The 144,179-nt window shown below is 46.3% G+C and overlaps 2 protein-coding genes and 1 pseudogene across 2 annotated transcripts; all 3 read left to right on the forward strand.

Annotated features, from left to right (window-relative positions):
• Window positions 1–11,128: 11,128 nt before the first annotated feature.
• On the forward strand, window positions 11,129–40,017 carry LOC123190314 (uncharacterized; annotated as a pseudogene).
• An 8,324-nt stretch (window positions 40,018–48,341) lies between these two features.
• On the forward strand, window positions 48,342–49,738 carry LOC123059913 (zinc transporter 9). Its single transcript, XM_044482467.1, has 3 exons — window positions 48,342–49,042; window positions 49,150–49,299; window positions 49,377–49,738. The coding sequence occupies exons 1-3, from the start codon at window positions 48,413–48,415 to the stop codon at window positions 49,680–49,682; spliced, it is 1,086 nt and encodes a 361-aa protein (XP_044338402.1). The 5' UTR covers window positions 48,342–48,412; the 3' UTR covers window positions 49,683–49,738.
• Window positions 49,739–50,340: 602 nt separating this feature from the next.
• On the forward strand, window positions 50,341–53,094 carry LOC123190403 (zinc transporter 5). Its single transcript, XM_044603061.1, has 4 exons — window positions 50,341–50,480; window positions 51,568–52,171; window positions 52,297–52,446; window positions 52,539–53,094. Exons 1-4 carry the CDS (start codon window positions 50,341–50,343, stop codon window positions 52,842–52,844), a joined length of 1,200 nt encoding a protein of 399 aa, XP_044458996.1. The 3' UTR covers window positions 52,845–53,094.
• Window positions 53,095–144,179: the final 91,085 nt, after the last annotated feature.

Below are 144,179 nucleotides of genomic sequence, written 5' to 3' on the forward strand. Positions count from 1 at the left end.
GCGCCAGGGGCTAGGGTGCGCAGCCCTCCCTCCCCCCTCTTTATATAGGGGTCTAGGGGGATGCCGGCCCCTCTAGATCCCATCTAGATGGGGGGTGATGGCCAAGGGGGGTGGCTTGCCCCCCAAGCCAAGTGGGGCGCCGCCCACCCCTAGGGTTTCCAACCCTAGGCGCAGGGGGAGGCCCAAGGGGGGCGCACCAGCCCATCAGGGGCTGGTTCCCCTCCCACTTCAGCCCATGGGCCCTTCCGGGATAGGTGGCCCCACCCGGTGGACCCCCGGGACCCTTCCGGTGGTCCCGGTACAATACCGATGACCCCGAAACTTTCCCGGTGGCCGAAACTGGACTTCCTATATACTATTCTTCACCTCTGGACCATTCCGGAACTCCTCGTGACGTTCGGGATCTCATCCGGGACTCCGAAAAACTTTCACTTTACCGCATACTAATATCTCAACAACCCTAGCGTCACCGAACCTTAAGTGTGTAGACCCTACGGGTTCGGGAGACACGCAGACATGACCGAGACGACTCTCCGGTCGATAACCAACAGCGGGATCTGGATACCCATGTTGGCTCCCACATGCTCCTCGATGATCTCATCGGATGAACCACGATGTCGAGGATTCAATCAATCCCGTATACAATTCCCTTTGTCAATCGGTACGTTACTCGCCCGAGACTCGATCGTCGGTATCCCAATACCTCGTTCAATCTCGTTACCAGCAAGTCACTTTACTCGTACCGTAATGCATGATCCCGTGATCAACTACTTGGTCACATTGAGCTCATTATGATGATGCATTACCGAGTGGGCCCAGAGATACCTCTCTGTCATACGGAGTGACAAATCCCAGTCTCGATTCGTGCCAACCCAACAGACACTTTCAGAGATACTCGTAGTGCACCTTTATAATCACCCAGTTACGTTGTGACGTTTGGCACACCCAAAGCACTCCTACGGTATCCAGGAGTTGCACAATCTCATGGTCTAAGGAAATTATACTTGACATTCGGAAAAGCTCTAGCAAACGAACTACACGATCTTTGAGCTATGCTTAGGATTGGGTCTTGTCCATCACATCATTCTCCTAACGATGTGATCTCGTTATCAATGACATCTAATGTCCATAGTCAGGAAACCATGACTATCTTTTGATCAACGAGCTAGTCAACTAGAGGCTCACTAGGGACGTGTTGTGGTTTATGTATTCACACATGTATTATGATTTCTGGATAACACAATTATAGCATGAACAATAGACAATTATCATGAACAAGGAAATATAATAATAACCATTTTATTATTGCCTCTAGGACATATTTTCAACAGTATTTCTCAAAATATAAATCCCCAAAAATCTGAGTAAAGCCTATGAAACCCTTTTTTTATTAAAGCAAGCTAAAATCCTAGGAGGCGGTTTGTAACGTGGGTGTGGGGACACACATCCCCCTTTTCCTTTTGGCTTTTGGCTTTCGATTTTTAATATTTCATGTTTTTAACCAAAATTTAAAATAAAGTTGATTTTTCATATCTGTGTTTCTAATAACGATGGTTTTCAAATGAGCTCCATTTTGAATATATTTTTATGAGTTTTTCAATTTTCATTAAAATTTCAAATTCTGAAATATGGTATGAGCGGCTGACTAAATCGTAAGTTTCTGATCATGTGACCGACAAAATCGTAAGTCTTAAGTTTCAACTCGGAAAATTGGTACGAGTGAACGACAATAACATAAGTTTCAAAAGCTAGGACCAACAAAATCATAAGTTTCATAAACTAAAATGTAAAACTTGTTTTGCCCTCATGCGGGATCAATGACCTGGATTGCGAGGCAATTGTGCGGCTGGCACCATAACCTTGAGGTCACGGGTTCGATTCCCGTCTCCGCACTTAGCAGTCTGTATAAAAGGACTATTCTATTTCTCTAGATATGTATGGTAGAGGGGCGTGTCCAACCCTTTTTTATTCATTAGTTCCCGGCCCTAGAGGGCAAAATTGAGCGGTTGGACAGGTGTATACCCCTGCAAATTTCCGCTAAATTCCTAAAAGTGTACGATGAGAAACAGTTACACTATTTTTCAAGAGAAGATCCAGATCTATTATAAAAGTTAATCATAAGTAAAAAAACTCCTCAAACATAATAAAAATTACATCAAGATCTCTAGACCCCGGATGACCACCATCGCCGTCAGGACGAGTCGCCGACGCACCTTTGTCACCACAACCCTATTGGAGCCGACTTGACATTGTCGATGATAGCAGTAAGTCTTCGTGCAAGTGCCCCTAAGGACCAGTGCCCTGGAGCCGCAGTCATCGTCGTTAAACCTTGAATAGATTTGAAGCAACTACAATGAATCTTGTCATTGCGCACACACAACGAGAAACCTTAATCTCTCCATGCCAAGGGGGCGGTAGAAATCTACATTTCTACACGGAGCTCGTCGACTATGTCCATATGAACGAACTCGAGAAGGATCAAAGCCTGAAAGACAAACTTGAAGTAGAAGCGTCATCATCAACCCGAAAGCCCGCAGCTACGAGGACTAAAAACCTAACCTAATTTACTAGCCGGAGCGAAGGCACCGGGATTCGTCTCCTCGACACCGGCTGCTGGTGCGGTAGGTAGGGGGAAAGTGAATCCAAAGGCTATCTGGCAAAGATTGCAGGGAAGAGTTTTCCCTGAACGCTGAAGGGAAAGGTAGAAAACTCTTAGTCTCGCTATTTTCTAAGCTCTATATAGGCCCCAGAGTACACAAGCAGAAACTCAAGGTAAAAGATCATATAAAGTTCTCCATGAGGACTCTCATATTATATACTAGACTTCTCCTTATTAAGAGCATCTCCAACACCTACCCTCAAATCGTCCGCATATGTCCAGATCGCGTGGTCCGACGTGTTCCGCCATCCAACGCGGTCTGTATCAGTCCGCCGAGTGGTCCGGGCGCACTTTTTCCCGCAAAGTGGATGCAAAGTTGGGGGAGGGGCTTTGTGGGAGTCCAGACAGCAACCATGTATAGGACTCCGACACCCCGGCCCACTAAATCCTCCCTCCTGATCCCATTTTCTTCCAAGCCGCCCATTTCCCCCTCTTGCTTTGCATCTGCACGCTCCTCCTCTGACGTCGTCGATGTACCTCTCCGGTCAGCACACAGGCATTGTCGGACCTTTACAACCAGCAGCGACGCACGCGCCCACTCGCCTTTTACGACGTCGTCGTCCATTCAGGACCCGTCTGTAGGCAGGTACACTCCGCCCCCATGTTGACATTGTCCATGGCGGACACCACGCCCGGTAGGTGTTCGGTGAAATGCCATTGAGCTTATTTTCGAACGCCATGTCGTTTAGAGTACGAAGGATGGCAGGGGTACTCGACCATGGAGGATGAGTTGTTGTGCGATGTGTGGTTGGCCGTATCCGCGTATTTTGTAGGAAGGAGCAGAGGGGGGCTCTTCTGGCAGCGCGTGCATGATTCATTTCACGCGCGAGCACATTGCGCCTTGCAACATGCACATCATTCATGATTGCAATGTGTTGTATCGATGGTACACCAGCCACACCACCGTCACCAAGTTTTCTAGTGTTGTTGATATGTTGGAGGCAAGGTGGCCATTGGACGCGCCACCCGATGAGATTGTAAGTTTTGCTTCCTGCTGAACTTGTTGATTGATTGATTCTTTCATTCAATGTTGTTGTATACATTGTGTAGCCCGCGTTGCCATGATGTACCACATGATAGAGGGACAATCATTTACGCAAATACACTATTGGATTAAGTTGAAGGGGCAGTGTGTGTGGGACGACATGATTCGTTCATGAAATCTTGTTGAACATCTGGTTAGTCTCATTGAATTTGAACTATTGTTGTACTGCACTTATTTGCATGCTATGTATGAATGGTTAGTGTTATTTTCTATCGAACTTTGATGAAATCCGTCGTGTTTGCGTGAATTTCGCCCGATTAGTTGAAACAGTGTTTGGAATGCATAAGGGCAACGCTGGATGGCCGGTTCCCGCATCCACATCCGTAGATTGCCCCCGTGTTCTCGAGCGGATGCGGGAGAAAATTTACGGGTCAATGTTGGAGATGCCTAAGGATGTAGAAGAGTGATCATAAAAAAAGTGAGGCATGCTACCGAAGTTGCATTTCGATCAAAAGACAAATGGCGAATTGAGTAAGACTATCATGACGCTGACCGTGTGGACGTGAAGTTTTTGCACCAGAGCTCAAATGAGCCAGTGTGAACAGTAAAATAAAAAATATTTACAAAATGTTCAAAAAATCTAAATTTTTTATGGCAAACTTTGACAAATGTTCTAAGAGCTTGTAAAATTTCATCATGAAATCACATTTGTGAAAGTCGTGAAAAAAAACAAAATCAATACTCTGAAAATGCTACTTTCGAAAGAATTTTGGACCACTGATTTGTTTTACCACGGCTTCCACAAATGTGATTTCATTATGAATTTTTACAAGCACTTAGAACATTTGTGAAAGTTTGCCATAAAAAATTAAGATTTTTTGAATATTTTTTAAATGTTTTCTGAGTTACTGTTCATCCCGAGCTCGGATGAGCACGGGTGTAGAAGGAGACTTTTGTGACCGTGATCACTTTTTTTACTTTTGAAGTTGTTATATTCATCATATTTGTTTATGAAAACATTTTTCTTAGGTGCGGTCCTAGTATTGTTAAACAAGTGGCTTGTCAACTTTTTTTCTATGGATCTTTGAGAAATTTCAAGAGGATTAAGTCCAATGATAAATGTGGTTGCCATATATTAATTGTGAGCTCTATAAGCTAAAGGTTTTCCGAACATGGATTTAGGCCTGGAAATGTAAAAGACGAAAGCCTTTCATAATCCCTCGATATGTGAGTTTGTTACGACTACATTGTTATTTACAGATCTAGATATAACTTTCATTATTTCTGATGTTGATTGTACTCACATAATTGAAATGAATAATCGAAAGTTTCCAGGCAAAAGAAAAAACTAAAAACTATACCTACTAATTATGTACAAAATGTTTCTATCCGTCCACCGCCTCATCTTTTTGCAGAAAACCCCCATTCTTTTTTAAAATCAACCTACAGCCCCGGTTTAAGTGATTCCAGAGATAATGTTTCGTTGTTTGCGGACCCCTCTCCCCCCCGCAGTTTCCTCGAATCAACCCGCAGTCCGGGTTTGAGTGACTCTAGAAAAACTGTTTGCTGTTTGCGAAAAACACCCTGACATTTGGTTTAATTAACCCGCAATACATATCATATGTTTTTAAAAATAGTCATATCTTTTAAACCATAACTTCAATTTTAACATATTATACATGAAATTGGATTAAAGATTAGAATCTTAATATGACTAGTATAACGCCCGTGCGTTGCCACGGGCTCTTCAAAATTTATAATCAGTATCTTTCATTTATCATCCCCTCATATTGGGTGATTATGGGGTGCTCTAATTAGAAACACAACAATCAAATATTAGGAAATTTCACCGAACGAACAACAACGAATAATACGATATCTATCAAACAAATAAAATGAGGTCATATTTTTGGTCCGTCATGCACTTCTGTTGAAAAGTGCCTATCCCTTTTAGAATCAACCCACTGTTTGCTCGCACGCAAAAAAAATACATCTCTAAAGTGGGGAACCGATCGGTGCCAAAAAGAACTCAAACTCCTATCCAATCTCGACTTCGTGCTCTTCCACTTCCATTGATAAAGATGGGACGCCAAGGGTTTCATCATGATGACCTCGAGCAGCCGCCGACATCCCTCCCCACATCTACCCCTACCCCCTGCTGCCGCTTGCACTGTCCTTGCTCCTCAAGGGAGCTAGGGACACAATGTTCTCTAGGATGGGCATGACCAGATCCACGAGGAGGCCACATTCTTCCATGGGAACCCAACCAAGCACACCACCCTCCGCAACCATCCAATCCCAGCCTAACAAAGTCAAGACCCGCCATCGATCCACAAATCAGGCTTGCCGCATCCAGGTTCACTGCAAGTCTGCAACGAGTCTGTAGTCGACATCTTGACTTCGGCTATCCCCACGGAAGAATCATCGGATCCTGCTTAGTTTTACCATCACTTCGTCTCTTCCCAAGGCAGCGACACCACCCAGCCAATCACCACCACCGCTTGCGGCTTGCCTACATAAAATCATGAGAAATCCCCACGGCGGTGCTGTAAGATCACCTTGGCGACCTCGACAGTGACCGACTGGTCTAAGATCTAAGCTAGCCGCTCTTTGTAGAAACCAATAGAAGTAGGCATGTGACTCAGATTTGTTCTTTGGTGTGCATGCGTTTCTTGCTGCCCACCAGCTCTTGTCTACAACTCGCCTATCTCTGTACCAGCTCTTGGTCTACAACTCGCCTATCTCCATGCTCGAGACGACCAAGCTCGATGCGCAAGCCGCATATGTCTGCTAGAGCTATATCCAGGCCCTATGATTTTTGGATCACTGGCACTATGGGTGCCAGGACCGGAGTCGCCCTCATCCACCAAGTGGATCAAGGAGGCCCACCACCTAGACTCTACATCGCAACATTTTGTATTTTCCTATAAAAAGTAAAGAACCTTCTCTAATAAACGTAAATATAACCTTTTGGTTTTATAGTCTCAACTTTCCTACACTCCAATACCAGAAGGATTTCTTGGTTTTATTTAATGACCTTCTTGAATGTCATTCACTTAGAAAGGTAGTAATCCAATTTGTGATATTAAGGCAAATTATTAGTCATATTAAAGTGCAAAAGGCCCTATAGGAGTCAAAGCATGACTTTTATGGTTATACTGTAATTTGCAAGATCTGAGATTTATGCAAGTGTACAATTAGAGAAGAGCCAATTAAATAGATTTTCACATTCAGAATAGTACGATTAGCAGTAGCACTTCAATTTTTTCATGTTTGATTAGCTTGCTAGGTGGTTATCACTAAGCATGTTGGAACGATGAGCATAACCTAACTTAGTTCAGTACGTGTTGCTGCAAATTAGTTCAGTACGTACGAAGCTGTTGCTAATTTCAATGCCTGGCTGTTGCAAGTTTCTAATGAAAAAGTACTTCAGGTCAAAGGTCAGGGAATATACACTTTTGTTATCATGGTTGTTTCCTTATAGTGAACAACTTTGATCACCACTTCAGCAGCTACTATCTATAAGAAGACATTAGCTAAGTAGATACAGGCAAAGAAAGCATGTAGGCAAAACCAGAATTAAAAACATCCTTCTCAATGGAGCTCGTGCAGTTCGGAAGACCCTAATCATCGATGAGGGACCCCTCCGATGGTAGCATGGCGTGACAATTGCCGTCAATGACAACACCCAAAGTACCTTGCACAATCCATCGATCCAGTTCGAAACAATCAAGCACATACCTTGCAAAGTGATGTGGATCTGAAGCAGAGGTGGGAAGGTAAAGGCTTAGGTGAGGTGGAATGAGACGTTGATATAGACGTGCACGCATGAGAATAAGGTGGTGCCCAGGATGGATCTCCATCGGAGGAGGCCGGATCCGCTGGGGAGGAGGTCGCTGTAGTACCTGCCATCTGTGCGATGGATCACGGGGCTGGCAGGCAGGGGGAGGGGATAGGAGGGAGCGGGTGGGCTAGAGCGCAGATGGCGGGTGCCCCCGACGACGGCTGGGAAGGATGGTGGAGGAGGTGGATGAGGATGGCGGCGGCGGCGTTTGCGGTTGCGCCTCGTCCGCAGCCGTGCTGGTGGTGGTCGATGCAAGAGCCGGATGGCGTCGGCCAGAATCAGGCAGGGGTGACAAAGATTTAGAGGAGAGAGAGAATGGAGGCGATGAGCGATGGGAGGAAGGGCCACCGGCGATTGGGGTGGCCTCAGATCCGCCCTCCGTGGCCGCCTATTTCATGGGACGAACACCCGTGCTCACCGTCGGGCTCGCCTACGGCCGCTGCCTCGCCGACATTCACGACGTAGAGCCCCTTCCTCCGATCCCATTTGCCAGAGAGGCAGCGTCATCCTTCATCGCAGAGAACGAGTCCACACTGAGATCCCAACCAGATCGTGATTCACCTCCCCAAACCGCAGCGGCACATCCCACTCCATCAACGACCAACCTATATGAGGCGGAGGGTCAGTGTAGGACGCGAGCGCCGTCACCATGGACGTGGGACGCCGTAGGTGGGAAGGAGGCGGCGACGGCGTCTGTGTTAGGAAGATCGCACGACGGCGGCAACGTTTACTCGAGGGGATCGAGAGGAGCTGCGTTTGGTGCCGGGTGGGTTCTTTGGTGCGTGCGTGGGGCTGGAGATTGTGATAGGTGATCAGGTGAGGGCGTGCCATACCTGGATCGATAGCCTTACCATACCTGGTGGTAATTTAAATTTATTACCATATTCGATATTTCCCGAGTTATGGCATTACCATACTTGGATTGATAGCATTTGGGGTAATTTAAATTTATTACCATATAATTACCATATTCAAAATATCCTGAGTTATGACCTTACCATACCTGGATTGATTTATTACTATACGTGGATTAATTATGATTTATTACTATACGTGGATAGCCTTACCATACCTGTGGTAATTTAAATTTATTACCATATTCGATATTTCTCGAGTTATGGCCTTACCATACCTGGATTGATAGCCTTTGGGGTAATTTAAATTTATTACCATATAATTACCATATTCAAAATTTCCTGAGTTATGACCTTACCATACCTGGATTGATTTATTACTATACGTGGATTAATTATGATTTATTACTATATGATTTATTATTATACGTGGATAGCCTTACCATACCTGGTGGTAATTTAAATTTATTACCATATTTGATATTTCCCGAGTTATGGCCTTACCATACCTGGATTGATAGCCTTTAGGGTAATTTAAATTTATTACCACATAATTACCATATTCAAAATTTCCTGAGTTATGACCTTACCATACCTGGATTGATTTATTACTATACGTGGATTAATTATGATTGATTACCATAAATACGTTGGGTATTGCCCGTCAGACGAGAAAAGAGAAAAACCGGTGGGAGGGGCTGGTGGGAGGTGGGAGGAAGAAAAACCGATTGAAAATAAACCGGTTGAAAGTGGGAGGGAGACTATTCAACCAATTCGTCCATTAAGAGTAGAGATGTTAGTGTTGTCTTAATCAATAGTGCACGACCCGCCTCTCTTTTGTATCGGTAGATCCGGATTGAAAATGAACACCTTAGTAAAGCCTCGCATATGTAACAACGCATGGGCGCGTCGGCAAAACCTCGCACAGGAAAAAATAAAGCGGATTTCTCATCTTATGCATAGAGAGAGACGCCTTGGGATTGATCACATTCAAACGCATTGTGATTGTGTGAGCATCGAGACCACCGTCGGCGAGGGTGAAAGAAGGACAAGCAGCAACACAGATGGGATGCCTGTTCGAATAAATAACATGGACCTATTAGGGTCTTGAGTAGTTATTGGTTAGACGCATCTGTTATTTTTTTCTCTCCTTGCAACACATGGGCTTTTTTGCTAGTCCACACTTAAGAGCATAGTAAAGTCGGAAACGCAAAGTTTACAATTTGATCAAATGGAAGCATAAGACGAATTGAGCACTCTTATTTTAGCGCTGACCCTGCAATCATTGTATCGTTTGGTTGTTAGATATATATTATGCAAATGACGACATTTTTGTTCATCCGAGACTCGATGCTGTCAAGGAGATGGCTTCTTCAATATTCAATCGCCAATGATCTTTGTGGTACTTGGTGAAGATTTCCGCCGATGTAAATGCAGTTTTCTTTGTCATGAGTATTTTGTTACATGCATCTGTCTACAAAAATGACCGCGCTCTTGCCCATGTGACGGCACCCGAAGAATCGCAGCTGATTTATTTCGATCTTCAATCAATTAAACCTATCAAGTGTCGCGTGAAGGGCGGCCAACCAACTATGCCATGTGAGCAAGTTGGTTGGTCGCGGTGAAAAGAAAACCATTAAGCATCGCGTGAAGGGCGGCCAACCAGCTATGCCACGTGGCGCAAGCTGGTTGGCCGTGGTGAAAAATCTTTCAGAATATTATTTTTAGATGGAGATCAGGAATTTTTTTTAATATTTTTTTTAGATGGAGGTGATGACCCTCTACATATTTTTAAATGGAGGGCTACGTAAAGTGGCGCTCGCTGGTAGGCTACGTTGATGATTTTTTTTTTTACTTCTTTCTCTAGATGAAGATGAGGACTAAAAAATATTTTTTTAGATGGAGGCGAGGACTCTATGTATTTTTTTAAATGAAAATATAGGCATGACTTCATCTCAAGTGATGCCACAGGATGACGCTCCATGTAGAGAAGTGTGAAGCGAGTCTGAGAAAACCGAGGCGTGAAGGTGGATATACTAGACTAATCACTTGCGAAACACACGGTCAACCATGTCGTGCCGTGGCTTCACAGTGTCGATACCCTACATCTCGACAATCTTTTGTTCCCTGTACAGATTAGATCTCAGGAGAACCATTATTAATCTGGTTGCGGCGTTGATCTCATGCTCAAGTCGAAGCATTGTTAACTACAGGAAAGCCATTTGTTGAGTTCAATCATGCCTCGGTAGGAAAGTGTGAAGGTGGCGGAAGAAAGTGTAATGAAGCCATCCGATGTTGCAAGCATGGTGGACAACTGGGGATCTTGGATGCAGAAACGAAACGGTGACCAACGCATCGCGATAACAAAAGGGGTAAGGTAGTGCGCACATAATATCAGCCAAAAGCGGCGCGCTGGTGAGTGATATAAGTAACCGCAACTTCATGCACCACATGCGTATATACTGCTAGACAGATGAAAAGTTGGATGCTGTGAATGGCAACGGTATCTTGGGGTAAGTTTGGCTTGGGAATATCGGCTAGCTGCTTGTTTTTTAGAAAGTTTGCACGTGAACCGCGTACGTTCACACTGATGTCTCAGTTTATCAAGAGGTGCTGGCTGGCAGCTAAGTACTCCCTCTGTCCCATAATATAAAAATGTTTTTGACACTAAATATAGTGTTAAAAACATTCTTATATTATGGGACAGAGGAAGTATATGCGTGCAGTGTACGTACGTCGTCTTTCCTGCTGCTCATCACCATTGTTTATCCTCCGACGACTGAACCATGGCAGCAGCCAGTCTCAAGCTCGCCGCCCTGTGCCTCATCTTCCTACTCGTCGTCTCCTCCCACCCTCTGCTCGCCGGTGCCAAGTGCAAGTGCGAGGCCGGCGGTGAGGAGGAGAAGCAGGACAAGGCGGCCTCGCTGAGGCTCAGGATCAGCGTCGTCTTCTGCATCCTCGTGGTCAGACAAACACGTCACGTGTACCCTTGACGTCGGGGTGATGCACCACAGCTCACGTCGAAAGAGACCCGACCGACAACGTGATACGCAGTACAGTCGACGGATGTTTTTGAAGACCCGAAACCCCACACGTCTGGGAGGGACCTCGTCAGGGAGTGCGGCGGCTATGGGCAAACCTAGGTCGATTCGCTCGTTCCTAGAGCTCTCAAACTTGAGGAACAACGAACAATGAGATAATAAAACAGTGGAGAGATAAAACGTAGATGAAAAGATAATATATTGATATCTCGATTGTGTGTTGTTCAGTCGGCCATCACCCCCAACATATATAAGAGACGGTTGGACTTTGCGTACAAGTAAGGATTCATCTAGCCTTTTCTTACACAAAAATCAAACCCATTAAGTTACAGGTGAATGGAGGCCAACCAACATGGCCACATGGCAAGAAACTTTTTTATTTTTTTTGGAAGATGAAGCTGAGAATTTTTTTTGACTTTTTTCTAAGATGAAACTAAGACCTTTTTTTCTTTTGCGAAAAGTTTTGTTTGGAGATTATTTTTGAAAGATGGAAGTAAGACTTTTGTTTCTTTTTCATTTTAATAATGTTTTTAGGCTTTTTCTTTTTCTTTTTGAGATGGATGTGATGTTCACATGCATGTTGTGAGAAAGTTTTTTTTTAATTTTGAGATGAAGTCGAGATTTTTTTAAAAGAAAAAATACACGCATAACTTTCTCTCAAAAGGCCCGCAATGGTGGCCCAACCACTAGTTACATTAATTCATGTCCTAGAGTTCTAGTTCTAGTTCAATTCGGATTCAGAATCGGGCCCAAACTTCTGTCTTGCTCCTCGCGTGGGCCGTCGAATTTGCATATGACCTCCGATCAAGACCACCCAAACATCAAATTTATGCGTCTCGATGAGACGAACAACTCTCATGTTGATCACTTTTCCAAATAAGGACATCTTGAATATTTTACGAAGTCATCTTTAACCTTCAATCGGAATTGATTATGTAGCTGACTGGACTGTCCAAATCTTGTAGCGACGTTGCAGGCCACGTACTATCTCAGATGATGATGACCCCAAAACCAAAGTTGACCGTTTCAACGATACGCACAATTTTGTTGAGGAACGTAGTAATTTCAAAAAAAATCTACGCACACGCAAGATCATGGTGACGCATAGCAACGAGAGGGGAGAGTGTGTCCACGTACCCTCCTAGACTGAAATCGGAAGCGTTAGCACAACGCGGTTGATGTAGTCGCACGTCTTCACGATCCGACCGATCAAGTACCGAACGCACGGCACATTCGAGTTCTGCACACGTTCAACTCGATGACGTCCCTCGAACTCCGATCCAGCCGAGCTTTGAGGGAGAGTTCCGCCAGCACGACGGCATGGTGACGATGATGATGTTCTACCGACGCAGGGCTTCGCCTAAGCACCGCTACGATATGACCGAGGTGGATTATGGTGGAGGGGGACACCGCACACAGCTAAGAGATCAAGAGATCAATTGTTGTGTCTTTGGGGTGCCCCCTGCCCCCGTATATAAAGGAGTGGAGGAGGGGGAGGGCCGGCCCTCTCTATGGCGCGCCCTAGGGGAGTCCTACTCTCACCGGGAGTAGGATTCCCCCTTTTCTAGTAGAACTAGGAGCCCTTCCAAATAGTAGGAGTAGGAGGGAAGGAAAGGGAAGGGAAAAGGAGAAGGAAGGAAGGCCCCCCCCCCCTAGTCCAATTCGGACCAGCCCATGGGGAGGGGTGCGGCCAACCTTTGAGGCCTTTCTCTCCTTTCCCGTATGGCCCATTAAGGTCCAATACGAATTCCCGTAACTCCCCGGTACTCTCGAAAATACCCGAATCACTCGGAACCTTTCCGATGTCCGAATATAGTCGTCCAATATATCGATCTTTACGTCTCGACCATTTCGAGACTCCTCGTCATGTACCCGATCTCATCCGGGACTCCGAACTCCTTCGGTACATCAAAACACATAAACTCATAATATAACCGTCATGGAACTTTAAGCGTGCGGACTCTACGGGTTCGAGAACTATGTAGACATGACCGAGACACGTCTCCGGTCAATAACCAATAGCGGAACCTGGATGCTCATATTGGCTCCTACATATTCTACGAAGATCTTTATCGGTCAAACCGCATAACAACATGTGTTGTTCCCTTTGTCATCGGTATGTTACTTGCCCGAGATTCGATCGTCGGTATCTCAATACCTAGTTCAATCTCGTTACCGACAAGTCCCTTTACTCGTTCCGTAATACATCATCCCGCAACTAACTCATAGTTGCAATGCTTGCAAGGCTTATAGTGATGTGCATTACCGAGTGGGCCCAGAGATACCTCTCCGACAATCGGAGTGACAAATCCTAATATCGAAATACGCCAATCCAACAAGTACCTTCGGAGACACCTATAGAGCACCTTTATAATCACCCAGTTACGTTGTGACGTTTGGTGGCACACAAAGTGTTCCTCCGGTAAACGGGAGTTGCATAATCTCATAGTCATAGGAACATGTATAAGTCATGAAGAAAGCAATAGCAACAAACTAAACGATCAAGTGCTAAGCTAACGGAATGGGTCAAGTCAATCACATCATTCTCCTAATGATGTGATCCCGTTAATCAAATGACAACTCATGTCTATGGTTAGGAAACATAACCATCTTTGATCAACAAGCTAGTCAAGTAGAGGCATACTAGTGACACTCTGTTTGTCTATGTCTTCACACATGTATTATGTTTCCGGTTAATACAATTCTAGCATGAATAATAAACATTTATCATGATATAAGGAAATAAATAATAACTTTATCATTGCCTCTAGGGCATATTTCCTTCAGTCTCCCGCTTGCACTAGAGTCAATAATCTAGTTCACATCGCCATGTGATTTAATACCAATAGTTCACATCACCATGTGATTAATATGCTGGGGAACGTAGCAGAAATTCAAAATTTTCCTACGTGTCACCAGGATCTATCTATGGAGAAACCAGCAATGAGGGGAAGGAGAATGCATCTACATACCCTTGTAGATCGCTAAGCGGAAGCGTTCAAGTGAATGGGGTTGATGGAGTCGTACTCGTCGTGATACAAATCACCGATGACCAAGTGTCGAACGCACGACACCTCCGCGTTCAACACACGTACAGCCCGGTGACGTCTCCCATGCCTTGATCCAGCAAGGAGAGAGGGAGAGGTTGAGGAAGACTCCATCCAGCAGCAGCACAACGGCGTGGTGGTGGTGGAGGAGCGTGGCAATCCAGCAGGGCTTCACCAAGCACTACGGGAGAGGAGGAGGAGGAGAGGCAGGGCTGCACCAACAGGCAGAGATCAAATCGTCTGTTATGGGCAGCCCCATGCCTCAATATATATAGGGGAGAGGGAGGAGGGTGCGCCCCCTCTAGGGTTCCCACCCCTAGAGGGGCGGCAGCCCTAGATGGGAAAAGGGGGAGGCGGCCAAGAGGGGAGAGAGGGGAGGCGCCCACTAGGTGGGCCTTAAGGCCCATCTGGACTAGGGTTTGCCCCCTCCCACTCTCCCTTGCGCCTTGGGCCCCTTGTGGGGGGTGCACCAGCCCACCTAGGGGCTGGTCCCCTCCCACACTTGGCCCACGCATCCTTCTGGGGCAGGTGGCCCCACTTGGTGGACCCCCGGGACCCTCCCGGTGGTCCCGGTACATTACCGATATCGCCCGAAACTTTTCCGGTGACCAAAACAGGACTTCCCATATATAAATCTTTACCTCCGGACCATTCCGGAACTCCTCTTGACGTCCGGGATCTCATCCGGGACTCCGAACAACATTCGGTAACCACATACAAACTTCCTTTATAACCCTAGCGTCATCGAACCTTAAGTGTGTAGACCCTACGGGTTCGGGAGACATGCAGACATGACCGAGACGTTCTCCGGTCAATAACCAACAGCGGGATCTGGATACCCATGTTGGCTCCCACATGTTCCACGATGATCTCATCGGATGAACCACAATGTCAAGGACTCAATCGATCCCGTATACAATTCCCTTTGTCTAGCGGTATTGTACTTGCCCGAGATTCGATCGTCGGTATCCCGATACCTTGTTCAATCTCGTTACCGGCAAGTCTCTTTACTCGTTCCGTAACACATCATCCTGTGATCAACTCCTTGATCACATTGTGCACATTATGATGATGTCCTACCGAGTGGGCCCAGAGATACCTCTCCGTTTACACGGAGTGACAAATCCCAGTCTCGATTCGTGCCAACCCAACAGACACTTTTGGAGATACCTGTAATGCACCTTTATAGCCACCCAGTTATGTTGTGATGTTTGGTACACCCAAAGCATTCCTACGGTATCCGGGAGTTGCACAATCTCATGGTCTAAGGAAAAGATACTTGACATTAGAAAAGCTTTAGCATACGAACTACACGATCTGTGCTAGGCTTAGGATTGGGTCTTGTCCATCACATCATTCCCCTAATGATGTGATCCCGTTATCAACGGCATCCAATGTCCATGGTCAGGAAACTATAACCATCTATTGATCAACGAGCTAGTCAACTAGAGGCTTACTAGGGACATGGTGTTGTCTATGTACCTACACATGTATCTGAGTTTCCCATCAATACAATTATAGCATGGATAATAAACGATTATCATGAACAAGGAAATATAATAATAACCAATTTATTATTGCCTCTAGGGCATATTTCCAACAGTCTCCCACTTGCACTAGAGTCAATAATCTAGTTCACATCGTCATGTGATTAACGCTGATAGGTCGCATCGCCATGTGACCAACATCCAAAGAGTTTACTAGTGTCTGTAAACTAGTTCACATCATCATGTGATTAAGACTCAATGAGTTCTCAGGTTTGATCATGTTATGCTTGTGAGAGAGGTTATTAGTCAACGGGTCTGAATCTTTCAGATCCATGTGTGCTTTACAAATCTCTATGTCATCTCCTAGATGCAGCTACCACGCTCTATTTGGAGCTATTCCAAATGGTTGCTCCACTATACGTATCCGGTTTGCTACCCAGAGTCACTCGGATAGGTGTTAAAGCTTGCATCGACGTAACCCTTTACGCCGAACTCTTTATCACCTCCATAATCGAGAAACATGTCCTTATTTACTCCAAGGACAATTTTGACTGCTGTCCAATGATCCATTCCTGGATCATTCTTGTACCCCTTGACTTACTCATGGCAAGGCACACTTCCGGTGCAGTACACAGCATAGCATACTATAGAGCCTATGTCTAAAGCATAGGGGATGACCTTCGTCCTTTCTCTCTCTTCTACCATGGTTGAGCTTTAACTCTTAATTCATACCTTACAACTCAGGCAAGAACTCTTTCTTTGACTGATCCATCTTGAACACCTTCAAGATCATGTCAAGGTATGTGCTCATTTGAAAGTATTATTAAGCATTTTGATCTATCCTTATAGATCTTGATGCTCATTGTTCAAGTAGCTTAATCCAGGTTTTCTATTGAAAAACATCTTTCAAATAACCCTATATGCTTTCCAGAAATTCTACATCATTTCTGATCATCAATATGTCAACAACATACACTCATCAGAAATTCTATAGTGCTCCCACTCACTTCTTTGGAAATACAAGTTTCTCACAAACTTTGTATAAGCCCAAAATCTTTGATCATCTCATCAAAGCGCACATTCCAACTCCGAGATGCTTACTCCAGTCCTTAGAAGGTTCGCTGGAGCCAGCATATCTTTTAGCATCCTTAGGATCGACAAAAACTTTCTGATTGTATCACATACAACCTTTCCTTACGAAGACTGGTAAGGAAACTCGTTTTGACATCCATCTGCCAGATTTCATAAATGCAGCTAATGCTAACATGATTCCGATGGACTTAAGCATCGCTACGGGTGAGAAAATCTCACCGTAGTCAACTCCTTGAACTTGTGAAAAACTCTTCGCCACAAGTCGAGCTTCATAGACGGTAACATTACCGTCCATGTCCGTCTTTTTCTTAAAGATCCATTTATCTCAATGGCTTGCCTATCATCGGGCAAGTCCACCAAAGTCCATGCTTTGTTCTGATACATGGATCCTATCTCGGATTTCATGGTTTCTTAACCATTTGTCGGAATTTGGGCCCACCATCGCTTCTCCATAGCTCGTAGGTTCATTGTTGTCTAGCAACATGACCTTCAAGACAGGATTACTGTACCACTCTGAAGTAGTACGTGTCCTTGTCACCCTACGAGGTATGGCAGTGACTTGATTCGAAACTTCATGATCACTATCATAAGCTTCTACTTCAATTGGTGTAGGTGCCAGATGAACAACTTCCTGTGCCCTGATACACACTGGTTGAAGTGATGGTTCAATAACCATATCAAGTCTCCACCATCCTCCCACTCAACTCTTTCGAGAGAAACCTTTCCTCGAGAAAGGACCCGATTCAAGAAACAATCCATATTGCTTTCGGATCTGAATTAGGAGGTATACCCAACTGTTTTGGGTGTCCTATGAAGATGCATTTTATCCGCTTTGGGTTCGAGCTTATCAATCCTGAAACTTTTCACATAAGCGTCGCAGCCCCAAACCTTTAAGAAACGACAACTTAGGTTTCTCTAAACCATAATTCATACGGTGTCATCTCAACGGAATTACGTGGTGCCCTATTAAAGTGAGTGCGGTTGTCTCTAATGCCTAACCCATGAACAATAGTGGTAATTCGATAAGAGACATCATGGTATGCACCATATCCAATAGGGTGCAACTATGATGTTCGGACACACCATCACACTATGGTGTTCCAGGCGGTATTAATTGCGAAACAATTTCCACAATGTCTTAATTGTGTGCCAAAACTCGTAACTCAGATATTCATCTCTATGATCATATCATAGACATTTAATCCTCTTGTCACAATGATCTTCTACTTCACTCTGAAATTACTTGAACCATTCAATAATTCAGACTTGTGTTTCATCAAGTAAATATTCTCAACATCTACTCGAATCATCTGTGAAGTAAGAACATAACGATATTCACTGCATGCCTCAGCACTCATTGGACTGCACACATCAAAATGTGTTACTTCCAACAAGTTGCTATCTTGTTCCATCTTACTGAAAACGAGGCTTTTCAGTCATCTTGCCCATGTGGTATGATTTGCATATCTCAAGTGATTCAAAAACAAGTGAGTCCAAACGATCCATCTGCATGGAGTTTCTTCATGCGTATACACCAATAGACATGGTTCGCATGTCTCAAACTTTTCAAAAACGAGTGAGTCCAAAGATCCATCAACATGGAGCTTCTTCATGCGTTTTATACCATTATGACTTACATGGCAGTGCCACAAGTAAGTGGTACTATCATTACTATCTTATATCTTTTGGCATGAAAATGTGTATCACTATGATCGAGATTCAATAAACCATTCCTATTAGGTGCAAGACCACTGAAGGTATTATTCAAATAAAATAGAGTAACCATTATTCTCCTTAAATGAATAACCGTATTGCAATAGACATAATCCAATCATGTCTATGCTCAACGCAAACACCAAATGACAATTATTCAGGTTTAATACTAATCTTGATGGTAGAGGGAGCGTGCGATGTCTGATCACATCAAACTTGGAAACACTTCCAACACATATCGTCAACTCACCTTTAGCTAGTCTCCGTTTATTCCGTAGCTTTTATTTCGAGTTACTAATACTTAGCAACCGAACCGGTATCTTAATACCCTGGTGCTACTAGGAGTACTAGTAAAGTACACATTAACATAATGTATATCCAATATACTTCTATCGACCTTGCCAGCCTTCTCATCTACCAAGTATCTAGGGTAATCCTGCTCCTGTGGCTGTTCCCCTTATTACAGAAGCACTTAGTCTCGGGTTTGGGTTCAACCTTGGGTTTCTTCACTAGAGCAGCAGCTGAATTGCCGTTTCATGAAGTATCCCTTTGTTCCCTTGCCCTTCTTGAAACTAGTGGTTTCACCAACCATCAACAATTGATGCTCCTTCTTGATTTCTACTTTTGCGGTGTCAAACATCGCGAATATCTCAAGGATCATCATATATGTCCCGATATATCATAGTTCATCACGAAGCTCTAGCAGCTTGGTGGTAATGACTTCGGAGAAACATCACTTTCTCATCTGGAAGATCAACTCCCACTCGATTCAAATGATTGTTGTACTCAGACAATCTGAGCACAAGCTCAACAATTGAGCTTTTCTCCCTTAGTTTGCAGGCTAAGAAAATTGTCGGAGGTCTTGTACCTCTTGACGTGGGCACGAGCCTGAAATCCCAATTTCAGCCCTCGAAACATCTCATATGTTCCGCGACGTTTCGAAAAGCGTCTTTGGTGCCTCAACTCTAAACCGTTTAACTGAACTATCACGTAGTTATCAAAACGTGTATGTCCGATGTTCGCAACATCCACAGACGACGATTGGGGTTCAGCACACTGAGCGGTGCATTAAGGACATAAGCTTTCTACTGTCCGCATAATCGCTACTGTCAACTTTCAACTATATTTTCTCTAGGAACATATCTAAACAGTGGAACTAAAGCGCGAGCTTACGACATAATTTGCAAAAGGTATTTTGACTATGTTCAAGATAATTAAGTTCATCTTATGAACTCCCACTCAGATAGACATCCCTTTGGTCATCTAAGTGATTACACGATCCGAGTCAACTAGGCCGTGTCCGATCATCACGTGAGACGGACTAGTCATCATCGGTGAACATCTTCATGTTGATCGTATCTACTATACGACTCATGCTCGACCTTTCGGTCTCCGTGTTCCGAGGCCATGTCTGTACATGCTAGGCTCGTCAAGTTAACCCTAAGTGTATTGCATGTGTAAATCTGTCTTACACCCGTTGTATGTGAACGTAAGGATCTATCATACCCGATCATCACGTGGTGCTTCGAAACGATGAACTTTAGCAACGGTGCACAGTTAGGGGGAACACTTTCTTGAAATTTTAATGAGGGATCATCTTATTTACTACCGTCGTTCTAAGCAAATAAGATGCATAAATATAATAAACATCACATGCAATTATATAGTAGTGACATGATATGGCCAATATCATATAGCTCCATTGATCTCCATCTTCGGGGCTCCATGATCATCATCGTCACAGGCATTGACACCATGATCTCCATCATCATGATCTCCATCATTGTGTCTTCATGAAGTTGTCTCGCCAACTATTACTTCTACTACTATGGCTACCGGTTAGTAATAAAGTAAAGTAATTACATGGCGTTGTTTAATGACACGCAGGTCATACAATAAATAAAGACAACTCCTATGGCTCCTGCCGTTTGTCATACTCATCGACATGCAAGTCGTGAATCCTATTACAAGAACATGATCAATCTCATACATCACATATCATCCATCACATTCTTCTTGGCCATATCACATCACAAAGCATACCCTGCAAAAACAAGTTAGACGTCCTCTAATTGTTGTTTGCATGTTTTACGTGGCCGCTAAGGGTTTCTAGCAAGAACGTTTCTTACCTACGCAAAACCACAACGTGATATGCCAATTGCTATTTACCCTTCATAAGGACCCTTTTCATCGAATCCGTTCCGACTAAAGTGGGAGAGACTGGCACCCGCTAGCCACCTTATGCACCAAGTGCATGTCAGTCGGTGGAACCTGTCTCACGTAAGAGTACGTGTAAGGTCGGTCCGGGCCGCTTCATCCCACAATACCGTCGAAACAAGATTGGACTAGTAACGGTAAGCATATTGAACAAAATCAACGCCCACAACTACTTTGTGTTCTACTCGTGCAAAGAATCTACGCAATAGACCTAGCTCATGATGCCACTGCTGGGGAACGTAGCAGAAATTCAAAATTTTCCTACGTGTCACCAAGATCTATCTATGGAGAAACCAGCAACAAGGGGAAGGAGAGTGCATCTACATACCCTTGTAGATCGCTAAGCGGAAGCGTTCAAGTGAACGGGGTTGATGGAGTCGTACTCGTCGTGATACAAATCACCGATGACCAAGTGCCGAACGCACGGCACCTCCGCGTTCAACACACGTACAGCCCGGTGACGTCTCCCATGCCTTGATCCAGCAAGGAGAGAGGGAGAGGTTGAGGAAGACTCCATCCAGCAGCAGCACAACGGCGTGGTGGTGGTGGAGGAGCGTGGCAATCCAGCAGGGCTTCGCCAAGCACTACGGGAGAGGAGGAGGAGGAGAGGCAGGGCTGCACCAACAGGCAGAGATCAAATCGTCTGTTATGGGCAGGCCCATGCCTCAATATATATAGGGGAGAGGGAGGAGGGTGCACCCCCTCTAGGGTTCCCACCCTAGAGGGGCGGCAGCCCTAGATGGGAAAAGGGGGAGGCGGCCAAGAGGGGAGAGAGGGGAGGCGCCCACTAGGTGGGCCTTAAGGCCCATCTGGACAAGCGTTTGCCCCCTCCCACTCTCCCTTGCGCCTTGGGCCCCCTTGTGGGGGGCGCACCAGCCCACCTAGGGGCTGGTCCCCTCCCACACTTGGCCCACGCAGCCTTCTGGGGCAGGTGGCCCCACTTGGTGGACCCCCGGGACCCTCCCGGTGGTCCCGGTACATTACCGATATCGCCCGAAACTTTTCCAATGACCAAAACAGGACTTCCCATATATAAATCTTTACCTCCGGACCATTCCGGAACTCCTCGTGACGTCCGGGATCTCATCCGGGACTCCGAACAACATTCGCTAACCACATACAAACTTCCTTTATAACCCTAGCGTCATCGAACCTTAAGTGTGTAGACCCTACGGGTTCGGGAGACATGCAGACATGACCGAGACGTTCTCCGGTCAATAACCAACAGCGGGATCTGGATACCCATGTTAGCTCCCACATGTTCCACGATGATCTCATCGGATGAACCACAATGTCAAGGACTCAATCGATCCCGTATACAATTCCCTTTGTCTAGCGGTATTGTACTTGCCCGAGATTCGATCGTCGGTATCCCGATACCTTGTTCAATCTCGTTACCGGCAAGTCTCTTTACTCATTCCGTAACACATCATCCCGTGATCAACTCCTTGATCACATTGTGCACATTATGATGATGTCCTACCGAGTGGGCCCAGAGATACCTCTCCGTTTACACGGAGTGACAAATCCCAGTCTCGATTCGTGCCAACCCAACAGACACTTTTGGAGATACCTGTAATGCACCTTTATAGCCACCCAGTTACGTTGTGACGTTTGGTACACCCAAAGCATTCCTACGGTATCCGGGAGTTGCACAATCTCATGGTCTAAGGAAAAGATACTTGACATTAGAAAAGCTTTAGCATACTAACTACACGATCTGTGCTAGGCTTAGGATTGGGTCTTGTCCATCACATCATTCCCCTAATGATGTGATCCCGTTATCAACGACATCCAATGTCCATGGTCAGGAAACTGTAACCATCTATTGATCAACGAGCTAGTCAACTAGAGGCTTACTAGGGACATGGTGTTGTCTATGTACCTACACATGTATCTGAGTTTCCCATCAATACAATTATAGCATGGATAATAAACGATTATCATGAACAAGGAAATATAATAATAACCAATTTATTATTGCCTCTAGGGCATATTTCCAACATAATACCCATAGTTCACATCGACATGTGACCAACACCCAAATGGTTTACTAGAGTCAATAATCTAGTTCACATCGCTATGTGATTAACACCCAAAGAGTACTAAGGTGTGATCATGTTTTGCTTGTGAGAGAAGTTTAGTCAACGGGTTTGCCACATTCAGATCTATAAGTATTTTGCAAATTTCTATGCCAACAATGCTCTGCACGGAGCTACTCTAGCTAATTGCTCCCACTTTCAATATGTATCCAGATTGAGATTTAGAGTCATCTGGATCAGTGTCAAAATTTGCATCGACGTAACCCTTTACGACGAGCCTTTTTTTGTCACCTCCATAATCGAGAAACATATCCTTATTCCACTAAGGATAATTTTGACGTTGTCCAGTGATCTACTCCTAGATCACTATTGTACTCCCTTGCCAAAAACAGTGTAGGGTATACAATAGATCTGGTACATAGCATGATATATTTTATAGAACCTATGGCCAAGGCATAGGGAATGACTTCCGTTTTCTTTCTATCTTCTGCCGTGGTCGGGTTTCAAGTCTTACTCAGTTTCACACCTTGTAACACAGGCAAGAACTCTTTCTTTGACTGTTCCATCTTGAACTACTTCAAAATCTTGTCAAGGTATGTACTCATTGAAAAACTTATCAAGCGTCTTGATCTATCTCTATAGATCTTGATGCTCAATATGTAAGCAGCTTCACTGAGGTCTTTCTTTGAAAAACTCCTTTCAAACACTCCTTTATGCTTTGGAGAATAATTCTACATTATCTCCAATCAACAATATGTCATTCACATATACTTATCAGAAATGTTGTAGTGCTCCCACTCACTTTCTTGTAAATACAGGCTTCACCGCAAGTCTGTATAAAACTATATGCTTTGATCAACTTATCAAAGCGTATATTCCAACTCCGAGATGCTTGCACCAGTCCATAGATGGATTGCTGGAGCTTGCATATTTTGTTAGCACTTTTAGGATTGACAAAACTTTCTTGTTGCATCATATACAACTCTTCTTTAATAAATCCATTAAGGAATGTAGTTTTGTTTATCCATTTGCCAGATTTCATAAAATGTGGCAATTGCTAACATGATTCGGACAGACTTAAGCATAGATACGAGTGAGAAACTCTCATCGTAGTCAACACCTTGAACTTGTCAAAAACCTTTTGCGACAATTCTAGCTTTGTAGATAGTAACACTACTATCAGCGTCTGTCTTCCTCTTGAAGATCCATTATATCTCAATGGCTCGTCGATCTTTGGGCAAGTCAATTCAAATTCCATACTTTGTTCTTATACATGGATCTCATCTCAAATTTCATGGCCTCAAGCCATTTCGCGGAATCTGGGCTCATCATCGCTTCCTCATAGTTCGTAGGTTCGTCATGGTCAAGTAACATGACCTCCAGAACAGGATTACCGTACCACTGTGGTGCAAATTTCACTCTGGTTTACCTACGAGATTCGGTAGTAACTTGATCTGAAGTTACATGATCATCATCATTAGCTTCCTCACTAATTGGTCTAGTAGTCACAGGAACAGATTTCTGTGATGAACTACTTTCCAATAAGGGGGCAGGTACAGTTACCTCATCACGTTCTACTTTCCTCCCACTCACTCCTTTCGAGAGAAACTCCTTCTCTAGAAAGGATCCATTCTTAGCAATGAATATCTTGACTTCGGATCTGTGATAGAAGGTGTACCCAACATTTTCTTTTGGGTATCCTATGAAGATGCACTTCTCCGATTTGGGTTTGAGCTTATCAGGTTGAAACTTTTTCACATAAGCATTGCAACCTCAAAATTTAAGAAACGACATTTTAGGTTTCTTGCCAAACCATAGTTCATACGATGTCGTCTCAACGGATTTAGATGGTGCCCTATTTAATGTGAATGTAGCTGTCTCTAATGCATAACCCCAAAACGATAGTGGTAAATCGGTAAGAGACATCATAGATCGCACCATATCTAATAAAGTACGGTTACGACGTTCGGACACACCATTACACTGTGGTGTTCCAGGTGGCGTGAGTAGTGAAACTATTTCACATTGTTTTAACTGAAGCCCAAACTCGTAACTCAAATATTTTACTTCTGCGATCATATCATAGAAACTTTTATTTTTGTTACGATGATTCTCCACTTCACTCTGAAATTCTTTGAACTTTTCAAATGTTTCAGACTTGTGTTTCATCAAGTAGATATACTCATATCTGCTCAAATCATCTGTGAAGATCAGAAAATAATGATACCTGTCGCGAGCCTCAATATTCATCAGAACACATACGTCAGTATGTATGATTTCCAACAAATCTATTGCTCGCTCCATTGTTCCGGAGAACGGAGTCTTAGTCATCTTGCCCATGAGGCATGGTTCGCAAGCATCAACTGATTCATAATCAAGTGATTCCAAAAGCCCATCAGCATGGATTTTCTTCATGCGCTTTACACCAATATGACCTAAACGGCAGTGCGACAAATAAGTTGCACTATCATTATTAACTTTGCATCTTTTGGCTTCAATATTATAAAAATATGTATCACCATGATCGAGATCCAACAAACCATTTTCATTGGGTGTATGACCATAGAAGGTTTTATTCATGTAAACAGAACAACAATTATTCTCTAACTTACATGAATAACCGTATTGCAATAAACATGATCCAATCATATTCATGCTCAACGCAAACACTAAATAACATTTATTTTAGGTTTAACACTAATCCCCAAAGTATAGGGAGTGTGCGATGATGATCATATCAATCTTGGAACCATTTCCAATACACATCGTCACTTCACCCTTAACTAGTCTCTGTTTATTCTGCAACTCCCGTTTCGAGTTACTATTCTTAGCAACTGAACTAGTATCAAATACTAAGGGGTTGCTATAAACATTAGTAAAGTACACATCAATAACATGTATATCAAATATACCTATGTTCACTTTGCCATCCTTCTTATCCGCCAATTACTTGGGGCAGTTCCGCTTCTAGTGACCAGTCCCTTTGCAGTAGAAGCACTTAGTCTTAGGCTTAGTCTAGACTTGGGCCTCTTCACTTGAGCAGCAATTTGCTTGCCGTTCTTCTTGAAGTTCCCTTTCTTTCCCTTTCCCTTTTCTTGAAACTAGTGGTCTTGTTAATCATCAACACTTGATGCTCTTTCTTGATTTCTACCTTCATCGATTCCATCATCATGAAAAGCTCGGGAATCATTTACGTCATCCCTTGCATACTATAGTTCATCATGAAGTTCTACTAACTTGGTGATGGTGACTAGAGAATTCTTTCAATCACTATTTTATCTGGAAGATTAACTCCCACTTGATTCAAGCAATTGTAGTACCCAGACAATCTGAGCACATGCTCATTGCTTGAGCTATTCTCCTCCATCTTTTAGCTATAGAACTTGTTGGAGACTTCATATCTCTCAACTCGGGTAATTGCTTGAAATATTAACTTCAACTCCTGGAACATCTCATATGGTCCATGATGTTCAACTTTGAAGTCCCGATTCTAAGCCGTTTAAGAATGGTGCACTAAACTATCAAGTAGTCATCATATTGAGCTAGCAAAATGTTCATAACATCTGCATCTGCTCCTGCTCCTGCAATAGGTTTGTCACCTAGCGGTGCATCAAGGACATAATTCTTCTGTGCAGCAATGAGGATAAACCTCAGATCACGGATCCAATCCGCATCATTGCTACTAACATCTTTCAACTTAGTTTTCTCTAGGAACATATCAAAAATAAAACAGGGGAGCTAAACGCGAGCTATTGATCTATAACATAGATATGCTAATACTACCAGTACTAAGTTTATGATAAATTTAAGTTCAATTAATCATATTACTTAAGAACTCCCACTTAGATAGACATCCCTCTAATCCTCTAAGTGATCATGTGATCCAAATCAACTAAATCATGTCCGATCATCACATGAGAGGAGTAGTTTCAATGGTGAACATCACTATGTTGATCATATCTACTATATGATTCACGCTCGACCTTTCGGTCTCAGTGTTCCGAGGCCATATCTGTTATATGCTAGGCTCGTCAAGTTTAACCTGAGTATTCCGCGTGTGCAACTGTTTTGCACCCGTTGTATTTGAACGTAGAGCCTATCACACCCGATCATCACGTGGTGTCTCAGCACGAAGAACTTTCGCAACGGTGCATACTCAGGGAGAACACTTGTACCTTGATAATTAGTGAGAGATCATCTTATAAAGCTACCGTCGAACTAAGCAAAATAAGATGTATAAAAGATAAACATCACATGAAATCAAAATATGTGACATGATATAGCCATCATCATCTTGTGCCTTTGATCTCCATCTCCAAAGCATCGTCATGATTTCCATCGTCACCGGCATGACACCATGATCTCTATCATCTTGATCTATATCAATGTGTCGTCACATGGTCGTCTCGCCAACTATTGCTCTTGCAACTATTGCTATCGCATAGCGATAAAGTAAAGCAATTATTTGGCGCTTGCATCTTATGCAATAAAGAGACAACCATAAGGCTTCTGCCAGTTGCCGATAACTTCAACAAAACATGATCATCTTATACAACAACTTATATCTCATCACGTCTTGACCATATCACATCACAACATGCGCTACAAAAACAAGTTAGACGTCCTCTACTTTGTTGTTGCATATTTTACGTGGCTGCTACGGGCTTAGCAAGAACCGTTCTTACCTACGCATCAAAACCACAATGATAGTTTGTCAAGTTGGTGTTGTTTTAACCTTCGCAAGGGCCGGGCGTAGCCACACTCGGTTCAACTAAAGTTGGAGAAACTGACACCCGCTAGTCACCTGTGTGCATAGCACGGCGGTAAAACCAGTCTCGCGTAAGCGTACGCGTAATGTCGGTCCGGGCCGCTTCATCCAACAATACCGCCGAACCAAAGTGTGACATGCTGGTAAGCAGTATGACTTATATCGCCCACAACTCACTTGTGTTCTACTCGTGCATATTACATCAACGCATAAAACCAGGCTCGGATGCCACTGTTGGGGAACATAGTAATTTCAAAAAAAATCCTACGCACACGCAAGATCATGGTGATGCATAGCAACGAGAGGGGAGAGTGTGTCCATGTACCCTCGTAGACCAAAAGCGGAAGCGTTAGCACAACGCAGTTGATGTAGTCGTACGTCTTCACGATCCGACCGATCAAGTACCGAACGCATGGCACCTCTGAGTTCTGCACACGTTCAACTCGATGACGTCCCTCAAACTCCGATCCAGCCGAGAGTTGAGGAAGAGTTCCGTCAGCACGACGGCGTGGTGACGATGATGATGTTCTACCGACGCAGGGCTTTGCCTAAGCACCGCTACAATATGACCGAGGTGGATTATGGTAAAGGGGGCACCGCACACGGCTAAGAGATCAAGAGATCAATTGTTGTGTCTTTGGGGTGCCCCCTGCCCCGTATATAAAGGAGTGGAGGAGGGAGAGGGCCGGCCCTCTCTATGGCGCGCCCTAGGGGAGTCCTACTCCCACCGGGAGTAGGATTCCCCCTTTCCTAGTAGAACTAGGAGCCCTTCCAAGTAGTAGGAGTAGGAGGGAAGGAAAGGGAAGGGAAAAGGAGAAGGAAGGAAGCCCCCCCTAGTCCAATTCGGACCAGCCCATGGGGAGGGGTGCGGCCAACCTTTGAGGCCTTTCTCTCCTTTCCCGTATGGCCCATTAAGGCCCAATACGAATTCCCGTAACTCCCCGGTACTCCCGAAAATACCCGAATCACTCGAAACCTTTCCGATGTCCGAATATAGTCGTCCAATACATCGATCTTTACGTCTCGACCATTTCGAGACTCCTCGTCATGTCCCCGATCTCATCCGGGACTCCGAACTCCTTCGGTACATCAAAACACATAAACTCATAATATAACCGTCATCGAACTTTAAGCGTGCGGACCCTACGGGTTCGAGAACTATGTAGACATGACCGAGACACGTCTCCGGTCAATAACCAATAGCGGAACCTGGATGCTCATATTGGCTCCTACATATTCTACGAAGATCTTTATCGGTCAAACCACATAACAACATGCGTTGTTCCCTTTGTCATCGGTATGTTACTTGCCCGAGATTCGATTGTTGGTATCTCAATACCTAGTTCTATCTCGTTACCGGCAAGTCTCTTTACTCATTCCGTAATACATCCTCCCGCAACTAACTCATAGTTGCAATGCTTGCAAGGCTTATAGTGATGTGCATTACCGAGTGGGCCCAGAGATACCTCTCCGACAATCAGAGTGACAAATCCTAATCTCGAAATACGCCAACCCAACAAGTACCTTCGGAGACACCTGTAGAGCACCTTTATAATCACCAAGTTACATTGTGACGTTTGGTGGCACATAAAGTGTTCCTCCGGTAAACGGGAGTTGCATAATCTCATAGTCATAGGAACATGTATAAGTCATGAAGAAAGCAATAGCAACAAACTAAACGATCAAGTGCTAAGCTAATGGAATGGGTCAAGTCAATCACATCATTCTCCTAATGATGTGATCCTGTTAATCAAATGACAACTCATGTCTATGGTTAGGAAACATAACCATCTTTGATCAACGAGCTAGTCAAGTAGAGGCATACTAGTGACACTCTGTTTGTCTATTTATTCACACATGTATTATGTTTTCGGTTAATACAATTCTAGCATGAATAATAAACATTTATCATGATATAAGGAAATAAATAATAACTTTATTATTGCCTCTAGGGCATATTTCCTTCAAATTTTCGTGTTGAACATTTTTCCATCCGAAGAAAACTAGATAACCTTTTGGGCCCATCTTAAACTTCTGGTCGGATTGGCTGATATTACTTGGATTTGAATTACTCAACTCAAATGTTATGATCTTTCACTCGGATTGTCCGACTAGATTTCTTCACTTAGATGGCAACTTTTCACAAGGATGACAATATTTCATTTGGCTCGCCTCTCGGTCGCTCCCGCGGGCGACCAGGGGGCGAAACCTAGCCCGCCGCCAGCGCCTCTCACCGGCGTTCCCCTCCCCTCGCCGCTGCCGGCAGGAGTCACCAGGTGAAGCCTGCGTGCTCGGTGGTGGCGGGGCCCTCTTCCTCCTCCTCCTGGTCGAACGGCGCGGGCCGTCACACCGGTGGGAGCTCGAGCCGGTGGTCGCTCTGGGCGGCGCGGCGGCAAGGCGGCGTTGCGAGGTGGCAGGGCGGCGACGCACGGTGCGTGGTTGGGTGAGGAGTTGCTTGGCCTTGGGCGCTGGCCCAAGACGGCCGGATGTTGCGGCGTGCAGGTGCACCGGATCTGGCGCGGCGGCTGCGCATGAGCTTGGCTCCGGGGCTTCGCACGAGGGACGACTGCATGGAGGCGCGGGCACAGATCTGGCGTCTCCAATCGCGGGATTCGGCGCTCTGTTTCGGTGTTGGCTGTTGGAAATATGCCCTAGAGGCAATAATAAAATGGTTATTATTATATTTCCTTGTTCATGATAATTGTCTATTGTTCATGCCATAATTGTGTTATCCGGAAATCGTAATACATGTGTGAATACATAGACCACAACACGTCCCTAGTGAGCCTCTAGTTGACTAGCTCGTTGATCAAAAGATAGTCATGGTTTCCTGACTATGTACATTGGATGTCATTGATAACGGGATCACATCATTAAGAGAATGATGTGATGGACAAGACCCCATCCTAAGCATAGCTTAAAGATCGTGTAGTTCGTTTGCTAGAGCTTTTCCAAATGTCAAGTATCATTTCCTTAGACCATGAGATTGTGCAACTCCCGGATACCGTAGGAGTGCTTTGGGTGTACCAAACGTCACAACGTAACTAGGTGACTATAAAGGTGCACTACAGGTATCTCCGAAAGTGTCTGTTGGGTTGGCACGAATCAATACTGGGATTTGTCACTCCGTATGACGGAGAGGTATCTCTTGGGCCCACTCGGTAATGCATCATCATAATGAGCTCAATGTGACCAAGTGGTTGATCAAGGGATCATGCATTACGGTACGAGTAAAGTGACTTGCCGGGAACGAGATTGAACGAGGTATTGGGATACCGACGATCGAGTCTCGGGCAAGTAACGTACCGATTGACAAAGGGAATTGTATACGGGATTGATTGAATCCTCGACATCGTGGTTCATCCGATGAGATCATCGAGGAGCATGTGGGAGCCAACATGGGTATCCAGATCCCGCTGTTGGTTATTGACCGGAGAGTCGTCTCGGTCATGTCTGCGTGTCTCCCGAACCCATAGGGTCTACACACTTAAGGTTCGGTAACGGTAGGGTTGTTGAGATATCAGTATACGGTAACCCGAAAGTTGTTCGGAGCCCCGGGTCAGATCCCGGACGTCACGAGGAGTTTTGGAATGGTCCAGAGGTGAAGATTTATATATAGGAAGTCAAGTTTCGGCCATCGGGAAAGTTTCGGGGGTAATCGGTATTGTACCGGGACCACCGGAAGGGTCCACCGGGTGGGGCCACCTATCCCGGAGGGTCCCATGGGCTGAAGTGGGAGGGGAACCAGCCCATAGTGGGCTGGTGCGCCCCCCATGGGCCTCCCCTGCGCCTAGGGTTGGAAACCCTAGGGGTGGGGGCGCCCCACTTGGCTTGGGGGGCACTCCACCCCCCTGGGCCGCCGCCCCCCTTGGAGATTGCATCTCCTAGGGCCGGCGCCCCCCTAGGGGTCCTATATATAGTGGGGGGGAGGGAGGGAAGCCGCACCCTAGCCCCTGGCGCCTTCCTCTCCCTCCCGTGACACTTCTCCCTCTCCCTGAGCTCGGCGAAGCCCTGCTGAGATCACCGTTGCTTCCACCACCACGCCGTCATGATGCTGGATCTCCATCAACCTCTCCTTCCCCCTTGCTGGATCAAGTTGGAGGAGACGTCTTCCCAACCGTACGTGTGTTGAATGCGGAGGTGCCGTCCGTTCGGCGCTAGGTGATCGGTGATTTGGATCACGACGAGTACGACTCCATCAACCCCGTTCTCTTGAACGCTTCCGCTCACGATCTACAAGGGTATGTAGATGCACTCCCCTCTCCCTTGTTGCTAGATGACTCCATAGATTGATCTTGGAGATGCATAGAATTTTTTTTAAATTCTGCTACGTTCGCCAACAGTGGCATCATGAGCTAGGTCCATCCGTAGTTTCTATGCACGAGTAGAACACAAAGCAGTTGTGGGCGTCGATATTGTCAATTTGCTTGCCGTTACTAGTCTTATCTTGATTCGGCAGCATCGTGGGATGAAGCAGCCCGGACCGACCTTACACGTACGCTTACGTGAGACTGGTTCCACCGATTGACATGCACTAGTTGCATAAGGTGGCTGGCGGGTGTCTGTCTCTCCCACTTTAGTCGGATCGGATTCGATGAAAAGGGTCCTTATGAAGGGTAAATAGAAATTGGCATATCACATTGTGGTTTTGGCGTAGGTAAGAAACGTTCTTGCTAGAAACCTATAGCGGCCACGTAAAAACTTGCAACAACAATTAGAGGACGTCTAACTTGTTTTTGCAGCATGTGCCGTGTGATGTGATATGGCCAAAAGGATGTGATGAATGATATATGTGATGTATGAGATTAATCATGTTCTTGTAATAGGAATCACAACTTGCATGTCGATGAGTATGACAACCGGCAGGAGCCATAGGAGTTGTCTTAATTTATTTATGACCTGCGTGTCAACATAAACGTCATGTAATTACTTTATTTTATTGCTAAAGCATTAGCCATAGTAGTAGAAGTAATAGATGACGAGACAACTTCAAGAAGACACGATGATGGAGATCATGGTGTCATGCCGGTGACAACGATAATCATGGAGCCCCGAAGATGGAGATCAAAAGGAGCAAATGATATTGGCCATATCATGTCACTATTTGATTGCATGTGATGTTTGTCATGTTTTACATCTTATTTGCTTAGAACGACGGTAGCTTAAATAAGATGATCCCTCGTAATAATTTCAAGAAAGTGTTCCCCCTAACTGTGCACCGTTGCGAAGGTTCGTTGTTTCGAAGCACCACGTGATGATCGGGTGTGATAGATTCTAACGTTCGAATACAATGGGTGTAAGCCATATTTACACACGCAATACACTTAGGTTGACTTGACGAGCCTAGCATGTACAGACATGGCCTCGGAACACGGAAGACCGAAAGGTCGAGCATGAGTCGTATAGAAGATACGGTCAACATGAAGATGTTCACTGATGTTAACTAGTCCGTCTCACGTGATGATCGGACACGGCCTAGTTGACTCGGATCATGTTTCACTTAGATGACTAGAGGGATGTCTATCTGAGTGGGAGTTCATTGAATAATTTTATTAAATGAACTTAATTATCATGAACTTAGTCTAAAATCTTTACATTATGTCTTGTAGATCAAATGGCCCACGCTAATGTTGCCCTCAACTTCAACGCATTCCTAGAGAAAACCAAGCTGAAAGATGATGGCGGCAACTATACAGACTGGGTCCGGAACCTGAGGATCATCCTCATAGCTGCCAAGATAGATTATGTCCTAGAAGCACCGCTAGGTGACGCACCCATCCCAGAGAACCAAGACGTTATGAACGCTTGGCAGTCACGTGCTGATGATTACTCCCTCGTTCAGTGTGGCATGCTTTACAACTTAGAACCGGGGCTCCAAAAGCGTTTTGAGCGACACGGAGCATATGAGATGTTCGAAGAGCTGAAAATGGTTTTCCAAGCTCATGCCCGGGTCGAGAGATATGAAGTCTCCAACAAGTTCTTCAGTTGTAAGATGGAGGAAAACAATTCTGTCAGTGAGCACATACTCAAAATGTCTGGGTTGCATAACCGCTTGACTCAGCTGGGAGTTAATCTCCCGAATGACGCGGTCATTGACAGAATCCTTCAATCGCTTCCACCGAGCTACAAGAGCTTTGTGATGAACTTCAATATGCAGGAGATGGAAAAGACCATTCCTGAGGTATATTCAATGATGAAATCAGCGAAGGTGGAAATCAAAAAGGAACATCAAGTGTTGATGGTGAATAAAACGACTAAGTTTAAGAAAGGAAAGGGTAAGAAGAACTTCAAGAAGGACGACAAGGGGGTTGCCGCGACCGTTAAGCAAGCTGCCGGGAAGAAGCCAAAGAATGGACCCAAGCCCGAGACCGAGTGTTTTTATTGCAAGGGAAGTGGTCACTGGAAGCGGAACTGCCCCAAATACTTAGCGGACAAGAAGGCCGGCAACACTAAAGGTATATGTGATATACATGTAATTGATGTGTACCTTACCAATACTCGTAGTAGCTCCTGGGTATTTGATACCGGTGCGGTTGCTCACATTTGTAACTCAAAGCAGGAGCTGCGGAATAAGCGGAGACTGGTGAAGGACAAGGTGACGATGCGCGTCGGGAATGGTTCCAAGGTCGATGTGATCGTCGTCGGCACGCTACCTCTACATTTACCTACGGGATTAGTTTTAAACCTCAATAATTGTTATTTAGTGCCAGGACATTGTATCAGGATCTCGTTTAATTCGAGATGGCTACTCATTTAAATCCGAGAATAATGGTTGTTCTATTTATATGAGAGATATGTTTTATGGTCATGCTCCGCTGGTGAATGGTTTATTCTTAATGAATCTCGAGCGTAATGTTACACATATTCATAGTGTGAATACCAAAAGATGTAAGGTTGATAATGATAGTCCCACATACTTGTGGCACTGCCGCCTTGGTCACATAGGTGTCAAACGCATGAAGAAGCTCCATGCAGATGGACTTTTGGAGTCTCTTGATTACGAATCATTTGACACGTGTGAACCATGTCTCATGGGTAAAATGACCAAGACTCCGTTCTCAGGAACAATGGAGCGAACAACCAACTTATTGGAAATCATACATACTGATGTGTGCGATCCAATGAGTGTTGAGGCTCGCGGTGGCTGTCGTTATGTTCTCACCCTCACTGATGACTTAAGTAGATATGGGTAAGTCTACTTAATGAAACACAAGTCTGAGACCTTTGAAAAGTTCAAGGAATTTCAGAGTGAGGTTGAGAATCAACGTGACAGAAAAATCAAGTTCTTGCGATCAGATCGTGGGGGAGAATACTTGAGTCACGAATTTGGCACGCACTTAAGGAAATGTGGAATAGTTTCACAACTCACGCCGCCTAGAACACCTCAGCGTAATGGTTTGTTCGAACGTCGTATTCGCACTCTATTGGATATGGGGTGATCTATGATGTCTCTTACCGATCTACCGCTGTCATTTTGGGGCTATGCTTTAGAGGCTGCCGCATTCACTTTAAATAGGGCTCCGTCGAAATCCGTTGAGACGACACCGCATGAATTATGGTTTGGGAAGAAACCTAAGCTGTCGTTTCTAAAAGTTTGGGGATGCGATGCTTATGTCAAGAAACTTCAACCTGAAAAGCTCGAACCCAAATCGGAAAAATGCATCTTCATAGGATACCCTAAAGAAACTATTGGGTATACCTTCTACCTTAGATCCGAAGGCAAGATCTTTGTTGCCAAGAATGGATCCTTTCTAGAGAAAGAGTTTCTCTCTAAAGAAGTAAGTGGGAGGAAAGTAGAACTCGATGAAGTATTACCTCTTGAACCGGAGAGTGGCGCAGCTCAGGAAATTGTTCCTGAGGTGCCTGCACCGACTAGAGAGGAAGTTAATGATGATGATCATGAGACTTCAGATCATGTTGCTACTGAACTTTGTAGGTCCACAAGGACGCGTTCCGCACCAGAGTGGTACGGCAACCCTGTCTTGGAAATCATGTTGTTAGACAACGGTGAACCTTCGAACTATGAAGAAGCGATGGCGGGCCCAGATTCTGACAAATGACTGGAATCCATGAAATCCGAGATAGGATCCATGTATGAAAACGAAGTATGGACTTTGACTGACTTGCCCGATGATCGGCGAGCCATAGAAAATAAATGGATCTTTAAGAAGAAGACAGACGCGGATGGTAATGTAACCATCTACAAAGCTCGGCTTGTCGCTAAGGGTTATCGACAAGTTCAAGGGGTTGACTACGATGAGACTTTCTCACCCGTAGCGAAGCTGAAGTCCGTCCGAATCATGTTAGCAATTGCCGCATTCTATGATTATGAGATATGGCAAATGGTCGTCAAAATGGCATTCCTTAATGGTTTCCTTGAGGAAGAATTGTATATGATACATCTAGAAGGTTTTGTCGATCCTAAGAATGCTGACAAGGTGTGCAAGCTCCAACGCTCGATCTATGGACTGGTGCAAGCATCTCGGAGTTGGAACATTCGTTTTGATGAGATGATGAAAGCGTTTGGGTTTACACAGACTTATGGAGAAGCCTACATTTACAAGAAAGTGAGTGGGAGCTCTGTAGCATTTCTCATATTGTATGTGGATGACATACTGTTGATGGGAAATGATATAGAATTCTTGGAAAGCATAAAGGCCTACTTGAACAAGTGTTTTTCAATGAAGGATCTTGGAGAAGCTGCTTACATATTAGGCATCAAGATCTATAGAGATAGATCGAGACGCCTCATTGGTCTTTCATAGAGTACGTACCTTGACAAGATATTGAAGAAGTTCAATATGGATCAGTCAAAGAAGGGGTTCTTGCCTGTATTGCAAGGTACGAGATTGAGCACGGCTCAATGCCCGACCACAGCAGAAGATAGAGAAAAGATGAGTGTCGTCCCCTATGCCTCGGCCATAGGGTCTATCATGTATGCTATGCTGTGTACCAGACCTGATGCAAACCTTGCCGTAAGTTTGATAGGAAGGTACCAATGTAATCCCGGCATGGAACACTGGACAGCGGTCAAGAATATCCTGAAGTACCTGAAGAGGACTAAGGATATGTTTCTCGTTTATGGAGGTGACGAAGAGCTCGTCGTAAAGGGTTACGTCGATGCTAGCTTCAACACAGATCTAGATGACTCTAAGTCACAAACCGGATACGTGTATATTTTGAATGGTGGGGCAGTAAGCTCGTGTAGTTGCAAGCAAAGTGTTGTGGCGGGATCTACATGTGAAGCGGAGTACATGGCAGCCTCGGAGGCAGCACAAGAAGCAATCTGGGTGAAGGAGTTCATTACCGACCTAGGAGTCATACCCAATGCGTCGGGCCCGATGACTCTCTTCTGTGACAACAGTGGAGCTATTGCCCTTGCCAAGGAGCCCAGGTTTCACAGGAAGACCAGGCATATCAAGCATCGCTTCAACTCCATTCGTGAAAGTGTTCAAAATGGAGACATAGATATTTGTAAAGTACATACGGACCTGAATGTGGCAGATCCGTTGACTAAACCTCTCCCTAGAGCAAAACATGATCAACACCAGAACTGCATGGGTGTGTGATTCATCACAATGTAACTAGATTATTGACTCTAGTGCAAGTGGGAGACTGTTGGAAATATGCCCTAGAGGCAATAATAAAATGGTTATTATTTTATTTCCTTGTTCATGATAATTGTCTATTGTTCATGTTATAATTATGTTTTCCGGAAATCGTAATACATGTGTGAATAAATAGACCACAACACGTCCCTAGTGAGCCTCTAGTTGACTAGCTCGTTGATCAAAAGATAGTCATGGTTTCCTGACTATGGACATTGGATGTCATTGATAACGGGATCACATCATTAGGAGAATGATGTGATGGACAAGACCCAATCCTAAGCATAGCTTAAAGATCGTGTAGTTCGTTTGCTAGAGCTTTTCCAAATGTCAAGTATCATTTCTTTAGACCATGAGATTGCGCAACTCCCGGATACCGTAGGAGTGCTTTGGGTGTACCAAACGTCACAACATAACTAGGGGACTATAAAGGTGCACTATAGGTATCTCCGAAAGTGTCTGTTGGGTTGGCACGAATCGATACTGGGATTTGTCACTCCGTATGACGGAGAGGTATCTCTTGGGCCCACTCGGTAATGCATCATCATAATGAGCTCAATGTGACCAAGTGGTTGATCACGGGATCATGCATTACGGTACGAGTAAAGTGACTTGCCGGTAACGTGATTGAACGAGGTATTGGGATACCGACGATCGAGTCTCGGGCAAGTAATGTACCGATTGACAAAGGGAATTGTATACGGGATTGATTGAATCCTCGACATCATGGTTCATCCGATGAGATCATTGAGGAACATGTGGGAGCCAACATGGGTATCCAGATCCCGCTGTTGGTTATTGACCGGGGAGTCGTCTCGGTCATGTCTGCGTGTCTCCCGAACCCGTAGGGTCTACACACTTAAGGTTCGGTAACGCTAGGGTTGTTGAGATATTAGTATACGGTAACCCGAAAGTTGTTCGGAGTCCCGGATGAGATCCCGGACGCCATGAGGAGTTCCGGAATGGTCCGGAGGTGAAGATTTATATATAGGAAGTCAAGTTTCGGCCATCGGGAAAGTTTCGGGGGTAATCGGTATTGTACCGGGACCACCTATCCCGGATGGGGCCACCGGATGGGGCCACCTATCCCGGAGGGTCCCATGGGCTGAAGTGGGAGGGGAACCAGCCCCTAGTGGGCTGGTGCGCCCCCCATGGGCCTCCCCTGCGCCTAGGGTTGGAAACCCTAGGGGTGGGGGGCACCCCACTTGGCTTGGGGGGCACTCCACGCCCCTTGGCCGCCGCCCCCCTTGGAGATTGCATCTCCTAGGGCCGCCGCCCCCCTAGGGGTCCTATATATGGTGGGGGGGAGGAAGGGCAGCCGCACCCTAGCCCCTGGTGCCTCCCTCTCCCTCTTGTGACACTTCACCCTCTCCCTGAGCTCGGCGAAGCCCTGCCGAGATCACCGTTGCTTCCACCACCACGCCGTTATGCTGCTGGATCTCCATCAACCTCTCCTTCCCCCTTGCAGGATCAAGTTGGAGGAGACGTCTTCCCAACCGTACGTGTGTTGAACGCAGAGGTGCCGTCCGTTCGGCGCTAGGTCATCGGTGATTTGGATCACGACGAGTACGACTCCATCAACCCCGTTCTCTTGAACGCTTACGCTCGCGATCTACAAGGGTATGTAGATGCACTTCCCTCTCCCTCGTTGCTAGATGACTCCATAGATTGATCTTGGTGATGCGTAGATTTTTTTAAAATTCTGCTACGTTCCCCAACATTGGCAGAGGAGGCGGCTCGGTCAGGCGCGGGCGGCGGCTTGGCCCTCCGACGCGGGCTTGGTGGCCGGATCTAGCGCGGGAGGCTGGTGGCCGTGCGTGGATCTGGAGGGCGTGATGGCGGGGTTGTGATGCTCGGATGCCGGGGCGGCAGCCCCGGACCTCTTCTTCAGCGACGGTAGCCGTGGTGGCTGCGTGGGCAGTGCCACGGCTGGAGCTCGGGGCGCCGGTACTCTACGACAGTGTGTCGGCCCTCGGACGTGCTAGGGACGCTTGGTACTGGCTGGTGGGTTGGCTGTAGCTGCTGTGTGTGGCGCCGGATCTGACCAGACGTGGCTGGTTTTGGCTCCTCCGGTGGTGATAGGGTGGCCTGGTCGGCGGCTCTGCGTGGTGTAGGTGGCGGCGGCGAGGCTGTTCTGATCGGCAGCTCCTGGCTCTGGTGGTAGGTGGTGGTTCAGGCGGGTGGTGGCTCTCGTGTGCCGGTTCGAGGGAAGGGCTTCCTTTGGCTGCTCGGGGCGAAAGCCTTGCTCCGGCATTGGCCAAAGCTGGCGGCGGCGATGCCTATGGGCGCCGCACACCTTCTTGGAGGCATCGTCGTTCGAGGGCCTTCGACCTCTTCTCTCTCACTCCGGGGGAAACCCTTGCTCCAGTTCTTGGAGCGGATGATGGCGGCGCTCCGGTGTCGCGGTCCTTCTTGGAGGCATCGTTCTGGAGTGGCCTTGGCCTGGGAGAGCCATCGGCTCGGGTGGTGCGCGGCCTCGGGGCCGGCATGGAAGTCGGAGCGGCGGCTCCGGATCTAGTCGTCATGAAGGGGTGCCGGCATTGGTCACGTGGGTGGCAGTGTCGTTGGCCAGCCTGGTGCGCGGCCTGGGGGTCGGCGTGGATGTCGGAGCAGCGGCTCCGGATACGATGGTTGGGTGTCGGCTCCGGTTGCTCGGGTGACGAAGCTGACAGCTCGCCTGGTGCGCGGCCTCGGGGTTGGCGTGTGGGGTTTCTATCTCGGAGCGGCGGCTCCGGAGATGGTTGTAGAGTGTCGGCTCCGGTTGCTCGGGCAGCAGAGCAGGCGGCTCGCCTGGTGCGCGGCCTCGGGGTCGGCGTGGATGCCGGAGCGGAAGCTTCAGTCTTGGTTGTAGGGTGTCGGCTACAGGTTGCTTGGGTGATGGAGCCGGCGGCTCGACTAGAGCACGGCCCTGGGGTCGGCATGTGTTCATGGTGCCCTGTTGAGGGTGTGTGTTGTAACGGTTTTCGCCCGGGTTTCCGTTAATTAACCGGGCAACTCTTTTCTGCTTAATGAATGAAAGTGGGAAATCTTTTGCCTTGTTTAAAAAAACAATATTTCATTGGGATGGCAATATTTTCACTCGGACGGCGATCTTTTACTCAAATGACAAGCTTTCACTTAGATGGTAAGTTTTTCACTCAGATGGGCACGTATTCAAATACCCATACACGTACATACTTGATACTCACACACCGGCCGGCATGTAAACATGGATAGCCACGAGCTGTTTTTTCTTTTCGAGACCGCAAGCCACGAGATGACAGAATGGCTGAGATAATCAAGAGTTGCGCGAGTCGCTGAGATTCTATCTTCCACGTGAATGAAGGACTCTCTTCGGCCCGGTGAACTACGAAGAATAGCTCTTCGGCCAGGGTAGAAACGAAGAGACCTCTCCCGTCTTCGGCCACGGCTCAGCGGAAGTGTCACTCTTCGGCCTGGGCACGGCCGACAGGGTATATAACTGAAATATCTTAAAACGAGTATATTGTTTTGCAATTTTGTAAAAATAAAATAATATTTTAAAAAAATTCCCTCGGTTCTCCCACGTCTTATTAACTTACTAAAATAAAATAATTTTTTCTTGGGTAAGTGAATATGTTCTTACTCCCTTCATTCTTTTATGTAAGGTGTATTTTTTGGCATGATAACTAAGGAATATAATTTTACAGAATTTAGGAAGAAATTAGCCTTGACTAATTCTAAACTGTTGAGAGAAAACTTTTTCTTCCGAAACTCCCGGAACGTCGCCAAGGGCGATTAGGGTTTCACGGGTGGAACTCGACGGCGCGCGCCGATCTCCGGCGTGGCGCACAGGATCGTGATCCCGAGGATGGCTTCATCAGCGGGGCATGGCCATGGGAAGGAGCCCCTGTCGCCGGGCGCAGCAAGGGCGAAGCTGGCGGAGGCCCTGGATAAACTGGACATTACTGAAGAAGAGGCGACGCCGCTGGTTCTCGATGTAGAGAAGAAGGTCAGCCGGAGAAGTGGTTGATAGCGGGGAAGGTTCTGCACCGACGTGTTCTACACATACAGACAATCATCAGCGCACTTCGGCCGGCATGGGGTAACCCTAAAGGTCTGATCTTTAGATCGGTAGAGGAAAACACGTTCGTGGCTGAGTTTGCGAGCAGGAGAGATCATGATCGAGTTTGGGAAGGTTCGCCTTGGCATGTAAGTAAAAACGCCATCGTCTTGTCGGAGTTTGATGAATGCATGTGGCCTTCTGAACTAAGCTTTAGCAAGATTCATATGTGGGCAAGGGTCATCAACTTGCCCTTCAATCTACGGGGAGAAAAGTGGTGTGCTGCAATAGCTCAACAGATTGATAAGCAAGCTTCTGGGGTGCAGTTTGATCATGTTAATGGCTATCTCAGAGCTAGAGTGTCAGTTGATGTGGACAAACCGTTAAGGCGCTGGATCTTAATTGAGTCAGCGAGGAGGAAACAGACGGACCTGTATGACATCCAATATGAGAAGGTTCCGCACTTCTGTTTCTCATGCGGAAGGTTGGGCCACTCTGATTTGCATTGTCCGACCCCGGGGACTCGAGATGCCAATGGGGACCTCCCCTTTGGAAGAGGACTGCGGGCGCCGGAAGATCGCAGAGCGCCAAGTGCTAGCGAGAACTCGTCTCGAGATCAATCAAATAGTCAAAAGAACAAAGCTGAGACAAGAGGTTCAAGTAATGTAGCTGAGAAAGGAGCTGAAGTTAATTCTTGGGTTAAGAGCAAAAATCTAAATAAACACAAGGGAGGCCTGCAGGAGAAGAAACAAGAGTACAGGAGGGTTATACCCTTGCTGATGGAAAAGGCACACGACCCAGAGGATGGCCAGGGGGGCGTTGCAGAGGTGCTTTCGGAATCCTCTGAGAGAAGTGGTGAAGGCGAGAGGTTGCTGAAGAAGAAGAAACCTACCCCCGTCAATTCCGGGGAGACGACAGAGGCTGCAGCGTAGCCCTGCCGGGCACAATGAATTGCCTCAGCTGGAACTGTCGCGGGCTTGGGAACCCAACGACAGTTCGCGAGCTTCGCAGTGTGGTGAAGCAAGAAGGGCCCGGTCTCTTATTTCTGATGGCGACTAAGATTGCGGCAAAGAGGGTAGAAAGTCTGCAAAATCTTCTAGGCTTTGCGGGCTGTTTTGCAGTTGATAGTGATGGTCTAAGCGGTGGCATTGGTCTATTCTGGACAAGTGAGGTTCAGGTGGATCTTCAGAGTTTCAGTTCGGGGCACATAGACGTGATGGTGCAGAATAATAATCTGAATCGAGATAAATGGAGATTTACGGGGTTTTATGGGGCCCCTCGAGCAGCAGACAGAGACCATAGTTGGAGATGTCTTCGAACTTTGTTTTCTATCCAACATCCGGCTTGGTTATGCGTAGGGGATTTCAATGAAACATTGTATGCTACTGAACATTTTTCGCTCGCTGCCCGGCCTGAATGGCAGATGCGTGCGTTCTGTGAAGCAGCTGACGATTGCTTGTTCCAAGATATGGGGTGGTCTGGGACAGAGTACACTTGGGATAATGGCCAAACAGGTGACGATAATGTCAGGGCCCGACTTGACAGAGCGTTTGGGAACCCAGCATTGATCCAGCTGTTCGGGCACTCAAGAGTTTGGCACATAAGTACTACGGACTCCGACCATTGCTTGGTCCTGGTCGAACTCCGCACGGATGTGGCCGAGTGGAGAAGGGGAGGGAAGCAGTTTCGCTATGAAGATGTATGGCAGACACATGCAGACTATGATAGTGTTGTCTTGAATAATTGGCAAAAGGGAGCTGGTTTGCATGGTCTGACTGGGGTGATTAATGCGCTTAATACCATGCAGAGTTCCTTATCTACATGGGGCGCACGTGAGTTCGGCAGCCTGACGGCGAAAGTGAGGAAACTTCGACAGAGGTTGAACCAGCTTAGGAGCCGTGCGGGCAGGAGAGGTCCAACTGATGAAGAGAAATCTATAGTCAAGAAACTACGTGAAGCACTTCATCAGGAGGAAATTTGGATGCGCCAGAGATCTAGAGTACCATACTTGCGCGAGGGCGACAGGAATACAAATTTTTTTTCACGCACAAGCAGCTCAACGCAGGAGAATGAACAAAATTGAGGGACTTGTGCGAGCTGATGGGTCGGTATGCCAGTCCTGGGCAGATGACCATGAGGAGGTACAACAGTTCTACACAACTTTGTATACATCTCAAGGAGTCAGACCCCTTGATGAACTGCTGGACTTGGTTCCAAATAGAGTGACAGCACCTATGAATGCACACCTAGATAAGCCATTTACGGCAGAAGAGGTGAGGGTGGCGCTGTTTCAGATGGCCCCATCCAAAGCACCCGGAGTGGACGGATTTAATACGGGATTTTTTCAGAGGCACTGGCCACTGTTGAAAGATGACATAACCCCGGCAGTGTTGAGTTTTTTGAAGGGGGGCAAGCTTCCAGAAGGAATGAATGACACATCCATCACCCTCATCCCAAAGGTTCGGCATCCACAAAGAATAACCCAATATAGACCTATTTCTCTTTGTCCTGTGTTGTACAAGATTGCAGCAAAATGTATTGTTAACAGGATGAGAGATTTCCTCGACGACCTTGTAAGTGAGGAGCAAAGTGCTTTTGTGCCTGAGCGCCTCATTACAGATAATGTTCTTATTGCTCATGAGAGTATCCATGCAATGAAGAAAAGGAGAAAGGGAAAGAATTGGGTATGTGCTGTCAAGCTGGACATGATGAAAGCTTATGACCGCGTCGAACGACATTATCTTCATGTGATCATGACCAAGTTGGGCTTCAGCTCGTCCTTTATCCGACTGATTATGAAGTGTGTAACATCAGTGCGGTTCGCGGTTCGAGTGAATGGGGAGTTGCTGCCGTTTTTCACCCCCTCTAGGGGATTCAGGCAAGGATGTCCCATGTCACCTTATTTATTCCTTTTGTGTGCCGAGGGCTTTACTACACTCTTAAACAGATATGGTGGAGTGTATGCAGACAAGGGGATTCGAGTGTGCACCCAGTCACCGTGGATTAATCAACTACTGTTTGCAGATGATAGTCTTACCTTCAAGCAAGCTAAACTGGAGAGTGCAGAGCGTCTAAACAACATTCTCAGGATTTATGGTGAGTGTTCGGGACAGTGTGTTAACAAAGAGAAGAGCTCCATCTTTTTTAGTCCAAACACTCCAAGTCCAGTGCGAGCAATGGTGAAAACTGCGATGGGTATATCAGTTGAGGCATTCAATGAGAGGTATTTGGGCCTCCCCACAGCAGTTGGACAGATCACCTCAGACACCTTTGATTTCGTTGGAGAAAGGGTGAGGTCAAAGTTGAATGGGGGTACAGAAAGATTTGTTTCTTGCGCGGCGAGGGAAGTGCTTATCAAGGCAAGAGCACAGGCGGTGCCAACATACACTATGAGTTGCTTTAAACTCATGAAAAAAGTGTACAAAAACATCTCCTCACCGCTGGCAAAATTCTGGTGGAGCAGTTCTATAGATCGAAGATCTCTACATTGGATAGATTGGAAGTCCTTGTCGCTTCCAAAGATTAGAGGAGGCATGGGATTTCGTGATCTGGAATGTTTCAATATTGCATTGTTAGGGAAACATGCATGGAGGCTTATCACCAGCCCGAACTCGTTATGCTCTCGGGTGTTGAAAGGCCGCTATTTCCCGAACACAGATTTCATGCATGCTACTGTTCCGTGTAACGCCTCGGCTACCTGGCGAGCGATCGTTGCCGGGAGGGCGGCACTGCATACTGGCCTGCTAAAACGGATTGGCGATGGCTCGTCCACGCGCGTGTGGCAGGATGGATGGCTACCAGGCAAGCTTTCACTGCGGCCCAATGCACAAATCGGTACAACACCTATCAATCTTGTTTCAGACCTGATCGATGATGTGACTTGGTCTTGGGAAGCTGGCCTTGTTCGAGAAAATTTTATACCACCAGATGCTGATACTATTTTGAATATTCCACTCAGACAAGGAGGTGGTGATGATTATTGGGCTTGGGATCATGAGAGATCGGGTTCCTATACTGTGAAGTCAGCGTATCGTGCTCTAATGACGCATAACAAGCATTCAGCTCTAGCGGAAGGGGCGACTACAGAATCGTCAGAGAATAATAAGCAGTTATGGACTCGTCTTTGGAAGCTCAAAGTGCTACCTAAGGTGCGTGTGTTCTAGTGGAGGGTCCTCCGTGGCATTCTTCCAGTGGAGAGCACACTACAGTATAGGCATACTGCAACCTTAGCACGATGTAAGGTGTGCAAGGGAGATGATGAAGATTTGATGCATGCTTTGATCAAGTGTTCACATGCTCAAACTTTTTGGACAGAAGCTCGAAAATGGCTGCAGGTCAAGCTACCGGAGTTACACCCTATGACTTGGTGTAGGGATATTCTTTGCGACTCTCGGTTTCAGAGAGTGACCGGGCAAAAATTGTTACTATCATGTGGGCTGTTTGGACCTCTCGCAATAATATAACGCATGACAGAGCAAGTATGAACCCGGCGCAATCTCTCAAACGTATAAGAGAAACTCTTGCCTTGCTGGAGCTTCCCTTGGAATAGACGAAGGTTCTACCTGGCTATGGCTGGAGGCCACCTGATCAAGGCTGGACAAAGGTAAACACAGATGCTAGTGTTTCAGTGATTGAACACAGAAGTGGAGCTGGAGGAGTGGCACGGACTTCCTCGACCTTCTTGGCTGCCTGGAGCAAACCCTACCCCCACATCACGGACCCGTTGATAGCTGAGGCGTCTGCTTTGCGAGATGGGGTGATATTCGCACAGCTTCGAGGCTTTTCACAAGTGCTCATGGAAACAGATTGCTTAGAATTGGTTCACCTATGGCACTCGCGACGGTTTTCGCGCTCCATTGTAGCGCCGCTGTTATTAGAAATAGAAGAGCTAGCCTTATCTTTTCTATCTTTTGATGTTCAACATGTATCGAGAAACTCCAATATGTCGGCCCACTTGTGTGCTAAACATGCTTGCACCTTGGGGATCACCGACTGCTGGATGGACTCCCCCCCTAGCTTCCTCATGACCAGCGTTTTGGCTGATCGTGCGGGAACAGAGTATAGTTGAATAAAGCTCGAAGTTTCCCGCAAAAAAAAGGAAGATATACAGGCAATCGGGAAAGAGATACTTTCCTTCTTTTGCTATAAGGAGATATACATGCAATCGAGGGAGATATACTTTTATATTTTAGGGCTAAAAAGGAATTACGAGGAATTAAAAAATTGGACCTTACTCTATAAAATTTTATCAGAAAACAAATACATCCTATATAAAGGATTAGATGGAATACCAAATAATTGTTTAATAATAAGATAATGGGTAAATCATGATGATTGTATATAAAAACTTTCTATAATTTTAGCCTACGATCACGGGTCAGTCTAATAATGCTTATGCTCACGTTGCAATCCACGTGCAATTATCTAGTGTAGTTCAAATATGTGGAATTCTATACCTGATATAATGTGCGAAAGTACTCTTTTGGCCCCGAACTCAAATGAGCTTGTGATGAACAGTTAAATTCAGAAAAATAAATAAATTCAAACAATTCTGATTTTTCTGTTGCAAACAATTATAAATGTTTTGAGTGCTTGTAAATTTCATCATGAAATGACATTTGTGGAAGTTAAGGCAAAAAATACAGAATCATCACTCTAAAATGCTTTTGGAAATAACATTTTTAGAGTATCAATTTTGTTTTGCCATGGCTTCTACAAATGTCCTTTCAAGATGAAACTTTCCAATCACTCACAACATTTGCCAATGTTAGTCACAATTTTTTTTTGTTTTTTTTTGTTTTTTCAACTATTTCCATTTTTACTGTTAACCCAAGTTCATATGAGCTCGAGCTAAGAAACTTCATGTCCATATAATATGGTGCATTCAGGATTTATGCATAAATAAGGCCGTGATACTTTTGAAACATATCCAACGTGTTAGTTTGTTACAAATATGCGTCCGGGGATATAATCTACTACTCTCTCCTATCCATATTAATTGTCGTTAATTTAGTACCAGACGTGCTACCAAGTTTCCAGTTACTTGGTCGAACAAAGGCACCACGAGAATTTGTTTTTACTTATCCTAGATAGGTTACAATCCTATGACCAGATTATCCTTCTGCTAGTTTTATATGCTTGTTAATCATATCTGCATACACAAATGACGGCACTCTTGCCCATGTGAGATGTGACGGCACCGGCGGGAAAATTGCAGCCCATCTTGTTGGATCTCCAATGTAGTGTGGAGTGAGCCCGAGAAATCCGAGGCGTGAATAGACTATGCTACCTGGTAGATCAATAGCTTGCGAAACACAGTCAACCATGTCATGCCGTGCCCTCACGGTGTCGACACCCTCACTGCATCTCAACAATCTTTTGTTTTCTGCACAGATCACATCTCAGGAGAAAGAGTATTACTGCACCAGCACAGGCTGCGGCCTTGACCAGATGCCCAAGTTGACATTGGAACTTTGAAAGATGCTCAAGTTGAGCATTGTTAACTCTAGGGAAGCCATTTGTCCAACCGTCAGTGGCTCCAAAGCCATCCAATCATGGCTCAGTAGGAAAGTGTGAAGCGGCGGAAGAGAGCTGGTGCTGCATCTGCAACTCTGCATGCATGGTGGCCAACTGCGGGCGTCTTGGACGCAGAAATGGCGAGAGATCGAAAGTGCTTAGCATCCATAACAAAAGGGTAAGGTGGTGCGCACATAATATTACCCAAAAGTGGCGCGCTGCAACCTCTCATGCACCACATGCGTATATACTGCTAGATAGATAGATATATAGATGAAAAGTTGCATGACGTGAATGGCAACTCTAAAGTTTCCCCCTGTTGACATTGGGAATATCGGCTTGCTGTTCATAATATCCGGTTCTTGAGAAAGTCTCCACGCGAATCGGATACGTTCACACCGATATAATATCTCATTTTACTAGGTACACTGGCTTGCAGCTCTGTACTGGTATATAGGCGTGCGTACGTCGTCTCTCCTGCCGCTCATCACCGTTGTTTAGCCTCCGACGACTAGACCATGGCAGCAGCCGCCAGTCTCAAGCTCGCCGCCCTGTGCCTGCTCTTCCTCGTCGCCGTCTCCTCCCTCCCCCTGCTCGCCCGCGCCGAGTGCGAGTGCGAGGCCGGCGGCGAGGAGGAGGAGCAGGACAAGGCGGGCTCGCTGAGGCTCAGGATCATCGCCGTCTTCTGCATCCTCGTGGCCAGCGCGGCGGGCTGCGCCATCCCGTCGCTGGGCCGGAGGTTCCCGGCGCTGAGCCCGGACAGGGACCTCTTCTTCGGCGTCAAGGCCTTCGCGGCGGGGGTCATCCTCGCCACCTCCTTCGTGCACATCCTCCCGGAGGCCTTCGAGCGGCTCGGCTCGCCCTGCCTCGTCGACGGGCCGTGGCAGAAGTTCCCGTTCGCCGGCCTCGTCGCCATGCTCGCGGCCATCGCCACGCTCGTCGTCGACACCATCGCCACGGGCTACTTCCAGCGCGCCGCGCACGCCAAGAAGGCCGCGGCCGTCGTCGGGGCCGACGACGTGGAGGCCACGCCGGCCCATCACGCGCACGTCGGTCACTCCCACGGCGTGTCGGCCGTCGTCGCGTCATCGGCGGCGGCGTCCGACGACGGCGGCGCGCAGCTCATCCGCCAGCGTGTCATCTCGCAGGTGCCGATCCATGCATCCATTCCATTTCATACTACCGCAGTGACTAAGCTGTTGCATCGATCGACGCTTACTGTTTGTACATGCATGTACGCGTGCTTGATCTGAAGGTGCTGGAGCTGGGGATCATAGTGCACTCGGTGATCATCGGCATGTCTCTCGGCGCCTCCCAGAGCACCAGCACGATCAGACCACTCGTGGTCGCGCTAACTTTCCATCAGTTCTTCGAGGGGATAGGGCTCGGAGGATGCATCGTTCAGGTACGTACATAGCAGGTCCGTAAACTGAGGTAGATAATGCAGGCTGACCGTCGGTAAATGAATCAAACTTCTGACAGGCCAAATTCCGCCTGAAGTCCGTGCTGCTGATGGCGCTCTTCTTCTCACTCACCACGCCGGTCGGCGTCGTGATCGGCATCGGGATATCCTCCGTCTACGACGAGAACAGCCCCAACACCCTGATCATCCAAGGGATGCTCAGCGCCGCCACCGCCGGAATCCTCAACTACATGGCCCTCGTCGACCTCCTCGCGGAAGACTTCATGAACCCTAGGGTGCAGGGCAACGGAAGGCTGCAGGTCATCGTAAACCTCTCCTTGCTGCTTGGGACGGCTCTCATGTCCATGCTTGCCATATGGGCCTGAGATATCGTCCTCACCTGAAAAAAAATCGTTTTGAAGAATTTCTCTTGTTCTTGTTCTTGGTTCAGTCATCTTGTGTGTGTGTGTGTGGGGGGGGGGGGGGGGTGCATAGTGAGGTTTTTTTTGGTTGCTTGCTAGTAAAAATGTATACATGTATAGTAGATCAAACTATCAAACTACATGGGGGTCTGGTCTTCCCTTCTTAGGGCATTTTGAACGCTGACCCTCAAATTGCCCACAAACGTCCGGACCGCGCGATTTAGACGTGTTCTGCCGTCCAACACGGTCATGTATCGGTCCGTTGGGCCGTCCGCACACACTTCTTTCCGCAAAACCGGAGACAAGGGGGTGGGGGGTCCGGGCGTTCCGACCGCTATCACGTCCGCTTGTGACTACCCTAGCCCACTCAAAAATCCCCCCTGCCTCTGCCGCGTTTTCCATCGAACGCCTGTGCCGCTTATCACGTCACATTCATGTCGCCCCAGAGCATGCAGCGGTCGACATTGATGCCTGCGATTTGACCAGACGAGAGGGCGACGCTGACTAACGCGACTTCTCAGGCGTCGCCGCCAGGGCTCCGCTGGCTTCGCCGGCACCGTCAGCAGTGGCCAAAGCAACCCTCCGCACCACGCAACAGGAGGCGAAGCGGCTCCTCCGCGAGATGCAGCCATCCGTCGGACAAGGCTATTGTGGCCCTTCGGCGCCCTTCCACCGCCGGAGGGACAACAACGACGGGGACAACACGGATGGCGACCGTGGTGCAGCAGGACAGGGCGTCCACGTGTATAAGGTGGTCGTCCGGTATAGGGTTTAGTTTTTTTTAGTTAAACAATCAAAATACCATCTGTCTTATGTAAAATATATTTGAATTGTAGTGAAATCCACATTGTTTGCTTGAATTTCGTCTGGTTTAGTTAAACTATGTTCGAAATTTACGCGCGTAGCGTCCGATGACCGGCTCCAACATCCATGTCCACAGACAGATGCCGGAGGGAATTTGCGGATCAGCGTTAGATATGCCCTTATCCGTTCATTCAGTATACACCATGGCAACGATCAAAAGTTGTACACAACGAAGCCGTCTCACGTGCGCGGGCGCGGCCGCAGTCAGGGTCACGAATCGACAAATGAAAATGAAAAGATTGACTGCTAAAAGAGACGAACATCTGAGAAAATCGGCAGATGATGTCATGGGCCCTTCATGTGGCTACACGTTACCGAAAACGTCGGGGCCAGCGGTGCCCTCACCCCCCTTCTCCGCGACCAGAAGAGAAGAAGACCCTGTCTTGTTTTCTCCACGGTGTCGACACTATAACAACATGCCAACTTTTTCCTCACCCTGCACGCGACCACCGCCGAAACCGACCTTTTGCTGTAGCTGTTATAGTATTATTATTACTGTAGCTTGGTTTATATTTCTTTTGGCCCGTGCGCCTACTGCTTAGAGGTACTAGTAACATAGAGTAGTAGTAACATAGAGTAGTAGTAACATAGAGTAGTAGTATGGACATATTACTGCTCTATGTGTGGTTAGTCTAATTAACTTTAGATGGTTATGGTTAGTTGTTGTCCGGTCAAAAACAACACATCAAGATGCTCATAAGTAGCTGTAAATTTTATCAAAAAAAAAGGAGATATGAACCTAGAGCATGTGAGCTGTCTGATTAACCATGGTTATGGTTAGTCGTTGTCCCGTCGAAAACAACACACCAAGATGCTCATAAGTAGCTGTAAATTTTACATAGTATGTGAGCTGTCTGATTAACTCTTGGTTATGGCAATGGTTAGTCCTTGTCCCGTCGAAAACAACACGCATTAACAAGACCATAAGTAGCTGTAAAAAACACTAAATAAAGCATTAGTGGTAGTTATATTGGGCCAAATGGAGGCATCAATTCGGCCGCGCGATCGCCGTGCTCTGCCTCGTGGCCGTCCTGGTCGCGCCCGCGCTCGCCGTGCCGGGAGGCGGCGGCGACGACGGCTGCGAGGCCGAGTCGGCCGGGCGCGACAAGGCCCAGGCGCTGCGGCTCAAGATCATCGCCATCTTCTGCATCCTCGCGGGGAGCGCGGTCGGGGCGGGCCTGCCGTCCCTGGGGCGCCGGTTCCCCGCGCTCCGGCCGGAGACGGACCTCTTCCTCGCCGTCAAGGCCTTTGCGGGCGGCGTCATCCTCGCCACCGGGATGGTGCACATCCTGCCGGCGGCCTTCGAGGCGCTGCGGTCCCCGTGCCTCGTGGGCGGGCCGTGGAAGCGCTTCCCGTTCGCCGGGCTGGTCGCCATGCTCGCCGCGGTCGCCACGCTCATCGTGGACACCGTCGCCACGGGGTACTTCCACCGGACGAACGCCAAGCGGGCCGCCGCCGTCACCGACGAGCCGGCGCATGACGACCCGGAATCCGCCCCCGACGGGCACCACGGGCACGCGCACGGCATGTCGATGCTCGCCTCCCCGGACAACGGCGACGAGCTCGTGCGCCACCGCGTCATCTCGCAGGTCAGCACGGTTCCTTCAATCATCAAATATCAAACAGATAGAAACAAAACAGAGCGTTGCAATCGAGTCGGGTGTCGCATCGTGTCTGATTGATTGGCTGGTGGTCCTTTGTTGCGATTGCGAAGGTGCTGGAGCTGGGCGTGGTTGTCCACTCGCTGATCATCGGCATGTCGCTGGGCGCCTCCGACTTCCCGAGCACGGTGCGGCCGCTGGTGCCGGCGTTGACGTTCCACCAGCTCTTCGAGGGCATCGGCCTCGGAGGCTGCATCGTCCAGGTGAGCAGAGCAGAGCACACCACAGTTTCTTTCTCCACGTGCCTGAAAATTTACCACTGAAAGTAACCGTGCACTTCTCTGTTTCACGGCAGGCCAAGTTCCGGCTCAAGTCGGTGGTGGCGATGGGGCTGCTCTTCTCGCTGACGACGCCGGCGGGGATCGGCGTGGGCATCGCGATATCCTCGGTGTACGACGAGAGCAGCCCGACGGCGCTGGTGGTGCAGGGGCTGCTGGAGGCGGCCGCGGCGGGGATCCTGGTGTACATGGCGCTGGTGGACATCCTGGCCGAGGACTTCAGCAAGCCCAGGGTGCAGAGCAGGGCGCGGCTGCAGCTCGCGCTCAACGTCTCGCTGCTGCTCGGGGCCGGCCTCATGTCGCTGCTCGCGGTCTGGGCCTGACCCGACCGCTCACGAAAGATGATCACCTTCTGGACTGAACTGTTTAGGGGGCTGACCTTGGTAGGCAATCAGTAGTAGGCCGGAGCTCAAAGTTTGGACTTTGGAATACAAGGCTGCCGAGCTACCACACACTGATTGCTGATGAGCGGTCGTTAGCGCAGAGCCGAGTTTTTTTTTCTTTGTTCTTTTCTTTTTTGAGAAAAAGCGAAATGCAGAGTTGTGAAAGATTCCCCTCGAATATAATCCAGTTGTCTGTAGATGTTCTTAGCATAGGTGGAATGGAGTAGTGCTTCCCCGCAAAAAATAAATGCGTATATTTATGCACTTCCTTATTTTTTTTAAAATGTCAATCATGCATGTAAAAAAATAAACGTGTATAAAAAATGTTCCAGTTGTATAAAGGGAATGAAAAAAGTAGAAAATGTTAATCATGTGTATGAGAAATGTTAACCATGTGTTTGAAAAATGTCTTGTGACATTTAAAAAATGTCATGCGTTCGAAAAACATGTACGCAACATTTATAAATAATGTTTATACAATTTTAAAAATGCTTGTGTAATCAGAAAAAGTTTCGTACGTTCTACATTATATTTCTAGAAATGTTCACGAGTTTCAAAAATGTGTTCACGACATTTAAGAAAAATCTTTGTGCAATGTAAAAAAAAGCATAGTTCAAAATATAGTTTCTATCATTCAAAGAATGTTCCAACGTGTATCTGAAAATGTTTAACACGTATTCAGAAAATTATTCAAACATGTGTATTAAAAATGTTAATCATGTATTTATTTTACATGCATACGGAAAATATATAACATGTATGAAAAAAGGTAGCCATCAAAACATACGTTTGAAAAAAGTTAGACATGTATAAAAAATGTACCATGCATATAAAAAAATACACATGTGTTGAAAACAAGAAAAAAAAGTAAAAAAACAAGAAAGAAACTGAGGAAAAAAGGAAACAAAAATGAAAATAAAAGATAAAAAGGAAGAAATCGGAAGAAAAATGATGGAAACCACCAAAGAAAAAACGTAGGAAACAAAACCCTTAGAAAAACTGAAGGAAACCACACAAAACAGTAAAACCCCCAAAACCGAGCTACAATAAAGGGGAGGCCCGGTAGAGCGCCCGACAGAGCGATATGATTTGCAAGATCTTAGATCATTTGTAAAAGTTTGCCATAAAAAATCAGTTTTTTAAACATTTTTGAATTTATTGTTCACCCGAGCTCATTTGAGCTCGGGTGCAAAAACCTCTTCGTACTCTTTTCTGACTACTAGTGTGCAGCACGGGCCGGTAAAGGATCTGAATTTTAGCTTGTACATAATACTTCTCGAAATATAGATTGAGATATCTAAAAAACCATGAATAAAATTACCATTCCAAACCATCTTTTGAATGTCTTTTCTCAAATGCAGTACAAACTCACACACTCACATATACACATGTATGTCAACCCTATGAACGCATGCACACACTCATCATTTTTTAAGGGAGCGAGCCAAGAAATTTTGAAATCGACAAAGTCACCATAAGCGTCCCATAGTCGACGAGAATGCCATCTCCTATTTAAGAAATATCGTAGGAAAGCCTAAAATAAATCCAGAAAAGTGAAAGAACTAGTAGGAGAGGAGGAGGATTCTTGAACAATGAGGAATGTCATTCTCGGCAAGAAAAAGCTCCCCATAGAGCTCAAGTAGGCACGTTCACGGCGCTGCCCCCATGTCGAGATGAGCACCCGACCACAACACACTTGTCATGTGCGGAACACCACCACCATGCTGGCATGAACTCTCTGCCTTAAGGTTTGAGTATGGCTGGCCGTCGTGACAACCACCGCATATCACTCGCAGGGCGCTACGTTGTCCTCTTGGCCATGACGGCTGACACCTGAGCCGGGAGACGCGTAAACAATTTGTGATGACTCACACCTTTGCTGTACTATGATCCCCGTGCCTACAAACCATTGTTGGACTTAATGCCTGTGCACCAAATTCAATTGCAAATTATTATTTGTAATGAGTAAATCTGTTTCAGTCCTTCATGCTTCTTTTTTTTAGAAAAGGAGGATGACCCCCGGCCTCTGCATCTGGAAGATGCATACGGTCACTTTATTGATTATTCTCGAGGACCTTACAAAGTATTACACCAATGTGCCTGAATCCACCATCTTGACAACATATGCCATTACTCCTATCCAATATGATGAAGGGGTGCTAGCCGGGCCACTACCCAGACCAGTCACGTAAGCCTAACATCAAAAGCCGCAAGCCGAAACACATTCGAAAGCCCCAGCCGAGCCACATACCGGGTCTGGGGCATAATCCGGTTAGACGCACTCGTGTGTTGTCACCGCCATCTTCCACAGGTCCGTGTTCAGATCAAATTGAGGCTTCTACCTTGTCTGGCGACTCCGCCATTGACGCCACCATGACGCCAAACAGCAACCTCCTCCTGCGCGAGTCCATCTCCGTGCATCGGACGTCGAGCCTCCACAGCGCCATGCCGCCGACATCCGCCGCCATCAATGTGTGAGATGGAGCACCGCTCCACCATCCTCCCAGCCAACACTTACTCCAAAACGACGCCCCCAGGAGAACCAGAACGCGTCGGAGGAAAAGCGGAGGCTTGGGCGAAGAAGGGCACGCCGTCGGCAACTGTCACCGACCCCAAACAGCGCCCGCCACCACCCAGCCCTCAAGGCGGCGCCTTCAAGAAGGTCGCGGCGCCAAAGACGCCGCCGCCGCCCACCGGAGTTAGGTTTTCACCCGAGAAGCTAGGTGGTGGGGAGTGGAAGGGCAGACCTTAACAGACGTCTCCATGAAGAAATCGGCGCCCGCGGGCGTCATCGTCATCGCGGCCGGCCGAAACCGACCCGGGTTTCCCCCGATCTGGATCCCGACCACCAACATCGCCCGCATCCCATAGGCAGGCCATACAGCACACCCAGAGACCCTTGCAGGAGAAGCGCACCGAGCAAGGAAGAAGGCCAGCAGCCAGATATGGCGCCGCCAGCCGCCAAGGCAGCCACGCGAGGCCCCAGGCCACCGGAGATCCGTCGGCCACCCGACCAGATCGCCGGCACCACGCCAACCCCACTGCCCGCCGCAGGAGACAGGGAGCCTCGCCAGGGGGCGCCGCCCGGATCCGAGACCCTCTGATGCAGATCGGAGCGGAGCCGGCCCCGCCGCCGCAGTCCCAGACCGCGCCCCAGGCATGGCCCGTCGCCAGCCTCGTGCGGCGGCGAGGAGAGATGGAGAGAGAGGGAGGTTACGCCGGCGGGAGGGGAAACACCCCCCGAGACGCCCGCTAGGGGCGGCGCCGTCCTTCATGCTTGCTTCTTGATGTGCTTCTGTACATCTCCTGAATGAGGCAGATTTTTTCTGAAGACATATTTGTTTCTTGATAGTTGATACACCAACAAATTGCTTCCACAACGCTTTGAAAATGTCACATTAACATAGAATTCTTTTACCATTCACATGAAAAAAATTCTATCACATCAACGCTATGTATTCATACAATGCTTATGCCACGGACAAATGCATCTTTAAACAAAATGTCACTAGATTGTTGTATTATCCTTTTAGTCGAGTTTTGCTTGGTCCCTATCTTGTGTTATGGCAACATCTCCTTGACCTCTTGGATTTGGTTCACTGGACACAAGGCAGAGACGAGTTTCGCTATAATCTTACTAATAGTGGGTCCCCCTATGTCGGGGGAACGACCCCCCCTCCCTGGTAGGCCACGGGGCCGAATCAAGTCTAAGCACCTTTTCAAAACATCGGGTCGGTTGGCGCCCCTCAGCCCGGCTGGCTCTCCGTCCGGCACCCCGATGCGGCCGACTAGACGCAGCAACCTGGCCAGCCGGCTTGCGGCGGGTCAATGGCCGTCCCCTCTAACCGTGCGACAAGACAACCCTCCATGACGGGAGAGCGTGGCTATAGTGCGGCACCCCCTGGCGACCAGCGTCCGCGTGGCCCGCTACTGTAGGCCCACGACACCGTCTGCCTCATGACACATGGTGCTAAAAGGGCATTTCCCTACTTTATGTTTTGGATGATGATGACAACCCTTTGTGGTCTAAACGTGTGCTATATGTTTCAAGTTCTCGATGCTTAGGCTTACATCGGATTGCTATTACCTCTCGAAGGAAAAGATCGAAGACGTGTCCTCTACGGTTTTATTTTCTTTGGTCGTAGAGTACCCGTACTATCAAGAGGGAATCCTCATTAGGAAGCTCTGGGGGAATCGGTTCACGTACACTTTTCTCACCCTCTCTTTGCCTTCCTCAGGTGTGTGTGAGAGAGAGAGTTTCCTTGCCTCTTCCCCTCTTTTTCTTTTCTGCTCACTGTTTCTACCCAGCGGTTGTACCGCTCTCTGGAGCGGTTGTACCGCTGGGTCTTGTCACTCACTAGTTTTTGCTCGAGCGGTTGTACCGCTGCCTCCGGGCGGTGGTACCGCCACCATGCTCTGCAACAGCTAGGGCAGTGGTTCCGTCCATGTACCGCTCAAGTACCGCTCTCGCCTCTGGTTTGATGCTGTTCTTGGGCGGTAGTGGCCCGGTTGGTCCGGTTGTTCCATGATGACCGGTACCACCGGTGGTCCGAGCGGTTCTTCCGCTCAGAACTTAGCCGCCCAAGAGCTCAAGGCCATGCGGTTGTTCCGGCCAGGCACCGCCCAAGTACCGGTCAAGCTCCTGGTTTGATGCGGTGGTTGTGCGGTAGCCAGGCGGTTAGTACGGTTATCTTTCTTAGCCGGTACTACCGCCCGCCTGTCCGGTTGTACCGCTTGGTAGGGTTCTGCTGTTACACCGTGAGTCCCGGTTGTACCGCTGCAGTGCAAAAACGCAGTAACGGTTGGATCTTGAGGGTGACTATATAAGGGAGCTTCTCCCACCTACCACTCCCACCTTTGACCTCTCTCACTCCACCATTGATGCCCTTCAAGCTTTCTTGCCCGATCTCTCTCTCTAGCCACTCAAACTCATTGATTTGCTAGGGATTGAAGGAGGAGACCTAGATCTACACTTCCACCAAAGGATTTTTGGTTCCCCCATACCTTCTTGTGTGGATTTTGTTACTCTTGGGTGTTTGAGCACCCTAGACGGTTGAGGTCACCTCGGAGCCATATTCCATTGTGGTGAAGCTTCGTGGTTTTGTTGGGAGCCTCCAATTAAGTTGTGGAGAGAGCCCCAACCTTGTTTGTAAAGGTTCGGTAGCCGCCTTCAAGGGCTCCAATAGTGGAATCACGGCATCTCGCATTGTGTGAGGGCGTGAGGAGAATACGGTGGCCCTAGTGGCTTCTTGGGGAGCATTGTGCCTCCACACCGCTCCAACGGAGACGTACTTCCTCTCAAAGGGAAGGAACTTCGGCAACACATCCTCGTATCCACCGTCTCCACTCTTGGTTATCTCGTGCCTTTATTTAAGCAAGCTTACTTGTTTCATATCTCTTGCTTGCTTGTGTACCTTTCCTCGTTGCATCATTTAGGTTGCTCACCTAGTTGCATTTCTAGACAACCTTTTTGATGCAAAGTTTAACTTGTTAAAGAAAAGCTAAAAATTGTTAGTTGCCTATTCACCCCCCTCTAGTCAACCATATCGATCCTTTTAGGTGCGACGCCCTATAGTGTCACGCCCTCCTGCAGGACCCGTGCCCCACGTACCCGGTTGCCGACGGGTCCCATGGCCGGCCACGGACGATGACATCAGGGCCTCGCGTCCGTGTATCATTCCCATTGTAACCTTGGGGGCCCGGCTTATAGGCCCCTAGGAGCCCTCCATTCAAGAGGTCATGTTCCTTCTCTCTCTCTCCACACACACACAGACTAAGGATAGGCAAGAATGGAGAGCTAGCTCCTTCCTCCTCCTCCATCAAACAGCTCCAGGAACATATTGGAACCACCCTGTGTGATCCATATAGTAGATCCGGCAGGACTAGGCATTTTACTTTCACCAGAGGGCCCCGAACCTGGGTACATCGCGAGTCCCCCTTTGCTTGTCCCCGATCTCGCCTCCGGAGCCCTCCTACGTCCTTCGACCCCAACCACGTTCGAAGCCTACCCATGGTATCTGCTGTGAGCACACCACGACACACTATGTATTGGACGCTTATGCACTTGAAGATTCAGTGGACAATAACAAAAATATAGAAGTCAAAGATACCACCAGGAGTCAAGATTTTCATGTGGTATCTCTGCCAAGGCGTTGGTCTAACAAAGGACAACCTCGCCTACCACAACACAAGGAAGCAGAAAATTAAACACCCCTTCTTCTAGTGCAAGTTTGCTCTACATGGTTAGTCATCCAAATATCGTCCAAACTGTTGGGAACGCAGTATTTCAAAAAATTTCCTACGATCACGCAAGATCTATCTAGGAGATGCATAACAACGAGAGGGGAGAGTATGTCTACGTACCCTCGTAGACCGAAACCAGAAGCGTTATGAACGCGGTTGATGTAGTCGAACGTCTTCGTGATCCAACCGATCAAGCACCGGACGCACGGCACCTCCGCGATCTGCACACGTTCAGCTCGGTGACGTCCCTCGTACTCTTGATCCAGTTGAGGCCGAGGGAGATTTTCGTCAGCACGACGACGTGATGACAGTGATGATGAAGTTACCGACGTAGGGCTTCGCCTAAGCACTACAACGATATGACCGAGGTGGAATTCTATGAAGGGGGGACCACACACGGCTAACACAATCAACTTGTTTGTTCTAGGGTGCCCCCTGCCCCCATATATAAAGGAGCAAGGGGGAGGCCAGCCGGCCCTCATAGGTGCGCCAAGGGGGAGGAATCCTCCTCCTAGTAGGAGTAGGACTCCCCCTTTTCCTAGTCCTATTAGGAGAAGAAGGAACGAGGGGGGAAGAGAAGGAAGGAGGGGGCGCCGCCCCTCCCCCTAGTCCAATTCGTACTAGGCCCATGGGGGGGGGGCGGCCAGCGCTTGGCAGCCCCTCTCTCTCCCCCCAGGCCCAATAAGGCCCATTACTTCTCCGGTGGTTCCGATAACCCTTCCAGCACTCCGATATATATATCCGGTGACCCCCGGAACTCATCCGGTGTCAGAATATAGTCATCCAATATATCAATCTTTATGTATCGACCATTTCAAGACTCCCCGTTATGTACATGATCACATCCGGGACTCCTACCTTCAGTACATCAAAACACATAAACTCATAATACCGATCGTCATCGAATGTTAAGCGTGCGGACCCTACGGGTTCGAGAACTATGTAGAGATGATCGAGACTCATCTCCGGTCAATAACCAATAGCGGAACCTGGATGCTAATATTGGTTCCTACATATTCTACAAAGATCTTTATCGGTCAAACCGCATAACAACATACGTTGTTCCCTATGTCATCGGTATGTTACTTGCCCGAGATTCGATCGTCGGTATCATCATACCTAGTTCAATCTCGTTACCGGAAAGTCTCTTTACTCGTTCTGTAATGCATCATCTCGTAACTAACTCATTAGTGACACTACTTGCAAGGCTTATAGTGATGTGCATTACTGAGAGGGCCCAGAGGTACCTCTCCGACAATCAGAGTGACAAATCCTAATCTTGATCTATGCCAACTCAACAAACACCATCGGAAACACCTGTAGAGCATCTTTATAATCACCCAGTTACGTTGTGACGTTTGATAGCACACTAAGTGTTCCTCCGGTATTCGAGAGTTGCATAATCTCATAGTCATAGGAACATGTATAAGTTATAAAGAAAGTAATAGCAACAAACTAAACGATCATAGTGCTAAGCTAACGGATGGGTCAAGTCAATCACATCATTCTCTAATGATGTGATCCCATTCATCAAATGACAACTCCTGTCCATGGCTAGCAAACCTACCCATCTTTGATTAACAAGCTAGTCAAGTAGAGGCATACTAGTGACACTGTTTGTCTATGTATTCACACATGTACTAAGTTTTCGGTTAATACAATTCTAGCATGAATAATAAACATTTATCATGATATAAGGAAATATAAATAACAACTTTATTATTGCCTCTAGGGCATATTTCCTTCAGTCTCCCACTTGCACTAGTCAATAATCTAGATTACATTGTAATGATTCTAACACCCATGGAATCTTGGTGCTGATCATGTTTTGCTCGTGAGAGAGGCTTAGTCAATGGGTCCGCAACATTCAGATTCGTATGTATCTTGCAAATCTCTATGTCTCTCTCCTTGACTTGGTCGCGGATGGAATTGAAGCATCTCTTGATGTGCTTGGTTCTCTTGTGAAATCTGGATTCCTTTGCCAAGGAAATTGCATCAGTATTGTCACAAAAGATTTTCATTGGACCCGATGCACTAGGTATGACACCTAGATCGTATATGAACTCCTTCATCCAGACTCCTTCATTTGCTGCTTTCGAAGCAGCTATGTACTCCGCTTCACACGTAGATCCTGCCACGACGCTCTGCTTGGAACTGCACCAACTGATAGCTCCACCATTCAATAAAAATATGTATCCGGTTTGTGACTTAGAGTCATCCGGATCAGTGCCAAAGCTTGGATCGACGTAACCGTTTACCACGAGCTCTTTTTCACCTCCATAAACGAGAAACATATCCTTAGTCCTTTTCAGGTATTTCAGGATGTTCTTGACCGCTGTCCAGTGATCCACTCCTGGATTACTTTGGTACCTCCCTGCTAAACTAATAGCAAGGCACACATCACGTCTGGTACACAACATTGCATACATGATAGAACCTATGGCTGAAGCATAGGGAATGACTTTCATTTTCTCTCTATCTTCTGCAGTGGTCGGGCATTGATTCTGACTCAACTTCACACTTTGTAACACATGCAAGAACCCTTTCTTTGCTTGATCCATTTTGAACTTTTTCAAAACTTTATCAAGGTATGTGCTTTGTGAAAGTCCAATTAAGCGTCTTGATCTATCTCTATAGATCTCGATGCCCAATATATAAGCAACTTCACCGAGGTCTTTCATTGAAAAATTCTTATTCAAGTATCCTTTTATGCTATTCAGAAATTCAGTATCATTTCCGATAAACAATATGTCATCCACATATAATATCAGAAATGCTATAGAGCTCCCACTCACTTTCTTGTAAATACAAGATTCTACAAAAGTCTGTATAAAACCATATGCTTTGATCACACTATCAAAGCGTATATTCCAACTCCGAGATGCTTGCACCAGTCCATAAATGGATCGCTAGAGCTTACACACTTTGTTAGCACCTTTTGGATCGACAAAACCTTCTCGTTGCATCATATACAACTCTTCTTTAAGATATCCATTAAGGAATGCAGTTTTGACATCCATTTGCCAAATTTCATAATCATAAAATGCGGCAATTGCTAACATGATTCGGACGGACTTAAGCATCGCTACAGGTGAGAAGGTCTCATCGTAGTCAACTCGTTGAACTTGTCGAAAACCTTTACAACAAGTCGAGCTTTGTAGACAGTAACATTACTATCAGCGTCAATCTTCTTCTTGAAGATCCATATATTCTCTATGGCTTGCCGATCATCGGGCAAGTCAACCAAAGTGCACACTTTGTTATCATACATGGATCCCATCTCAGATTTCATGGCCTCAAGCCATTTTGCGGAATCTGGGCTCATCATCGCTTCCTCATAGTTCGTAGGTTCATCATGGTCAAGTAACATGACTTCCAGAACAGGATTACTGTACCACTCTGGTGCGGATCTTACTCTGGTTGACCTACGAGGTTCGATAGTAACTTGATCAGAAGTTTCATGATCATCATCATTAGCTTCCTCACTTACTGGTGTAGGAATCACCGGAACTGATTTCTGTGATGAACTACTTTACAATAAGGGAGCGGGTACAATTACCTCATCAAGTTCTACTTTCCTCCCACTCACTTCTTTCGAGAGAAACTCTTCTCTAGACAGGATCCATTCTTAGCAACGAATATCTTGCCTTCGGATCTATGATAGAAGGTGTACCCAACAGTCTTCTTTGGGTATCCTATGAAGACACATTTCTCCGATTTGGGTTCGAGCTTATCAGGTTGAAGCCTTTTCACATAAGCATCACAACCCCAAACTTTAAGAAACGACAAGTTGGGTTTCTTGCCAAACCACAGTTGATAAGGTGTCGTCTCAACAAATTTCGATGGTGCCCTATTTAACATGAATGCAGCCGTCTCTAAAGCATAGCCCCAAAACGATAGCGGTAAATCAGTAAGAGACATCATAGATCGCACCATATCTAATAAAGTACGATTATGACATTTGGACACACCATTACACTGTGGTGTTCCAGGTGGCGTGAGTTGCGAAACTATTCCACATTGTTTCAAATGAAGACCAAACTCGTAACTCAAATATTCTCCTCCACGATCAGATCGTAAAAAAATTATTTTCTTGTTACGATGTTTTTCCACTTCACTCTGAAACTCTTTGAACTTTTCAAATGTTTCAGACTTATGTTTCTTCAAGTAGATATATCCATATATGCTTAAATCATCTGTGAAGGTAAGAACATAACGATACCCGCCACGAGCATCAACACTCATTGGACCGCATACATCAGTATGTATTATTTCCAATAAGTCTGTTGCTCGTTCAATTGTTTCGGAGAATGGAGTTTTAGTCATCTTGCCCATGAGGCATGGTTCACAAGCATCAAGTGATTCATAATCAAGTGATTCCAAAAGTCCATCAGCATGGAGTTTCTTCATGCGCTTTACACCAATATGACCTAAATGACAGTGCCACAAATAAGTTGCACTATCATTATTAAACTTATATCTTTTGGCTTCAATACTATGAATATGTGTATCACTACTATCAAGATTTAGTAAAAATAGACCACTCATCAAGGGTGCATGACCATAAAAGATATTACTCATATAAATAGAACAACCATTATTCTCGGATTTAAATGAATAATCGTCTCGCATCAAACAATATCCAGATATAATGTTCATGCTTAACGCTGGCACCAAATAATAATTATTCAGGTCCAAAACTAATCCCGAAGGTAGATGTAGAGGTAGCGTGCCGACGGCGATCACATCTACTTTGGAACCATTTCCCACACGCATCGTCACCTCGTCCTTAGCCAATCTTTGCTTAATCCGCAGCCCCTATTTCGAGTTGCAAATACTAGCAACATTACCAGTATCAAATACCCAGGCGCTACTGCGAGCATTAGTAAGGTACACATCAATAACATGTATATCAAATATACCTTTCACTTTGCCATCCTTCTCATCCACCAAATACTTGGGGTAGTTCCGCTTCCAGTGACCAGTCCCTTTGCAGTAGAAGCACTCAGTCTCAGGCTTAGGTCCAGATTTGGGCTTCTTCACTTGAGCAGTAACTTGCTTGCCATTCTTTTTGAAGTTCCTCTTCTTCTCTTTACTCTTTTCTTGAAACTGGTGGTCTTGTTGACCATCAACACTTGATGCTCCTTCTTGATTTCTACCTCTGTAGGCTTTAGCATTGCGAAGAGCTCGGGAATCATCTTATCCATCCCTTGCATATTATAGTTCATCACGAAGCTCTTGTAGCTTGGTGGCAGTGATTGAAGAACTCTGTCAATGACACTATCATCACGAAGATTAACTCCCAGCTGAGTCAAGTGGTTGTGGTACCAAGACATTCTCAGTATATGTTCACTGAAAGAACTATTCTCCTCCATTTTATAGCTGTAGAACTTATTGGAGACTTCATATCTCTCAATCCGGGCATTTTCTTGAAATATTAACTTCAACTCCTAGAACATCTCATATGCTCCATCGTTGAAGTCCCGGTTCTAAGCCGTAAAGCATGGCACACTAAACTATCAAGTAGTCATCAGCTTTGCTCTGCTAGATGTTCATAACATCTTGTGTTGCTCCTGCAGTGGGTTTAGCACCTAGCGATGCTTCCAGGACGTAATTCTTCTGTGCAGCAATGAGGATAATCCTCAAGTTACGGACCCAGTCCGTGTAATTGCTACCATCATCTTTCAGCTCGGTGACGTCCCTCGTACTCATGATCTAGTTGAGGCCGAGGGAGAGTTTCATCAGCACGACGGTGTGATGACGGTGGTATGAAGTTACCGACGCAGGGCTTCACCTAAGCACTACAACGATATGACCGAGGTGGGATTTTGTGGAGGGGGGCACCGCACATGGCTAAAACAATCAACTTGTTTGTTCTAGGGTGCCCCTGCCCCCGTATATAAAGGAGCAAGGGGGATGCCGGCCGGCCCTCATAGGCGCCGAAGGAAATATGCCCTAGAGGCAATAATAAAGTTTTTATTTTTATTTCCTTATATCATGATAAATGTTTATTATCCATGCTAGAATTGTATTAACTGGAAACTTAGTACATGTGTGAATACATAGACAAACAGAGTATCCCTAGTATGCCTCTGAAGGAAATATGCCCTAGAGGCAATAATAAAGTTATTATTTATTTCCTTATATCATGATAAATGTTTATTATTCATGCTAGAATTGTATTAACCGGAAACTTAGTACATGTGTGAATACATAGACAAACTAAGTGTCACTAGTATGCCTCTACTTGACTAGCTCGTTAATCAAAGATGGTTAATTTTCCTAGCCATGGACAAGAGTTGTCATTTGATGAACGGATTCACATCATTAGAGAATGATGTGATTGACTTGACCCATCCATTAGCTTAGCATAATGACCGTTTAGTTTATTGCTATTGCTTTCTTCATGACTTATACATGTTCCTATGACTATGAGATTATGCAACTCCCGAATACCGGAGGAACACTTTATGTGCTACCAAACATCACAACATAACTGGGTGATTATAAAGGTGCCTTACAGGTGTCTCCGATGGTGTTTGTTTAGTTGGCATAGATCGAAATTAGGATTTGTCACTCCGATTGGCAGAGAGGTATCTCTGGGCCCTCTCGGTAATGCACATCACTATAAAGCCTTGCAAGCAATGTGACTAATGAGTTAGTTGCGGGATGATGCATTACGGAATGAGTAAAGAGACTTGCCGGTAACGAGATTGAACTAGGTATTGAGATACCGACGATCGAATCTTGGGCAAGTAACATACCGATGACAAAGGGACAATGTATGTTGTTATGCGGTTCAACCGATAAAGATCTTTGTAGAATATGTAGGAGCAAATATGTGCATCTAGGTTCTGCTATTGGTTATTGACCAGAGAGGTGTCTCAGTCATGTCTACATAGTTCTCGAACCCGTAGGGTCCGCACGCTTAACGTTCATTGACCGAATGCTGTTCGGAGTCTCGGATGAGATCACGGACATGACGAGGAACTCCGGAATGGTTCGGAGATAAAGATTGATATATGGGATAATAGTGTTTGGTCTCCGGAATTCACCGGAAGGGGTCCCGGATGTTTCCCGAAATGTTTGGATATGAGAACACTTTATTTGGGCCAAAGGGGAAAGCCGACAAGGTTTTTAGAAAGAGCAAAAGGAATTTTTGCAGAGTCCAGGTGCCAGACGACGGGATCCCTGGCGTCTGGTCCTGGAGTCCAAGAAGGACTCTTGCCTTTCGGGTGAAACCGACTTTGTGTAGGCTTTTACTCCAAGTTTCGACCCCAAGGCTCAACATATAAATAGAGAGGTAGGTCTAGCACCCAAGACACATAAAGAAACACCAAGCTGTGTGCCGACAACCCCGTCCTCTCTAGTTTATCCTGCGTCATAGTTTTCATAGTGCTTAGGCGAAGCCCTGCGGAGATTGTTCTTTACCAACACCGTCACCACCCCGTCGTGCTGCCGGAACTCATCTACTACTTCGCCCCTCTTGCTGGATCAAGAAGGCGAGGATGTCATCGAGCTGAACGAGTGATGAATGCGGAGGTGCCTTATGTTCATTACTTGATCGGGACGGATCGTGAAGGTGTACGACTACATCAACCGCGTTGATAAAACGCTTTCGCTTTCGGTCTACAAGGGTACATAGACACACTCTCCCCTCTCGTTGCTATGCATCACCATGATAGATCTTGCGTGTGCGTAGGAATTATTTTGAAATTACTACATTCTCCTACAGTGGCATCCGAGCCAGGTCTATGCGTAGATGTTATATGCATGAGTAGAACACAAAGGAGTTGTGGGCGTGGGTATATACATATTGCTTGCCGTCACTAGTTGTTTCTTGATTCGGCGGTATTGTTGGATGAAGCAGCCCGGACCGACATTACATGACCGCGTTCATGAGACTGGTTCTACCGACGTGCTTTGCACATAGGTGGCTGGCGGTTGTCAGTTTCTCCAACTTTAGTTGAATTGGATTCAATGAACAGGGTTCTTTCTGAAGATCAAAAAGCAATCACTATACTGCGTTGTGGTTTTTGATGCGTAGGTAAGAACGGTTCTTGCTAAGCCCATAATAGCCACGTAAAACTTGCAACAACAAAATAGAGGACGTCTAACTTGTTTTTGCAAGGCATGTTGTGATGCGATATGGTCTAGACGTGATTATATAAATTGTTGTAGGAGATGATCATGTTTTGTTAAAGTTATCGGCAACTGGCTGGAGCCTTATGGTTGTCTCTTTATTGCATAGGATGCAAGCGCTATATAATTGCTTTACTTTATCGCTATGCGATAGCAATAGTTGCAAAAGAAATAGTTGGCGAGACAATGATAACCGACAAGTATAGGGGATCACAATAGCTTTCGAGGGTAGAGTATTCAATCCAAATTTATTGATTCGACACAAGGGGAGCCAAAGAATATTCTCAAGTATTAGCAGCTGAGTTGTCAATTCAACCACACCTGGAAACTTAATATCTGCAGCAAGGTATTTAGTAGCAAAGTAATATGATAGCAGTGGTAACGGTAGAAAAGTAATATTTTTGGGTTTTGTAGTGATTGTAAAAAATAGAAACGGAAAAGTAAATAAGCGAAGAACAATATAGGAAAAGCTCATAGGCATTGGATCGGTGATGGAGAATTATGTCGGATGCGATCGATCATGTAACAGTCATAACCTAGGGTGACACAGAACTAGCTCCAGTTCATCAATGTAATGTAGGCATGTATTCCGAATATAGTCATACATGCTTATGGAAAAGAACTTGCATGTCATATTTTGTCCTACCCTCCCGTGGCAGAGGGGTCCTATTGGAAACTAAGGGATATTAAGGCCTCCCTTTAATAGAGTACCGGACCAAAGCATTAACACTTGGTGAATACATGAACTCCTCAAACTATGGTCATCACCGGTAAGTATCCCGATTATTGTCACTTCGGCGTTAATGGATCATAACCATGGTAGATCACTACAGACTTGCAAGATAGGATCAAGAACTCTCATAATAGGTTCAGATCTGAAATCATGGCACTCGGGCCCTAGTGACAAGCATTAAGAATAGCAAAGTCATAGCAACATCATCTCAGAACATAGTGGATACTAGGGATCAAACCCTAACAAAACTAACTCGATTACATGATAAATCTCATCCAACCCATCACCGTCCAGCAAGCCTATGATGGACTTACTCATGCACGACGGTGAGCATCATGAAATTGGTGATGGAGGAAGGTTGATGATGACGATGGCGACGGATTCCCCTCCCCAGAGCCTCGAACGGACTCCAGATCAGCCCTCCCGAGAGAGTTTGGGCTTGGCGGCGGTTCCATATCGTAAAACGCGATGAATCCTTCTCTCTGATTTTTTCTCCCTGAGAGTGAATATATGGAGTCAAGTTTGAGGTCGGTGGAGCGTCAGGGGGCCGACGAGGCAGGGGGCGCGCCCATGGGGTAGGGCGTGCCCCCACCCTCATGGAGAGGTGGTGCCCCCCTGACGTGGATCTTTCTTCCAGTATTTTTTATATATTCCAAAATAATTCTCTGTTGATTTTCAGGTCATTCCGAGAATTCTTATTTCTTCACAAAAATAACACCATGGCAATTCTGCTGAAAACAACGTTAGTCCGGGTTAGTTCCATTCAAATCATGCGAGTTAGAGTCCAAAACAAGGGCAAAAGTGTTTGGAAAAGTAGATACGACAGAGACGTATCAACTCCCCCATGCTTAAACCTTTGCTTGTCCTCAAGCAATTCAGTTGATAAACTGAAAGTGATAAAGAAGAACTTTTACAAACTCTGTTTGCTCTTGTTGTTGTAAATATGTAAAGCCAGCATTCAAGTTTTCAGCAAAGATTATGAACTAACCATATTCTCAATAACACTTAGGTCTCATGTTTACTCATATCAATGGCATAATCAACTAGCGAGGAATAATAATAAATCTCGGATGAAAACACTTTTTGAAAATAATCATGATATGATATGACAAGATGGTATCTCGCCAGCCCTTTCTGAGACCGCAAAACATAAATGCAGAGCACCTTTAAAGATCAAGGGCTGACTAGACATTGTAATTCATGGTAAAAGAGATCCAGTCAAGTCATACTAAATCTAAACTAACAGTAATGGATGCAAATGACAGTGGTGCTCTCCAACTGGTGCTTTTTAATAAGAGGATGATGACTCAACATAGAAGTAAATAGATAGGCCCTTCGCAGAGGGAAGCAGGGATTTGTAGAGGTGCCAGAGCTTGGTTTTGAAATAGACATGAATAATATTTTGTGCGGTATACTTTCATTGTCAACATAACAATCGAGATATCTCGATATATTCCATGCTACACACATTATAGGCGGTTCCCAAACAGAATGGTAAATTTTATACTCCCCCTCCACCAACAAGCATCAATCCATGGCCTGCTCGAAACAACAAGTGCCTCCAACTAACAAGAGTCCCGGGGGAGTTTTGTTTGCAGTTATTTTGATTTGATTTGCGTAAAGCATGGGACTGGGCATCCCGGTGACTAGCCATTTCTTCGTGAGTGAGGAGCGGAGTCCACTCCTCTTGAGAATAACCCGCCTAGCATGGAAGATACAGATAACCCTAGTTGATACATGAGCTATTCGAGCATACAAAACAGAATGTTTATTTGAAGATTTAGAGTTTGGAACATACAAATTTACTTGGAACGGCAGGTAGATACCGTATATAGGTAGGTATGGTGGACTCATATGGAACAACTTTGGGGTTTATCGAGTTGGATGCACAAGCAGTATTCCCGCTTAGTACAAGTGAAGGCTAGAAAAAGACTGGGAAGCGACCAGCTAGAGAGCGACAACAGTCATGAACATGCAATTAAATTAATCAACACCGAATGCAAGCATGAGTAGGATATAATGTACCATGAACATAAATATTGTAGAGGCTATGTTGATTTTGTTTCAACTACATGCGTGAACATGTGCCAAGTCAAGCCACTCGAATCGTTCAAAAGAGGATACCACCCTATCATACCACATCACAACCATTTTAATAGCATGTTGGCACGCAAGGTAAACCATTATAAGATCCTAGCTAATTAAGCATGGCATAAGTAACTACAATCTCTAATTGTCATTGCAAACATGTTTATTCATAATAGGCTGAATCAGGAACGATGAACTAACATATTTACAAAAATAAGAGAGGTCGAGTTCATAGCAGCTTTTCTCATCTCAATAAGTTCATCATATAATCATCATTATTGCCTTTCACTTGCACGATCAAATAGTGTGGATAATAATAATAGTGCACGTGCATTGGACTAAGCTAGAATCTGCAAGCATTCAATTCAAGAGAGAAGACAAGGTAATATGGGCTCTTTGTTAGATCAATAATAATGCATATGAGAGCCACTCAACATTTTCATTATGCTCTTCTCCTCTCGACCCCCAAAGGACAAGAAAATAAATAAAACTATTTACATGGGAAAGCTCCCAACAAGCAAAAGAAGAACGAGAAATCTTTTTGGGTTTTCTTTTTAATTACTACTACTACATGCATGGAAAGTAAACTAACTAAAAGCTACAACTAATTCTTTGTTTTTTCTTAATGTTTATAAAACACACAAGAAGAAAGCGTAAAGAGGGAAATAAACTAGTATGGATATTACAATGAAAAAGTATGAACACCGACAACTAGCATAAGTGTGTGAGCATAAATGTAATGTCGGTGAGAAATACGTACTCCCCCAAGCTTAGGCTTTTGGCCTAAGTTGGTCTATGGCCACGACTGGCCTGGCGGATATCCAAAGTAATAGTTGGGGTTGTACTGAGAGGGAGCCTTGGGTTGCCACTGGTTGGCAATCTCCTCCGGATTCCACTGATAAACAGACTGCCGGTGAGGATCAAATTGTGGTTCTGGCTTTGGCTCTGTAGCTGGTGTGGGGTTTCGGTAGGCGTGAACGGCCTCCGACGGAACAAGGTACTTGCCTGCAGATAAGTCAAACAAGGAAGAATCAGGCAAAGTAATAGTCTCAGGGTGAATTTTATCAAATATCAGCTTGTACTTAATGATGCGAACATGGCCTCTACAGATAAAACCAAATATATTGTTTGCACATACAATAAGGAGGTGATTTCTGTTAATAATTATGTGAATTATTATTTTGTTACCGTGAATAGAAATACTATAATTTTTTTATCTTATGCGGAATTGCCGGAGACCTGTAGAAGCCTTGTGTTAAAATTAGAGATTATATTCATGCATTGCACACATGTATATAGATGCATGTCATATGTGTGAATATATACGTGCATGTGTACTACCATGGTGCAACCGAACACATCCATCATGCACCATGCATGCTATGGGGCCCAAGCCCATGTGGTACAGCCTATAGTGCATGCGTACACACAAGTCCATGTACGAGGGAATCAAAGGGGTGGGCCTCCATACGTGTACGCCGGCACGCCGGCCAGGATTTGCAAGCCAGGAGACATCGGCGACACATTCCTTTAATAAATAGACATCATCGACCTAGGGTTTAGAATTGGGTTTTATTGTATTGTTTAGCCATTGCTACAATTTCGCATCTACGAGACGTGTAGGACTACCGCCTTGTCGGATCCAGAGTGGAACCCCAACTTTTCATCTAGTTTGTGTACTCAAGTTATCATTCGCAATTTCAGTTGCAATTCACCTTTGTTATTGCTGGTTCTTCGGTTGCTTGCAGGAACTCGAACCTCGTTGTTCAGGTTGATCGTGCCTACGGCAAGGTCAATAACCATCGGAGATTGGTTTAGCGATTGTCGAGGCGTATCGTCAAGTGCGGTATAGCCGGATCGTCAAGGTCAAAATCCACCAAATCGATAAATATCTCCACTCTCATCAAAAGATCGGGCCGCCGTCACATCACTTAAGCATCTTTTCCTTGTTCTTAATGATAAAATCATGTGCTACCATACTCTTATAGTCTAGAAAAACAGGAGGCAGCAACTTTTCTTCCTTCTCATAATGGCTAATAGGTATATTAAAATGTGCAGCGAGGCGCGAGGCAAAAATACCTCCTAAGATGGGGCCCTTAGTACGGTTAAGATTTAACCGCTTTGCAACAATAGCGCCCATACTAAATGTGTCATCACGGAACAAGGCATGGCACAAAATAACAATATCAGGGGCACTAAGGTTGCCATAGTTTTCGCGACCAATTAAGCGTCTACTAGCAAATATTGCAAAGTAACATAAAATAGGAAAATGTATGCTAGTAATTCTTGCATCGAAAACTTCCTCCGTTTCCCCTATAGCAATTGTATCAATAAACCCTTCCACATCGTCACGATGTGGTTCCTCTACACTGCCCTCAAAGGGTATCAAACAAATCCGACAGAAATCATGAAGTGACATTTCCTTATGCTCATCATATAAATAAAATTCCACCGAAGGTGGTGAGCTCCTAGCATGGAAATGAAAGTTTTGCACAAAGGTACTGGCGAGTAAGAGATATTGTTCGCGTTGGTCGTGAAGGAAGGCGGCGAGGCCTGCATTCTCAACCAATTCATAGAAATCACCATAAATCCCGGCTGCTCTCAAGAAATCGTCACAATGCCATTCACACGTTCGAACCTTCGCAGTGCGAGGGAGATTATATTTGGGCTTCTTGTTCTCTTTACTTTGTTTATCCTTCGAGCTTCGGCTCGATGATCCCCTCAAAAATCTCTTCATTATTTTCAAAGAACAATCCTCCAAAGCAGTTTTGTGAATGGAGCTTTGAGCAAGGAGATCGGAAATGGCAGCAAGATGAGCTTGGACTCGGGTTTGAGCTGACTAGTGATGTTTTTGGGAGGAATAAGGAGTGTGTGGCAGCTAGAATAAGTGGAGGGGAGCCACCATGGGCCCATGAGGCAGGGGGCGCGCCCTGGACCCTCGTGGCCAGGTGGTTGCTCCCCCTGCCGTGTTCTCAGTGCCAGATATTCTTAAATATTCTAGAAAAAAAATCGTATTTAAATTTCATGGCATTTGGAGAACTTTTATTTTCGGGGTATTTTTTATTGCATGGATAATTCAGAAAAATGACAGAAAAATACTATTTTTGCTTTATTGAATATAAATAACAGAAAGTAAAAGGAGGATACAGAGAGTCGTGCCTTCTAAATTCATCCATCTCATGCTCATCAAAAGGAATCCACTAACAAGGTTGATCAGGTCTTGTTAACAAACTCATTTCGAATAACATGAAACCGGAGAATTTCCGAATAACACTAGGTTACCTCAACGGGGATATGCATGTCCCCAACAATAAGAATATCATATTTCTTCTTGACAGTAGGAAGAGGAAATCAAAACCTCCAATAGTGATTGTTAAATGTTTTCCAATAGAATTGATACTGTGGACTTGAGGTTGTTTCTTTGGAAAGTGTACTGTATGCTCATTACCATTAACATGAAAAGTGACATTGCCTTTGGTGCAATCAATAACAGCCCCTGCAGTATTCAAAAAGGGTCCTCCAAGAATAATAGACATACTATCGTCCTTGGGAATATCAAAAATAACAAAGTCCGTTAAAATAGTAACGTTTGCAACCACAACAGGCACGTCCTCACAAATACCGACAAGTATAGCAGTTGATTTATCAGCCATTTGCAGAGATATTTCAGTAGGTGTCAACTTATTCAAATCAAGTCTACGTGTAACATCCCAAATTTTCAATTTGGAATGTTATACATTAGGTCAACATGCATATCATATTTTATTTTGCTTTTGGTTTTGATCCTAGAAAATCCTAAGCAACTCAAGGACCCACGGAGAGAGTTGGGGATTTCGTTATTTACATATTTGAGTTTTCTCAAATTATGTAAACAGGATCATTTGGTTTTATTTATTTTATCATCAATTATTTCTATTACAAAAATATGAGAGAGGGAATAAAATGACTTTCCCAAAATATAGAAATATTGAGGATTTAATAAAAAAAGCAAATAAGTTTTATTTCGGAGTTTTTTGGTATTTTTATTTGAATTTAGGAAAAATGCGCGTTTTTCAAAGTTGTAGTTTGGACCCAGATAAATGTTCACTTTATCGGGCTTGATTTTAGGAACCCGACAAAATTTATTTCGTGATTTTTGGAGTCTGTTTAGTATTTCTTTTTATTTTTCTTCCGAGCGGATTTAAAAAAAAACGCGAACCGACTACTGGCCGTATTCGGCCTGGACACCGCCGGCCGGGGGCCTTTATATAGCGCCCGGGGGAGAGAGCCAGCCCACCGAACCGAACCCTAACCCTAGCCCCAGGCCGCCGCCGGCGCCGCCTGCCGCCGCCGCCGCCCGCCACCGCCGCAGGAGCCGCACGCCTTTTGAGGTTCGCTGCCGCCTCGTTTTCCATGCAGTTTTTTTAAAAAAATTTCTGTTCGTCGTTTTTCTTTTTCGTCGGGTTTTCCGCGGTTATTTTCTGATCGCGATTTCTGATCCGATTTTTGTTTTAGTATAACTTTTCGCTCGTTTATCGGAATCAGGCGATTCAAGCGCCTGGAGTTTCGTCTCGAAACCCTCTTTTTGAATAATCAACTTAAACAAGTTTTTGCTACAGTAAAATTTGACCTAGAACCAGATTACTAGAATGAAGTTGTTTTCTTTCGCCGTTTGATTTCTTTTGCTTCGTTCGATTTGATTCTTTTGCCAACCGGAGTTCTTGAGTTGAACCTTCTGGTTAGATCTTCTATTTGAGTTTTACCTGTGCATTAGATGAGTACTTATTGTATGATTGTTGTTTGTCTATGATAGAATACCCGGAGTGCGCCGCTTGTTACTTCGAATCTCTAGGTTTCGCGGATCATCAGCAAGGCAAGTAACACTTTGATCATTCCTTTTCTACAACCCAGTTTTATTGCATTAGATCAATCCTCACACATTGCATGATTAGGATCTAATTAAATTGTGGGATGGGAAGTAGATGAGGTAGTACCTATTACCTGTTTATTATCAAACCTTTGGGAGTTACTTCTACGTTTGCTTATTATGCCATGCTATGCTCGTAGACGTGGATTGGGTGAGTGATATCCATGACAGATGTGAGATTTTATAATTAAAGGTTTATCTAAGGTGGCCACCTAACACACATCTGGGTGGATTGAGGCACCTGGGGTATCCAGGACTTGCCTGTTTTTCTTTTGGACCGCCACCCAGGCTCAAAGGGATCATGAGATTATTCATACTAGAAACTTCCGTGTGCAGCCACAAGCTATTATGGGCTCTAGCATAGTTGACTAAGTCGTGTGAACTCTTACAGTGGTAGACTAGCAGATGTAGGGGTTGTAGGTGGTACGGTCTACCCATCGTAAGGTGCAAACGCTTCTGAAAGACTATGTCTCGGTCATCCGTTTCTCAAACACCCTGTAGTGCGAGAAACCAAACGGAGGCGATCGAGTCTTGTGGGGAAAAGTGCGCAAACCTCTGCAGAGTGTATAAACTAATCATGGTTAGCCGTGTCCCCGGTTATGGACATCTTGAGTATCTAGTACCTGGATTTTCATGTGAATCTCAACATGTTACTCTAAATTAATTTTGATGGGTTTTAATGATGTTACTTAATTGGGATTGAGAATGCTGTCAACCATTCTCAATGTTTAACAACCACCATGATAGTAATTAATTTTATTCCTTTGAAGTAGGGAAAAATTGGCTTTACGCAAAAACTGTAACCATAGAGCTTTCCACCAGCCAAATATGCATATAGTATAGCTGTTGCATTCCATTACTCTCTATGTGTTACCTTGCCAGCATATTCCATGTGCTGACCCGTTTTCGGGCTGCAACGTTAATGTTGCAGACTTTTCAGACGACGATTGAGGAGTTTTAGGTCGTGGTTCTATACTCAGTGATGCCGTTGGAGTTGATGGACTCACTTATCTTCCAAGCCTTCCGCTGTTATCGTTATTAGATGGCCTTAAGCCATATTTATTGTATTAAGTTCTCTTTTGAGACACTCGATGTAATAAGTGTGTGATTGCTACTCTGCTATAAATCCTCCGAGTACTGTGTGGTGTCAGCATTACTGATCCAGGGATGACACCGGAGCACAGAGATCAGACTGTTTGAGGTCTGGTCGCTACAGAGATGGTATCAGAGCACACGCTGACTGTAGGACACGACCACTAAGCTAAAGACCTAGATCACTCTCTTCTCTTCTGACTTCTCATCTTTTCTACTCTTTAGGATGGCGGATGCAAGGAACAAGTTCACCCAACCAGATGAAGATACACCCTTTGGACGCCACTTGAAGGAAGTCACTAGATACCTGAACATAGGAATACCAAGCTTCATGGGAACCTACAACACCACTTTACCTGAAGAAGAGTGCTGGATGATTCAAGTTCAAGTTCCAGGAAGGACGTTCATGCCAGTCACTGAGCCCATAGAGTTTTCTTTTGATGCCCCAACTTGGAGTCTAGGAAAGAGTATGGCAGCTCATATCGCCATGGGACGCATTGGAGAAGTCTACCGCAAGGATCTTAAGGATACTATCTACCAGATTTGCGGACGCCGAGATGAACACTGGGAGATGATCAACACCAGGAAGGATAGATCAATTGCAGCTTTTATTCAGGAGTTAAACCAGCACATTCGACGCCAGGAGAATCAGATGTGCGCCGACATGATAGATCTGAAGGAGGCTAAGACTAGAATCAAGGAACTGGAGGAAGAACTCAAGGCTACACACGAAGGTTATGAAGAAGAAATTGAAGTATTGGTGGAGAAGAAAGACGATCTGATCAAGAAGATTGGAATATTTATGGGAGGCCCGACACCAGTAGATGAAGACGAAGAACCCAAGGAGATTAGCCCGGAAGACTACATCATCATTGACGCCACCGGCTCGGAACAAGATAGTAGTGATGAAGACTATGTTGATGACGCAGGAGCAGATATTATGGAGTCTACAACCGTAGAATATTTCTAGTAGACCACCTCATCTGTAGTAGTAGACCACCATGTAAATATAGTAGACCGAGCACTTTTGCGATAGCTAGATCGATTGTATGCCTTTGTTTGATTGATTGAAGTGAATTGTGTGCTTTCGCCTCATGTGCATATGGGTAGTGTTTTCCCTTTAGACCCCCTCTATTCTTATATCTCATCTTTTCTAAACCCTCAGATGCCTCCGAGACGTGACCCCGGATTTGCCTTTCCGCCAGAGCTCACCCAGTTGATCCAGTAGCAAAACACCTTGATGCAATTGCTAGTTCAGAATCAGAATCAGGGGAACAACAACAACAATCCACCACCACCACCACCTGTTGACCACTTAGCCTGTTTTCTTAGGCTGAATCCGCCGGTGTTTTCCAGTAGCACCGAGCCGATAGTAGCAGATGATTGGCTCTGCAAGATAGCTAGGGAGTTGACCACAACAGGATGCATAGATGTGGAGAAGGTTAAGTTTGCCGCACATCAGTTAGAAGGACCCGCAGCATCTTGGTGGGAGAATTTCACAGCCACTTTCCCAATCGACATTGTCACATGGGACCAGTTTCAGCAGGCTTTTCGTACTGCCCATGTTTCAGCAGGAGCAATGGCCATGAAGAAGTGTGAGTTTCGTAACTTGCGCCAAGGAGGACGGACAGTTGGCCAGTATGTGGAGGAGTTTAGTAAGCTAGCACGTTATGCCCCAGATGACGTTGCTACAGATGCAGCTAAGCAGGAGAAATTCCTGGAAGGATTGAATGATGAGTTGAGCATGCAGTTGATGGTAGCAACCTTTAACAACTACCAGGAGTTGGTAGATCGTGCTCTTATGATTGAAGGGAAGCGATAACAAATGGAGAACCGCAAGAGGAAGTATGGACAAGGAAAGTATAATTCAGGAGCTCAGCAGAAGCCTCGTTTTACCCCTAGACCAGGAGGACATTTTCAGCATACCCATGGAGTAGGTAGCTCGCATGATCACAATGGCACCAAGAATGGTAATGGGAATGGAGGAAGCAATGGACAGAACCGCAGCACCCCATCAACCCCAGCCAAGAAGGATTTGAGCCACGTCACTTGCTTTAAGTGTCAGAAGACCGGACACTTTGCAAATGAATGCCCTGAAGGCCAAAACGGCAATGGAAGTTCTGGAAAGAAGCCAAACCCTTTCAACAGGGGACAGGTGAACCACGTTAATGTGGAGGAGGTTGAAGCTCAGCCCGATGCAGTAATAGGTAAGTTTTTGGTTAAGGCATTTACTGCACTCGTTCTTTTGATACTGGTGCATCGCATTCATACATCTCAAGGGGATTTGTGGATAAGTATAACCTACCAACCCAAGCCCTTAGGTCACCCATGTTAGTAACCTCGCCCGGAGCAGAGTATGTGGCAGTCTATGGTGTGATCGGTTACCATTAAGGATTGGTAACTATGTTTTTCCCTTAGACCTAAAAGTATTGGAATCACAAGGATTGGATGTGATATTAGGCATGGATTGGTTATCAAAGTATGAAGGGAATATTGAGTGTGCTAGTAAGTCAATTTTGCTCACCACACCAGAAGGGAGAAGGATCAAGTATGTATCCCGGCATGCGCCAAACAGGACACAAGTAAATTGCCTAACAGGAGTTGTGCAGGAGGAAGTACCAGTGGTAAAGGATTTTCCTGATGTATTTCCCGAAGAGTTGCCCGGCATGCCACCGGATAGAGACATTGAGTTTTTGATTGAGCTATTGCCAGGCACTGGGCCAATATCAAAGAGACCATATAGGATGTCAGCAAAAGATTTGGTGGAAATTAAGAAGCAGATTAAGGAATTACTGGATAAGGGATATATTCGCCCAAGTTCGTCGCCTTGGGGATCACCAGTACTTTTAGTGGAGAAGAAGGATGGATCATTAAGGATGGTTGTTGATTATTGAGGATTGAACAAAGTAACGATCAAGAACAAGTATCCACTACCAATGATCAACGATCTGTTTGATCGATTGCAAGGAGCTAAAGTATTTTCCAAGATCGATTTGCGATCAGGATACCACCAGTTGAAGATTCGAGAATAGGATATTCCTAAAACAGCTTTTACCACCAGGTATGGGCTGTATGAGTATACCGTTATGTCATTTGGACTGACTAACGCGCCTGCCTATTTTATGAACATGATGAACAAAGTATTTATGGAGTATTTGGATAAGTTCGTCGTAGTGTTCATTGATGATATCCTGGTATATTCAAAGAATGAAGAGGAACATAAGGAGCATTTGCGCTGGGCACTTGGAAAGCTCAGAGAACACCAATTATATGCCAAGTTCAGCAAATGTGAATTTTGGTTGAAGGAAGTAGGATTCCTCGGACACGTTATATCTGGAGAAGGTATAGCAGTAGATCCCGCTAAAGTTGAAACCGTGACCAAGTGGGAAGCCCCAACTACAGTTGGAGAGATCCGGAGTTTTCTTGGACTCGCAGGATACTACCGGAGATTTATTGAGAATTTCTCAAGGATTGCAAAACCTATGACGGAGTTGTTGAAGAAGGATACTAAGTTCAAATGGACTGATGAGTGTGAGGCAAGTTTCCAGGAGTTGAAGAAACGTTTGGTTACCTCACCAGTGTTGATTTTGCCTGATCAAACCAAGGATTATGAGGTGTATTGCGATGCTTCACGTCGAGGACTTGGAGCAGTGCTTATGCAGGAAGGAAGAGTTGTTTTGTATGCTTCACGACAACTGAAGCCCCACGAATTAAATTATGCCACACATGATTTGGAGTTAGCAGCCGTAGTGCATGCGTTGAAGACATGGAGACATTTCCTCATTGGAAATCATTGTGAGGTGTACACGGATCATAAGAGTTTGAAGTACATTTTCACACAGAAGGAGTTGAATCTCAGACAAAGGAGATGGTTGGAGCTCATCAAGGATTATGATATGAAATTGCATTATCATCCCGGGAAGGCTAATGTAGTAGCAGATGCATTGAGCCGTAAGAGTCATGTCAATACACTAATGACGGGAGAAATACCCAAGGAGTTAGCAGGAAATCTTCGTGAACTATGTTTAGAAATAGTTCCGAGAGGCTATGTAGCAGCATTGGGAATTCAGTCAACTTTGATGGATAGAATCAGAGAAGCTCAGAGAAATGACAAAGAGATTGCCGCTATAAAGGAGAAACTGAGCAAAGGAAAAGCTAAAGGATTTCACGAGGATGAGCACGACACCCTACGGTTTGAAGACCGCGTTTACGTGCCCAACAACCCAGAAATCAGGAAGTTGATTCTGCAAGAGGCACATGATTCACCGTATTCGATTCACCCAGGAAACACCAAGATGTATTTGGATTTAAAGGATATTTTCTGGTGGACCGGAATGAAGAAGGATATTGCGGAGTATGTAGCAGTTTGTGACGTATGTCAGAGAGTAAAGGCAGAGCATCAGAAGCCAGCAGGATTGTTGCAACCATTGCCGATACCCGAATGGAAGTGGGATAAGCTAGGCATGGATTTTATCACGGGATTACCAAGGACTCGTTCAGGCTATGACTCGATTTGGGTTGTAGTTGATCGATTGACGAAGGTAGCTCATTTCATCCCAGTAAAGACCACTTACACCAGTTCTAAGTTGGCAAAGATATACATGACCATGATCGTATGTTTGCATGGAGTTCCGAGGAGCATCGTATCAGATAGAGGAACCCAGTTTACCTCAAAGTTCTGGAAGCAGTTGCATGAGACTTTGGGTACTAGGCTAGAATTTAGTACAGCTTTTCATCCGCAGACAGATGGACAGACTGAGAGAGTCAATCAGATTTTGGAGGATATGCTGAGAGCTTGTGCGCTAGATTATGGATCTAGTTGGGACGATAATTTGCCATATGCGGAGTTTTCTTACAATAATAGCTATCAGACCAGTTTGAAGATGGCACCTTTCGAAGCTTTGTACGGAAGGAGGTGCAGGACACCGTTGTCATGGGACGAAGTTGGAGACCGCCAGTTGTTTGGACCAGATTTGATTAAGGAGTCTGAACAGAAGGTGAAGTTGATTCGCGATAGGCTCAAGGTAGCCCAGTCCAGGCAGAAGAGCTACGCAGATTCTAAACGCAAGGAGACAGTTTACGAAGTCGGAGATAGAGCTTATCTTCGAGTATCCCCACTTCGAGGGATTAAGCGTTTTGGAGTTAAGGGGAAGTTAGCGCCACGATTTGTAGGACCATATCGAGTTTTGGAGCGTATGGGAGAAGTGGCCTATAAGTTGGAATTGCCAGAAGGATTGGCCGGAGTGCATGATGTGTTTGATGTTTCCCAGTTGAAGAAGTGTCACGCGGAGATGTCTGACATACCTTTGAGAGACACAGTACCATTGGAAGCAATTCAGTTGGATAACAATTTGACCTATGAGGACAAACCAGTCAAGATCCTCGAGTTTGCCAGTCGAGTCACTCGCAGCAAGGTTATCAAGTTTTGCAAAGTTCAGTGGAGCCACCACACGGAAGATGAAGCCACCTGGGAGCGGGAGGAAGATTTGCTCAAAGACCACCCTCACCTATTTTCTAGCCAACCCGAATCTCGAGGGCAAGATTCATCTTAAGGGGGGTAGGTTTGTAACATCCCAAATTTTCAATTTGGAATGTTATACATTAGGTCATCATGCATATCATATTTTATTTTGCTTTTGGTTTTGATCCTAGAAAATCCTAAGCAACTCAAGGACCCACGGAGAGAGTTGGGGATTTCGTTATTTACATATTTGAGTTTTCTCAAATTATGTAAATATGATCATTTGGTTTTATTTATTTTATCATCAATTATTTCTATTACAAAAATATGAGAGAGGGAATAAAATGACTTTCCCAAAATATAGAAATATTGAGGATTTAATAAAAAAATGAAATAAGTTTTATTTCGAAGTTTTTCAGTATTTTTATTTGAATTTAGGAAAAATGCGCGTTTTTCAAAGTTGTAGTTTGGGCCCAGATAAATGTTCACTTTATCAGGCTTGATTTTAGGAACCCGGCAAAATTTATTTCGCGATTTTTGGAGTCCGTTTAGTATTTCTTTTTATTTTTCTTCCGAGCGGATTTAAAAAAAAACGCGAACCGACTACGGGCCGTATTCGGCCTGGACACCGCCGGCCGGGGGCCTTTATATAGCGCCCGGGGGAGAAAGACAGCTCACTGAACCGAACCCTAACCCTAGCCCCAGGCCGCCGCCGCCGCCGCAGGAGCCGCGCGCCTTTCGAGGTTCATCGCCGCCTCGTTTTCCGTGCAGTTTTTTTTAATTTAATTTTTTTTTCTGTTCGTCGTTTTTCTTTTTCGTCGGATTTTCCGCGGTTATTTTCTGATCGCGATTTCTGATCCGATTTTCATTTTAGTATAACTTTTCACTCATTTATCGGAATCAGGCGATTCAAGCGCCTGGAGTTTTGTCTCGAAACCCTCTTTCCGAATAATCAACTTAAACAAGTTTTTGCTACAGTAAAATTTGACCTAGATCCAGATTACTAGAACGAAGTTGTTTTCTTTCGCCGTTTGATTTCTTTTGCTTCGTTCAATTTGATTCTTTTGCCAACCGGAGTTCTTAAGTTGAACCTTCTGGCTAGATATTCTATTTGAGTTTTACCTGTGCATTAGATGAGTACTTATTGTATGATTGTTGTTTGTCTGCGATAGAATACCCCGAGTGCACCGCTTGTTACTTCGAATCTCTAGGTTTTGCGGATCATCAGCAAGGCAAGTAACACTTTGATCATACCTTTTCTACAACCCAGTTTTATTGCATTAGATCAATCCTCACACATTGCATGATTAGGATCTAATTAAATTGTGGGATGGGAAGTAGATGAGGTAGTACCTATTACCTGTTTATTACCAAACCTTTGGGAGTTACTTCTACGTTTGCTTATTATGCCATGCTATGCTCGTAGACGTGGATTGGGTGAGTGATATCCATGACAGATGTGAGATTTTATAATTAAAGGTTTATCTAAGGTGGCCACATAACACACATCTGGGTGGATTGAGGCACCTGGGGTATCCAGGACTTGCCTGTTTTTCTTTTGGACCGCCACCCAGGCTCAAAGGGATCATGAGATTATTCATACTAGAAACTTCCGTGTGCAGCCACAAGCTATTATGGGCTCTAGCATAGTTGACTAAGTTGTGTGAACTCTTACAGTGGTAGACTAGCAGATGTAGGGGTTGTAGGTGGTACGGTCTACCCATCGTAAGGTGCAAACGCTTCTGAAAGACTATGTCTCGGTCATCCGTTTCTCAAACACCCTGTAGTGCGAGAAACCAAACGGAGGCGATCGAGTCTTGTGGGGAAAAGTGCGCAAACCTCTGCAGAGTGTATAAACTAATCATGGTTAGCCGTGTCCCCGGTTATGGACATCTTGAGTATCTAGTACCTGGATTTTCATGTGAATCTCAACATGTTACTCTAAAATTAATTTTGATGGGTTTTAATGATGTTACTTAATTGGGATTGAGAATGCTGTCAACCATTCTCAATGTTTAACAACCACCATGATAGTAATTAATTTTATTCCTTTGACGTAGGGAAAAATTGGCTTTACGCAAAAACTGTAACCATAGAGCTTTCCACCAGCCAAATATGCATATAGTATAGCTGTTGCATTTCAGTACTCTCTATGTGTTACCTTGCCAGCATATTCCATGTGCTGACCCGTTTTCAGGCTGCAACGTTAATGTTGCAGACTTTTCAGACGACGATTGAGGAGTTTTAGGTCGCGGTTCTATACTCAGTGATGCCGTTGGAGTTGATGGACTCACTTTTCTTCCAAGCCTTCCGCTGTTATCGTTATTAGATGGCCTTAAGCCATATTTATTGTATTAAGTTCTCTTTTGAGACACTCATTGTAATAAGTGTGTGATTGCTACTCTGCTATAAATCCTCCGAGTACTGTGTGGTGTCAGCATTACTGATCCAGGGATGACACCGGAGCACAGAGATCAGGCTGTTTGAGGTCTGGTCGCTACACTACGATATAAAGAGAGAGGCATACCATTAACACCGGCTCCAAGGTCACATAAAGCAGTTTTAACATAGTTTCTTTCAATGGAGCATGTTATAGTTGGTACTCCTGGATCTCCAAGTTTCTTTGGTATTCCACCCTAAAATGTATAATTAGCAAGCATGGTGGAAATTTTAGCTTCCGGTATCTTCCTCTTATTTGTAACAATATCCTTCATATATTTAGCATAAGGATTCATTTTAAGCATATCAGTCAAACGCGTACGCAAAAAGATAGGTCTAAGCATTTCAGCAAAGCGCTCAAAATCCTCATCATCCTTTTTCTTGGATGGTTTAGGAGGAAAAAGGCATGGGTTTCTGAACCCATGGTTCTCTTTCTTTACCATGCTTCCTAGCAACAAAGTCTCTCTTATCATAACATTGATTCTTTGATTGTGGGTTATCAAGATCAACAGCAGGATCAATCTCTACATCATTATTACTGCTAAGTTGAGCATCAACATGAACATCATCATTAACATTATCACTAGGTTCATGTTCATTACCAGATTGTGTTTCAACATCAGAAATAGAAATATCATTGGGATTCTCAGGTGTGTCTATAACAGGTTCACTAGAAGCATGCAAAGTCCTATAATTTTTCTTTTTCTTCCTTTTAGAAGGACTAGGTGCATCTATATTAATCCTCTGAGAATCTTGCTCAATTCTCTTAGGATGACCCTCAGGATACAAGGGTTCCTGAGTCACTTTACCTCCTCTAGTTGCAACTCTAACAACAAAGTCATTATTTTTACTATTCAATTCATTAAGCAAATCATTCTGAGCTTTAAGTACTTGTTCTACTTGAGTGGTGACCATAGAAGCATGTCTACTAATAAGTTTAAGTTCACCTTTAACATTAGCCATATAATCACTCAAGTGTTAAATCATATAAGCATTATGTTTCAATTGTCTACTAACATAAGCATTAAAATCTTCGTGCCTAACCATAAAGTTATCAAATTCATCCAAGCATTGGCTAGCAAACTTAGAAGGGGGGATTTCAGCTTTATCATATCTATAGATAGAATTTACCTTTACTACCTGTGTCGGGTTATCGAGACCATGTATTTCTTCAACAGGCGGCAAATTAAGACCATGTATTTCTTCAACAGGAGGTAAATTCTTAACATCTTCCGCTTTTATACCTTTTTCTTTCATAGATTTCTTTGCCTCTTGCATATCTTCAGGACTGAGAAATAGAATACCCCTTTTCTTCGGAGTTGGCTTACGAGTTGGTTCAGGAAGTGTCCATCATTAGTCAACATATTATTCAAAAGCAATTCAGCTTGATCAACAGTTCTTTCCCTGAAAACACAACCAGCACAACTATCCAGGTAATCTCAGGAAGCATCGGTTAGTCCATTGTAAAAGATATAAAGTATTTCATTTTTCTTGAGAGGATGATCAGGCAAAGCAGTAAGTAATTGGAGAAGCCTTCCCCAAGCTTGTGAGAGACTCTCTTCTTCAATTTGCATAAAATTATATATATATATATATATATATATATATCCCTTAAGGCGGCTTGTTTCTTATGAGTGGGGAAATATTTAGCAGAGAAGTAATAAATCATATCCTGGGGACTACGCACACAACCAGGATCAAGAGAATTAAACCATATCTTAGCATCACCCTTTAATGAGAACAAAAACAATTTAAGGATATAATAGTAGCAAGTTTTCTCATCATTAGTGAATAGGGTAGCTATATCATTTAATTTAGTAAGATGTGCCGCAACAGTTTCAGATTCATAGCCATAAAAAGGATCAGATTCAACCAAAGTAATTAAATCAGGATCACCAGAGAAATTATAATCCTTATTAGTAATAAAGATAGGTGAAGTAGCATAAGCAGGATCATATTTCATTCTAGCATTCAGAGATTTTTGTTTAAGCTTAGCTAATAATTTCTTAAGATCACTTCTATCATTGCAGGCAAGAAAGTCTCTAGCAGTTTCTTCATCCATAACATAACCCTCAGGAACAACAAGCAATTCATATCTAGGGGGAGAATCTTCACCATCACTTTCATCAATATTATCAGTTTCAATAATTTCATTCTCTCTATCCCTAGCAAGTTGTTCATCAAGAAATTCACCAAGTGGCACAGTAGTATCAAGCATAGAAGTAGTTTCATCATAAGTATCATGCATAGCAGAAGTGGCATCATCAATAACATGCGACATATCAGTATTAATAGCAGAAGCAGGTTTAGGTGTCGCAAGCTTACTCAAAACAGAAGGTGAATCAAGTGCAAAGCTAGATGGCAGTTCCTTACCCCCCCCCCATAGTTGAGGGATAAATCTTGGTCCTTGGATCTTTCAAATTCTTCATAATGATAAGCAGATATAAATCCCAAGTGACTCAAACAATAGAGCTATGCTCCCTGGCAACGGCGCCAGAAAATGTTCTTCATAACCCACAAGTATAGGGGATCGCAACAGTTTTCGAGGGTAGAGTATTCAACCCAAATTTATCGATTCGACACAAGGGGAGCCAAAGAATATTCTCAAGTATTAGCAGCTGAGTTTTCAATTCAACCACACCTGGAAACTTAATATCTGTAGCAAGGTATTTAGTAGCAAAGTAATATGATAGCAGTGGTAACGGTAGCAAAAGTAATATTTTTGGGTTTTGTAGTGATTGTAACAATAGCAACGGAAAAGTAAATAAGCGAAGAACAATATAGGAAAAGCTCGTAGGCATTGGATTGGTGATGGAGAATTATGTCGGATGCGATTGATCATGTAACAATCATAACCTAGGGTGACATAGAACTAGCTCCACTTCATCAATGTAATGTAGGCATGTATTCCGAATATAGTCATACGTGCTTATGGAAAAGAACTTGCATGACATCTTTTGTCCTACCCTCCGGCGGCAACGGGGTCCTATTCGAAACTAAGGGATATTAAGGCCTCCTTTTAATAGAGTACCAGACCAAAGCATTAACACTTGGTGAATACATGAACTCCTCAAACTATGGTTATCACCAGTAAGTACCCGATTATTGTCACTTCAGGGTTAACAGATCATAACACATAATAGGTGACTATAGACTTGCAAGATAGGACCAAGAACTCTCATATATTGATGAAAACATAATAGATTCAGATTTGAAATCATGACACTCGGGCCCTAGTGTAACACCCCAGATCTAATTTACCTTAATTGTATTCCAACTCATGCCGTTTCCGGCACTAAGTTATATTATTTCCTTGTTGTCGGGTTTTTGTCTCCATGTGTTTTTGTTGTTGTCATGCATCTCATATCATGTCATCATGTGCATTGCTTTTGCATACGTGTTCGTCTCATGCATCCGAGCATTTTCCCCGTTGTCCATTTTGCATTCCGGCGCTTCTATGTCCTCCGGTGGTCCTTTCTACCTCTTTTCGTGTGTGGGGGTTAAACGTTTTCGGGTTGGACCGAGACTTGTCATGAGGCCTTGGTATACTACCGGTAGACCGCCTGTCAAGTTTCGTACCTTTTGGACTTCGTTTGATACTCCAACGGTTAACCGAGGGACCGAAAAGGCCTCGTGTGTGTTGCAGCCCAACACCCTTTTAAAGTGGCCCAAAACCCACCTAAAACCCTTCCATCATCTAGATCGTTCTATCACGATCGCGTGGCCGAAAACCACACCCCATTTGGAGCTTCCTAGCTCCCTCTACCTATAAAACTAGCTCCCCTCTCGAAATTCCGGATCAAAAACACCCCTAACCTAGCTCCTCTTCCACCGCGCCGCGCCGAACACGTCCGTTGACGGCCGGACAAGCCGTCGCCTCCAATCCCGCGCCGCCACCTGTCCCGGGCGGGCGCCCCACTTCGCCGCCGCCGCGCGGGCCCGCCAGGCCCGCAACCGGCCCTCCCCGCCGCCCGAACCGGGCCGCCTCCATCCCGCGAGCGCTGTCGCCCACCTCGTTCGCCCGCGCCCCGCCGCCTCCATCCGCCGGAGCTCCGCCTCCGCCCACTGTGAGCCTCGCCGGCCGGAGCTTAGCTCCGCCGCGGCGGCCCCGCGACCCCGTCGCCTCGGGCGCCGGCGACCTCCTCACCGCCCGCGGCCGGCGCCGCCCTCGCCTCCATCGCCGGCGTCGAGCCCCTCTCCTCCGGCCACCGTCAACGACTTCTCTCCGACCACTACAGTGATCCTCGGCGAACCTCGGGTCGCGTGCACCCCGGATCTGGATCTGGATCTGGGAGATCGGTTGACTTTTTCCTCCCGAAACCTTAATATTTTGCATACTTTGACATGCTATAACTCTGCATCCGTAACTCTGATTCGTGCGTGTAGCATATCAAAATATCCGTCTCGACGAGTAAATCATTTCATATCAATACATCATTTTCATTTGAGCTTATCTTGATGCGCGAAATGGTGTTGGAAGAGGGCTATGTGAGGAATATTTTAGATCTATTTTAGCAAATGGCCTTTTGTAATTTTTGCCATGATTAATGTGTGAATGCTATGATCCTGAGCTCTACATGTGTTTTGGAGAATGCCATGTTATCTTTACAGAGGTTATTGCCATGTATTTTTGTGATCTTCGTGGTGACTAGCTAAAGCATGCAAAGTAGGTTACTCAATGATGCCGATTTCAGAGACTTATAATTTCACCAAGTCCTTGTCCTGTTTTGGTCTTTATGCCATATGTTCATGTTGTTTCCTAGTGATCCGTGCCTCTTTTGAGGATGATCAGTAAGGATGTTTTGTTAACATTGTTGTGCTCTATCCATCAGTGTCTTTGTTTGCAATTATGGAGCAACCTAACTTGAAGCAATCGAGCTCTACTTTTGCTATAAAATAATCCTGGCAGATTGTTAACATGTTTAGCGATTTTGTCGAGGTTGTTGCTTTTGATCCATGCATGCTATGATGTTGTTTTTGCCATGTCTAGCTTCTATGCCATGTCTTATTGATGAATGTATGCTTAGTTTGTCATGTCATGCTCTGTAGTGAGTGCATCAAGCTCGTAAACATGCCTACTCGTTAACTGTTTTGCATGCTCCAGTTTTTCACTAAGTCTGAATCTGTTTATGTTTTTGCTATGTTCATATGCTTGCAATTGTATTTTCTGATCACTTTTGGCTCAAGGTCACTAAGGGAATTTTGTTATATGATTAGAGTAGCTTCATGCCATGCCTTGCTTTGCCATGATATGTTCCTGTAGCATATAGTTATCATGCTCTAAATATTGCTTCCTCATGATAAATTCCTGATATGCTGATATTTCACTAAGTCTGAAACCTGTTATCTTTTGCACTTTTGCCATGCTTGTTTGAAACTGTTAATGGATTAATTAGCCATAGCTCAGTGTTCATCTTTTGTTAAGAATCATGAGTGGATCCCTACCATGTATTTTGTTATCATGTTTGAGTGCTGTAGCATATTTATCTTGATGCATTTAGATGGCTACTTGCTGATTATCGCAGACCGGTGTCATATTTGTTTTGCTTGCCATTTCCAAACCGTGCATCCGATTCCGGTGATCTTTATATCGATTTCAATCGAAATCAACTCCCCTTTCCAGTGGCACTCTTGGATTTCCAAGTTGAGGACAGGTTCAATCATTCCTTTGCAAATCTTGCATATGCATCACATATCGCATCCCGCATATCATACCATGTTTGCATCATGTTGCTTGAGCATTGCACGTGGATGATTGTGTTCCCTTTTGCTTGTTGTTCTTGTTTGGGTAGAGCTGGGAGACGAGTTCATGAATGAGGAGCCCGTTGAGTACACCTAAGGGGATCAAGGCAACTCTGAGAACTTTGCAGGCAAGATGACCACACCCTCGAAATCACTTCTATCTTTGCTTGCTAGATGCTCGCTCTTTTGCTATGCCTATGCTATGATACCTACCACTTGCTTATCATGCCTCCCATATTGCCATTTCAAACCTCTAACCCACCATGTCCTAGCAAACCGTTGTTTGGCTATGTTACCGCTTTGCTCAGCCCCTCTTATAGCGTTGCTAGTTGCAGGTGAAGATTGGAGATCGTTCCTTGTTGGAACATGTTTATTGTTGGGATATCATAATATTATCTTGTTTATCTTAATGCACCTATATACTTGGTAAAGGGTGCAAGGCTCGGCCTTATGCCTAGTGTTTTGTTCCACTCTTGTCGCCCTAGTTTCCGTCATATCGATGTTATGTTCCCGGATTTTCCGTTCCTTACACGGTTGGGTTATAATGGGAACCCCTTAACAGTTCGCCTTCAATAAAACTCCTCCAGCAATGCCCAACCTTGGTTTTACCATTTGCCACCTAGCTTCTTTTTCCCTTGGGTTTCCGGAGCCCAAGGGTCATCTTTATTAAACCCCCCTGGGCCAGTGCTCCTCTGAGTGTTGGTTCGACTGAGCTGCCTGCGGGGCCACCTCGGGGAAACTTGAGGGTTGGTTTTACTCGTAGCTAGTATCATTTGAGTGTGCCCTGAGAACGAGATATGTGCAGCTCCTATCGGGATTTGTCGGCACATTCGGGCGGTGTTGCTGGACTTGTTTTACCATTGTCGAGGATGTCTTGTAACCGGGATGCCGAGTCTGATCGGATTGTCTTGGGAGAAGGAATATCCTTCGTTGACCGTGAGAGCTTGTGATGGGCTAAGTTGGGACTCCCCTGCAGGGATTTGAACTTTCGAAAGCCGTGCCCGCGGTTATGGGCAGATGGGAATTTGTTAATGTCCGGTTGTAGATAACCTAAAACTTTACTTAATTAAAATGCACCAACCGCGTGTGTAATCGTGATGGTCTCTTCTCGGCGGAGTTCGGGAAGTGAACACGGTGTTGGAGTAATGCTTGACGTAGGTTGTTCTAGGATCACTTCTTGATCATAGTTGTTCGACCGTGCTTTTTTCCTTCTCTTCTCGCTCTCTTTTGTGAATATGTTAGCCACCATATATCCTAGTCGCTTGCTGCAACTCCACATCATACCTTTACCTTACCCATAAGCTTAAATAGTCTTGATCGTGAGGGTGCGAGATTGTTGAGTCCCCGTGACTCACAGATTACTTCCAAAACCAGATGCAGGGACCGATGATGCCGCTCCAGATGATATGACCGAGCTCAAGTGGGAGTTTGATGAAGACTCCCGTCGTTACTATGTGTCTTTCCTAGATGATCAGTAGTGGTGCCCAGTTGGGGCGATCGAGGACTTTGTCGCATCTGGGGGTTGATCTTTATTTTGGTTCCGTAGACGGACCCTGAGTGTATTGGATGAATGTAATGACTTATTCATGTATTTGTGTGACGTGGCGAGTGTAAGCCAACTATGTACTTTTCCCCTTTATTTATTTAAATGGGTTGTTGTGAAAATTACCTCACTTGCGACATTGCTTTCAATGCGGTTATGCCTCTAAATCATGCTTCGACACGTGAGAGATATAGCCGCATCGAGGGCGTTACGAGTCGGTAATCAGAGCCTTCCCCGACCTTAGGAGCCCCCTGCTTGATTGAATCGCTGGCGTTGTTGAGTCTAGAAAAAATGTTTTGAGTCATTTAGGAATTATATATATCAGAGAGTTAGGAATTCTTTTTACTCCTCAGTCCCTTCGTCGCTCTGGTAAGGCATCCTGACGTAGAGTTTTGACTCTTCTCTTCTCAAATTTCACTAATTTTTTTAGGATCACGCGGGTATCTTGGAATCGTTCCGATGGTTTTGTGACGAGAACATTGTTCTTGGTGCCTCCTGAGATTTTGGGGTTGTGCCAGTGTCCCGGGGAGTTGAGCTCTGAGGTGTTGTCATCACAATTTTATCGTTGAGATTCTGGAATACCCGAGTTTCGCCGACATCAAAAATCTCTTTTATGCAGTTGTTGGTGAGATAACCTCGACACCACCCAGTACTGGGCGGGAGTTCGGGAGTATTGCCATAACTTGTATAACGGATGCTTTTCAAAGGTTGAGGTAAATGATTTCCGAAGGTTTCTTGGTTATGTGTTGAAGGATGGATACAGCTGGATGTAGGATTTGCTAGCTTTGGGTGAGATATTATGCATCCCCTGTATCCCCAACACCTGATTGCATAACCGGAAAGGTTCGGGAGTTTCATAGTTGGGAATTCTTGTAGCTCTAGTTCTTCTTCCGCGGATATTTGGTTTGGGATTGGGTAATCCTCACCAAGTATTTATTCTTGTCCGTACCTTGTTGGTCTATTCTTCTACCTCTTTCTAAGTGGCTTCTCAATTTATGGAAATGTGACCATTTCAATTGGAATGCATTCGTTCATTTTGTTAGGATGTGAAGACTTTATGTTGCAATTTCAATCCGTTTGATTCAGCTTGAATATATGCCTGTCAATATGCGAACGGATGTCAACCTGTTCAGGATGGCTCCTGCTAAGGGTCATAATCAGAATCAGGATCCGCCACCACCACCTCCACCTCCGGAGGCATGGCAAGCTGTGATGGCCGCTACCAATGCAAACACGCATCTGATCATGCAAATTCTTCAAGAGCGCAACCAAGGGAATCATGGCCATGGCAACAATCAGAATCAGTTTGCTACACTCAACCAGTTCCTTGCTAACCAGCCAAAGACCTTCAGCAACTGTGTCGAGGCCTCAGACGCTGATGATTGGCTCGTAGACATATGCAAGCATTTCGAGTGCAGTAACGTCAGGCCTGAGGACTTTGTCAAGTTTGCCTCCTTCCAACTCAAAGACCAAGCTGCAGAATGGTTTCAGCAATACAAATATTCCAGAGGAGGCCGTGCGATTACCTGGGATGAATTCCGTCAAGACTTCAGAGCTCATCACATTCCTCAGAGTGTTGTTGGAAGCAAGCGTGAGGAATTCCGCAACCTGAAGCAAGGCACTTTGTCTGTTTACTAGTACAACATCATGTTTCAGAAGCTCGCCCGTTTTGCTAAGCAAGACGTCCCTGACGAGAAGAGCATGATATATCAGTTCAGAGGTGCCCTGAGAGAAGAACTCTAGCTAGCTCTCGTCCTTTTTGAGCCCAAGAAGTACGATGAGTTTTACAACATGGCAATGAAGCAAGAGGCTGCCCAACTGAAGTGCGATGCTTCCAAAAAGCGAGTCAGAGATGCAACTCCTTCTTCCTCAACTCAAGTGGCTAAGCAGCAAAAGTATTGGCTTCCTCCTCCTCCGTTCCGTCAGCCTTATCAGCAGAAGAGCAAAGGTGGCAATGGATCTTCCCACCCATCCAACCCAGGCTTTCAGAACAAGACTTCATCTCAAGCTCCAAGATCAAGTGCTCCGTATCACCGTCCGCTCTCAGAGGTCACGTGCAAAAAGTGCCAACAGAAGGGCCACTATGCCAACAAATGCTTTAATCAGAGGCGTCTTCCTCCTCCTCCTGTGAGGTCTGCCAGCACCGCAGTGGTCAAGCATAACCCCAAGCACGCCAAGGTCAACTTGATGAATGCAGGTCAGGAAGAGGACTCGTCAGATGTCATCATGGGTAACCTTCCTGTTAACGATATTCCAGCAAAAGTTCTTTTTGACTCTGGTGCATCACATTCTTTCATGTCATTCCCATTTGCATCGGAGAACAATTTTGGCACTAAGGCATTACCTAAAGCATTGCAAGTTGTTTCTCCGGCTAAACATCTGAGTTCTAGCATGATGGTCCCGGATATTTCTATCATGATGGGCGACTTCAAGTTTTTGGCTTCTCCAATGGTCCTTGGTAACTCGGATATTGATCTTATTCTCCGAATGGACTGGCTTTGTAAACACAAGGCTTAGCTTGATTGTGCCGCCAGGCAGATTCAATTGACTCATTCGTCTGAGGATGTGATTGTCTTTGCCGCAAGGGATAATACCATCTGTCTGTTTTCTCTCAATGAGAAGGGTGAGCTGGATGCCATCTCTCAAATTCTGGTCGTTTACGAATATCAAGACGTCTTTCCGGAAGAGCTTCCAGGAATGCCTCCGCACCGGCCAGTTGATTTCGTCATCGATCTTGAGCCTGACACGGAACCTGTTTGCAAACGTCCTTACAAGCTTGGACCTAAAGAGTTGAAGGAGCTCAAGAAGCAACTCGATATTCAAGAGCGTATGGGTCTCATCCGACCTAGTTCTTCTCCGTGGGGTTGTGGAGTTCTTTTTGTGAAGAAGAAAGATGGAACAGACCGACTTTGTGTCGACTGCCGTCCATTGAACAAGAAGACCATAAAGAACAAGTACCCACTTCCCAACATCAATGAGCTGTTCGAACAACTCAAAGGTGCTCAAGTATTCTCCAAGCTTGATCTCCGTATGGGCTATCACCAGATTCGAATTTGTGAGCAAGATATCCCCAAGACAGCTTTCAGAACAAGCTATGGTTCATATGAATACACTATCATGTCTTTCGGCCTCGTCAATGCTCCTCCAACATTCTCTCGCATGACGAACTTCATCTTCAACGCCTACACAAATGACTTCCTCTTGGTCTACCTCGATGACATTTTTGTCTTTTCCAAGAACAAGGAGGATCATGCCAAGCACTTGTGTTTGGTGCTGGATAAGTTCAGAGAACATCAGTTCTATGCCAAGTTTTCAAAGTGCGAGTTTTGGCTCGATGAGGTTCTCTACCTTGGGCATATCATCTCTGCCAAGGGCATAGCGGTGAATCCTGAGAAGGTGTCTGCAATTGTGAATTGGGAACCACCTCAGAACGTGAAGCAACTCCGCAACTTCCTTGGGCTCGCAAGCTATTGTCGAAGGTTCATTGAGAACTTTTCAAAGATCGCGAAGCCTCTTTCCAACCTTCTCCAGAAGCACGTGAAGTACGTTTGGTCTCCAGAATGTGACATCGCTTTCAAGACCCTGAAAGAGAAATTAGTCATTGCTCCAGTTCTGAATCCTCCGGATGAATCCAAACCGTTCGAGGTCTTCTGTGATGCTTCCCTTCAAGGTCTTGGTGCAGTGTTGATGCAAGAGAAAAAAGTGGTGGCTTATACCTCTCGCCAGTTGAAGCCCAACGAGAAGAACTACCTCACTCATGACCTCGAGTTGGCGGCAGTTGTTCATGCTCTGTTAACTTGGAGACATCTCTTATTGGGACGAAAAGTGGACATCTTTACTGATCATAAGAGTCTCAAGTACATCTTCACTCAGCCTAATCTCAACCTCAGGCAGACTCATTGGGTCGAAATGATTCAAGAGTATAATCCGAGTATTGAATGTACTCCAGGCAAGGCCAATGTAATTGCTGACGCATTGAGTAGGAAGGCTTACTGCAACAGTTTGATTCTCAAGCCTTACCAACCCGAGCTGTGTTGTAACATCCCAAATTTTCAATTTGCAATGTTATACACTAGATCATCATTGCATATAATATTTTATTGCATTTTGGTTGATCCTAGAAAATTCTACGCAACTCAAGGACCCTTGGAGAGAGTTGGGGATTTCGTTATTTTCATATTTGAGTTTTCTCAAATTTTGAAAATAGGATCATTTGATTTTATTTATTTTATCTTCAATTATTTATATTACAAAAATATGACAGAGGGAATAAAATGACCTTCCCAAAATCAATAAATATTGAGGATTTAATAAAAAATCAAATAAGATTTTACTTTGGTTTTATTTGCTATTTTATTTGAATTAGGGAAAAATGCGCGTTTTTAAAAATTGCATTTAGGCCCCAAATAAATGTTCATCCTGTGCGGCTTGATTTTAGAAGCCGAGGAAAATTTATTTCGCGATTTTTGGAGTCTGTTTAGTATTCCTTTTGTTTTTTCTAAGCGTAATTATTTTTAAAAAAAGTCCGAACCGACCTTGGGCCATAACCGGCGAGGACTCCGCCTGGCCGGGCCTTCAAATAGCGCCGCCGAGGCCCCAGGCCAGCCCAGCCGCGCCCCGCCCCTGAAACCCTAACCCTAGGCCGCCGCCGCCGCTGCCCCGCCGCGCCACCGCCGCCCGCCGTCTCGCCCGCCGCGCCGCTCGCCGCCGCCCGCGCCACCCGCACCTCGCCGCCGCCGCCGGACCGCCGCCACGCCGCCTCGCCGGTCCGCCGGATCCGCCGCCGTCGGAGGTAGTTTTCGCCACCGGTTTTTTTAGAAAACCGATCGGTTTTCCGTCGGTTTTGTTCGTTTTTTTAGTTTCGGTTTTTTAAATAGATCGGTTTTCCGGTTTATTTAATTAGTGAGCATTCGTACGTTCGTTCGTTTTAATGAACATTTTTCATTTTTTCTTTTTCTCGGATTGAATCCGCGATTTATCTGATCGCGATTCCTGATCCAATTTTCGTTTTAGTCTAACTTTTCGCTCGTTTATCGGAATCAGGCGATTCAAGCGCCCGGAGTTTCGTCTCAAAACCCTCTTTCCGTTTAACTAACTCAAACAAGTCTTTGCCACTATAAAAATTACCCTAGATCCAGAATAGTAAACGAAGCCTGTTTCTTTTGCCGTTTGTCTTTCGTTGCTTCGTTCGATTTGATTCTTTTTGCCAACCGGAGTTCTTAAGTTGAACTTTCTAGTTAGATCTCTTATTCGAGTTTTACCTGTGCATTAGTTGAGTACTTATTGTATGCTTGTTTGTTTGCGATAGAGTACCCGGAGTGCGCCACTTGCTACTTCGAATCGCTAGGTTTTGCAGATCATCAGCAAGGCAAGTAACACTTTGATCATACTTCCAATTACCCAGTTTTTATTGCATTAGATCAATCCTCACACATTGCATGATTATGATCTAATTAAATTGTGGGCTTGGGAAGTAGTTGAGGTAGTACCTATTACCTGTTATTATCAAACCTTTGGGAGTTACTTCTACGTTTGCTTATTATGCCATGCTATGCTAGTAGACGTGGATTGGGTGAGTGTATCCATGACAGATGTGAGATTGTTAAATTAATGGTTTATCTAAGGTGGCAACTTAAATACACATCTGGGTGGATTGAGGCACCTGGGTATTCCAGCGATTGCCTGTTTTTTTGGACCGCCACCCAGGCTCAAAGGGATCATGAGATTATTCATGCTAGAAACTTCCGTGTGCAGCCACAAGCTACTATGGGCTCTAGCATAGTTGATTAAGTTGTGCGAACTCTTATAGTGGTAGACTAGCAGATGTAGGGGAAAGTAGGTGTAACGGTCTACCCGATCGTAAGGTGCTAGCCCTTCTGAAAGACTATGTCTCGGTCATCCGTTTCTCAAACACCATGTAGTGCGAGAAATCAAATGGAGGCGATCGAGTCTTGTGGGGAAAAGTGCGCAAACCTCTGCAGAGTGTATAAACTAATCATGGTTAGCCGTGTCCCCGGTTATGGACATCTTGAGTATCTAGTACTTGGATTATCATGTGAATCTCATCATGTTACTCTGAAATTAATTTTGTTGGGTTTTGTTTAATGATGATGCTTAATTGGGATTGAGAATGTTGTCAACCATTCTCAATGTTTAACAACTACCATGATAGTTAAATAAAATTTATTCCTTTGCAGTAGGGAAAAATTGGCTTTACGCAAAACTGTAACCATAGAGCTTTCCACCAGCCAAATATGCATATAGAATAGCCTATTTAATTCAATTACTCTCTATGTGTTACTTTGCCAGCATATTCCATGTGCTGACCCATTTCGGGCTGCAACGTTAATGTTGCAGACTTTTCAGACGACGATTAAGGTGCTTTTAGGTCGTGGTTCTATACTCAGTGATGCCGTTGGAGTTGATGGACTCACTTATCTTCCAAGCCTTCTGCTGTTATCGTTATTAGATGTCCTTAAGCCATATTTATTGTAATAAGTTCTCTTTTGAGACACTCGATGTATTAAGTGTGTGATTGCTACTCTGTTATAAATCCTTCAAGTACTGTGTGGTGTCAGCATTACTGATCCAGGGATGACACCTGAGCACAGAGATTGGACCGTTTGAGGTCTGGTCGCTACATTTGTGAAGCTTTCCGCAAACTTAATCTGCAAATTGTTCCTCAAGGTTTCCTCGCCAACCTCCAAGTCTCTCCTACTTTGGAAGATCAGATTCGCGAGGCTCAACTTCTTGATGCTATGGTGAAGAAGGTGAAGATTGGGATTGCCAAGAGTCAACCCAAGTACAAGTGCTATTGCCTTGATGATAAGGATACTCTATTCTTCGAGGATCGCATTGTTGTGCCTAAAGGTGACCTTCATAAAGTCATTATGAATGAGGCTCACAATTCACTCCTCTCTATCCATCCTGGAAGTACAAAGATGTACCATGACCTCAAGCAGTCGTATTGGTGGACTCGAATGAAGCGCGAGATTGCTCAGTTCCTGAATGAATGTGATGTCTGCAGACGAGTGAAAGCAGAACACCAACGACCAGCTGGTCTCCTCCAACCTCTTGCCCTTCTAGAATGGAAGTTTGACCACATTGAAATGGACTTTGTGACTGGATTTCCAAAGTCCAAGCGTGGCAATGATGCTATCTTCGTTGTCATCGACAAGCTCACTAAAGTGGCTCACTTTCTGCCTATCAAAGAATCTATCACAGCAGCTCAATTGGCAGAGCTATATACCTCTCGGATTGTCTCTCTACACGGCATTCTGCAGTTGATATCTTCATATCGTGGCAGCATCTTCACCTCGAAGTTTTGGGATTCTTTTCAGAAGGCCATGGGCACCAACATCCGTTTCAGCACAACTTTTCATCCTCAAACTAGTGGTCAAGTTGAGCGTGTCAATCAGATTCTTGAAGATATGCTCAGGGCTTGCGTCATCTCCTTCGGTATGAAGTGGGAAGATTGTCTTCCATATGCCGAGTTCTCTTACAACAACAGCTTTCAAGCGAGTTCGGGCAAGGCCCCATTTGAAATTCTCTACGGCAGGAGTACTCCTCTTAACTGGTCAGAGTCTGGTGAACGTCAACTTCTTGGAAATGACTTGATCACAAAGGTAGAAGAGATGTGCAAAGTCATTCGTGATAATCTCAAAGCCGCGCAATCACGCCAGAAGAGCTACTATGATAGTAAGCATCGTGATTTGGCTTTCGAGATTGGAGACCATGTCTACCTCCGCGTCTCTCCAATGAAAGGTACTCGTCGCTTCGGTATCAAAGGGAAGCCTGCCCCTAGATACGTGGGTCCTTTCAAGATCGTCATCAAGAGAGGCGATCTCGCCTATCAACTTGAGCTTCCCTCCAACTTTGCAAACGTGCACGACGTGTTCCACGTGTCTCAACTCCGCAAGTGTTTCAAGACCCCTGAGCGCACCATCAACTTCGAAGACATTGATCTCCAAGAAGACCTTTCTTATCGTGAGCACCCCGCTGCTATTCTCAAAGAAACTGAGCGCAAGACTCGCAACAAGTCAATCAAATTCCTCAAAGTCAAGTGGTCACATCATTCCGACCGTGAAGCCACCTGGGAACGCGAGGACCACCTCCGTTCTAAGTACCCGGAGTTTTTCCAGTCCTAGATCTTGGGACGAGATCCTTTCGTAGTGGTGGAGTGTTGTAACACCCCGGATGTAATTTACCTTGATTGTATTCCAACTCATGCTATTTCCAGCACTAAGTTATATTATTTCCTCGTTGTCGGGTTTTTGTCTCCTTGTATTTTTGTCTTTGTCATGCATCTCATATCATGGCATCATGTGCATTGCTTTTGCATACGTGTTCGTCTCATGCATCCGAGCATTTTCCCCGTTGTCCGTTTTGCATTTCGGCGCTTCTATGTCCTCCGGTGGTCCTTTCTACCTCTTTTCGTGTGTGGGGGTTAAACATTTTTGGATTGGAGCGAGACTTGTCATGCGGCCTTGGTTTACTACCGGTAGACCGCCTGTCAAGTTTCGCACCTTTTGGACTTCGTTTGATACTCCAACGGTTAACCGAGGGACCGAAAAGGCCTTGTGTGTGTTGCAGCCCAACACCCTTTCAAAGTGGCCCAAAACACACCTAAAACCCTTCCATCATCTAGATCGTTCGATCACGATCGCGTGGCCGAAAACCACACCCCATTTGGAGCTTCCTAGCTCCCTCTACCTATAAAACTAGCTCCGCTCTCGAAATTCCGGATCAAAAACACCCCTAACCAAGCTCCTCTTCCACCGCGCCGCGCCGGACACGTCCGTTGCCGGCTGGACAAGCCGTTGCGCCAATCCCGCGCCGACCTGTCGCCGGGTGGGCCAACGCCATTCGCCGCTGCCGCGCGGCCCGCCAGGCCCGCAACTGGCCCTCCCCGCGCCCGAACCGGGCCGCCCCATCCCGAGCGAGCGCCGCCGCCCGCTCGTTTGCCCGCGCCCGCCGCTCGTTCGCCCGCGCCCCGCCACCTCCGTCCATCAAAGCTCCGCCTCCGCCCGCTGCGAGCCTCGCCGGCCGGAGCTAAGCTCCGCCGCGGCGCCCCGCGACCCGTCGCCGTCGGGCACCGGCGACCTCTATCACCGCCCGCGCCGGCGCTCTCGGCCTCCATCACCGGCGTCGAGCCCTCTCCTCCGGCCGCGTCAACAATTTCTCTCCGGCCGCTACAGTGATCCCCGCGAAACCTCGGGTCGCGTGCACCCCGGATCTGGATCTGGGAGATCGGTTGACTTTTTCTCCCCGAAACCCTAATATTTTGCAATACTTTGACATGCCATAACTTCCTCATCGTAGCTCCGATTCGTGCGTGTAGCATATCAAAATGTTCTTCTCGACGAGTACATCATTTCATCTCATTGCATCATTTTCATTTGAGCTCATCTCGATGCCCGAAATGCTGTTGGAAGAGGGCTATGTGAGGATAGTTTCAGATCTGTTTCAGCAAATGGCACTTTTGTCATTTTTGCCATGATTAATGTGTGCATGCTATGATCCTGAGCTCTACATGTGTTTTGAAGAATGACATGCCATCTTTACAGGGGTGTATTGCCATGTATTTTTGTGATCTTTGTGGTGACTAGCACAAGCATGCAAAGTAGCTTACTCAATAATGCTGATTTCAGGGACTTCGAATTTCACTAGTCCTTGTCCTGTCATTATTTTTATGCCATATGTTCATGTTGTTTCCTAGTGATCCGTGCCTCTTTTGAGGCATGATCAGTAAGGATGTTTTGTAGATAATGTGGTGCTCTATCCATCATGTCTTTGTTTGCAATTATGGAGGACCCTAGCTTGAGTCAATCGAGATCTACTTTTGCTATAAAATGTTCCTGGCAGACTGTTAACATGTTTTGCAATTTTGCCGAGCTTGTTGTTGTTGATCCGTGCGTGCTATGATGTTGTTCTTGCCATGTCTAGCTTCTATGCCATGTCTATTTGCTGGGTGTATGCTAAGATTGTCATGCAATGCCTCGTAATGAGTGCATCGAGCTCGTAAACATGCCTACTCGTTATCTGTTTTGTCATGCTCCAGTTTTCCGCTAAGTCTGAATATGTTTATGTTTTTGCTATGTTCACATGCTTGCAATTGTATTTTCTGATCCCTTTTGGCTCATGATCACTAAGGGACTTTTGTTGTATGCTTTGAGTAGCTTCATGCCATGCCTTGCTTTACCATGATATGTTCCTGTAGCATGTAGTTATCGTGCTATAAACATTGCTTCCTGATGATAAATTCCTGACATGCTGTTAATTTCACTAAGTCTGAAACATGTTATCATTTGCACTTTTGCCATGTTTGTTTGAACTAGTAAATGAGTGAATTAGCCGTAGCTCAGTGTTCATCTTTTGTCAAGCATCATGAGTGGGTCCCTGCCATGTATTTTGTTGCCATGTTTGAGTGCAGTAGCTTATTTATCTTGATGCATTTAGAAGGCTACTTGCTGTTAATTGCGGATCGGTGCCATATTTGTTTTGCTTGCCATTTCCAAACCGTGCATCCGATTCCGATGATCTTTATATCGATTTCAACCGAAATCAACTCCCCTTTCCAGTGGAACTCTTGGATTTCCAAGTTGAGGCCAGGTTCAATCATTTCCTTTCCAAATCATGCATATGCATCACATATCGCATCCCGCATATCATACCATGTTTGCATCATGTTGTTTGTGCATTGCACGTGGTTGATTGTGTTCCCTTTTGCTATTGTTCTTGTTGGGTAGAGCCGGGAGACAAGTACGTGATCGAGGAGCCGTTGAGTACGCTTACGAGGATCAAGGCAACTTTGAGAACTTTGCAGGCAAGATGACCACACCCTCGAAATCACTTCTATCTTTGCTTGCTAGATGCTCGCTCTTTTGCTATGCCTATGCTACGATACCTACCACTTGCTTATCATGCCTCCCATATTGCCATGTCAAACCTCTAACCCACCATGTCCTAGCAAACCGTTGTTTGGCTATGTTACCGCTTTGCTCAGCCCCTCTTATAGCGTTGCTAGTTGCAGGTGAAGATTGGAGATCGTTCCTTGTTGGAACATTTTTATTGTTGGGATATCACCAATATTATCTTGTTTATCTTAATGCACCTATATACTTGATAAAGGGTGCAAGGCTCGGCCTTATGCCTAGTGTTTTGTTCCACTCTTGCCGCCCTAGTTTCCGTCATATCGATGTTATGTTCCCGGATTTTCCGTTCCTTACACGGTTGGGTTATAATGGGAACCCCTTAACAGTTCGCCTTCAATAAAACTCCTCCAGCAATGCCCAACCTTGGTTTTACCATTTACCACCTAGCTTCTTTTTCCCTTGGGTTTCCGGAGCCCAAGGGTCATCTTTATTAAACCCCCCTGGGCCAGTGCTCCTCTGAGTGTTGGTCCGACTGAGCTGCCTGCGGGGCCACCTCAGGGAAACTTGAGGGTTGGTTTTACTCGTAGCTAGTCTCATCTGAGTGTGCCCTGAGAACGAGATATGTGCAGCTCCTATCGGGATTTGTTGGCACATTCGGGCGGTGTTGCTGGACTTGTTTTACCATTGTCGAGGATGTCTTGTAACCGGGATGCCGAGTCTGATCGGATTGTCTTGGGAGAAGGAATATCCTTCGTTGACCGTGAGAGCTTGTGATGGGATAAGTTGGGACTCCCCTGCAGGGATTTGCACTTTCAAAAGTCGTGCCCACAGTTATGGGCAGATGGGAATTTGTTAATGTCCAGTTGTAGATAACCTGAAACTTTACTTAATTAAAATGCACCAACCGCGTGTGTAACCGTGATGGTCTCTTCTCGGCGGAGTCTGGGAAGCGAACACGATGTTGGAGTAATGTTTGACGTAGGTTGTTCTAGGATCACTTCTTGATCATAGTTGTTCGACCGTGCTTTTGCCTTCTCTTCTCGCTCTCATTTGTGTATGGTAGCCATCATATATGGTAGTCGCTTGCTGTAGCTCCACATCACACCTTTTTCCTTCCCTATAAGCTTAAATAGTCTTGATCGCGAGGGTGTGAGATTGCTGAGTCCCCGTGACTCATAGATTCCTTCCAAAACCAGATGCAGGGACCGATGATACCGCTCCAAATGATATGAACAAGCTCAAGTGGGAGTTCGATGAAGACTCTCGTCGTTACTACGTGTCTTTCCCAGATGATCAGTAGTGGTGCCCAGTTGGGGCGATCTGGGACTATGTTGCATTTGGGGTTTATCCTCATTTTGGTTCTGTAGTCGGACCTTGAGTGTATTTGGATGAATGTAATGTTATTTATGATATTTGTGTGATGTGGCGAGTGTAAGCCAACTATGTATCTTTCCCCTTTACTTATTTACATGGGTTGTTGTGAAGATTACCTCACTTGTTGACATTGCTTTCAATGTGGTTATGCCTCTAAGTCGTGCTTCGACACGTGGGAGATATAGCCGCATCGAGGCGTTACACCTAGTGACAAGCATTAAGCATAGCAAAGTCATAGCAACATCAATCTCAGAACATAGTGGATACTAGGGATCAAACCCTAACAAAACTAACTCAATAACATGATAAATCTCATCCAACCCATTACCGTCCAGCAAGCCTACGATGGAATTACTCACGCACGGTGGTGAGCATCATGAAATTGGTGATGGGGGAAGGTTGATGATGATGATGGCGACGGATTCCCCTCTCCGGAGCCCCGAACGGACTCCAGATCAGCTGTTGGGGATATTACTACTGGGCGTAAACCGGCCAGGATAGGCCAGGTTAACTTCATCAGTAGTTGAGTGTGTTAAAATCCTATGAGGGCAGATGAGGGCTAAAGGCCCATAATCGGTTTAAGGCCTATAGCTATAAACTGGCGTCGGTATGTAACTTGTATTATAAGTTAGGAATAGTGGAGACCGAACCAGACGCGTCTATGAGCCAGTATCGGGACTCTGTAAACCGACGGGCGTCACCCATGTATATAAAGGGACGACCCGGCGGCGGTTCAAGGACAGACAACAACTCGAGACATAGGCGAAGCTTGTTTGCTCCCTAGTCATAGAAACACCCATCAATTCCATCACAACTAGACGTAGGCTTGTACCTTCATCGAAGGGGCCGAACTAGTATAAACTCTCTTGCGTCCTTGTGTCCGCTTTAACCCCTTCAAGCTAACCCGTCGCGATGGCTCCACGACTAAGTCCTTTCTCTAGGACATCTTCCGTGACAAACCCACGACAGTTGGTGCCCACCGTGGGGCCATCGCACGATGGTTTCCGGTTCTTGGAGGGCCGCTTTGAAGGACTCGAGGGCTACGCTGTAGGCCGGATGACTAAGAGTCGTCGCGGCAAACTCTACATCGACGACGCAGGCTGGGGCCCCGAGGCCGGCTCAATTGAGTACGGGTACCGGGTCCCCTTTGGTAGCATTCACGTTTTCATTGGCAAGATCGGTGAACCGGGCCCTGAGCCGGACATCTGCACCGACCTCGTCGAGACGGCTCAGCGTACGCGATCCGCCCGGGTTAAACCGGCCATGAAGCGTGCCTTCGTGGGAATGATCCATGGAGGGAGTTATGAGGATGGATCGGAGCTTTGCGGGGCGACTGCCGTTCGTTCCGGTGACGAATCTTCGACCGGAGAAACCGAATCTCTTTATCAGCTACAAGATGGCCGGATTGAGAGCTGTTCCGATGGCGACAGTATTCCGGACCCCTCTGATCTGCCTAACCGGGTTGGAATATTCATGACCGGAACACAAGCAGCGCTTCACTCTTCGACAGCCGCGGCAACGATCTCCGGTTCAGCAGCGGCAACGGTTGCCGGGGCGGGAGGCCCTGTGCGCCCACCGGCTCAGGTTCTATCAGAACTATTTGATGCGTTGGCTGTGCTTATGGCAGAAGTTAATCCGCCAGATCAGGACGCTCACAACACGGAGATTGCAAAGGTAAAGGAACAAATCACCCAGGCCAAAACGGATCTGGCGGCTGAGGACACCAGGATGGCCGCAGAGCGGGCCGCTTTAGACGCACAGGCCTACAGGCTTATGTTGGATCAGAGCGCGTCGCATGAAGTCATGAGGAGGAAGCACCGGTCCCGCTTACCTCCGGTTTTCGAGGCCAGAGACCTTTTCAACACTCCAGGACCAAGAGCCAGTAATCCGCTGGAGGGGAACCGGGCAGAAGCCCCTGGGACCGGTGCACCGGTTCAGCCCCGTCAGATGGACCCGCCTCGTCAAAACACCGTTATACCTCGGGATGCTTTAACACCTCCGGGTCACTACTCCAACCCAATGGACAATCTTGTTGCCGCTGCTGCACGACTGGAGGCCATTCCAGTTGAAGGTGACTCGCCGCAAGCAGTAGAGACGCGACGGGTCAAGGAACTTCTGAGGACAGCTTTGGCCCAACAGGAGGCGTACTCGTACAGCCGCGACCGAATCCACTCGACCCCCCGTCCAAGCCGGAGCTATAGCAGACATATGGATGAACCAGCAGTGTCGAGTAATGAACGACGTGGAGCACCCCGTGGTAACAACCCGACGGGTGGTGCTGATGACGCTCAGGAAGTGGTGAACCGGGCCCGAGCGCGTAGGGAGGCCGAGTTAGCCGCACAGCATCAGGCTCGGCAGCTCACGCCGGTTCGTCCAACCATTTCGATCGAACCTGGTGTTACTTCTAGTTCTTTGGGGGTGCCTTGCCTCGTCCCCGCTTTACGCAACGTGCGCTTGCCCAAGGATTTCAAAGGCCCACGCAAGGTACCAAATTATACGGCGGATCAACCACCAGAGACATGGGTAGAGAGCTATGAGATGGCCATGGAGATGCTTGATGTGGATGACACGGCGTGTGCGAAATACTTCACCATGATGCTTGAAGGAACGGCCCGTACTTGGTTAAAAAGCTTGCCCGCTAATTCTATCAGTTCATGGGCCCAATTACGAGCCCGGTTTATCAACAATTTCAAGGATACCTGTAAACAGCCTATGTCGATAGTGGACTTAGCTGCATGCGTCCAGGAGGAAGGAGAGTCAACGACTCATTGGGTGCGCCGGGTTTCACAAGTGTTGCACTCCTCAGACCGCATCAACGCTGACACCGCAGTATTAACCCTAGAAGGCAACTGCCGGTTTGGGCCCCTGAAGTTGAAATTGGGACGGATGAAGCGTCATTGCACCGACATGGGGACCCTCATGGCCGCTTTGGTAAAATATGCTGATTCTGATAGTACCAAGGATCCCGAATCTGATGATGACAAGACAGGGAAGGGGAAGAAGAACAGCAGCTCCAAAGGTCAGCAGCATCACTGGGTAGGCAATGGCGGAGGAGGCAAGCGTAAAGCGGATGGCAACATGGATTTTGTGGCTAATACCAACGTACAGGACAATGGCCAGCGGCGCAAGGGTAGGCCGAAAAATCGTAGTGGAGCGCCCAACCCCAACCCAAACCGCCTGAACTATCTGCTAAGCCAGCCCTGTCCAAGACATGGGACGAAGGAGGAGCCAGCAAACCACCTTTGGAAGGATTGCTTTATTATGCAGGAGTTCAAGAATTCTAATAATTTCCGGTATGATCACGGATCTGGCGGTGGCTCAGGGTCCGGGCCGGGTTACGGTGGAGGAAGTTCCGGTTCAGGATTTAATGGTAATCCGGGCGGACATAATGGTCAAAATAGTCAGAACAACCAGGGTGGTTACAACCAACAGCAGCAACAGTCAGGTTACCAAAGCAACCCAAAGCAGTTGAGTAATGGGCAGTACCATGTCTTTACCACTAGCTTGGACAAGCGAGACCGGAAGGTTCAGAGGCGGGCAGTCAACTCTGTTGAACCGGCCACACCCCGTTATCTACGTTGGTCTGAACAGCCAATCATATGGAGCAGAGAGGATCACCCACTCCAGGTCGATAATCCGGGTCAGTTGGCTCTGGTGGTGGCGCCTCAGGTGGGAGGTTATAAGTTCACCAAGGTGCTCATGGATGGAGGGAGCAGCATTAACATCCTATACTATGAGACCTTCCGTCGTATGGGACTAACAGATAAGAATCTCAAACCGTCCAATACAGTATTCCACGGTGTAGTGCCTGGCAGATCAGCATATCCCGTTGGTAAGATAGCTCTTGAAGTGGCCTTTGGGGATGATCATGATTCCAGGTCGGAGACATTAACGTTTGAAGTGGTGAAAATCCAAAGTCCATATCATGCCCTGTTTGGGCGTCCGGCATACGCCAAGTTTATGGCTCGGCCCTGTTATGTGTATTTGCAGCTCAAGATGCCGGGTCACAAGGGGACAATAACGGTTCACGGAAGCCGCAAAATCGCTTTGGAATGCGAGGAAGGAGATGCGGCTTATGCAGAGTCGGTTTGTGCCACCGAGGAGTTGAAGTACTATAAAGACAATGTTGATCCGGCGGACATGACTCCGTTGAAGAAGCCAACTACGGAGCATGATCCGGCCCTGAAGTTCAAATCGGCAGCAGAAACTAAGCTTGTTGACTTCGTACCTGGCGATTCGTCCAAGCAGTTCAGCATTAGTGCCAACTTGGATCCGAAATAGGAAAGCGCGCTCATCGAGTTCATCCGTGAGAATCGGGACATTTTTGCATGGAAGCCCTCTGACATGCCAGGTGTACCGAGGCAACTCGCTGAGCACACACTTAATGTGGATCCTAAATACAAACCGGTGAAACAGTTCCTCCGCCGGTTTAACGAAGAAAGACGCAAGGCGATTGGAGAAGAGGTAGCCAGGCTCTTAGCAGCTGGTTTTATTGTTGAAGTTTTTCACCCTGAGTGGCTTGCCAATCCGGTGCTAGTCCTTAAGAAAAACGGCACCTGGCGTATGTGTGTGGATTACACAGATCTTAATAAAGCTTGTCCAGCAGATCCTTTTGCCCTCCCCCGTATTGATCAAATCATTGATGCTACGGCGGGTTGTGAGCGTTTAAGTTTTTTGGATGCATATTCTGGCTATCATCAGATCAAAATGGCAGTTAAGGACCAGGAGAAGACGGCATTCATAACTCCCTTTGGAGCCTTCTGCTATGTGTCTATGCCCTTTGGGCTCAAAAGTGCCCAGGCAACTTATCAACGGTGTGTACAAAATTGTCTTCACAAGCAGATTGGCCGTAATGTACATGCTTACGTGGATGATATCGTGGTTAAATCCAGGGAGAAGGAGACTCTGGTTGATGATTTGAAGGAAACCTTTGATAACCTAAGGACGTACAAGATGATGCTTAATCCGGACAAGTGTGTCTTTGGTGTACCGGCGGGCAAGTTATTGGGTTTTCTGGTGTCCAACAGGGGAATTGAGGCTAATCCGGAGAAGATCACAGCCATCACCTCCCTGGCTAAACCGAAGTGTATCAATGATGTTCAACGCCTGGCAGGCCGGATTGCCGCGTTAAGCCGGTTTATCAGCCGCCTTGGTGAGAAGGCGATCCCTTTGTATCAGATGTTGAAGAAGACGGATCAGTTCGTCTGGAGTTCTGCTGCTGATGAAGCATTTGAGGACTTAAAGCGGCAATTGGCCAATCCGCCTGTGCTCGCCGCTCCCATTGACAAGGAGCCGTTACTGCTATATGTTGCTGCTAATGCTCGTGCGGTCAGCGTGGCTATTGTGGTGGAACGAAAGGAGGCAGGTAAGGAGCATCCGGTTCAACGTCCGGTCTATTATATCAGCGAGGTACTCATTGAGTCCAAGCAAAGGTATCCGCATTGGCAGAAGCTGGTGTACGGAGTTTTTATGGCAAGCCGGAAGCTTAAGCAATACTTCCAAGGGCACCCAATTACGGTGGTCAGTTCTGCTCCTTTGGGAGATATCATCCAGAACCGGGAAGCAACTGGCCGGATTGCAAAGTGGGCTATAGAGCTGGGGCCGTACGGTTTGAAATATGTGCCTCGGACAGCGATTAAGTCTCAAGCACTTGTTGATTTCATCAATGATTGGACGGAAATGCAAGCACCTGAAGAAAAGCCGGATCATACGTATTGGACCATCCATTTTGACGGATCCAGGCAGTTGGAAGGCTCGGGGGCTGGAGTCGTATTAACTTCCCCACGAGGTGATAAGTTTTGTTATGTTCTCCGTTTAATGTTCCCTTGTACTAACAATGCAGCTGAGTATGAAGCCTTGCTCCATGGTCTTCGGATGGCTAAGGAGATGAATCTAAGTCGAGTTAAGTGCTTCGGTGATTCGGACCTTGTGGCTCAGCAAGTGTCTGGCACTTGGGACTCCAAGGACCCACTCATGGCAGCATATCGTCGTGAGGTGGATATTGTTGCAGGTTATTTCAGAGGCTATCAGGTGGACCACGTGGACCGGCGGAAAAATGAAGCGGCGGACGCTTTAAGCCGGCTGGGCTCTCAGCGCAAACCGGTCCCACCCAATGTTTTTCTGGATGTGCTGCACAACCCGTCGGTGAAGATCCCTGGTGAAGAGGATTTGGCCATTCCTGATCCGGAGGCTCAATTGGTGGCAGTTCTTCATGTTATTCCGGATTGGACGCTTCCTTATCTGGCGTACAAGAACCGGGGCGAGTTGCCAGAAGATGAGATTCTGGCCCGGCAGATAATCCGGCGATCCAAGTCCATGGCTGTCATCAACGGTGAGTTGCATCATTGCAGTGTATCAGGAGCTTTTCAACGTTGCGTGTCTCCTGAAGAAGGCCGTGAAATTTTGCGTGAGATCCACGAAGGAGATTGTGGTCACCACGCCGGTTCAAAGTCTCTGGTGGCTAAAGCGTTTCGCCATGGTTTCTATTGGTTAACTGCTCATGCTGATGCGAAGGATCTGGTCAGACGATGTGATGGTTGCCAAAGGTTTTCAAGACGTGCTCATGTACCGGCTCAAGAATTGAGGATGATTCCAATTACTTGGCCGTTTGCGACTTGGGGGCTGGATATGGTTGGGCCTTTCAAAAGGTCCAAAGATAAGAAGACCCACCTCCTGGTGGCGGTGGACAAGTTTACAAAGTGGGTGGAGGCAGAACCTGTTAGCAAGTGTGATGCGGCCACGGCGGTTCAGTTCATCAAAAAGGTGATTTTCCGGTTTGGCTTTCCGCACAGTATTATCACAGATAATGGTACCAATTTATCCAAAGGTGCTATGAAGGAGTTCTGCGAACGGGAGCACATCCGGCTCGACGTTTCATCAGTGGCACATCCACAGTCCAATGGTCAAGCAGAAAGAGCTAATCAAGAGATCTTGAGAGGCATCAAGCCCCGGCTCATGGTTCCTTTGCAGAGAACGCCGGGTTGTTGGGTAGAAGAATTACCATCTGTGTTATGGAGCATCAATACAACACCCAACAGATCAACAGGATACACACCGTTCTTCATGGTTTATGGAGCGGAGGCGGTTCTCCCCAGCGATATCCGTCATGACTCACCTCGTGTCACGGCTTATGTTGAAGCGGACAACGAGACAGCACGGCAAGATGCTTTGGACCGGTTGGATGAAGAGCGTGACATCGCAGCCGCCCGGTCGGCGATTTACCAGCAGGATCTTCGTCGTTATCACAGTCGCCGAGTCAGAACCAGAGCCTTCCAGGAAGGAGATTTGGTGCTTCGGCTCATCCAAGATCAGACTGATATGCATAAGCTATCCCCACCTTGGGAGGGGCCTTTCGTGGTCAGCAAGAATCTGCACAACGGGTCGTACTATCTGATCGATATTCGAGAGCATAAGGACTCACGTACATCAGAGGAGGAGACTAACAGGCCGTGGAATATAGCTCATCTTCGGCCTTACTATACCTGAGCCATTGGCTATACTTATGTACATACAATGTATATATTATGATTAAGTATAATAAACCGGAACCTCAGCTAAAGCGGGGTATCTGTTCTTTTACATCATGTGAGGTTACACGGAGTTGCTCTAAAGCGGCCTCCGGTTTACCCCTTGAGTTCGCTTTGCTAAAAGCATCGTGTTATATCACTTGGAGGATTGGTCGTGTCCGAACCAATACCATGCCTCTTGATAGGCGAAAGCCACCAGATCACTTGGGGACTTGGTCATGTCTGAACCAGTCATGCCTCTTGATCGGCCTAAGGCCACAGAATCACTTGGGGGCTTGGTCGAACCCGAACCATGACCACGCCATTTGGTCGGCATAAATGCCACAAGAATCACTTGGGGACCTGGCTAACTAGAACCATAGTTACACCTAACGGGAGCTTGGTCGTGTTTGGCCATGGTTACGCCATTTGATCAGCTTAAATAAATCTTTTTTGGCAAACGTTTTTGTCGTTGCTTTTGCTTCATACTTTTCTTTGAAGGGGTTTTTTTGCTTTTTATTGTGTTCTTTAAACCGACAAAGTTTTTTAACCAATCAATTGACGGAACACAGTTCACGTCAATCCGGAGACTATTTGTCCGGTTTGATCCTTGTTGTTAACATCCTCTTATGGAGTAACACGGTGTTCATTATAACCCGGCACGGTTTACATGGTAACCAGTGTCATATACATATACAGGAGTTGTTATTTCCTCCAACAGTGTGGGTTTGCAAAAGCTCCGCTTCAAGGTTGGCCAAGCCAACTTCACACTCAATGGTGGCAGGTATTATGTATCTCAAATTTTTTGATCATATACTTAAAATTTTGTTTTGGATGTTTTGACTTTATATATACAAACATCATATTCCGCCTGACGGTACAACCGCGGTGGCACTTAACGAATTTCTTATTTCAGAAAGTATTTTGGAAAGTTCATTACCACAGGAAGAACAAGTTATGCGCGAAGGCATATCAACATCAAAGGTATCAGCTAGCCTATTACAAGGCAACATGGTGCCCATAATAACATAATTGTTTTTCACAAAGGAGAGACAGTTTTAAAACCGGCTTCCGGTTTAAGCTTGGCCACCAGCCTGGCCTGATGGTTGTGGGTCATCCTGCGCCGCTTCAGCTTCCGTTTCTCTACCCAGTGGCTGGAAATCCACAGTTGTCCAGTCGATTCCCATCAATGCTTGAAAAACAGCTTCGTCATGGATTAGCGAAGACGGGTCAATATCGGGAGCGTAAGTATGCTTACGGATTGGAGGGATCAGGTTTTCCGATTCATGGATTGGTGCAGCTATTCGCTTGTTCTGGCTGTCATATTGGGCTTGATAATGAGACAAATCTGCTTCCTCAGCCAGTTGACAAGCTAGCGGACGTACCTCCCGGTTTATGGCTCGCAGATCCGCTTCACCAAATTCTGACCCGTCTTCCTTCAAACTGGGATAACCCTGAGCCGCTTCAATAGGATCAAAATCCGGCACCCAGGCTTTTGCCCGGATTAAAGCATTGATTGCACCGGTTCGAGCAGCAGATTTCTTCAGCTCTTCAACCCGGGCAGGAAGCACTGACAGTTTCATCAAAGTATCTTGAATCAAAGTGGGCGCCGGTTTGTTATGAGACGCGGTACAGATGATCCGCTGGGCACCAGTATACAATTGTTCAACCAAGGTATAGGCGGCTTTCAATTTCTTCCGCACATCTGACCCCAAGTGACCAATGCGTGTCCCTGAAATACCATAAAAGGTTAATAAACCGGCGACTCTGTAAGAAGGCAGAACCAATTCAGAAGGCAAGCTGGCTTACCAAAGATAGCAGTGGTCATGGCATGAACGTGCCGCTTTATGCTGGTCAGTTCATCCGTCACTGGTTTCAGTGCAGCCTCGGCATCCTCTGCTCGTTTGATCAAAGCGGACTTTTCAGTGGCCCAATCCGCCCGTTTCTTCTTGAAGTTCTCCTTAAGTTGTTCCATGGCGCTTAAGGCACTGGCCAATTCCTCTTTTGCCTTGGAGGTTTCAGCCTGTTGGGTTTTCAGGTTTTCTTGCAGATCGATGACTTGGCTTTCTTTCGCCTTCAGCTCCGCCTGCAGGCATACAGATATATGTTTCAACAAATCGGTAGAAGGATTCAAGTACCAACCACATAACAAGTTATGCGCTTAGCACTTGGGGGCTAATGCATATTCGATCTTCATCTTTCAATTGTTTACAAAGTCCCAAGCTCAATACAAGTATTCAACTTGGCACTTGGGGGCTAATGCATATTCGATCTTCATCTTTCAATTGTTTACAAAGTCCCAAGCTCAATACAAGTATTCAACTTGGCACTTGGGGGCTAATGGCTATTTGATCATATGTATTCTGATGCGGCAGTTTCAATTACTTAAAGTACCGGTTTAACTACGCTAAGTTGAACCGGCCCTTGGGGACTACATCAGCAAATTTCAAAGCATCAAGATTCATATTATTAAGTCCCGGTTTGAAAGAATATTTCAAATCGGCCCTTAGGGGCTAGGAGAGTCAGCAAGAATGGAAGCATACAAGCAGGAAGAAGCATATGGAAGTTACCTCATATTTATCCTTCATCATGTTAACCAGACCGGCTTCATAGTCACGGCTGGTATACAGCCGGTTCAGATAGCCGGAATGGATATCTTGGGCGTTCAGAGCAGCGTAAGCCGTCAGATCAGCGTTCCACTTGCCTTTGCCAAAAGCAGCAAATTCTTCCTTGGCAGAATGTTTGGATAAAGCGACAGGATTGCTTGGCTCAGTATGGCCAGTGCCAGTAATGACAACTTCATCATCATTGGTACCGCCGGTTTGCACTGGAGCTGTTGGCTTGTCAGTAGGTTTGCTGGACCGGTGGAGCTTTCAATCCGGAGGGAACCTGTGGGCTGATGGATAGGACCTGAGGTATCAGTAGGTATTTCCTCAGCAGTAAGATCATCATCTGGCTGCGGTGGATCATTGGGAATATCCTCAGGAATAGCCGCTTCAAGATTGGGTGTTGTGCCTGGTTCAAGAATGACATCTTCTTCGGCCGCTTTATCCAGGCGGGCCTTCTTGCTCGGCCTAGGTTTGGCCCTGAGAAGAATAACAAAATTAAATACAGCATATGTTCTAAGGCAATATACTGCAAACATCACAATAAATATAGCTTACCCAAGCACCGTTTTGAGCGGTGGGAGCTGAGTAGCCGACGACTCGCCAGAAGATGAGTGGGAAATAACCTAATAATCGGAGTCAGACGGATTAAGAGGTTGACGAAAGCAGCCCGCTTTAGGACAAGCACTGACAAGCGAATTAGAGACCTCGGAATGACGTTTCTGAACCGGACTGTTCGGTAAATCGGTGGAGGTAACTACCTGGCCGCTGTGCCGGGTGGTGCGGCGAGCTTCGTGTTGTTGAGTCTTCATAAGAAGTTTAGGATCCAAATAAGCAAGAGGATGAGAAAATTTAACTTTCCGGTTTGCCTGACGGATTTTTTGTGAAGGCAAAGTTTCTGAATCGGAAGAGAGAATAATTACCTCTGCAACATCCGCATGGCTGGCTTCGGCATCATCCTGACAAATATCATCATCAATAAGATGCATGAAAAATAAACCAAGTGAGTCAAGCTCTACCTCAAAGTCCGGATTATCCACCTCGTCATCAGGGGCCGGATTAGAAGATGCAGTGGTTCTTTTCCGGTGGGCAGTCTTCTTCACAGCTTTAGTTTTTTGCCGGGTTGCTCTTTCCGGTTTATCTGTTTTCTCTGGTTTCTCCTGCGGCAGCTTTTTGCTCCAAAACGGATCATCGCCCTGATTATGCAGACACTGATATTAAAAACAATGACCAGACATATCAATAACAGATTCAGCAAAGAGAAAAATCAAAGTCTTACAGCTGGCGGTTTGTTGGTGGCACAGAAGGGAAGCAGGCCGGTTCTAGCGCAGATGTGCTCCGGTTCATTCAGTATCTTACGCACAGCCTCTGTGATTTCTTCACCGGAGAGCTGGAGTCTTGAATGTCGCAGTGGGTCATCCACACTATCAGTATATTCGCACATCAAACCGGAGCGCTGACTAAGGGGCAGTATGCTCCATGATATCCAACAGCGAGCAAGGTCAACCCCTGTTAAACCGTTGGCCATAAAGGCTCTGAGCTTTGACAGCTGAGGAGCATATTTGCTTCTCTCCTGGGCAGTCAATCGTTGAGGAAAAGGATGGGTATTGCTGAGCCGCTCCGGACGAAAGCCAGGCAAGGGATTCTCACCAGCAGGGGAGGTGTCTTTGCAGTAGAACCATGTCTGATTCCACTCCTTGGGGTGACTGTGCAGCTTGGCGTGAGGGTATGTGACCTCTTTCCTTTTTTGAATCGCCATGCCACCCAACTCCGTATTAGAGCCATCAGTAAACTCAGTACGGCGGTTTAGATGGAAAAGATCTCTGAATAATTCCACTGTGGGCTCCTCTTGAAAGAACACCTCACAGAGCACTTGGAAGTGGCACATATTTGTAACAGAGTTGGGGCCAGTGTCTTGCGGATGGAGTTGGAAATCAGCTAGAACATCCCGGTAGAATTTAGAACCGGGCGGTTTAAAACCCCGGGCTAAGTGGTCTACGAAAACAACAACCTCTCCTTCTCGAGGTGTGGGGGGGCATTCTTTGCCAGGAGCCCTCCAATGGATGGTGTCTTTGCTGCCCAAGGCGCCAATCAGGACTAAATCGTCCAGTTGATCCTCTGTGACGCGAGAAGGGACCCAATTGCACTCATACACTTGCTTGGCCATGATGAAATCTACAAGGTACATTGATATGTGCAATGTTAAACCGGAAGCAGATCTATCTAAACCGGAGTTTTATGAAGCAACAGCATCCGGCGGTTCAACAAGGGGACTAATGATATATGATAGATTGCTTTTACAAAGGTGAACCGCCTATGTGGTAAAGAGGATACAGATCTAAGGCAAGAATGACTAAGGAAGGTAAAAACAGATTTCATAAGGTCGCAGTGAAATTTTGGATCTACCGTAAGACAGGAAAATAAAAGGATTTAGACCTAAAAGGTTGATCTCAAAGCAATTCACAAGGGACCAGATCAGTGTTTTATGCGCATAAAGGTTTGCTTTGGTAACAGAAGATAAGCCATTACGGGGAATACATCAGGTTTGAAGTTTTATTCATGGGCTAAAGAAGAAACAAAGGAAGAACAGCGCCAGAGTCTCGATGAACTTCGACGAACGAGGAAACCCTAGAACAGATCTACGGGGGAAAGGAAAGAAGATTTACCGGAGCTGAGGAAGAAGCGGAAGGTCGCCGCGATGCTCTGGTGTGCTCAGGTTGATGCAGCGGCCAAGGTTGATGCAGAGGTCGACGGTGGCGGCGGAGCTCCGAAGCTGGGCGACGCGAGGAAGATGAAGCAGAAGGGGTCGGAGGGAAAGAGAAAGGAAATGACCCTTCGGTCCTATTTATAAAGAAAGGGATATGTCAGGCGCGAGAATCAAGGAGCCGCGAGTTTGGAAACAAAGCTGCGGCCTTAATTGTCGCAGGCTTGTTAACAGGATAAGGTTCTTTATAACCAGTGACGTCACACCGGTCTACCGCGAGCAGAGAAGATGACATCACGGTGGTTCAACAAAATACAAGAAGATGTTGAAGATGAAGATTTTTGCTAAGGATTGACATGAACCTGTTCAAATCAATTTGGGGCCTAATGTTGGGGATATTACTACTGGGCGTAAACCGGCCAGGACAGGCCGGGTTAACTTCATCAGTAGTTGAGTATGTTAAAAGCCCATGAGGGCAGATGAGGGCTAAAGGCCCATAATAGGTTTAAGGCCTATAGCTATAAACCGGCGTCGGTATGTAACTTGTATTATAAGTTAGGAATAGTGGAGACCGAATCGGACGCATCTATGAGCCGGTATCGGGACTCTGTAAACCGACGGGTGTCACCCATGTATATAAAGGGACGACCCGGCGGCGGTTCAAGGACAGACAACAACTCGAGACATAGGCGAAGCTTGTTTGCTCCCTAGTCATCGAAACACCCATCAATTCCATCACAACTAGACGTAGGCTTGTACCTTCATCGAAGGGTCCGAACTAGTATAAACTCTCTTGCATCCTTGCGTCCTCTTTAACCCCTTCAAGCTAACCTGTCGCGATGGCTCCACGACTAAGTCCTTTCTCTAGGACATCTGCCGTGACAAACTCACGACATCAGCCCTCCCAAGAGAGTTTAGGGCTTGGCGGCGGCTCCGTATCGTAAAACGCGATGAATCCTTCTCTCTGATTTTTTTCTCCCCGAAAGTGAATATATGGAGTCAAGGTTGAGGTCGGTGGAGCGTGAGGGGGGCCCACAAGGCAGGGGGGCGCCCAGGGGGGTAGGGCGCGCCCCCACCCTTGTGGAAAGGCGGTGGCCCCCTGACGAGGATCTTTCTTCCAGTATCTTTTTATATATTCCAAAATAATTCTCCATTGATTTTCAGGTCATTCCGAGAACTTTTATTTCTGCTCAAAAATAACACCATGGCAATTCTGCTTAAAACAGCGTCAGTCCGGGTTAGTTTCATTCAAATCAAGCAAGTTAGAGTACAAAACAAGGGCAAAAGTGTTTGGAAAAGTAGATACGACGGAGACGTATCAGACAACCATGTGATGACACGTTGATAGAGATCAAGATAATGGAGATCATGGTGTCATGCCGGTGACGATGGAGATCATGACAGTACTTTGGAGATGGAGATCAAAGGCACAAGATGATGATGGCCATATCATGTCACATATTTTGATTGCATGTGATGTTTATCTTTTATGCATCTTATTCTACTTAGTACGGCAGTAGAATTATAAGATGACCCCTCACTAAATTTCAAGGTATAAGTGTTCTCCCTGAGTATGCACCATTGCGACATTTCATTGTGCCGAGACACCACGTGATGATCGGGTGTGAGAAGCTCTGCGTCCACATAGAACGGGTGTAAGCTAGTTTTTGCACACACGAAATACTCGGGTTAAACTTGACGAGCCTAGCATATGCAGATATGGCCTCGGAACACTGAGACCGAAAGGTCGAGCGTGAATCATATAGTAGATATGATCAACATAGTGATGTTCACCATTGAAAGCTACTCCATCTCATGTGATGATCGGACATGGTTTATTTGATATTGATCATGTGATCACTTAGATGATTAGAGGGATGTCTATCTAAGTGGGAGTTCTTAAGTAATATGATTAATTGAACTTAAATTTATCATGAACTTAGTCCTGATAGTATTTGCATATATATGTTGTACATAAATTGCTCGCGTATAGCTTCCCCGTTTTATTTATGATATGTTCCTAGAGAAAACTATGTTGAAAGATGATAGTAACAATGATGCAGATTGGATCTGTGGTCTGAGGATTATCCTCGTTGCTGCACAGAAGAATTATGTCCTTGATGTACCATGTTGGGGAACATAGTAATTTCAAAAAAATTCCTACGCACACGCAAGATCATGGAGATGCATAGCAACGAGAGGGGAGAGTGTTGCCTACATAACCTCGTAGACCGGCAATGGAAGCGTTGACACAACATAGAGGAAGTAGTCGTACGTCTTCCCGATCCGACCGATCCAAGTACCGAATGTACGGCACCTCCGAGTTCTACACACATTCAACTCGGTGACGTCCCTCGAGCTCCGATCCAGCCGAGTGTTGAGGGAGAGTTTCGTCAGCACGACGGCGTGATGACGGTGATGATGTTCTACCGACACAGGGCTTCGCCTAAGCACTGCTATGATATGACCGAGGTGGAATATGGTCGAAGGGGGCACCGCACACGCCTAAGGAACGATCACGAAGATCAACTTGTGTTTCATGGGGTGCCCCCTTGCCTCCGTCTATAAAGGAGGGAGAGGGGGAGGTGCGGCCGGACCTAGGGGTACGACTGGAGGAGTCCTACTCCCACCGGGAGTAGGACTCCCCCCTCTTGCCTTGTTGGAGAAGGAAAGGGGAAGGGGAAAGAGGAAAGGGGGGTGCCGCCCCCCCTTCCTTGTCCTATTAGGACTAAGGGGGGAGGGGGCGTGCGGCCTGCCCTGGCCGGCCCTCCTCTTCTCCCTTAGGGCCCATGTAGGCCCATTAACCCCTGGGGGGGTTCCGGTAACCCCCCGGTACTCCGGTAAAATCCCGATTTCACCCGGAACCTTTCTGATATCCAAATATAGGCTTACAATATATTAATCTTTATGTCTCAACCATTTTGAGATTCCTCGTCATGTCCTGATCACATCCGGGACTCCGAACAACCTTCGGTACATAAAAACACAAAAACCCTAATTATGATCGTCACCGAACTTTAAGCGTGCGGACCCTACGGGTTCGAGAACTATGTAGACATGACCGAGACACGTCTCCGGTCAATAACCAATAGCGGAACCCAGATGCTCATATTGGCTCCTACATATTCTACGAAGATCTTTATCGGTCAGACCGCATAACAACATACATTGTTCCCTTTGTCATCGGTATGTTACTTGCCCGAGATTCGATCGTCGGTATTCCAATACTTAGTTCAATCTCATTACCGGCAAGTCTCTTTACTCGTTCCGTAATACATCATCCCGCAATTAACTTATTAGTTGCAATGCTTGCAAGGCTTGAGTGATGTGCATTACCGAGAGGGCCCAGAGATACCTCTCCGACAATCGGAGTGACAAATCCTAATCTCGAAATACGCCAACCCAACAAGTACCTTTGGAGACACCTGTAGAGCACCTTTATAATCACCCAGTTACGTTGTGATGTTTGGTAGCACACAAAGTATTCCTCCGGTAAACGGGAGTTGCATAATCTCATAGTCATAGGAACATGTATAAGTCATGAAGAAAGCAATAGCAACAAACTAAACGATCAAGTGCTATGCTAACGGAATGGGTCAAGTCAATCACATCATTCTCTAATGATGTGACCCCGTTAATCAAATGACAACTCATGTCTATGGCTAGGAAACTTAACCATCTTTGATTCAACGAGCTAGTCAAGTAGAGGCATAGTAGTGACACTCTGTTTGTCTATGTATTCACACATGTATTATGTTTCCGGTTAATACAATTCTAGCATGAATAATAAACATTTATCATGAAATAAGGAAATAAATAATAACTTTATTATTGCCTCTAGGGCATATTTCCTTCAGTCTCCCACTTGCAGTAGAGTCAATAATCTAGTACACACAGCCATGTGATTTAACATCAATAGTTCACATCACCATGTGATTAACACCCATAGTTCACATCATCATGTGACCAACACCCAAAGGGTTTACTAGATTCAATAATCTAGTTCACATCGCTATGTGATTCACGCCCAAAGAGTACTAAGGTGTGATCATGTTCTGCTTGTGAGAGAAGTTTAGTCAACGGGTCTGCCACATTCAGATCTGTAAGTATTTTGCAAATTTCTATGTCAACAATGCCCTGCACTAAGCTACTCTAGCTAATTTCTCCCACTTTCAATATGTATCCAGATTGAGACTTTGAGTCATCTGGATCAGTGTCAAAACTTGCATTGACGTAACCTATTACGACAAACCTTTTGTCACCTCCATAATCGAGAAACATATCCTTATTCCACTAAGGGTAATTTTGACCAATGTCCAATGATCTACTCCTAGATCACTATTGTACTCCCTTGCCAAACTTAGGGCAGGGTATACAATAGGTCTGGTACACAGCATGGCATAATTTATAGAACCTATGGCTGAGGCATAGGGAATGACTTTCATTCTCTCTCTATCTTCTGCCGTGGTCGGGTTTTGAGTCTTACTCAACTTCACACTGTGAGAACCCGGAATTAACTTCCAGACCCTCCTGTGTATATTTGTCAACCCCAGGATCATTGTTGACAACACAGTGAAATGATATCATTGCACAATACATAAAAGATATTACAATTTTAAATATATCTTGCCACAAGGCATACCTAGATAAATGTCTCATGACACTTATTACATTCAGGAAAACAGCGGAAAGTACAATGTGTAGCGACTCCATCTCAGCCACAGGCAGTCGATGTAGTCCACGTGACCTCACTCCTACGGATCGCCATAGTAGTCGTAGTCATCACCTTCATCTTCATGCAACTCTGTTGTCAACAAAATTATTGCCATGAGTACATTATATACTCAACATGCCTCCCTCGGGGAAGGACCTAATAGCTACATGTGGCTTCAAAGGAAGGCTGTATTGCTCATTTGCATAAAGCTAATTTTGTTTGACAAATAAAGCAGTTGGATAAAAGCAGTTTTAGATGAAAACATGTTTTATCTCCAAAATAACTTTCATCAAAGTGAGGATCCTCGATCAACTCACACTCTTCATAGGTACCAAGAATAGGGGTAAAGAGGGAATAAGCAAGACAGGTCCTGTATGTCAAGAAAGATTCATGTGTCGTCCATGACCGTGGACACGGCTATTCGAATAGGTTTACACTCTGCAGAGGTCGTACACTTTACCCACACGACACAATCTCGTCTTGATGCCACCAGTGGCCGCTGGTATAGTACACCATTTGGTATACCGACAGGTAGATTGTGACGAGGTCTTTGGACTAGATCCCCCAAAGATGTACATGCCCACCGGGTCTGGCGCACGGAACTGAGAGTACATCCTCAAACCGGTCCCCCCATCTGTGCCGAGGATACTCCTCGCAAGGCAGTTATCCCATCTGCGGTACGGCAACATCGACACCTAAGGCTGACTAGCTTACTTGACCAAGCCAGTGCTCATATAGCATGTGGCTGTACTGTTATCACAATCTTCAAATCCAAGACTTATTAGGCCTTATGCGGCACAGATGACTGATTGCCCCCTTCAACTCATGAAGGGCGGCCAATCGCTCCTTCAATCCTTGATTCAGCTGTCACCCGCGCCAGTATTCAGATGGTAAGTTTCACCCAGAGTAGAAGAGGGTAGAGAAGGTCAACAAGGCCTAGCTCAGCATTAAGTTTCAACTGTCAATGACTCAAAGATCATTCAACAAGGCACCTATAGGGTGATAAGCATGGCTAAGCATTTCTACTCTACGTGAACCTTATATTTCTACTCAGGTGTTAAGTAAATAGGCGACAACCGGATCAAGGTAATGTGTCAATCGACACGCTAGCTACGAGAATTAAAATAGCATGCACAATAGTAACAATAAAACTCAATGCAATTTGGTAAATCATAGGATAAGTATGATCAAAGAAGGAGGCATGCCTTCGTTGTTGAGTCCTTCTTCGGTAATCTGTTATGCCCATGTCCAACATCATCGTCACTCCCTACTCGTCGTAACGATAGCAAAGGAAAAACAATAAATACCAAAGCAATAGAAAATCCAAATTAGATCCAAAAAAATTAAGAGTGGATGGATAGCAAGATACGGATCAAGGTGGAGATCCCAAAAGGAGATAACATGATTGGAAGGTAAGTAGAGGACTCGATGAATTGACAGGGTTTAATTGATGATGGATAATCAAGGCTTGCCAACAATACTAATGTTTTAATACGAACTATGATACTAACCACTAGTAGTACCCACTACACATCACACCTAACTATATAACAAAAGCAATGGCATCGACACACATGAAAAGGAACAGTCCTATGCATTTAACTACACAAACACAACATGACATGATAAACTTAAAAGTTAACCATAAATAAATATTTAGATAAAATATGATCACTCCATTGTACCAAACCATTTCATTTGTCAAACAATTAACAAGAAACTATATAACACATGGAACGGATGGATGAACAACTATCCTAGACATGGTACGATTAAGCGTAATAATCGACCACACATAAATATGTGGATGAATCCAAATATGTATAATGGTTAAGAACAAGCAAGTACTAAACCCCAATCATAACTGCTATTGGTAAGCATTTATATAACAAAAGGTAAACCAATAACTATGGTACAAACTGATTACACATCTCACCCATGGCATGTGAGTATAGGATCATAAAGATGTATTTACTAATAACACAAGCATTCAATATACAAGTGCTCATGAGAAGATACAAAACTATTACATGGTCTTAATAATAAAGAATAACTAATAACAGTAACCACTAGCAATGATATCATCACCACATGCTTACAATAACAAAGCATGATGCACACACTGAGTGTGATCAAAGCACAACTTACTCACATGACATATGACTCGTCCTAAGTATATGAGTCATAGAAACAAGTATTAAAACACTCATAAGACTAAGATGTAATGAAGGTAAACATCTATAAGGAAGAACTAAACTAAGCAACTATAACACACGCAACATCATAAGACATGAAATATTACTTGCATGAAATCTGTCTAGGCATATCATAATGCAATAGAAAGGCAAACAAAATATATCAAACGCTAGGCATACAACAATGCAATAACAAGATACAAATGTATAATGCTAAGTATGAACGATCATCACACGGAATGCCAAAGTATGAAACCAATAGAATACAACTCACAACAATAAGATAACTTATTTGGTATCAACTAACATGAATATCAAGAATGGCAATATCACATAATCTTACATACTGGTTATGACAAATAAGCACACCGAGTAAGCAATTAACATGTAAGCAAGTGAACATCTATGCCATGGCATCAACAACATCAAGCAATGAGATATCATAGTAGGAATAACAAAGATGACTTGCATTACCTATCTAGTACCACTTACACTTGCAACGACATAGGATACAGAACTACGCGATATCATCAAACTACTATCATGTTGTTGGAAATATGCCCTAGAGGCAATAATAAATTGGTTATTATTATATTTCCTTGTTCATGATAATCGTTTATTATCCATGCTAGAATTGTATTGATAGGAAACTCAGATACATGTGTGGATACATAGACAACACCATGTCCCTAGTAAGTCTCTAGTTGACTAGCTCATTGATCAATAGATGGTTACGGTTTCCTGACCATGGACATTGGATGCCATTGATAACGAGATCACATCATTAGGAGAATGATGTGATGGACAAGACCCAATCCTAAGCCTAGAACAAAGATCGTGTAGTTCGTATGCTAAAGCTTTTCTAATGTCAAGTATCATTTCCTTAGACCATGAGATTGTGCAACTCCCGGATGCCGTAGGAATACTTTGGGTGTGCCAAACGTCACAACGTAACTGGGTGGCTATAAAGGTACACTACAGGTATCTCCGAAAGTGTCTGCTGGGTTGGCACAAATCGAGACTGGGATTTGTCACTCCGTGTGATGGAGAGGTATCTCTGGGCCCACTCGGTAGGACATCATCATAATGTGCACAATGTGATCAAGGAGTTGATCACGGGATGATGTGTTACGGAACGAGTAAAGAGACTTGCCAGTAACGAGATTGAACAAGGTATCGGGATACCGACGATCGAATCTCGGGCAAGTACAATACCGCTAGACAAAGGGAATTGTATACGGGATTGATCGAATCCTCGACATCGTGGTTCATCCGATGAGATCATCGTGGAACATGTGGGAACCAACATGGGTATCCAGATCCCACTGTTGGTTATTGACCGGAGAATGTCTCGGTCATGTCTGCATGGTTCCCGAACCCGTAGGGTCTACACACTTAAGGTTCGATGACGCTAGGGTTATAAAGGAAGTTTGTATGTGGTTACCGAATGTTGTTCGGAGTCCCGGATGAGATCCCGGATGTCACAAGGAGTTCCGGAATGGTCCGGAGGTAAAGATTTATATATGGGATGTAAAGTTTCGGGTTTTATCGGTAACGTACCGGGACCACCGGGAGGGTCCCGGGGGGTCCACCAAGTGGGGCCACAAGCCCTAGAGGGCTGCATGAGCCAAGTGTGGGAGGGGACCAGCCCCAGGTGGGCTGGTGCGCCCCCCACAAGGGCGCAAGGCGCCTAAGGGGAGGAGGGGGGGCAAACTCTAAGGGCAGATGGGCCTTAGGGCCCATGCCTGGTGCGCCTCCCTCTCCCCTCCACCTGGCCACCACCCAGATGGGATCTGGGGGCTGCCGCCACCCCTAGGGAGGGAACCCTAGGTGGGGGCGCAGCCCCTCCCCTCCCCCTATATATACTTGAGGTTTGGGCTGCCCAAGACACACGAGTTCCTCTCCTTCTTGGCGCAGCCCTACCCCTCTTCCTCCTCGTCTCTTGCGGTACTTGGCGAAGCCCTGCTAGAGTACCATGCTCCTCCACCACAACCACGCCATTGTGCCGCTGTTGGATGGAGTCTTCCACAACCTCTCCCTCTCTCCTTGCTGGATCAAGGCAAGGGAGACGTCACCAGGCTGTACGTGTGTTGAACGCGGAGGTGCCGTCCGTTCGGCACTAGGATCTCCGGTGATTTGGATCACGACGAGTATGACTCCTTCAACCCCATGCTCTTGAACGCTTCCTCTTAGCGATCTACAAGGGTATGTAGATGCACTCTCCTTCCCTTCGTTGCTGGTTTCTCCTTAGATAGATCTTGGTGACACGTAGGAAAATTTTGAATTTCTGCTACGTTCCCCAATAGTGGCATCATGAGCTAGGTCTATGCGTAGTTACTATGCACAAGTAGAACACAAAGTAGTTGTGGGCATCGATATTGTCAATTATCTTGTCATTACTAGTCTTATCTTGATTCGGCGGCATCGTGGGATGAAGCGGCATGGACCAACCTTACACATACACTTACGTGAGACCGGTTCCACCGACTGACATGCACTAGTTGCATAAGGTGGCTGGCGGGTGTCTGTCTCTCCCACTTTAGTCGGATCGGATTCGATGAACATGGTCCTTATGAAGGGTAAATAGAAATTGGCAATTCACGTTGTGGTTTTGGCGTAGGTAAGAAACGTTCTTGCTAGAAACCTATAGCAGCCACGTAAAAACTTGCAACAACAATTAGAGGACGTCTAACTTGTTTTTGCAGCAAGTGTTTTGTGATGTGATATGGCCAAAGGATGTGATGAATGATATATGTGATGTATGAGATCATGTTCTTGTAATAGGAATCACGACTTGCATGTCGATGAGTATGACAACCGGCAGGAGCCATAGGAGTTGTCTTTATTTTTGTATGACCTGCGTGTCATTGAGAAATGCCATGTAATTACTTTACTTTATTGCTAACGTGTTAGCCATAGTAGTAGAAGTAATAGTTGGCGAGCAACTTCATGGAGACACGATGATGGAGATCATGGTGTCATGCCGGTGACAAGATGATCATGGAGCCCCAAGATGGAGATCAAAGGAGCTATATGATATTGGCCATATCATGTCACTATTATTTGATTGCATATGATGTTTATCATGTTTTTGCATGTTGTTTACTTAGAACGACGGTAGTAAATAAGATGATCCCTCATAATAATTTCAAGAAAGTGTTCCCCCTAACTGTGCACTGTTGCGACAGTTCGTTGTTTCGAAGCACCACGTGATGATCGGGTGTGATAGATTCTAACGTTCGAACACAACGGGTGTTGACGAGCCTAGCATGTACAGACATGGCCTCGGAACACGGAGGACCGAAAGGTCGAGCATGAGTCTATGGTAGATACGATCAACATGAAGATGTTCACCGATGATGACTAGTCCGTCTCACGTGATGATCGGACACGACCTAGTTGACTCGGATCATGTAATCACTTAGATGACTAGAGGGATGTCTATCTGAGTGGGAGTTCATAAGATGAACTTAATTATCCTGAACATAGTCAAAAGGTCTTCGCAAATTATGTCGTAGCTCGCGCTTCAATTCTACTGTTTAGATATGTTCCTAGAGAAAATTTAGTTGAAAGATGATAGTAGCAATTATGCGGACTAGGTCCGTAAGCTGAGGATTGTCCTCATTGCTTCATAGAAGGCTTATGTCCTTAATGCACCGCTCAGTGTGCTGAGCCTCGAATGTCGTCTGTGGATGTTGCGAACATCTGACATACACATTTTGATAACTACGTGATAGTTCAGTTAAACGGTTTAGAGTTGAGGCACCGAAGACGTTTTGAAACGTCGCGAAACATATGAGATGTTTCGAGGGCTGAAATTGATATTTCAGGCTCGTGCCCACGTCAAGAGGTATAAGACCTCCGACGATTTTCTTAGCCTGCAAACTAAGGGAGAAAAGCTCAATTGTTGAGCTTGTGCTCAGATTGTCTGAGTACAACAATCATTTGAATCGAGTGGGAGTTGATCTTCCAGATGAGATAGTGATGTTTCTCCGAAGTCATTACCACCAAGCTGCTAGAGCTTCGTGATGAACTATAATATATCAGGGACATATATGATGATCCTTGAGATATTCACGATGTTTGACACCACAAAAGTAGAAATCAAGAAGGAGCATCAATTGTTGATGGTTGGTGAAACCACAAGTTTCAAGAAGGGCAAGGGCAAGAAGGGATACTTCATGAAACGGCAAATCAGCTGCTGCTCTAGTGAAGAAACCCAAGGTTGAACCCAAACCCGAGACTAAGTGCTTCTGTAATAAGGGGAACAGCCACTGGAGCAGAATTACCCTAGATACTTGGTAGATGAGAAGGCTGGCAAAGTCGATAGAAGTATATTGGATATACATTGTGTTAATGTGTACTTTACTAGTACTCCTAGTAGCACCATGGTATTAGATACCGGTTCGGTTGCTAAGTGTTAGTAAACTCGAAATAAAAGCTGCGGAGTAAACGGAGACTAGCTAAAGGTGAGCTGGCGATATGTGTTGGAAGTTTTTCCCAAGCTTGATGTGATCAAGCATCGCACGCTCCCTCTACCATCGAGATTGGTGTTTGCGTTGAGCATAGACATGATTGGATTATGTCTGTCACAATACGGTTATTCATTCAAGGAGAATAATGGTTACTCTGTTTATTTGAATAATACCTTCAATGGTCTTGCACCTAAAATGAATGGTTTATTGAATCTCGATCGTAGTGATACACATGTTCATGCCAAAAGATATAAGATAGTAATGATAGTACCACCTACTTGTGGCACTACCACGTAAGTCATATCGGTATAAAACGCATGAAGAAGCTCCATGTTGATGGATCTTTGGGCTCACTCATTTTGAAAAGTTTGAGACATGCGAACCATGTCTATTAGTGTATATGCATGAAGAAACTCCATGCAAATGGACCGTTTGGACTCACTTGATTTTGAATCACCTGAGACATGCAAATCATACCACATGGGCAAGATGACTGAAAGCCTCGTTTTCAGTAAAATGGAACTAGAAAGCAACTTGTTGGAAGTAATACATTTTGATGTGTGCAGTCCAATGAGTGCTGAGGCGTGTAGTGGATATCGTTATGTTCTTACTTCACAGATGATTTGAGTAGATGTTGAGTATATTTACTTGATGAATCACGAGTCTGAATTATTGAAAGGTTCAAGTAATTTCAGGGTGAAGTTGAAAGATCGTCGTGACAAGAGGATAAAATATCTATGATATGATCATAGAGATGAATATCTGAATTACGAGTTTGGCACAGAATTAAGATATTGTGGAAATTGTTTCACAACTAATACAGCCTGGAACACCATAGTGTGATGGTGTGTCCGAACATCATAACTGCACCCTATTGGATATGATGCATACCATGATGTCTCTTATCGAATTACCACGATAGTTTATGGGTTAGGCATTAGAGACAACCACATTCACTTTAAATAGGGCACCACGTAATTCCGATGAGATGACACCGTATGAACTATGGTTTAGAGAAACCTAAGCTGTCATTTCTTAAAAGTTTGGGGCTGCGACGCTTATGTGAAAAAGTTTCAGGCTGATAAGCTCGAACCCAAAGCGGATAAATGCATCTTCATAGGACACCCAAAACAGTTGGGTATACCTCCTGTCTCAGATCCGAAAGCAATAAGGGATTGTTTCTAGAATCGGGTCCTTTCTCGAGGAAAAGTTTCTCTCGAAGGAATTGAGTGGGAGGATGGTGGAGACTTGATGAGGTTATTGAACCGTCACTTCAACTAGTGTGTAGCAGGGCACAAGGAGTTGTTCCTGTGGCACCTACACCAATTGAAGTGGAAGCTTATGATAGTGATCATGAGACTTCGGATCAAGTCACTCCCAAACCTCGTAGGATGACAAGGATGCGTACTACTTCAGAGTGGTACGTAATCCTGTCTTGGAAGTCATGTTGCTAGACAACAATGAACCTACGAGCTATGGAGAAGCGATGGTGGGCCCGGATTCCGATAAATGGCTCGAGGCCATAAAATCCGAGAGAGGATCCATGTATGAAAACAAAGTGTAGACTTTGGCAGAACGGCTCGATGGTCGTAAGGCTGTCGAGTACAGATGGATTTTTAAAAGGAAGACGGACAGTGATGGTAAGTATCACCATTAAGAAAGCTCGACTTGTCGTTAAGATGTTTTCCGACAAGTTCAAGGAGTTGACTACGATGAGACTTTCTCACTCGTAGCGATGCTAAGAGTCTGTTGGAATTATATTAGCGATTACTGCATTATTTATGAAATCTTGCAGATAGGATGTCAAAACATTGTTTCCTCGACGATTTTCTTGAGGAAAGGTTGTATGTGATACAACCAGAAGGTTTTGTCAATCCTGAAAGATGCTAATAAGTATGCAAAACTCCAGCAATCCTTCTAAGGACTGGAGCAAGCATCTCGGAGTTGGAATGTATGCTTTGATGAGATGATCAAAGATTTTGGGTGTATACAAAGTTTATGAGAAACTTGTATTTCCAAAGAAGTGAGTGGGAGCACTATAGAATTTCTGATGAATATATGTTGTTGACATATTGTTGATCAGAAATGACGTAGAATTTCTGGAAAGCATATAGGGTTATTTGGAAAGTGTTTTTCAATGGAAAGCCTAGATTAAGCTACTTGAACATTGAGCATCAAGATCTATAAGGATAGATCAAAATGCTTAATGGTACTTTCAAATGAGCACATATCTTGACATGATCTTGAAGGTGTTCAAGATGGATCAGTTAAAGAAGGAGTTCTTGCGTGAGTTGTAAGGTATGAAGTTAAGACTTAAAGCTCGACCACGGCAGAAGAAAGAGGAAGAACGAAGGTCGTCCCCTATGCTTTTGTCATAGGCTCTATACGGTATGCCATGCTGAGTACCGCACCTGATGTGTGCCTTGCCACATATCTGGCAAGAGGGTACAAAGGTAATCTAGGAGTAGATCACTAGATAGCGGTCTAAATTATCCTTAGAGGAATAAGGATATGTTTCTCGGTTATGGAGGTGATAAAGAGTTCGACGTAAAGAGTTACGTCGATGCAAGCTTAACACCTACCCGGATAGCTCTGAGTAGAGATACCGGATACGTATAAAGGAGCAACAATTTAGAATAGCTCCAAGTAGAATAGTTATTTGAAATGGCTCCAAATGTAGCGTAGTAGTTGCATCTACAAGATGACATAGAAATTTGCGAAGTACATACGGATCTGAATGTTGCAGACCCATTGACTGAAACCTCTCTCACAAGCATAACATGATCAAACCCAGAACTCTTGGGTGTTAGTCACATGGGGATGTGACCTTGAGTGTTAATCACATATCGATGTCAACTGGATTATTGACTCTAGTGCAAGTGGGAGACTGTTGGAAATATGCCCTAGAGGCAATAATAAATTGGTTATTATTATATTTCCTTGTTCATGATAATCATTTATTATCCATGCTAGAATTGTATTGATAGGAAACTCAGATACATTTGTGGATACATAGACAACACCATGTCCCTAGTAAGCCTCTAGTTGACTAGCTCGTTGATCAATAGATGGTTACGGTTTCCTGACCATGGACATTGGATGTCATTGATAACGGGATCACATCATTAGGAGAATGATGTGATGGACAAGACCCAATCCTAAGCCTAGAACAAAGATCGTGTAGTTCGTATGCTAAAGCTTTTCTAATGTCAAGTATCATTTCCTTAGACCATGAGATTGTGCAACTCCCGGATGCCGTAGGAATACTTTGGGTGTGCCAAACGTCACAACGTAACTGGGTGGCTATAAAGGTACACTACAGGTATCTCCGAAAGTGTCTGTTGGGTTGGCACGAATCGAGACTGGGATTTGTCACTCCGTGTGATGGAGAGGTATCTCTGGGCCCACTAGGTAGGACATCATCATAATGTGCACAATGTGATCAAGGAGTTGATCACGGGATGATGTGTTACGGAACAAGTAAAGAGACTTGCCAGTAACGAGATTGAACAAGGTATCGGGATACCGACGATCAAATCTCGGGCAAGTACAATACCGCTAGACAAAGGGAATTGTATACGGGATTGATCGAATCCTCGACATCGTGGTTCATCTGATGAGATCATCGTGGAACATGTGGGAACCAATATGGGTATCCAAATCCCGCTATTGGTTATTGACCGGAGAACGTCTCGGTCATGTCTGCATGGTTCCCGAACCCGTAGGGTCTACACACTTAAGGTTCGATGACGCTAGGGTTATAAAGGAAGTTTGTATGTGGTTACCGAATGTTGTTCGGAGTCCCGGATGAGATCCCAGACATCACGAGGAGTTCCGGAATGGTCCGGAGGTAAAGATTTATATATGGAAAGTCCTATTTTGGTCACCGAAAAAGTTTCGGGTTTTATTGGTAACGTACCGGGACCACAGGGAGGGTCCCGGGGGGTCCACCAAGTGGGGCCACAAGCCCCAGAGGGCTGCATGGGCCAAGTGTGAGAGGGGACCAGCCCCAGGTGGGCTGGTGCGCCCCCCCCCACAAGGGCCCAAGGTGCCTAAGGGGAGGAGGGGGGGCAAACCCTAAGGGCAGATGGGCCTTAGGGCCCATGCCTGGTGCGCCTCCCTCTCCCCTCCACCTGGCCACCACCCAGATGGGATCTGGGGGCTGCCGCTGATGGGGTTATGTACCTAGGGTAGGGTCACGGACCTGTCCCAAGTAACTTACCCTAGGACATCCCTAGAAGAGGTCGCCTTCTAGTCGACCAACGAGGACTCACTCGACCAACGAGGACACACTCGACTGGCCTGAAGGACTCGACCACGAAGACGCACTCGACCACCAGGAGGTCAAGAGGCACTCTGCACCGCAACGGTCTGTAATTAAGTAGACTTTATGATAGTAAAGGCTCTTTATGTGGGGCGTTACCAGTAACGCCCCAGACTTAACTCACCTTAAACCTTCTCCTACGTGGGCTGGCTGGGGTCCTGGCGCACTCTATATAAGCCACCCCCCCTCCACAGGCAGAAGGGTTCGGCACCTTGTAATCCATACATTCATAATCCACTCGACCGCCTCTGGGCTCCGAGACGTAGGGCTGTTACTTCCTCCGAGAAGGGCCTGAACTCGTACATCCTTTGTGCTTACAACCTCTCCATAGCTAGGACCTTGCCTCTCCATACCTACCCCCCACTCTACTGTCAGGCTTAGAACCACGACAGTTGGCGCCCACCGTGGGGCAGGTGTTTTAGCGATTTTGTGGAGAAGTTGCGATTCTTCCGAGTATTTTCATCATGGTGTCTGCTGGAGTTTTGATCGAGGGTCAAGAGATCTGTCTCGGCACTCTCACCTTCATCGCCGACGACTCCGCATGGCTCCAAGAGGCTCCACTCGACGTGGATGCGCTCCCCGTCCGCGGTGCGACGCATTTTCGCGCATGTGTCCGCGGCGTTCTGCTGCGGCAACCATCGACCCAGTATCGGTCGGATCTTCCATCTTCCACCCTCCCGGTCTCCCGCCAGCGCAAGCGCTCAGGCCGGTCGAGGCTTCAGCGATGGGTGAGTCACGCGGTGGCTCGCCAGTCGGCCACTACACAAGTTGCGGCAATCGAGCCCAACGAATCTCTCTACGGCTTGTTCGATCAGTCGACTGGCTCCGGAGAGACTGCATCCGAGTGCGGAAGCAGTGATCCAGCGGCGGAAATCTTGATGGTCGACGGGCCCCATAGCCCTCCTGGCTTCGCCCGCGGTGGTGGAGCAGGTGACGGCGGCGACCCTGCTCGAGGTTACGAAGAGTACCAGCCCGAGCCACTCGACTCTCTGCAAAGAGAAGAGCTTCGCCGCAGGAACGAGGATCCCCTGCGTATTCCCATCGCAGGAGAAACCCCCGAGGCTCGTGCCTTGGAGGAGGCGCGTCTGGCCAATTTGGCCGAGCGCACTCGACTGGAGAACCTTCAGCGAGCACTCGACGAGCGCGCGCGGCAACGAGTTCCCGACACCAGTCGACGTCAACTCTTCCCGCCGACTCAGGTATATCGAACCCCAATTCAGAATTTAGCAGCTGCGACCCGTATAGCAGAGTCCATTCAGCCTTCGCAGTCAGAAGCTGGCAGAGGTTTGCTGCAGATCAGGGATCTACTCCGGGCAGCAGGAGATCAGAATTCAGCCGTGTCTCAGTCGCGCAACAGAATTCACAGTCGATCTGTCACTGTGAATACGGTTCAGTCGGCTCACAGCCCCAGATCGCCTCCGCGGCGCGAAGGGCGTGAGTATCGGCGAGATCAATATGGCGACAGGCTCGACCGAGATGATAGGCGTCGAGTGCCCTATTCCCCTCCGAGGGGTGGGTCTTACGCTCCTCGGCAGCCAGATGATAGGCGTCAGTACAGTACAGGGCGTAGAGTTCCAGTTGACCCCAGGGAGCCAGGCTTCGACGCGCGATCCATTATCGTGCAAGGGTTGGTCGACCGGAACAGAGCCCATCGTGGTGCACTCGACAGAGAAGTGCCCACGAGCAGTCGAGTACATGTTTCTGGTCCTGAATGTTTCAGCAGAGCTATCAGAGCCGCTGTTATTCCCCCCAATTTCAGGTTGGCAACAGGAGTCAGCAAGTTCACTGGTGAGTCTAAGCCTGAAACTTGGCTTGAAGACTACCGAGTGGCAGTTCAGATCGGTGGTGGGAACGACGAGGTGGCCATGAAGCATTTGCCCCTCATGTTGGAAGGTTCTGCCAGGGCATGGTTGACCCAATTACCTCCTAGCAGTATTTACACTTGGGAAGATCTGTCCCGAGTGTTCGTCAGAACGTTCGAAGGGACTTGCAAGCGACCAGCGGGATTGACAGAGTTGCAAGTCTGCGTGCAGAAAACCAATGAGACTCTCAGAGAGTATATTCAGAGGTGGATCACTTTGCACCACACAGTGGAAAATGTCTCTGACCATCAGGCAGTATGCGCCTTCAAAGATGGTGTCAAGAACAGAGAACTCAGCTTGAAATTTGGTCGAACCGGTGACATGACCTTGAGTCGGATGATGGAGATTGCTACCAAGTACGCCAACGGCGAAGAAGAAGACCGACTCCGAAGCGGCAAGCACAAGCCGAGTCAGTCGGAAAAAGGAAATTCCAGTCGGAAACAGAAGCGGAAGGCTGAACCAGCAGCTCCTGGAGAGGCTCTGGCCGTTACTCAAGGAAAGTCTAAGGGGAAACCAAAAGGATCCTGGAACCCCAAGAAGGTGAAGGATAAAGAAGGGAACGACGTGATGGATATGCCGTGTCATATTCACACGAAGAAAGATGAAGAGGGGAATATCATTTACCCAAAGCACACCACTCGCCAATGTCGACTCCTGATCCAGCAGTTTCAGGGAAAACAGTCTAAGGACAAGGAGAAGGAGTCAGACAAAGCCGAAGACAAAGAGGACAGTGAGGGAGGATACCCGCATATCAACTCCACTCTGATGATCTTCGCAGATGTGGAAAGCAGAAGTCGACTGAAAGTAATTAACCGAGAGGTTAACATGGTTGCTCCAGCGAAGGCAAATTATCTGAAGTGGTCTCAAACACCCATCACATTCGACCAATCTGATCACCCAACTCATATTGCCACCCCTGGGAGGCAAGCTTTGGTGGTCGATCCAGTTGTCGAAGGCACTCGACTGACAAAGGTGCTGATGGACGGTGGAAGTGGGCTGAATCTGTTATATGCAGACACGCTGAAAGGTATGGGCATTCCGATGTCCCGATTGAGCACTAGTAACATGAGCTTCCATGGAGTTATACCAGGGAAGAAGGCTGAGTCTCTCGGCCAGATAGCTTTGGACGTAGTATTTGGCGATTCAAAGCATTTCCGCAAAGAAAAGTTGACGTTTGAGGTCGTGGATTTTCAAAGTGCATATCATGCCATTTTGGGGAGGCCAGCCTATGCACGGTTCATGGCTCGACCATGTTACGTGTACCTCAAATTGAAGATGCCCGGTCCCAAAGGTGTGATCACTGTCACCGGTGATAGGAAAAAGGCAGAGGAGTGCTTTCAGAAGGGCTCCAAAATTGCCGATTCCCAAGTGACAGCGGTCGAGTTCGAAGAATACAAGCAAAACGCAGATCCGAGTGACTTGCTGCGATCCAAGAAGCCCGCCACAGAATCTGCATTCCAGTCGTCCGGTGAGACGAAGCCTGTTCACATTCACCCGACCGACCCCGAAGCAGCTCCGACCCGCATCTCCACAACACTCGACCCAAAATAGGAAGAAGCGCTCATCCAGTTCCTCCGTGAGAACTGGGACATTTTTGCATGGAAGCCCGCTGACATGCCAGGTGTTCCCAGGGGACTGGCTGAGCATCGCCTAAGAGTCGACAAGTCTGCAAAGCCAGTCAAAGAACATCTTCGGCGGTCCGCCGTCCAGAAGAGAAAGGCCATCGGTGAAGAAGTGGCTCGACTGTTGGCGGCAGGATTTATCCGAGAGATATTCCACTCCGAGTGGCTCGCTAATGTCGTCATGGTTCCTAAGAAGGACAAGTCGCTCCGAATGTGCATTGATTTCAAGCACATAAACCGGGCCTGCCCGAAAGATCACTTTCCTCTCCCTCGCATAGATCAAATTGTTGACTCGACCGCGGGATGCGAGAGGTTGTCTTTTTTAGATGCTTACTCCGGGTACCACCAGATCCGTCTGTATGGGCCCGATGAAGTAAAAACAGCTTTCATCACTCCATTCGGGTGCTTCTGCTATATCACCATGCCATTCGGCCTCAAGAATGCCGGAGCCACGTTTATGCGAATGATTCAGAAGTGTCTACTCACTCAAATCAGTCGGAATGTGGAAGCTTATATGGATGATATTGTTGTCAAGTCACGAAAAGGTTCCGACCTGCTCGCTGACCTCGCCGAAACATTTGCCAACCTCAGAAGGTATGATATCAAGCTCAATCCATCAAAGTGCACATTTGGAGTTCCTGGTGGCAAGTTACTCGGTTTTCTCGTTTCCGAACGGGGAATCGACGCCAACCCAGAAAAGATTGGCACTATTCTCCGAATGAAACGCCCTGTGCGAGTGCACGATGTCCAGAAGCTTACTGGATGCTTGGCCGCATTAAGTCGATTCATCTCACGACTCGGTGAAAAGGCATTGCCTCTTTACCGACTGATGAAGAAGGCTGACAAGTTCGAGTGGACTCCAGAAGCTGATGCAGCGTTTGCCGAGCTAAAAGCTCTGCTCTCCACCCAGCCGGTGCTTGCTGCTCCAATCAGCAAAGAGCCTCTGTTGCTCTACATCGCAGCCACAGGACAAGTCGTCAGTACTGTGCTAACGGTCGAGCGGGAAGAAGAAGGAAAAGCTCTCAAAGTTCAGCGCCCAGTGTATTATTTGTCTGAAGTCTTGACTCCATCCAAGCAGAGATATCCTCATTATCAGAAGCTTGTGTATGGAATATACATGACCACAAAGAAGGTTGCTCATTATTTCTCTGACCATTCAATCACAGTCGTCAGCGACGCTCCACTATCAGAGATTTTGCACAACAGAGATGCAACTGGTCGAGTGGCCAAATGGGCGATTGAACTTCTTCCCCTTGATATCAAGTTTGAGGCAAAGAAAGCCATTAAGTCCCAGGCAATAGCAGATTTCCTCGCCGAGTGGATCGAACAGCAGCAGCCGACTGAAGTTCACTCGGAGCATTGGACCATGTTTTTCGATGGTTCTAAGATGTTGAATGGTTCCGGTGCTGGGGTTGTCCTGGTTTCCCCCAGAGGAGATAAGCTCAGATATGTGCTCCAGATTCACTTTGATTCCTCCAACAATGAGGCAGAATATGAGGCCCTCCTATATGGGTTGCGCATGGCCATTTCACTCGGCGTCCGTCGCCTAATGGTTTATGGTGACTCGGATTTAGTGGTCAATCAGGTGATGAAAGAGTGGGACGTAAGAAGCCCAGCCATGACTGGATACTGCAGTGCAGTGAGGAAGCTGGAGAAAAAGTTCGAGGGGTTGGAACTCCATCATATACCCCGACTGAAGAATCAAGCAGCTGATGATCTAGCAAAGATAGGTTCCAAGAGAGAAGCCATTCCGAGTGGTGTGTTCTTGGAGCATATACATACTCCATCAGTCAAAGAAGATCCTTTCACCGAAGAAACTCCGCAGCCCAAGAGTGCCACAGATCCGACTGAAGTTGAAGTCCCAGCGGTGGTCGACTTGATCATGGAGGTTTTGGTAGTCATTCCCGACTGGACGATTCCGTATGTCGCATATATCTTGAGGAAAGAACTTCCGGAGGATGAGGAAGAGGCTCGACAGATCGTCCGTCGATCTAAGGCCTTTACCGTCATCAAAGGACAATTATACAGAGAGAGCGCGACTGGAGTCGGTCAGAAGTGCATAACACCAGAAGAAGGTCGACTCATCCTCAACGATATTCACTCGGGGACCTGTGGTCATCATGCGTCCTCTCGGACCATCGTGGCCAAAGCATACCGAGCCGGATTTTACTGGCCCAAGGCGAATGAGATGGCAAAGGAGATAGTAGATAAGTGCGAAGGATGTCAGTTCTACTCGAATATGTCGCACAAGCCTGCGTCAGCTTTGAAGACCATCCCACTCGTCTGGCCTTTTGCAGTTTGGGGGCTGGACATGATCGGTCCTTTGAGAACAGGACGAAGTGGCTTCACGCATGTACTGGTGGCAGTCGACAAGTTCACCAAGTGGATCGAAGCTAAACCAATCAAGAGCCTCGACACCGGTACTGCTGTTAGCTTCATCAGGGAACTAGTATTCAGATATGGAGTCCCGCACAGCATCATCACGGATAATGGGTCGAACTTTGACTCAGAGGAATTCAGAACCTTCTGCAACTCCCAGGGCACACGGGTCGACTACGCGTCAGTCGCCCATCCGCAGTCGAATGGACAAGCAGAGCGAGCTAATGGACTGATTCTCAAGGGACTGAAGCCGCGACTGATGCGTGATCTCAAACACGCGGCTGGAGCTTGGGTCGACGAACTTCCATCTGTGCTCTGGGGACTGCGGACCACGCCCAATCGGTCGACCGGAAGAACTCCATTCTTCTTGGTCTATGGAGCCGAAGCAGTCTTGCCGAGTGATCTTCTCCACAATGCTCCTCGAGTCGAAATCTACAACGAAGCAGAAGCTGAACAAGCGCGGCAGGACGCAGTCGACCTTTTAGAGGAAGAAAGGGAGATGGCTCTGATCCGGTCGACCATCTACCAACAAGATCTGCGCCGTTTCCACGCCCGAAATGTGAGAGGTCGAGCCTTCCAGGAAGGGGATTTGGTTCTCCGAGTGGATCAGCACAAACCACACAAGCTTGCTCCTTCTTGGGAAGGCCCTTTCATCGTCACCAAGGTTCTCCACAACGGGGCATACCGTCTTTACAACGTCGAGCATAATATCGACGAGCCCCGAGCTTGGAACGCGGAGCTACTCCGCCCGTTTTACACTTAAGTTGTATCACTCGGATGAGTTGCAATAAAGAACTTCTGTAATTCATGGGTTTAGAAATAATTGTGTCAGCACTTTTTCTTTTTGTCCACATAAAAACTCCCCCTCAGTGGGTGGCTTAGCTGCGAATCCGTTTCGCCTAAGTTTGGAAAAATCCTGTCGAGTGGTGAGCCAGACTCTCACTCGGAGGCTTAGCTGCGAATCCGTTTCGCCTAAGTTATGAAAATCCTACCGAGTGGTAAGCCAGCCTTCCACTCGGAGGCTTAGCTGCAGCCTCGTGCTCGCCTAAGTTTATAAAATCCTACCGAGTGGTGAGCAATCCTCTCACTCGGGGGCTTAGCTGCAGTCCAAGCACTCGCCTAAGTTATAAAAATCCTAACCGAGTGGTGAGCAATCCTCTCACTCGGGGGCTTAGCTGCAGTCCAAGCACTCGCCTAAGTTTATCAAAATCCTACCGAGTGGTAAGCCAGCCTTCCACTCGGAGGCTTAGCTGCAGCCTCGTGCTCGCCTAAGTTATAAAAATCCTACCGAGTGGTGAGCAATCCTCTCACTCGGGGCTTAGCTGCAGTCCAAGCACTCGCCTAAGTTTATCAAAATCCTACCGAGTGGTAAGCCAGCCTTCCACTCGGAGGCTTAGCTGCAGCCTCGTGCTCGCCTAAGTTATAAAAATCCTACCGAGTGGTGAGCAATCCTCTCACTCGGGGGCTTAGCTGCAGTCCAAGCACTCGCCTAAGTTTATCAAAATCCTACCGAGTGGTAAGCCAGCCTTCCACTCGGAGGCTTAGCTGCAGCCTCGTGCTCGCCTAAGTTATAAAAATCCTACCGAGTGGTGAGCAATCCTCTCACTCGGGGGCTTAGCTGCAGTCCAAGCACTCGCCTAAGTTTATCAAAATCCTACCGAGTGGTAAGCCAGCCTTCCACTCGGAGGCTTAGCTGCAGCCTCGTGCTCGCCTAAGTTATAAAAATCCTACCGAGTGGTGAGCAATCCTCTCACTCGGGGGCTTAGCTGCAGTCCAAGCACTCGCCTAAGTTTATCAAAATCCTACCGAGTGGTAAGCCAGCCTTCCACTCGGAGGCTTAGCTGCAGCCTCGTGCTCGCCTAAGTTATAAAAACCCTACCGAGTGAAGAGCGATCCTCACGCTCGAAGGCTTAGCTGCAGTCCAAGCGCTCGCCTAAGCACAGGCACCTTGCTTTGAACCTGCAAAGGACATTTTGAGCCGAAGGCAATCATATTCAAGCGCCAAATTCAAGTTTGAATCGATGTCTAAAGGAACCGAAAGTGCTCAGGCGTCAAGCCTGTTAAAGTTTGTCGGATACAATTCCACTCGGCATACCGAGGCAAATTTAAAAGAGTCGAGCCATAAGAAGTTTTTTACCCCTCCTGTGGAGGGCTGGAAGGTGCGACGAATTCATCAAGGTCAATTCCGTCGGCGATCCGAGTGGCAGCTGCAAGGAAAGTCTCCATAAAGGACCTGAAGTCGTGCTTCTTGGTATTGGCCACCCGAAGAGCCGCCAGCTTCTCCTCTCGTGCATCTTTGCAGTGGACTCGGGCCAGACACAGAGCAACATCTGCACCACACCGAGCTGAGGACTTCTTCCATTCCTGCACTCGACCAGGGATCGTGTTCAAGCGGGCCATTAATGACTCAAGGTCATTCTGAAGTGTCTCCTCAGGCCAGAGCGTCGAGTCGATGCGAGATGTGGCGGCCTTCAGCCTTGCGAGATAATCCACGACGGATGCAACGCGAGATTCCAGTCGGAAGATATCCATGGCAACCTCGTCATTCACCGGAGAATTGACAGGGTCAAGGTTTGGCTCCAGTCGGCTGGTTTCTTCTTCAAAGTTTTGACAAAATTCTGCAAGAGTGATCACTAAGTCAAGGGGATAGTCGAATGGAAGAAGCCACAGTCAGAAATATTTGCCAAACATGGAGGTTTACCTTCGAGCATAAGAAACAGCTTCTTGGCAAAGCCACTCAGGAAGGCCTCCAGCGCAGTCTTCTTCTCAGTCAATTTGCTGACTTGATCGGTCAAGGCAGCTTTGTCAGTTCTCAGTCGACTGACTTCTTTGTTGGCAATCCCAAGAGCAGTTTTCAGGTTGGTATTGTCTTGTTCAAGCTTGGTGACTGAAGCTAACTTCTCGTCAGCAAGCTTGATCTTCTCAGCTAGCTCAAGGTCTTTCTTCTGCTGGGCCTCCCTTACCTTACCTGCAAGACACAGCAAGATCAGATGTTGAAACAAGCAAGAGGAAAAGCAGTCGTCAAGGTCTCACCAAACATACCTTCAGTCTCCTCCTTCGCCTTTGTCAGCTTCTCCTGAACCAGCTTCAAGCTCAGCTCGACTTGAGTATGTTTCTGTTCTAGCTCTGAGTAGCGAGCCACAAGATCACAGGAGTTCTGCGAAGAACCAATCGACCAAACGTCAAAAATAATTCACTTCCGAGTGAAAAAGGGAAAAACACACGTTTCTAAGACTACAGCCGAATACAAGTATTCGACCGTAGTCTCGGGGACTACACCCAGTGGGTGCACTCAGCGTGCCCCCACTAATCCTGTCGAAGACAAAGTCGACCAGTCGACCTCAAAAAAAAAAAACAGTGTGCGAGACGCATTATCTAAGACTGTGATCAACTGCAAGCAGTCGACCACAGTCTCGGGGACTACACCCAGTGGGTGCACTCAGCGTGCCCCCACCGGTTTGCGAAATCCAGTCGACCAGTCGACTGATAGAAAGATTGACATTATAAAGCCTAAGGCCGACTGCCAGCAGTCGACCTTAGCCTTGGGGACTACACCCAGCGGGTGCACTCAGCGTGCCCCCGCTAACACGGAGTTTATTCGACACTCCCAGTGGGTGACCAATATAAATCCCGGAAAAGAAAAGTTTTTGGTAGCATATCCAGCAGAACAAACAGCAGTCGACTGACCTGGACATTGCTTTGGAGGGCAGAGCTGGCGTCATAAGCTACTTGACTCGCATCCCGGATGGTCTTCAGCTGCTCCATCATGAGTCCCGCCTGGCGTATCGCCTCCTTCGCCGCACCAGCTTGGTCCTCTGGGACGTGGTGAGTCGTGAAGAGGGAAGGCTGCTGAGCACTCGTCAGTGGGGTCGCGAAGGTCACCGTGTGTCGAGTGGTGTTCTCTCCCTCCACAGTCAGAATTTCAGGCGCTGACACATCCTGAGACACCTTGCCGGCAGGCGCTTTCCGACTCCTCCTGTGCTTCAGCGGCTCTTCATCCTCATCATCATCAGGTAGATCGATAACAGTGTTGGGTGGAGCTGCAGAGAAGTGTCAGGATCAGAGATCGCGAGTCAGTCGACCAAGAATGGTATTAAGAACACAGCACCTGGATTCGAAGTTGCTGCATCCTCCATCTCGTGGTCGTCGGCCCGGGCCGAGGTCTCAGAAGTAGCAGCACTGCAACTCCAAAGGATCAGTCGACTAACATCAGTGTCGACCAGAGATAAAGTTCGCATAAGAATAAGAAAATATGAACAACACAATTACCCTGAAATGGTGGGGATGGACACCTTCATCTTCGGCAGAAGCTTGGTCGGCTTCGATGAGGCCGCCCTGGGCTGCTTCGGCGCCTTTTCAGTCGGCGCCGGAGAGGTGGTCCGAGGGCGCTTGGTCGACTGGGCAGCAGTCGCTACCCCCTTACCACGTTCGGTCGAGGGGTCGTGGACAAGTTTCGACCGCCTTTCTGAGCGCGGTGGAACGACCTCCTCCTCCTCTTCTTCCTCGTCCTCGAGGTCATCTTCATCACCTTCATCATCATCATCGTCGTCGTCATCCCCTGCAGCATCCGAGTCCCATTCCTCCTCTCCCTGGCTCTCGCCCCCGCTCGCCTCGCCTCCGCTCGCCTCGCCCCCGCTCGCCTCGCCTTCTTCAGTCGAAGCTTGTGCCCCATTGGGCATCGAGTACAGCTCGGTGAAGGCCTAGCAGTCGCCCAAACAACGATCAGTCGACCAGTCGACAGGATCGGCAGAAATGAATACAACAAAGACACGACGGAAAGCAGAGCAAGTGTACCTTGTTTGGGACGCTGTCGTGGTCGAGTGGAGGAATCCTTCTGGCTCCGCGCGGGTTGTCCCTGTTCCCGGTAACGGCTACCATCCACCTTTCCAGAGTGACATCGTCGACTTCTTCTGGATGGACTCTGGTCTCGTCCGCGGGCCCACAGTACAACCACATGCAGTGGCTCCGGAACTGGAGAGGTTGGATGCGGCGCTTGAGGAAAACCTCCAAGAGGTCCATGCCTGTCACTCCGTCCCGAACCAGCTGCACCACTCGCTCCATCAACATCTTCACGTCGGCTTTCTCCTCCGGAATCAGCTTCAGAGGGGAGGGCTTGTTCACTCGGTCCATGGTAAACTGAGGGAGTCCACTCGACTGCCCTGGCGTCGACTGGACCTGGCAGTAGAACCAAGTCGACTGCCAGCCCCTGACGGACTCGGGAAAAGACATGGGCGGGAAGGTGCTATTGTTCCTCACCTGAATCCCCAGGCCCCCACACATTTGGACGACTCGGGTCTTCTCGTCACCTGGGCTCGCCTTCTTCACGGTCTGAGAGCGACACGTGAAGATACGTTTGAACAAACCCCAGTGCGGTCGACAGCCCAAGAAACCCTCGCACATGGACACGAACGCAGCAAGGTAGGCAATGGAGTTTGGGGTAAAGTGGTGGAGCTGCGCTCCAAAGAAATTCAGGAAACCCCGGAAGAAAATGCTCGGTGGCAAGGAAAACCCCCGATCGACATGAGTGGCCAGGAGCACACACTCACCCTCTTCTGGCTGTGGCTGCCACTCCTTCCCCGGCAACCTCGCAGCTCCGTGAGGGATCAAGCCCTCGTCGGCCATGTCGAGGAGGTCCTTCTCCGTGATGGTCGACTGGATCCAGTCGCCTTGGACCCAGCCTTTCGGCAGGCGGGATCTGGACGAGGATCCTCGGCGGCTGGTGGATCTCCCCTTCGCCTTCTCCGATGCCGACGCCTTCTTGGCACGCTCCAGCGCCGCCGTCTTCTCCTTGGCCATGGTCGCCGGTGGGATGCACGAAGGGGAGCGGTGCGGAGGCGAGAGCAGGCACGCTGAGCAGGGAGGAAGGGAGCAGAGGGAGAGAGGGAGAATGCGGAGGCGCAGCACAGAAATCCTCGCCGGGCACATTTATAAGGTCCCTTCCGAGTGGCTGACGTGTGGGCCCGGTCGATCTAATCATATCTGTGAGCAGTTATGGAGACTGGATACGTGGCGAAAAAGGCGGCGCGGAGATCGAGGCGTCTACGCCCCGTCCCATCCGAACGCCGCGGTCCGCCCCGCTTCGCGCGCGCCCCCAAATTTCGCACCCCGCAGAATCCGCGAACAACAAATCTGCCTGTCAGACGCGGCGATTCCGGCGATCCGTCGCTCGGAGATCGACGAAGCTCGAAAGATCACTCGACGCAAAAATAGAATGGATCGAGTCGACCGAAGACGAATTGCTCCTTGTCAACG

Source organism: Triticum aestivum, chromosome 1A (assembly GCF_018294505.1).
Source record: "Triticum aestivum cultivar Chinese Spring chromosome 1A, IWGSC CS RefSeq v2.1, whole genome shotgun sequence".
NCBI lineage: Eukaryota > Viridiplantae > Streptophyta > Magnoliopsida > Poales > Poaceae > Triticum > Triticum aestivum.

Coding starts and splice junctions, on each gene's coding strand:
- LOC123190403 (XM_044603061.1), top strand. CDS start 50,341: ATGCAGCCATCCGTCGGACAAGGCTATTGTGGCCCTTCGGCGCCCTTC. Junction 52,172..52,296: donor GCCACCGCGTCATCTCGCAG/GTCAGCACGGTT, acceptor GCGATTGCGAAG/GTGCTGGAGCTGGGCGTGGT. Junction 52,447..52,538: donor TCGGAGGCTGCATCGTCCAG/GTGAGCAGAGCA, acceptor GTTTCACGGCAG/GCCAAGTTCCGGCTCAAGTC.
- LOC123059913 (XM_044482467.1), top strand. CDS start 48,413: ATGGCAGCAGCCGCCAGTCTCAAGCTCGCCGCCCTGTGCCTGCTCTTC. Junction 49,043..49,149: donor GCCAGCGTGTCATCTCGCAG/GTGCCGATCCAT, acceptor CTTGATCTGAAG/GTGCTGGAGCTGGGGATCAT. Junction 49,300..49,376: donor TCGGAGGATGCATCGTTCAG/GTACGTACATAG, acceptor AACTTCTGACAG/GCCAAATTCCGCCTGAAGTC.